General features: G+C 42.2%; 4 protein-coding genes across 6 annotated transcripts; 1 reads left to right on the forward strand and 3 right to left on the reverse strand.

Moving 5' to 3' along the window:
• Positions 1 to 7,717: 7,717 nt before the first annotated feature.
• Positions 7,718 to 16,154, reverse strand: adssl (adenylosuccinate synthase, like). The gene is made up of 13 exons (XM_080483500.1): positions 15,834 to 16,154; positions 13,829 to 13,931; positions 13,297 to 13,365; positions 13,179 to 13,229; positions 13,022 to 13,088; positions 12,828 to 12,935; positions 12,409 to 12,490; positions 11,515 to 11,641; positions 11,286 to 11,440; positions 10,634 to 10,758; positions 10,275 to 10,372; positions 9,306 to 9,455; positions 7,718 to 9,190 (listed from the first exon to the last, which is right to left on the reverse strand). The coding sequence occupies exons 1-13, from the start codon at positions 16,065 to 16,067 to the stop codon at positions 9,138 to 9,140; spliced, it is 1,422 nt and encodes a 473-aa protein (XP_080339626.1). The 5' UTR covers positions 16,068 to 16,154; the 3' UTR covers positions 7,718 to 9,137.
• An 11,241-nt stretch (positions 16,155 to 27,395) lies between these two features.
• Positions 27,396 to 40,198, reverse strand: kif4 (kinesin family member 4). Of its 2 annotated transcripts, none has more exons than XM_080482987.1 (31): positions 40,103 to 40,198; positions 38,512 to 38,647; positions 38,286 to 38,400; positions 37,878 to 38,068; positions 37,379 to 37,468; positions 37,129 to 37,295; positions 36,522 to 36,616; positions 36,226 to 36,345; positions 35,289 to 35,464; positions 35,095 to 35,156; positions 34,841 to 34,973; positions 34,627 to 34,685; positions 34,341 to 34,446; positions 34,059 to 34,157; positions 33,476 to 33,649; positions 33,218 to 33,321; positions 32,991 to 33,135; positions 31,611 to 31,721; positions 31,435 to 31,518; positions 31,207 to 31,320; positions 30,954 to 31,109; positions 30,739 to 30,836; positions 30,349 to 30,478; positions 30,077 to 30,247; positions 29,879 to 29,995; positions 29,713 to 29,790; positions 29,514 to 29,618; positions 29,115 to 29,279; positions 28,532 to 28,657; positions 28,239 to 28,355; positions 27,396 to 28,053 (listed from the first exon to the last, which is right to left on the reverse strand). In XM_080482987.1, the coding sequence occupies exons 2-31, from the start codon at positions 38,623 to 38,625 to the stop codon at positions 27,841 to 27,843; spliced, it is 3,735 nt and encodes a 1,244-aa protein (XP_080339113.1). In that variant the 5' UTR covers positions 38,626 to 38,647; positions 40,103 to 40,198; the 3' UTR covers positions 27,396 to 27,840. The 2 variants fall into 2 exon arrangements, with proteins under 2 accessions (XP_080339113.1, XP_080339114.1); XM_080482988.1 differs by having other exon boundaries at positions 39,976 to 40,194.
• Positions 40,199 to 46,864: 6,666 nt separating this feature from the next.
• Positions 46,865 to 56,687, forward strand: ammecr1 (AMMECR nuclear protein 1). 2 transcript variants are annotated; one of them, XM_080483475.1, is made up of 6 exons: positions 46,865 to 48,388; positions 51,883 to 51,993; positions 54,017 to 54,131; positions 54,446 to 54,536; positions 54,654 to 54,750; positions 55,951 to 56,687. In XM_080483475.1, exons 1-6 carry the CDS (start codon positions 47,916 to 47,918, stop codon positions 56,063 to 56,065), a joined length of 1,002 nt encoding a protein of 333 aa, XP_080339601.1. In that variant the 5' UTR covers positions 46,865 to 47,915; the 3' UTR covers positions 56,066 to 56,687. The 2 variants fall into 2 exon arrangements, with proteins under 2 accessions (XP_080339601.1, XP_080339600.1); XM_080483474.1 differs by having other exon boundaries at positions 47,608 to 48,388; positions 54,446 to 54,750.
• Positions 56,688 to 63,476: 6,789 nt separating this feature from the next.
• tmem164 (transmembrane protein 164) lies at positions 63,477 to 83,523 on the reverse strand. Its single transcript, XM_080483337.1, has 6 exons — positions 82,721 to 83,523; positions 71,336 to 71,385; positions 68,781 to 68,847; positions 66,530 to 66,608; positions 65,871 to 65,971; positions 63,477 to 64,839 (listed from the first exon to the last, which is right to left on the reverse strand). Exons 1-6 carry the CDS (start codon positions 83,156 to 83,158, stop codon positions 64,633 to 64,635), a joined length of 942 nt encoding a protein of 313 aa, XP_080339463.1. The 5' UTR covers positions 83,159 to 83,523; the 3' UTR covers positions 63,477 to 64,632.
• Between the last annotated feature and the right edge of the window lie 18,988 nt (positions 83,524 to 102,511).

Consider the following 102,511-nt stretch of genomic DNA (forward strand, 5'->3'; position numbering starts at 1 on the left):
TGACCAGAGGAAGCAGTAATACGCCTTGCATTAAGTGCCAGCCATGCAGCAGCAGAGACACAGTCATCCATCGTAGTCCCACTTTATTACCACTTAGAGTCCCACCGGGTCCATCAGATTCATGGCAAAGACCAGCGCACCGGACAGTCCAGCCCCAGACGGTGTGTGCGTGTGTGTGGGTGTGTGTGTGTGTGTGTGTGTGTTTGTGTGTGCTTACCTCAAAATGAAGGGATCCAGAGTACCAGCAGCTGCATGAGGAGTGTTTCATGAGTTCAGGCAGCCGCATACAGGCGATGTGTGTGAGCATGAGTGTATCTGTGTGTGTGTGTGAGTGTGAGTGTGAGCGTGAGTGTGTGTGTGTGTGTGTGTGGGGGGGGGGGGGGGGGGGGGGCGGTTGGTGCTGAGTGCACAGGAGAGGAAAAGATACTCAGTCAAAGAGAGTTTTTATGGAGAGTGAGAGACTGAATTAAAGTGATAGAGAGAAAAGGGGGGGGGGGGCTGGACAAATGAAGGTGAAGATGAGGATGGAGCAGGGTTTGTTTTTTTTCTTCTTCCCACATTCAGTTCCAAGAGAAGAATCAGATTCCAGCAACAGATTTAACATCCGGCTGTCTCGTTTGATTCAGATTGTAAATCTGCTGCTTTGTTTCTCCTCCTCTTGTTAATTACAGTGTGTGTGTGTGTGTGTGTGTGTGTGTGTGTGTGTGTGTGTGTGTGTGTGTGTGTGTGTGTGTGTGTGTGTGTGTGTGTGTGGTGGGAGCTGTAGTGGCGGTCACGTCTTTTGCATCTGCCGACGATCAATTTTTGCATTTCATTGAGGTTTGATCAGAGTTACTGCAAGTGGACGAAAGCGCAGCCGCCCTCAATATCCCATCTTCCTGTGTTTGTGTGCGTGTGTGTGTGTGTGTGTGTGTGTGTGTGTGTGTGTGTGTGTGTGTATGTAGGGGCGGAGATGAAGTTACACACATCAAAAGTAACTATGAGGTCAACATATTGCGTATTTCTGATTTCTGAATTTTGATTATTGAATTATTTACACATCACTGCAGATCAGTGAGCTGCCTGATTCCTTTGGAGGCAAGAGTAATTAATACCTGTAATACGTACAGGGAGGTTTGCGCCTTTGTCCTGTCGTCTGAAGTGTAGAAGAATAAGGAAATAATTCATGTGGACTGTTGTAGAAAGCTGCAGAGGAAAAGGTGGTGTGAGCACTAGTGTAGCTGTAACTCAGGCAGAAACATGTGGACCAGCCGGTCTGGTGCAAATGAATATTGTCCCTGAATCATCAACTGCTAATGGAGAAATACATGAATGACAAACTTAAAGACACCTGGGAGAAGCACTTTTGTTCTAATTTTTTTTTTTAATGTACAGCAACAGTTTTTCAAAATGACAGTGGAACAAAATATATCTGATATCTTTACTCTTATTTTGAAAACTTAAATAAGAATATTGTTGCAAAAAAAAAAAAAACAAAAAACCAGGACACTCCCAGGAGGCTTTCAATGTTAATGTGGCTCACTGATGAAGAGTCATTCAGAATTGAAGGTCACACATATCATCATAGTTCAGAAAATTGCATTTCTGTAGGTTTGCTCAGCTTGAACTGGATTTGAACCGGAAGGTAAAATAGTCAACCAGAGATCACATGTGGAAGGATGTTTTATACTTGTAACTACAAAAAAAAAAAAAAACAACCGACTGCCCCCTTTAGTCTTTTAAAATGAGTAAAGCTCAGTTTATTGTTGCTAATGTATTGTTGTGTCGCCGAGCACTCACTGGGAAAATATTTAGTGTGACTGTATGAATGAGGCTCGATTTTATGAAGTTGATTTGATCATGTTCTCTCTTATGGAGACAAACATGTGAAGAAATTCCCAAATTGTTTCAGTGCTGCGCCATCGGCAGATTAAACATACCAGGCTGGAGATTAGGAGGATATTACACTGTTATAGGCTCTTATAATTAGTTCACCTGTGATCAGCCACTGGAATAAATTTGATGTCTTGTTTTCATTAAGGAAACCTCCGTTTCTATTATCCAGATCAGTTTTCAGAGAAAACCAGACGTTGTTGACACCGATCAGCCACGTTTAAAGTGTTTTGATCATTCAGGATAATTCTGAAACAAAGTGTGACGCTATTTAATCATATAAAATGTAGTTTTTTGTTTGGGGGAGTGACCTTGTGCCGTTATTCCCTCCTGCAGAGTGACTGAGCTCATTGCTCTCAGACTGATTTACTTCTTTGGCACTTGGAAACCTTCGCTGGAGCTTCTGAGGTCTTTGGCAGCTGATCGGAACACATTTTCATACACAGGCAGACCCAGTGGGGGAAGCTGGAAGGTCCGAACAGACATAAGTTATATGTGATCAACGTCATGGATTAGATCAATCATAGATAGAGAGACTATATGGAGTAAGTGGGGTGGGTGGGGGGTTAATTTATTCAAAATTGAAAGATGAGCACAATTAAAATCCCTTTTAGTTTCCCCAGGAAACTGTATTCTTGACGTCATTTAACTTTTCTACTGTATTAAAATTCCTAGATGGGGCTGGTCACTCCATAACCTCCATTCTGTTGGTCTGGAACCGAGACGCTGTTCCCTCCCTGGTGTGTTTGGAGTCGTCGTCCCCGTCGAAAAGTACATTTCAAGAGCATTTCCTCTTCAGCACGACGCAACGCGACTTCTTCAAGTATTATGAGCCATAAACAGGGAAACATCCCCCTATCATGATGCTTCCACCGCCATGCCTCGCTGTCCTCAGAGCGGACCGCGGCTCGAATTCCGTGTTCGTCGTCTGACCAAGTGTCCAAGACGACACAGCGATCACAGGGAACTTCGTTTCAGCCAATCATGTTCTGCACTTCTTTATACATATTCCCCTCTTCAATCAATGTCCTAATCAAAGGAGGCCAGATGAAGGATTTGAACATGTTCCAGTTGGTTTTGTGGGCTCAGTGGGAAATTCTTTTCTTAATCTTTATCAGGATATTCTTGAATACCATCAGGCTGAGTTTATGTGTGAAGGACTTGTAGAAAATATGTCTTTAGCCATTTATAAGGCGCTCATTGAAATGCTTGTCAACCGAATGTGATTAAAGGAGATTTGTCTGAACTGGTGGCCGCTTCAATTCTTTGGCCAAATGTCTCTGATTACTTCAAATATTGAATAATAGCATGAAAATGCCAATGGTCAGTACAGATCTTTTTCCTCATTTGTAAATAAACAAAAACAAATGGGTCCTCCGCTCTGATTTGACACTTTACAGCACGTATGCTCATATTCTATTTATCCATTTACCATTAAGTATATACATTAAATCAGTCATTACAAACAGTTTTTGAAAACATTTGCTGCTGCTTTTATGTGTTTGTGACAACAAATCATGGGTCACAAGAAGGAGAGGCGCGGGCCGGTAGACTTTAAAATGTAAATAAACACTCTTATGGTGAGGAAGGCCAGCTCTGTCCTGGGCTGCCCCCTGGACCCTGTGGAGGTGCTGGGAGACAGGAGGATGTTGAAGAAGCGTTCATCCCTGATGGAGACCGTCTCCCACCCCCTACATGGTACCGTCACATCACTGGGCAGCTCCTTCAGTGACAGGCTTCGCCACCCGCGGTGTCTGAAGGAGAGATACCGCCGGTCCTTCCTCCCTGCTGCAGTCAGACTCTTCAACCAAGCCTGCTCCCAGTAGACCACTGCACACCACCACCGGACAATATCACTCCACTCCAGCTGGACAAGAAGTGGTGCAATAACAATAATAATCTATAAGAACGTATTTACTATGTAAAATACATCCACCCCCATATTCTGTACATGTCCATACTTATAGGCACCGTGTGCATATTCTTTTATCATATTGTATTTTTATCTGCTTTTATCTGCTATTTGTGCAATACATCCACCCCCATATTGTGTACATATGTGTACATGTCCACACTTATAGGCACCGTGTGCATATTCTTCTGCTATATTGTATTTTTACCTGCTTTTTTGTGCAATACATCCACCCCCATACTCTGTACATGTCCACACTTATAGGCACCGTGTGCATATTTTTCTATTATATTGTATTTTTATCTGCTTTTTTTAGTTCCTGCTATGTGTGCTTCTTTCTCTGTACTATCCTGCTGTACCACTACAAATTTCTCCACATGCGAGATAAATAAAGGGATATCTTATATACAATTTCTATAAGATAAAATGTATTTTTTTAAAAATCATACAACTGACAAAAATGACACCAAATACACAATTCTTATCATAAATCTTCTCTCAAGTCAAGCGATCACCTCGGATTGGATTTCTGTAAAAGATTAGTTGGTATCAACATATAGTTTATGATTTAATACGACTCACTGGGAGCATGTTTGGAAAGAGATAGTTGTTTCCTATTTATTTCCAGGTTAAATGTTTTGATCAGAGTGAGAGGAAGTTTTTTTTTTTTTTTTTACCAAAACCAAAGCAGCATCACTTTCTCACGTTGAGCATAAAAATTCTGCATATTAAAAACTACTCATGTGAAAGAAATGCAAACGTTCCCCAAACAGTACGAACAGAAGTCGTGAGCTTCTGTGGTAGATCCAGAACCAAAACCAAAACCGCCCAGGAGATTAAATCCTGTCAAAGGTCCAACACACACTGAAACTTCCTCCTCCTCATCTTCCTTTTCACTGATTTCCCAAATTCGGATTGAAGTTATTCAAATGGCGACATAGAAACAAGTTGATTGTATCCACGGATTCTAACCTTTTTACCAACAATAAAAATTAATAAATGATAAGTAATGAATTTAACGTTGGACACACCCTCACGTCCAGGAAAATATTCAAAAGCATTTAAATGACGTGAACGATTACTACAGTAACATTTTGTGTGTTAAGCACATATTTCAGTGCGGAGCTTTAAAGAGTTTCACACGCTCGCCTCCACCTCGGGGCACCACATTAGGACGTAATGCATCCTTAGTAAGAGGCACTAGTCAAAAGGAGTACATGTAAAATGAGACGGGCTCCATCTTTCTCCATCTTTTCCTGCAAATACTCGCCGCTCCATCTGCCGAATTGGATTTCTTTCATGCACTCATAAACTGATAAATACATTTAGCTCCTTCAATTCAATCTGTGTGAGAGCCGCTGTCTCCCCCGTTCTTTAAAAAAAAAAAAGAAAAAAGAAAATCTGAACTCTTTCCAGCTGCAGTGAGGCAGACGTCTTATCAACCCCCCCGGATGCATAAGTCATGACACTGTGGAGCGAGAGGAAGGTTTACAGAAAATGGAAGAAAGATGACGAGTCATTCGAGGAAACTTAAAACGCATTACCCGGCGTTAAATCAGAGACGTTTACAAATCACGTTTCTTAACACTGCCAGCTCCCACAAAGCAACGCTTTACACTGAAAGGTCAGAACTGGATCTTCTCCACAAACGTGCTCCATTTCATTAAATGTGTTTGGGATGGGGTTTTTTTTGCATGTTGGATTACTTTCAAAAGTCATGAGGATCAATCACGCGAATGAGTTGGAAAATGTACACGTTCTTACTTGTCGTTGACTGCTGGTAAAGGTTCCTATCATCAGTGGGGAGAAGACTCAACTGGGGTCCAGATCCAGCGGAGGGAAGCAGCAGATGTGGAAGTTTTGAGGTGCAGAAAGTTGATTGACCTTCTGATGAACGTTTTCACAATTACCAGTGAAGGAGGGGTAGTAAATAAAAGAGAGGGAGGTATGGGGGCAGGCAGAGACGTGAGGAGGAGGAGGAGGAGGAAGAGGCCTTGGATGTTATGAGCACTTTATTTTCAATTAAGGGCTTCGCTCATCTACTGTAAGCTCACTTTCTGCCATTTTTGATGATGCAGGGACTTTGTGGACTGGAAATCGACTGGTTCGCACACGTCTGCAACTTTGGCCGTTTTAAAGGAAGGAGCACTCGGAGGGTGGAGACGAGAACCCAACACGTTCTCCGTTTTTCACAGGACAGTGTCACCCCAACAGTGGAGTCGCCGCGCCGCCGTTAGTTTTACTGCTTTTCTGATGACTTGATAGGCGGACGCCTCAGAGCTCCACCACCTCAGACAGGCCCCTTCCTCGTAACATGCATTAAAACTGTTCTCATGTGAGCCGTTGACTTTTGATGCGATACGGTTTTAATTGATCTTCTTAATGTCTTTTATATTACCCATGTTTATAGCCCCTTTTAATTTGTTGAACTGTATATTTTATCTATTTTGTGTAAACATGGAAACTGTGCACTTTTACATTTTATACTTTGTGCAGCACCTTGGTCTTTAAACGTGCTTTACATATAAAGCTGGATTGGATTTTTACTGGATATTTCTGCACAGTAATGTTGGCATGAATGCCCATGGATCATGACATCAAGTTATTCTGTGTCTGGAGTTTGCTCATATTTTATCAACTTTCTATTATTTAAGGTTCTTTAAAAAAAAAGGGGGCAAATGTAGGCGCGCCCATGACCAAACAAACGTGACTTTAATCTTGTCAGAAAAGTAAAAAATAATCCTGAGTTCATGATTAATCGGGCTTCAGTACATTTTGGTTAATGAGCACAAACAAGCAGAAAAAAAAAAGGAAATTGAATATGAGACGCCTTAAAACTACTAGATTACAAAAGATGCATTCTTCTTAAGAGTTTTCATTACAACCTGAAGTCAACTAGATCCAGTAGTTTCTAATAAAACTCAAATGGCAAATATTTATCGATCTTGCTTCTTTTGCTTTATTCCCAGTGTTTAATAATAGTAGTTCAGGAGCCACATAAAGCCCAATTTAATCTGGATTAGAATATAAGACATATAACGACCTTAAAACTTAAACTTTAACATTTCCTTGTTGTGGCGCAGAGTATGTGATGAAAATGTCATTTCAACGAAACCTTTAAGTGCAAAATAAAGTGGAACGACCAGAAAACTTCTACAACTGTAGCATTATGGGTGTTTTTTTTGACACACGCACCCTGACAGTAACAAGGCAGTTCTCCCTCATGCCAATATCTCAGTGTAGTGACCGCTACTCGTAAGAAATGTCTAAAACCAGGATGTTTAGTTCAGACGGCGTGCTGCTGCCATGAGGGTAAAAGCTGCACAAAGTTCTGCGCGTCCAACTGCATGTAAAAACTTCCTCAACCTTAACTTGTGTTTTAAACACCCAGGGTGCAGAGACACCGACACCCATCATGAACATGAGCAGTGGTCACCCCAGCCGGACTGACTGAGAACTAAATGTGTGTCCTTAACGCATCAGAAACACTGGCAGCGTCTGGGAAGCCCTGGTACAGTTACATCTCTGATCGATGTGCCAAGGAGAACACTTTACACTTTAATCTAATCCCCGCCGGTCCTGAAAGGCTTTCAAACAGTGAGAGGAAGTGGACATAACCGAGGAGGGCGAGGAGCGAGACGAGCGCTGCACGCCGGCGGCCCGGTGGGAAAGACCCACTGAGCCAATCTGTCAAATCACCAGGAAATTAATCTGCAGTTCAGGTTTGAACCCAAAACTACAGCTTTGCAATCAAAAATGAGCAGACGGGTAAACTTCGGTTTTCTTTTATTGATAAAAAGCGAGCCGAGTTTCTCTTTTCCATCACTGACGTGATGAAATGTTGCAGGAATTATTGAGATGACCGCTGTACATTACTGCCCCTCCTTACATTTAGTGGAAAACTACAGATGATCAATGCCTGAATGGTGTGAAAACATGTTTACGTCATGTCTCTTTTTAAAGCTCTACATTTGCTCCCATGATCGCCATAAAGATTTTTTTTTTTTTTTTTTTTTTTTTAAACACAAACTTCACTGAGATGCTCTAATGTTTTCAAAATGGTTAAAGATAGAAAAGTTCACACTCGCACTAATCACTTGACGGCTTCAGTCGGTTTTTCATTTCATTACAAAGTCAGACAACTTTTTCTTTTTTTTTTTTAAATTGTAACATCCTTCTAATACGAAGGCTGAAATGTCTTTTCACACACAAACACGCGACGGGACCGCGAGGAACAACGGTGGGGAGTTTCGACTCTCCAGTGAGTCGCTGAAGCTGCGGCGAAGCTGAAACTGGAAGTTATGCTGACGTCAAACTCTGGTTTGTTTCATTACTTTCAACAAGGGATGCATGATGACGTCGGCACGTTGGCGTCTGCCGATTAACACAAAAAAAAAAGTTACCCAGCGGATTGAAACACCGATGGTTGTTCTGATTAGTTATCATGTGAGGAGCGTCTATCACGTGTCCACAGTGCGTTTCATTTTGGGGTTTTTTCTTGCGTAGAAAACTAACTGGAGTCTTTCCTTCAACCTAAAACAGTTTTGTTCAGGACACCACGGTGCTCCTGGACCTCAAACCAAACCAACGTGGCGGCTCGGCCATAAATCTCCTCTTTTGTTACATAAACAGTTCAGCGAAAAGTATTTCTGAAAACATTTGAGGCGAGAAATAAGATGTGTCGCGGCCGAATCCGTCTTCGTTTTGGTTTCACCCCCGGGAGTTTAGATGTTTCACGGGAGTTTCGTGACACGTCGGACCTCTGCCTCATTTTCATAGGTAATGGGTTTGACTTTATGCAAATGAGCTGAAGGCAGCTGAGGGGCCGACGCACACTGCACCCAGCATGCACTGCGGTGCGTTTCACATGGACAATGAAGGGGAAGCAGAAAGTTGACGGATCCTGTGGACACGTGATTTTGACGCGCCGACGCATCAATAGACTCTGGATTATATCTGGTATCAGTAATGGGCAGTATTTTGTTTTTTAAAAATCCGGCAGATTAGATATCTGCACATATCCAATATCATGCATCCCCAGTGATCAATAAAAAATTATTCAAACGTAAAGTGTGATTCAAAAAAAACCCCCAAAAAACATAGAAGACCTAAATGTTTGCAGCAGGTTTTAAAGATCAACACCAAAATAAATATAGAAAACAAGAGGCGGAATGCATAAATTAGAGGTGTGAATTATTGTGAGTGTGACGCACACACAGCAACTCAAAAGGTTTCGCCCGTGTTGCTCTGCTGGTGAACTGCTTCCTCCAGGAATGGGTTTGCATTGCGACCTCCTCCGGTCCTCCGGTGCGACCCTGAAGGCTCGGCCAAGCTCCCGGGACGTGTCGACGGCTCAGAACAGTTTGATCATGCTTTCCCTGGACTTGCCGACTCCCACCCACTTCACTGGAAGATGAAGAAGAGACATAAACTGAGTTTTGGCAAAGCAGCGAGAGGTTTTTCTGTTTTGTTTTTTTTGGCTGCGGTTTCTCCCGTTCCTGGAACGGATGTCGTCACGAACCCGGCACTTGCAGGAAGTCCTCGATGAACTGGATGTACGTCTGGGCCTGAGGCGGCAGATCCTCGAAGCTCCGGGCCGCCTCGGTGCTGCAGCACCAGCCGGGCAGCGTCTCGTAGTCCACCGCCACCCGCGTCAGAACGTCCATGTTCGCTGGAACACATGATACAAAAGAAAAACATCTAAAGTCTCTCCTCCTACGAAACTTCTGTGTGTGTGTGTGTGTGTGTGTGTGTGTCTTCAGATTTGTTAGAGGAAGCAGCACAAGTGGAAACGTGCCGTTTGGCGCCGCAGCGTTAGACAGCAGAAAAACTGGCTTCATCACGGCCGGTTTCAATCAGCTGAACAATTCAATTTGCTCCATTTGGCACAATAAAGCCCGACGTAAAGAAGATAAATGTGCTGCCATACGGACTTTTGAAAAAAAAAAAAAAAAAAAAAGCCCAGATGTTGCATTTCCTGCGAGGTGGAAAAAAAAAAAAAGAGAAAAGAAAAGAAAAGCTGATCCATGTGAAACGCGGACACTCTGGAGATGTCGAGGCATGTTCATTCACCTGTAACCAGAGTCTTTACGGTAATTATCCCAGGCATGAAAAGCTTTTACGGACAGATGGAGCTTCAGAGACACAAACACTGAAGACTCGAATGACTAAAACATTCAATAATGGGAAAACTGGGGCAGGAAAAAGCTGATTACAGCAGATTTGGGATGACTGAGTGATTTACTTTAATAAAAGTGTTACCAAGTCTCGGTTCAGCCGATGGCTGCCTCGAAGCTTCGGTCGATTATTGTACGTTTTGATATTTCCTCACACAGTTTGGTAGTTTTGTCTGTCAATCACATCCACAACCGTTCTAATCTGTCATTTAGTTTTCTCTTGGGACCTGCAGCCCTTCAGTGGTTTACCTCTCTCAGATACTATGACATCATTTAAAGCAAATAAACTTGAGTTAAAAATAATTCGGTCTTACCTGGAAAACTTGGCAGAGGTTGTCCGTCCACCTTGTAGGCCACGCCCACTTTAATCTCCGGCAGTGTGTCCAAGATGTCGAGCTTCGTCAGGGCGATGCTGCAGACGGGAGTTGTCACTCGTTTCAGTTTGATGTGTGTGTGTGTGTGTGTGTGTGTGTGTGTGTGTGTGTGTGTGTGTGTGTGTGTGTGTGTGTGTGTGTGTGTGTGTGTGTGTGTGTGTGTGTGTGTGTGTGTGTGTGTGTGTGTGTGTGTGTGTGTGTGTGTGTGTGTGGCGCAGCTTACGTCTCTACTGATTACAAAAAGCCTGTCGAGTAACTTGAGCCAGGAAGTAATCTGTAATAGTCTGATGGGGTCTTACGCAGAGAAGCCGTTCACCATGTGGGCATATCTGACCAGGATCAGGTCCAGCCAGCCACAGCGCCTCCGTCTGCCCGTCGTCACGCCGAACTCCCGTCCTCTGGACTGTAACAGCTCTCCGGTCTCCTGTGTGGGGAAAACAAACAAACATCTTGGACCTGGTCATCAAACTTTTCTGCAAAAGCAGAGCGAGATCAATGACATGGATGTGATTCAGATATTTAAAGTATATTTTTTTCAGCTTGCCAACAATAACTAAAGTCATTGATCACACTTTGCTCAGGTGGACAAAACTTTGTGGACCGTCCTAGAACGCGTCTCTATGGAGGACTGAATGAGCAGGACATTTACAACTCAGATGATGTCACAGGAAAATCATTGCGATGTGCAGCAACTTGATAAATTTATTTATTTTCTATTTAAATTCATTAAAACTGATGGAAAACACCACCACATAGAAATCTGTCATTGAGCAGAGCGCTTTAATGATCATGTGCCTTTCTCTTGTTATGTAGTAAAGATATTTAATAGATCAGAAACATTTTTATTTGTACCAGAAAAAAAAACATGAAGGTGGGATGTCGTTAGAAAAACAGTGATCCTTCGTCTTCAGGCTCATCGACAGCAATAAGTGAAGCGACGAGATTACTCACGTTGTTTTGCTCGGTGGGAAAAGCCCCCACCCCCACTCGGGTGGTGTACGCTTTAACAACGCCGTAGACGCGGCCAACGTAAGACGGCGGCACGCCGAGGCCGGTGCACACGCCGCCCACGGTGCAGTTGGACGACGTCACGAATGGATACGTCCCTGAGGACAGACACTCCGGTTAGAGCAGGGGGAGAAACTCGTCACAAGCAGGAGGAAAACCTGTGGTGGCTCACCGAAGTCGATGTCCAAGAGGGCGGCGTTGGCTCCCTCCACCAGGATTTTCTTGCTGGGTCCAGTCAGAGCTTTGTGCATGAAGTACACACCATCGGTCACCAGAGGGCGCAGTCGCTCAGCGTATCTCTGAGGAAACGTCAACAAATTTAAAAATGTGTCTGGAAGCTTTGAAAGTAATTAATTAACGCGGTTAAAGGCAATGTGAAGATTTTTGTGATCCTCATTTTAAAAAAATCACATCAAATAAAATCTTACTTCTCGTCTATAAAGTATTGAATGGTCTCGAGCCTAAACTCAGGGGTGTCAAACACACTCAGGGGCCACATACAGTCCAATTTCATCTTGAGGGGGCCAGACCGGTAAAATAGTGCTATAATTACGTTTACATTTTTAATTTCCTTGTTCTGACACAGAGTATGGGTGATGAAAATGTCTATTTTCACACACACAAAAAAAACAATGACTACGATCGTAACATAAAGCCAATTAAAATGAAACTGATGCAAAACTCAGTGAAATTTCAACAACAAAAAAATGTCTCCTACAACTTGTATGCATAATTTTCTTTTTTTAAACAAGAAAGGTGTACCAAAAAGAATTTAAAATCTGAGCTGTATTGGAGCTTCTTGCAGGCCAGTTTTGGCCCGCAGGCCTTAAGTTTGACACCCCTCTCCTAAATGCATCTCAGATTTACTTGAATATGAACCATGAAGACAACCGAAGTCCTCAGGAGGTAAGAGGTTACAGTGAAGCAGCTTTTAGCGCCACAACATTCTGATACTTTGGAAGTATTTTGTTTTATAGGAAGTCATTATAATCAAAAGGGAAAACTGTTATGACAGAATGCGACGGTTCTGTGTCCGTCTTTGCTCGCTGTGATGAACCGTTTCTACCTTCAGCTGCTCCAGTTCACTGTCGATGTCCACGTTGAGGTTGGGATACATCGTCAGGAAATGCTCGGCCAACATTCGAAACCTGCAGAGGTCGGAGAGGAAGAGTGAGAGCAAGTCTATGCAAACAAAGGCCCACACAAGGCTGTGATTTTCAGAGAGGTGGCGCCATCTGCTGGCAGCTGAAGGCACAGACTGACCAACACAATGTTGATACTGAGAAAGTCTTCCAAACAGCTGTAGGTTTGTGTCACCTTGATCTAACGCTGCACTAAATTATCACCAGGCTTCATTACTCGATTATGATAGAAAATGAGTACAGAAGATTACAGACTGTCAGAAACAAACGCATCCTGATCTAAAACCCCGGCTGCTCTGCTCACACCACAGATGACGAGTCCACGTCACAAACACATTCTTACTTGTCCTCAAAAACCTTGAAATCTGAGACGAGGTCACAGACCCGCAGGCCGTTTCGAGCGGCTTTGGAGGAGTAGGCGGGCCCGATGCCCTTCTTGGTGGTTCCCAAACTGCATGAAAACACAAAACCAAACTTAAGAGCCAATCGAACGATAAATGAAGTCGCAGCTTCTAAAGACACATCGAGCGCGTTTACTTTTTTCCTTCTTGCTGCTGTCGCTGCTGCTCCTGGATTCCATCCACAGCCTGGTGGAAGTTGAAGACTGGAGGCGGACAGGGGGGGGGGGTTAAGTCATTGGGGTGGGTGGGTGGGGAACATATTTACAAACAACAACAACGTGAAGCTTACTCACCGATGTGAGCGCGGTCGGAAATCTTTAATCTCTCCTCCCATCCTTGTAATCCTGCATGAAACAACTATCAGCACGTTGTGATGAAGCCTGTGGCGGCTTGCGTGGGGTGAGACCTCACCTTTCCCTTTGTGCAGGTTCTTTTCAGCCTCCTCGAACAGCCCCGGAAGGTGTATCACGACTCCATTTCCTGCAAAACGACACAAAACCTTTAAAAACACTGCTTGTATTGCGACGTAACATTCATTTAGAAATGACTTGTCTGAGCATGTTTTCCCCAATTCTTTATATAACATCTGAGTTTCCGCTCAGCTCACTTCCTGTTTCTTTACTGAGAAAAAAAGAGGAAATAGGAAGACGTGCATAATAGAAGAGATTTTAACAGAAATGCAAGAGGAAAGTCACAGATTTCAGATGTTTTTAAATTTGATAATCAAACTTCTGTCCTCGCTGAAACCAGGTGACGCCTGTAAATGGACGAACGTCTGTTCTAACTTAATCAGGGTCACTTCTACTGTGCATAAACAGTGATAAGAAAGTGTGCGGTAGTTCCGATGTTCAAACCCAGGTTTATTTGTTACGGTTTTATCTCAGCATTTATCATCCCGCCATCTCTGAGCCTTTCCAGATAAAACCTCGGCTCCGCGTCGTACCGATGAAAGAGACGGCCTTCTTGTTGAGCACCCCGCTGGGCAGCAGGTGGAAGTCGTACTCCACCGAGTCCACCACCACCGTGTGACCCGCATTGTTTCCTCCCTGCGGACAGTAAACAGGAGAGAAACGAGGCGGCTTAGCTCAAGACAAACTGCGCAGGAAGCAACGGGCACAAAGCATCCGCAGTGAGGACGACAACAATGTGGTGCTCTTGTGTGCGAGAACAAAGAGCCAAACGATTCAGCGCCCCGGCGCAGCACAGCACAACATCAGAGAGGAATCCAGTCAAATCAACGATTCATCCCGGCTTCTGGGATAGTTTATCCAACTAAAAGTCGCAAAGGTGAAGGACCCCATCCCAGCGTACAAGCTGCGAAAGGTTAATCGCCAAACACACACAAGCTCACTGCGTGAAATGAGGAGTTCTGTTCACTCAGTGAAACATATCAGTGATATTTCACTCATATTTATACATTTGTGGCACTGAACTAACAGTGAATGTGTTGAACGGAGCAACAGAATTCAAGAAGGGGAGAGTTTCTATTAAACACACAGAGTACACACCTTTGCTTGTACAATTAGACGTTTAACAAATCAAACAAAGAGAAAAAGTGGAAATTTGATAGGAAAGCACTCCTAATATATGTTTTTACATCGACACATGCTGACCTAAAGACAAGCAATCAAACTCCTGCAAAAGAATTGAAAAAATTTAATGGGAATATATAATGATTGTTTTATTTTCTTTAAAAAATAAGGGTGCAACTTCAACACAAAACCATAAAAGCAGATCTCAGTCCACTCCCCAATGGGCCCTGGCGTAGTTCAGCGTTCACCTCAGTCACATTTGGTCCACTGGGGAGATAATGAAGACAGACAGCCAAATGCTGGTGATGTGCCCAAAACAAGCGTGCCCGCTCGATTTGAAAAAGTAGGTCTCAGACCTCTCTAACGCAACGCTAATGTGGCTTTAATGAGGTCCAAGAGCAGCAAGAAGCTCTAAATGGGCCAGAACACAGGTCCATTTAGAGCATCTTGCTGCTCTAAATGGACCAGAACACAGGTCGCAGCAGGCAACAGAAGCAGATGATCTTTGTTGGTGCATCAGATGATTTTCCACTATTAATCCGATTTCTAAGCTTGAGTTGGAAGGGAATTACACCACTGTGATAATCCATATAATCACATGAATGTCAACAATGTTGGAGGACAACTTTAGATTTAATATAATTATAACACCACGGATCATTGAGGCATTGTGAAACTCAAACGTTGCTTAAACGTAAATCTAGTATATGAGCAGACTCTCCAGGGTTGGATTGTGAGTTAAAGCTCTATTTTTATTCCTTGTTTGCATTAGGAGACATAGATATGACTTGTTATTAAGGCACAATCACAAATTCACACGAGTTTATCACAATGTTAACAGGAGCAGCCTCTCAGGTACAAACAGCTGCTGACTTCAGGTGTTCTTTCTCCAACAACTATATCAATATAACAAGTCCTCTGCCTAAAGCTCATGTCTTTCCAATCTACTGTGTGTACGTTGCAATTGATTTACAGAGAAGCAAAAGTCACATTTTGGATAAATGTGAGTGTTGATCGAGAGGAGGAACAGCTGCAGGCGGCGGGCGGTCCGGGTTACGTAACCCGGTATAGACTGGACGTGATCGGCTGGGAATCCACCCGGCTCTGTGGGGTCCACAAGCAAAGGCTCCGTCGGGGCTTTGAGGGGGCCCACCATCCCGGAGAATCCACAACAACCCCCCCCCCCCCCCCCCCCCCCGTTAGCCCAGCGTGCTAGCACCGCTGTAGCCGTCCAACATCCGGGAGGTCACACAAGGTTGTTGACGCGCGCTCCGGGTCATGAATATTTAACGGCCGCTAATCTGCCACCATTTTCACCCAAAAAAACTGCTCAAGAACGAGAGAGGAAAAGCTGCGGTGTACGGTGATAAACAGGCGATCAAAAGATTTTTTTTCTTTTTCATTAGTTATCATTACCTGGCACCTGCAGACGATATCCGCATCCATTGCGAGCAAGTCCACAACTTTCCCCTTCCCCTCGTCGCCCCACTGCGCCCCGAGCACCACGGTCACTTTGTTCTGCGGCTCCTTCGGGATGCGGAGCGACGTGTCCTGCGGGCCGCTCTCCCGCGGCCGCTTCACGACCGGCTCGCCGTTGACGGACGCGGTCTCCTGGCCGTTAATGTGAGCCACGCCGCTGTTCGATGCCATGCTGCTGCTTGGTACTGTTACTATTGCTGCTGCTGCTGCTCCGTAGACCGGAACCTCGTTTTACCGCGTTCTCCGCTGCACGGAAGTGTTCATCCGCAGCACCGCCGCAAGGGGGCGGTGTGGACTTCCTTTAGACATAAAAATCCACATAATGACACGGTGTTTGAAAACCATTTTCTTAAAAAAATAATTTCAATTTCATTGTACACAATTGATCAAACTATTCACACGCAAAGTAAAGACGTCTTTTTAAAAATGCGAATCAAACTGAATTAACACGTTTCGAAGATTTCACAAACAAAACAAGTCCCTACTCCGGACTTCCGGTTTCGCTTTAAATCTCGATCGACTTCAACACAGTTTTTGTTACAAAGAAAAGTATTAAAATTTAGTTTTATTTAGTTTTTTGCTTGAATAACTTGGCAAATTGTATTGCACTTCAAGCATTTGCAGCTTTTTTTCTTCAGGACCACTGACTCTTGTAATGTATAATAAGAATAAGAATAATAATAAGATAAGCCAATTGATGTATGAGACAGGACTCAATTGATTTATAGGTCAATCATACTAAAGGTCAAATCTTGACTTGAATTGTACTTTAGGATAAGTACAATATACCCTGAATTATAAAGAGCCTCACGAGCCATATATTGAGCGGTTTCTTTCTGCATGGGCCAGGACTCCCAACTTGCAACTCTGCCATTGTTTCAGACATTTTTCTGCATGATAAGCAGGATTCCCTGCTGCTTCAACACTACACATTAGACTGTTAAAAAGCCTTCTAAAATCTTTCTTGACTTTGTTTGGTTTTCCCCCAGGACACTGCGTCAGGACTCAAACATGATCACTGGAATATTACTGGAGAGAGACTACAAGCTTAACTCAGATTCTGTATATATACAACAATAGTAGCATTTTCAAATGAATGATAATAATAAGCATTTAGTAAGCATTTCATTGCTGTTGACCTTAAGTGTATGGGACCAATATTCAAATCCTGGTTGTGGCAGGAATGACATCAAGTGTGAAAACAAATAGGTAAATTTATTGTGCAGGTTGCTATGACTTGCTCTGGCAATCCCTGTTTCTTTTATAAGCGTATAAGTTACTGGAATTACTTATGAGATAAATTAACATGTGTGTTACTTTCAGTTGTATTTATTTTACTTTGTAGGGTCTTATCTCTAACTCTGATCATGGCAAGTGTACATGTTTATTGACCCACAATGGCTCAGTATTTGAATCTGTGCCACAGTGATCGATGATTGATATAACTACACACATTCACTGTTAGTAATGTCCCTAATTAAAGAGTTCAAATAGTCACTAGTGGCCACTTACTGTTGTACTGTCTCAACATGTTATGTGTGTCACTCTGTGTGTCACTAGTGTAACAATAGTGCACTAGTGTAACAATAGAGTAAATCATCTGCTAGATGGCAGCAAAGACAGTTTCTTTCAGCCTGTGTGTGTGTCTGTAATACAGCTGTTACTTCAGGTCATCCACTGTCCAGTAACATGAGGTTAAAACCGTAATCTGACCAGACAATGTGGCAATGATTGTTTATTTTCTGTGTGTCAGTCATAGTAACGGTGTCAAATCATATCCAAGTGCTGCATAATTGGGGACGCGGTGCCACTATAGAGGCTTTCCGCGTTGTTTTGGAGCCATTGAGGCAAAGCCCTGATCAGTTTCAACATACACACTTAACTGATATTATTTAGTCATCATCAGATCTCACTAACTTCAACAATTCCCAGAACATGTGACAATTGTAAAATGGAGAATTATCAATGAATAAATAGTGAAAGTTGGACCACAGTTATCAGTAGATATCAGTAAATGTTGTTTAATGATCTCAGTTCCTTTATTGGAAAAAAATATTTTTATCTTTGTTAATGGACGTATTTGTTTGAACATAAACCTAATTTCTTATGAGTGGAGGCATTAGACATTTTGTTTTGTTTTAGCAAACCCAACAGATCAATACCTGTCTTTTCTGATGTACCGTCATGTTTACCATGTCTTAATGATCCTCTGATATTCAGTGGCTCATAATGGTGTTTGCACATCGTGGCGTCTCTGCCACCGATTCTACTGACGCACTTCTAAAGGAAACCTATAATCAGAGTCCCTTCCCAGTTTGGAGGATTGTGATCACACTCATCTGCTGGAGGAGCAAAGTTTCTCTGGGTTGGTTCGAAAGCTGATATTTAGTTTACATGAGTATGATGCAGACTTACACTTCAGGTATTTATTTACGTATCTACGGATGCCGTGATAATAAATAAGTCAAACTTGGAAATATCATTTTAATAAAAAAGATTTTTTACATCCTTAAACAGACGAGCGTTTATCTTTGATTATTTTGATTTGTATAAAAGGCATACAGTACACACACACATATTCAGGCTTTAATTGCTCCTTAAAATGTATTTTAATACAAAAGACAAGAAATAGTCACAGTTGAGTCCGTAATGTCGCAGATCTTAGAGGCCAGAAGCGTCCCGTGTGTATCTGAACTGGTTCAGCGAGACAAACGCAGCAGTGGCCTACAGAACTGACAGGCAGATGCAAGAAACGACTGGCTGTCAATTCATAGGTCATCACCTTGTGTCCCATCGTAACGCCACACGCCAGGGGCCATGTACACACTTCAAAGCTTTAAGAATGAAATGAGCAGAAGTGTCTCTCTGCGCGTAACAGCACCTCCACTGGAACGGACACAACTTCCACATGGAGTTGCTGTTACATCCAGCGAGCACCCGAAGGGCCGAGCGATGACGGCGAAAACCAGCAGCTCGTCGCAGAACAAACCTATCAGGTGAGATGCTTCCAGTTCCCAAGCGCTTGGCGGCCAGAGCGAGAGCGAGGCAGAGGAGAGGAGAGGAGAGGAGAGGAGAGGAGAGGAGGAGGGTCAGCCCAGGATGTGAGCTGCTTCAGTAATATGAACAGTCTCGTCTTGACTTTGACCTGGCAATTTCCTCCTCCCAGATTTTATAGCCCCGGAGTAAACGGCATCATTGCTCGCGCTCCTCCAACCGCGCGGCCAAAGGGCCAAGGCCTGTCGAGATAACACAGATTTTATGGTAGCTGTCAACACGAGGGTGCTTTTCAATATGTGAGTATATGGGTGTGTCCGACCTATGTACCTGCCAGCCCTTGTGTTTCCTGCTTACGCTGACATTTGTCTTCAATATTACTAAAAGGCTGCGGCCTCACGCTTGATTGATCTCTATTCTATTGGTTTCACACATGATCAGCTTCTTCTTCTAGTCCTGCCACAAGTTTCTGCCTTTTTCAAATTCTTGTCCTGTTTGAACTGAAACGCCTCAGTAGAGTTTGCCGAGCAATAAAACTGCATAGAGAGAAAAGAAAACAACAACTGAGCGATAAAGCCATTAAATGATCCGCTGCTCTCATTGGCCGTTGGGTGTTTGTTGGTTTGAATAAAACCAACCAGGTGAAATTCATTGTTTTCGGGATGATATTTCATTTGAAAAAATAGTTTGTCCAATTTAATGATTTATCAAAATAGTGACAATAAAGATAAACTTAATGAAATAGACATGACGTTTGAGATGTGCTACTTAAAAAAAAGAAGGATGCTGATGAGTTTTACCGAACTATCTCTAATTTACTCTTTTCTTTTTTCTTTTTTTTTCTCACAAGGCTCCACTTACCTTTACGCCCAACGAGGCCCGTTGGATTTCGAAGGAGAGGCCAAAGGTTTGAGGACCAGCGGTGCGTCGTGACACAGGAAGCAGGCGAGAGGCGGAGCGGCGCGAAGGAGAAGAAAGTTCAGCCGGCGAGAGAAGAAGACAGGTGAAGACGCGGAGACGGAGACACGGGCACGGGTCGGGGGACGAGGACGTTTCTCTGATGTGAATGTCAGCAGTGACAGCGGAGCAATGGCAGCGAGGCAGAGCAGCCAGTTTAAGAGATCAGGAGTTGGTGGAAGTTAATTATTATACTTGCGGTCAATATTTAACAGCCCCGTGGCCCTGCCCCTCAGCCCTACATCCTGATTCCACACCGAATGACACCGAGGGTAGGGCCTGTGTCAAGTACATCTCTTTTGTCCCGCTGCTAAAGTTATGTGTTCGACGAATGACCCGACCCCGCAGAAAAAGAGTTGAAAAACAACCTCAAATCTTTATAAATGTACTTGTTGATTCACCATTTATTTTGGCGCTCTTTGAATTTCCTGGAAACGTTTTAATCCCGGAGTGCCAAGATGATGTAAACATTTGCGTACACGGTGTGCTAACATAACGTGTTAAATACTGAACAAAAAAAATCACCTTTATTTTACAAATTCAAGCTCAAACAACTCATTAAATTGGACCTTCGTCTCACTGGATTTCTCCAAAAGACGGTCTACGCACTATCAAGCTGCATTACTGTATAAAATATTCTACACATGACTTCAAAGGTCACGCGGCCACTTCCTATCTCAGTGTTAAGCGTGACCATATAACCATACATTCTGCTGATTTTCATCAAGTTCAAATTTTGGAAGAAACAGGAAGTTACCAAATATGGTCAACTGCCTGATTAAGTTTTGTTTTTATGCTTCCTCGATAAGGAATGACGAGACAATATTTGATACTGATAAAAGACACTCATTCCAGGAAAGCAGGTCTGATGCACACTTGCCGCATTAAAATTACATGATCTCGTATCGGAGACACACACACACACACACACACACACACACACACACACACACACACACACACACACACACACACACACACACACACACACACACACACACACACACACACAAACACCTTCACACACGTAGCACAACAAGCAGGTTCGATACTCATGAGGTGTGAGGCAATAACGCACGAGGAAGCAAAAGAGCGAGGGCTGCCATAACGGAGCCAGACTGAACGGCAGCGCGATAAAAAGGTGGAGTGAATGGCGTGTTAAAGATTGATGGAGAGCATACACCTTAATAAAAATGAACTCGACAGCGATCACGGTGACAAATTCTGACATGTAAGTAGGAGAAATGAAGAAAACAGGTGACACAAGCCACAGCATGCATTTACTTCTCACCTTCTCACTTTTATTTTCAGTCCATATGTTTGTGCATGACTGTACATTCTTATATCATCCACCACAAGACAGCGAAACTTTTTATTTGAATTATTATGACGCAGTAAAAAAGGCTGTCCGTCCTCTAACGTACTCAATATGCAAGAAAGTCTTTGAATGTCATAAACTGCAGTGAAATAAGGACATTCTTCCTTGAAGTAAAGGCATTTTACACCTCTTTTATTCATGCTCTTGGCCTATCTTATCTCAGAAGTTCAAGGATTTGGTACAAATGAGTGCAGAGTCCAGCGTCTCGGCGATGGAGTCTATGTGCACAGCATTAATCTGACACGCAGATAAAGTCGTTTCTCCTTTGAATTGACGTCGCCCGAGGTCGTAATCATTTCAGCTGCAATTTAGATCCGATAGCGGCATCAATTTGGCGAACATAAAATGATCCCGGGCACAAGGTCCCACGCGGCCCTCGAATCTTAGCTGAGGTGGACGTTCGTCGCTTGATGAGCTCATTTCAGAAATGATTGACTCCATCAGGGCCGTTGATGTTGAGTTCAAGGGGCCGTTTTCTGAAGTCGTGCCGCTAATTTAAGCAGAAAACAATCTTTAACTCTGCGTGCATGTGCACTTCAGGTCTGAAGACTTCCTCAGTTCTCCTCAAATATCTTTCTGGCTTTACTGGACTTTGGTCGAGTGCAGCTGAACATAAGAGGGAGGACGTGGTCGGATATGAAAAGACACACTGAAACACACGCAGCAGCTCCATCTACTCCCTCATGCATATGTGCAAACAGCGTCCCCTCAGATAGGAAACATCTTTCAGACGAACACACTGGGTCGGGAGGTGTCCTGCAGGGATTTTCCACATTCAGACGTATTCCTTCATGAACAATGTGGATGGATAGATTAGTCATATCTTATCTACCACTAGAGACTTAGATTTAAAAAGCTGATGTGTTTGGAGAGTATCATCCTGACTAAAGGATTAATACCTTTCTGCTCTTTTATTTCTGCGTCCACCTCTTCCTGGTTGTAGTGGATGGAATTAAGTAGGAAAAAGGTCAAATTTGTTCGTCTGTGGACCAATTCCAGAGTTTCAAACAACATTCGAATCAGAGCTGATTATCAGTCTGGGATTATCACAGTCATTCTGAAACTGAAACCTAATTGATGATTTTTTTCCCTAAATGATATGCTTCTTTTAATCTCTGATATTAGAAAAAAAAAAAAAAAAGCAGTTGTTGGTATTTTTTGAGGTTTTCAAACGCTGGTATTTTTTTAAAATTATTAATTCATTTATTTATTTTAACAATAAAAGTCCTGTTGCCTGGAGTTCATGACATCCAATATGAAGGTCTGGAAAAAGCAAAATCTAATAAAGTTACATCTGAATATTAACAATAAAAAATGCTGTTAACTAAATACTGCAGTGGTAAAGATAAATACACATATCAGCCACCTGCCTAGTATCACATATGTCCCTCCTTTTGTTGCCACGTTCACAAAGAACACAGGGCCTGTGTGTGGTTGTCATTGAGCTCTGGTCATCCATGACCATGTTGCTGTTTGTTTATTTCCTTCATTGGACCACGTTTGACACTGACCAGACTGAGAAAACACTCCACAATTCTGCATTTTAACCCTCGACAATGAGATCTGATTCAAAGATAATCAGCATTATATGGTCATAATGTTATGGCTGATCCGTTTATAAACTCTTCTTTTCTTTTCTTAAAATTTTACTTTCTATAAAGTCGCTGGACGTGTTAAATGTTGCTTGTTTTAATGAACCCACCTTGGGAAAATCCCCCCATTGGCTGGTTTTGTCACATGCAGCACCCTCATTTATTTCCAGAGAGCTTTAATATTGTTTGTGCCTCTCTGCTTTATATTTCTCCCACTCATCGCACACATTAGTATTCAACTCTCCCCCTCTGTCATTCTCTCTCTCTCTCTCTCTCTCTCTCTTAAATCTTCAGACCCTTTCTCGCCTCTTCATGCAAAAATAAATCCCTTTGAGTACATTTTCTGCGGTCAAATGGAATCATTTGCAGTCCAGGAGAGCATCAGATTAAATTAGGAATTTGAAAATTATTTAAATAAAAACCTTGGAGCTCTTTCCTCTTCCTTACATGCAAATGAGAGTCTGCAGTGAAAATCTCTTAAGGGTTGAATCCAGACATATAAAATAAATCAGAAGAGATTCAGATATATGATCATTTCTGTTTCTGAGGAAGAGAAACTGTTGATGTAAATGTTATTTAATGGAAACCAGCATTTGGTTTGTCAACACCCACTGACTGAGAGGCGACACCGATTAGTCTAAATCGCCTGTTTGGCAGCAGCGTCCCCGCATTTAGCGCCCTCAGCTGGTGAGCTGCGTGTACTGCACATACAGCCACAGAACGTTATTTAGATAGAAACCAGTTTAATGAGAGCAGAGATGCTTCTGCATGAGCAACACTGTGTGATGAGCAGCTGAGTGAAACAGTTTCCATTTTCCTTAATCTGCTTCTCACTGTTAGATTTTCTTTTTCTTTTTTTTCCCCGCAAAATATTATTTCTGCTAACATCCTGGACCCTCCTATCCGACTGAAATATTCTCATTTCCTTTTCATCCCACAGATATGATGCCGTTATCTTCACTCAACAAATTCCGTCTTTATTCACGAAGGGAGCCATTATAACACATTTCACCCCCCCGAGGCCCTCATGCAGATTTACTCCTCTCTGCCGTGTGGATTTATTTTAAGTCTGCCCACACATGCTGACTGATAGATCATTGCAGGAGGATTTCCATCCCCGCCAAAATAATAACAGTCAATACACATATTCTTGTGAAAATAAGAATTGGACCAAAAGTGGAAAGAAAAACAATCTCCGCATGGGTCCAAGCGTGGAAAGTGGAAAAGAAATCTTTTTTGGGATTACGAATGATTCACTGATTATTTTTTATCGCTTTAAAAGAGTTGTAAAACCTCTGCAGTCACCATTATACAGTACACACGTCAATGTTTCACATGATTTTATTACTCAAGTAAAGCATTATATCTTATCAAGTTTTAATGTTTAACCCTTTAGCGGTCAAACACTAAAAATACTTGAACATTGAGGTGCTGAAGACTTTCTGAATAATGTTCCACAGGCAGGCTTGTTAAAGGGATAAAAGTAAAAAAATACATCGGGAATTGTGTAAAACTGACCAAAATTGCTCATACGCAATTTAAAAATGTGAGTAAATGGGATTGTATTTCTCACTTTGCTTGTTTTGGAGGTAATCAAATGTCATTCTCTGCCACTTTCCTACATTGTCACATGTCACACACGAGGCAAACTACATCAGTGCTTATGTCACGTTGTCGACGTGTCATAGTTTGACTTTATCCACAGAAATTCGACAAATTCGACAGACGCAGCTCAGATTTCTACGTTTCAGAAGAAACAGAAAGAATGAGGGAGTTACCAAATGTGGTCATTTGCCAGATAAAAGGAAAAGGTTAAAATTCTTGATTGTTGCTTACTTTTATGACCATTGTTCTGTTGCTGCTCTCTTGGATTGGCCTTCTCGGAAAAAAGAAAAAAAAAAGATCTTTACAAGTACGAAGAATTATTATGTTGTTGTTTTTCTTACAGATATAATAAATTCTGTTTTATCTGCGTTCAGAAGCAGAACATTTCAGCTCAGCCAGGCTTTAATGTCTTTAAAAGAAGCTTCTAGTTTGACAAATTGACCAGTATAATCTCAGATTAATCGATGTGTGTATCGTCGTGTAGATTTGTTATCCGTCGCAATAGTAACCCTGCAGTGCAAAAACACGCCTCAGAGGTGAATTGACGACCCTAAATTACCCACGTGTGTGAAGTCTTGGTCGTTTTCTGTCCAACTGTCACGTCAAGTGAAAGTAGTCGAATCCCTGATTTCCTCATCTTTGCTGATATTTACATTAACGGCTGCTGAGATCCACAGGAAATGAAAGAGCATAGCTGTTTTCATGCACAAGTCTTTATTTATAGCCTGCTGCTGTTGTCAAACTCATGTTTTGGAAGCATATGATCACCATAAAGCACCTTCAATCGTGAAAATGTGTTTAAATAGAACTATTAAAAGATTTATCCTCCAAACACGTCTCAGAAATGAGCGGTAAAAGGAATACTGTTAGAAAAACTCAGGTTCATGAGCCCAAGATACACATCCCTTAAGTATTTAATGTATTTATCTAAAAACACTAATTCGACAATTAAAGTATGAAGATATGTTTGTAAGTTTCTCAGATGTGATTAGAGTACTGCGAGTATTTGTAATGAGTTACTTGCGGCCCGGATTTGAAATGCCAGCAAGGTGGAGAGTTTTGGTTCCACGCTGAGCAGGGAGAGAAACGTCAACCGCACCTTGGGAGACCTCTAATTGTCCAACGGCTGGCATCCGTCAGAAAGGCTGCACATCCCCCTGCAGGTGTGTCAGTTTCCACGTGTGAAACGAGGCAGACGGAGCCGCCAGACGACCGCGGTAATTGCTTCTTGAGTTTTCCTGCAGAGGACGGCGGCGCTCTGACGCTCAACGCCGAAGACTCAACAGACATAATGCAGCTGCATCCGGCCTCCTGCAGGGAGCTCATGTGGAGCCTGGTTACACACACACACACACACACACACACACACACACACACACACACACACACACACACACACACACACACACACACACACACACACACACACACACACACACACACACACACACAGGACTTTTTAATTACTTTTTTGTCTCTTTCAAAAGGTCGACGGTGTGAAAACATCAGGCCCCTGGGCCGAGGCACAGCTAAACGTGGAAAAGATGTAAACATGTGGACGTTGTCTATCATTTAATATCATTCAATGCAGTAAGGTCAGAGGATTTTTATATTATTCTCATCCAAGTTTTTAGTCATTTTTGTTACTCAGCAGAAAGTATTGTAGTATGTGAGTAGGATTGGTGCCGTGCTGAGAAGAAGGTGTGCTCTTTAAACGTGGGGTGAGAGGTGAGCCAGGCGGCACAGAGATGAAGTCACTCATGTACTGCTGGACTATATCTGTTGATTCCCAGGGAGGGATATTTGATGTTTCACTTAATTAATTGTGCATTGAGGGCTATGTTGAGGTCTCCTCCCACTTTAAGTGTCTTGTCAGAGTGGGGAGTGAAGGAGTCGAGCTCGTAGGAGGGGTCATCCTCATTTAGGCCATGAGAGTGACATATGGATAATTAGAGATCTTCCCTCCGAGTTTGTGATTACATCTTTGCAAGAAAATTGTGTTTTATTGCAGATTAATATAGCTACGCCTCTCTGTTCAGAGTTAAAGCGGAGTATGACTGAGGAAATTGAGGTGAAATCAATTTGTGACGTCATAATAAATGATTTGTGAGCGAGCAGAGTGAAAGTGTAATAAAAGTGAAAAGTAAGAAATAAAAAAAAAAACTATTTCAGTCCCATAAGTAAGTGACAGTGACGTGAGGTCATATGTTGTACCAAACACCGAAAGGCGTTTCTTGAGTCCCCGCATGTAGAATCAGGCACCTGTCAATCACGAAGGTAATAAACAGTGTCAGGCCGTGATTTCATGTTTATAACTACAAACAATACACATTAACAGACAACAGGTCACAAGCGTCAAACTGTAAACTCACAGCCACTGTCAGTTGGGTAGTTTATTATTTACAGTTTATAAAAGGGATGCACAACATATCTGCGAGCGTTTCGGTATTGGCCAAACAGTAATTTTCTTTTAATAAATCAGTATTGGTCCGAGGAACAAAACTGTTGATGTTCTATCAGTAAGACACTAAAACTAACACTGTAAGTTACTTGTGTATTTTCTTTATGGACAATATAGTTTATTCAGGATTTATGGGCTTAAGTGATTGATGAAGTATAGAAAGACATTACTTTTGAAATCCAGCGTTCACATGTGATTTTCAGGATATAGAAGGAATAGAATTTTGTTTTTGGGCAGATCATAATCGATATCGGCACCATTATGTTATTGATATTAGCCTCGTTTATCATTTCAGTGCGTCCCTAGTTTAGAAATTAACTCTTTATTGAACGCAGTGCATATGTATAGTAGAACTGAAGCCCCCGTGTGCAGAAACTTTACCTGCCGTCATGCTGTTTATATACACTATTAAGTTGGCGTAAACGTCACAAGACTTTTTTATAAATACATTTTTTACAAGATGATCACCAGAGAAGCAGGAGGAGGAGATGATGTTGCAGCAAAGCAAGCTTGAAATAAAGAATTGTGGTTGTATTTTATTTACCGACTTTAGTTAAATCTACATAAGAGGAAATTGGATAAAGGCTTGTTTTCCACTTTCCAAACCAGAAACGAGTCTCCAGTTTTCTGTCGACCGACATCAAATCTAAAAAACAAAAATGGGGTTATTTCTCCGTTTGCCCGACATCAAAAGTAAAATCGAATGGCCGAAAAGTACACGGACCCTGAAAGACGTTACAACCATTCAGGTAAAAACAGAAAGGCAAACCGTTGATTTAAGACTTTATTCCATTTTAATACTAAAAGCTCAGGTCGACAGTCCTTCCATTACCCACTACTGAAAACTGTGTTTTAGAATCAACAACTACTTACAGTACACTTAAATCACATGGACATTTGTTTTAAAAAAAAAAAAAAGACACAAACACGAGACACCTAAAATAAAAGCGCTCTCCTTCAGTCTCCATTATCAGGTTCCTCTCTGACCGGAGTGCAGCCGGAGAAAAAACTGTTCTGGAAACTCGTCAGGATTCGTTTCTTCTTCTTGAGGAAGCTGACCGTCGTTTTGTCCTCCTCTTCTTCCTGTTCGTCGTCCTCGGCCAGGACGGGTCTCCTGACCAGCTTCAGTTCGGCACTGGAGTGTCCCATGTCTCCGATTTCTTGCAACACCTGTCGTCACACGTGAGCCACGTCACCGAAACGTCCTCGCTCTTAAACTTTGTCTGACAGAAATGCTTTCAACTCGATTCAAAGAAATTCATCGACCACGTGATTAACCACTAATTGTCATGAAGATATTTGCGTACATGATGAAACAGAGAAGGCTCTTTCTCATCCTATAAACTGCTCTTCACCTTTGTTGTGGGTGTGCAAGAAGGCGGCTTAAAGAAGGTGGAGTTCTCCGGGCTGATGACCGAGGGGTCCTGAGAGGTCACCGAGTCCAGGGAAGCGCCGTCTGTGCTCCTCACTTCCTGAAATGAAGGAAGAAAAAGAAACAAAACACAATAATAACGCCAATATTCTGCACAACATTGAGAATTTGAACCCCGGCGAAGTCAAATTAAAGACTTGACATGACGGTAAAAGAAAACGTGGCGTTGAAAATTCAAAACTGTAGCACAAACGGATGGAGTGACGAGGATCTCACCTCGATGGTCGCCTGCGAGTCCAGATTGCGGCATTTCTCGTGATCGCACTGGCAGTTCTCGCCGCATGTCAGCCGTCCTTTGCGGCACCTGCACTGCTTGTTGCTGCAGCGACCTTTACAGGCACACTGGGGACAGACACACCGCTCAGCGTCGCAACACTCCAGGAGATGCATTAATAAATAAGACACACCGAGACGTCCGATCGACATTTACTGAACACGTGACGGTTGAGGGACATGAGAGAGTGAGTTGCGAAACACGCTCTGGGATGATTTTGCGCATTCTCAGTCATCAACCTCACGGCAAACATAATCTTATCACCTGGTCTGCTGGACAACAAGCTACTCTGATTTACTCAAAAGATTCATTTTGTTTTAAGGAAATTTCTTTGAAGTTTCTGACGTACTGTCAACAGCTAAATCAGTAAAGCTCTGGCTGATCTTCACGTCTTTGTAGCAGGATGTGATGTAATCCAACCTTCACCAATTCGTATTAATTCACATCTTAACCCGTTCCAATGTCACATTTCCATCAGCGTTTCTCCAAACAAGTTCAGGGGAGATCTTAAAGGGAGCCGCTCACCCCGGTTGCTCTTGGTTTCTTGGACACCCTGCGTCCCTTCTCCAAGTTCCCAGGTTTCCAGTCTTCATCCATGTCCTCCTCGTCCTCACTGGGCGATATCAGCTCTTCCACGTTGATGGTGGTGTTCAGCAGCACTTTGGCTGCGGTAGAACGCTTCAGTTTGGGCTTTTTATGAAACGAGATCACAAGGAGAGGACGGTCAATGGGTTGAGCTGCTTTTCGCAAAAACACATGGATTCTTGTTTCATGCTGTAAACAAGTGTAATTAATTAATACATTTGAGCAGGTTGCATAAATGGGAACAACACTGCATTTAGTTAAATTTCACAGAATCATTCACTCTTTCTACACCACGCTGCTGAAGCGCCTTTGGAGGTAAACACACACACACACACTTACTTTGGGAGGAACATATTCAAACGAGTCATCGGGGCGGCTCTGTTCGTTGGTGCTCGGGGCCAAAGACATTTTCTTCCCACTCGCCAGGTGGAGCAAAGACAGTTTCTAAAAAAGGGATAATTAAAAATAAAATTGACGCCACCGGTTTCATCTGCTCTAAAGGGAAACACCCATCAAAAGGACACGAGAGGCGAGTCACCTGTCTGTACTGCTCATTCTGCTCCACCAGTGTCTTGTTCTGCTCACTTGACTTTCGCAGCTCTTCCAGTTCCTCCTCCTGTCGTGTTGAAAAATAGAAATCTATCCAACAATTCACACTGAAACAAGCAGGAAGGTGAACTTGTGCGGAAAAAGCGGAGACCAACTTGGGCTTCGAGACGCTGAAGAAGCTCCTCTCTGGAGCTCTCCTCGTCCTTCTGCGTGGTTTCACTGCTCTCTTCACACGTCGCTTTGCTCTTGAGCTGGCTCAGGAGGTAATGGACCTGAAGACGGGGGCAGAGGAAGATCAGAGGTACGTAACGAGGGGCGAGAGTTCAGCGCAACCTGTTGGGGCAGCGTGTTACATTCTCTTGATGTCTCTGCTCGAGTTCCACCAGCTGCTGTTGGTGCTCCATGTCCATGGTCGACATGACGTTCCTTTCCTCCATCAGCATCTTACGTAAATCTTGAATGTTCCCTCGCTCCTGTTTCACTTCGCTCTCCAGCTTGGAGCTCGCCGTTTTTGTAGACAGCAGCTAAAGAAAATAAAAGAAAATGTTCGACGGGCTTTAGAAACGGGGGATTTATTTATTTTTTGCACGCGACCAAAGAGCGGGGGTGGATGTTCGCAGCTCGCCTCGGACATGAGGAGCCTGACGGCGCACTTCGCTTCCACTATGCTTGTGAGGCCGTCGATGCGCTGCTTCAGACGGGACTCGCTGTCTGCCACGAGGACCTTCTGCTGGAGATCAGCTATCTGGGCGTTCCTGTTGAGAAACAAGTCACTCTGGAGCAGCTTGCATAATCAAGACCAAACACAGACGTCGATACATTTGCCAACACTTGAATTGTGATGAATCTCATGATGTTACAAAGCCGAGTGAGGGTGAGCTGTGGGGAGGAAATTGGAGCGTAATCCTTTTACATGCCGTTTTTCTACTTTGAACTCCTGGAAAGCTAAAATCAGCTTCTTCCAAAATAAGTACCGTCATTCGTTAGGGCACTGAGGAAGGAAAACGCAACTCACCTGAGTCCCATCTCCGTCTCCAGGTTCTCCACCTGCTTGGTCAACGGCGTCTCCAGCGCCCCCTGGCTCTCCAGCTCTGAGATGGTCATCGTGCGACGCTGCGTGGAGAGTCACCACAGACACAATGATTCTAAATGTTTCCTCTACTGGGCCGTCGGGCGTCTTCTCACTTGAACAGCGTGTAAAGCTCGGCGTTGGCCGATCTCTCAGCTCACCCTGATTTTTTGAGCGGGTTTCTCTCCGGCCTCCATCTGCTCTTTGAGGTGGCTGATGTCTTGAGCCAAGTTCTTTCTATCCTCCAGCAGGTCGTTGAGATGGCGCCGGGCCTCCTCGGTGCTGACCATCACCTCCACTTCGTTGAGAAGCCAAGTCTGAGGAAATAAATGTCAAGTTTGCAACTATTCAGTGACAAATGGCCGCTTTCACTGTCAAAACCATATTTTCAAAATCTTCTAAATGCTTTAGTACCTTAACCCTCGAGGCAGTTCCCTCCATGCCTCTGCCATGGACGTCTTTACGTTTGTCTGCCACCTCGCTTCTCTTCAGCAAGGCGTCTTTCAGCCTCTTGTTTGCAGCTGCAGCCTGTAAGATCAGGAGTTCCCCGTCATCTGAACTCTTCCTAAAGGCCCCTCTGCCCGTTCAAACAACACCATCATAGACATTATTGTGAGGAACACATTGTAGGAAACTTCCCACCTCTTCAGTTTTGCGGCGCAGGATGTTGGCCTGTTTCTGGAAATCCCTCTCAAGTTTGAGCATCTCGTACTGGCGTTTACGATCCTGTAAGTAAAATAAAAAAGTTCAAAAAGCCCCCAAACTTTTAAGGATCCTGCTGTAGAGTGATTCCAATTCCCTGCCGAGTCTCCACATACCTTCTCCTTCAGCTGCAGCACCTCTCGGTCCTTCTTGCTTTTCCATTGTCTGAACTTCTCGGAGTCCTCCCTCATCTGCCGCATCAACTGTGTTCGCTGGGTTTTCATAGCCTGAGAAACCACAGGAGGACTTGGATTGCCGACACATGTACAGTAAAAATGACGGTACTTTAAGAACGGGCTGCCACTGAGGTTCATTTGACCGACAAGCCAAGGATCATTATGTATATATAAATCTTTATAGAGAATGAGATTGGAATACACTACAACAGCTAAAGTCTGCAGAAACTATCCTCATTATACCAAATTGACACCATCTCCTGGCAACTAAAAATATAGGCCACAACAAGCCTTCTCCACAGATTGTTGTCAATTACTCAAACTAATGTGGTTTGACAACTTTCTAAGTCACAAGGAATATCAATATTCCCAAAGTTTAAGCTTTTAAAAAAAAATGTATTTAAGAAAAGTGACTACATTTTGTAACTTTTACAATACATTGAAAGAAATATAAAGAAAAAAAGTTGCGCTATAATGAGGAAAATACTTTTGCTGTAGGAATCATTATAATTGTATAAACACTTTAGTGTTAGGCTGCTTTGCTTTAGGGAAGCATCTATTAGTCTCAGTTAATACAACTCAACAATGCATTTCTTCCTGGAAAAAGGAGAAAATGTGGAAAAAGTGTCCTTGACAGACTGAAAACTACGAAACATTGCATTGTGTTGCGAGGCCTTTACACTCAATCTTTAAAAAGAGGTAAAGTCAGTTTAGAAAAAGTTTCAACTAGAAAGGGTCGTCACGTAATGACGTATTATTATCCTGACTTTCAAGTCTAAATGTCTATAAATATCCTTCAACAACACCTTAAGTTTTCAAAACAAATTAATCGCCTGCAAAGATATGAAGTATTCAGCATTTTACAAATATAGCTGCAAATCTGCTTTATTTTTTCTTGGATAAAATTCATAAGATGGTCTAAAATGTTGTCAAAATAGCAGAAGGATTCCAGTAGCTCTCAAACCAGACAACACGACTGACCTTTGGCTTTATTTACTAGATTTGTCTGCTGTCAGCTGGTCAGTTCAAGCAGCTGACAGCACACGATTGGTGGCTTCAACAGGTTTTTTTCTTTGGCGTTTTTGGGGGTAATTCAGTTCATGTAATTACAGGTTTTTGCCACAAGCATTGATTTTTGTTCATGTGTGAGAGGAGATTCATCTCTTCACATGGTTTCCTCTTCTTTCATGAAAGACGATTGGCAAACGTCTTCTGTCCGTTTATTTACCTTCTGTCGTGTTGTGTCTGTTTTTGCAGCGTGCACTCTCTCTGCCTTTCCTTTACGTTGCACAACAAAAGGCGAAGAAGACGGTTGTTTACCTGTATCTCCTGTATGAGATGATTAACTTTCTGAACGGAGGTCTCCTTGAGTTTGAGCAGCTTGGACTGTTCCAGAAGCTTCTTCTTCATGTCTCCGAGCTGGCCCTCCAGCTCCTGCAGTCTCTTCCTCCGCTGCTCACTCAGCCTGGATAGAGGGATGCACATCAGATGAGAATGGTAATGTAGGGAGGGAGCGTGAATTATTAACAGTCAAATATTGTTCATACTTGGCCTGGTTGGTCCCTTTCTTAGCAGACTGAAGAGCCAAGATGAGCTCCTCTTTCTCCTTCTGCAGCGAATCCACTGAAGACTGAAGAGTGTGGACATTTTTCTGCAGGATGACACAAAAGGAGGCGGAATAATCGTCATTGATGTCATGAAGTGGAAGAGATGGACCAAGAGTTGTAAGACTCTAGTAACACATCATTACTCGCGCATGCAGAATAGTATTATGGTTGTGCCGACTTCAAAGTCAATCCTCTTACCTGATGCTCGGACTGCATCGGCGCCAGCTGGCTGTCATTCTGGCACATTTTCTTTACAAACGCCTCCTTCAGACTCAACACTTTGTTGAGCTCGATCAGCTCTTTAGAGAGCTGGGCCTGGCGTAGTGCGTGATGGGCCGTGAAGGCCTCCGGGGAGTCCTTGGTGGCGGCATCCTGGGAGGAGATGTGTTCAGAGATTGGAACATTTTGATCCACGTTTGATTTAAAAGAAAAAAGAGGTTTTTAATTGCTCGATGTGGGTGACGGATGGGAAACATGCTGTTACTTTATATGTTTTAGTGACCATATTTGAAAACTTCTGCTTCGTCTTTCAATAACAGTGATGTGTGATTTGAAGTGTTGAATGCACAGAAGATGTTTGATTTTGGGAAACTTCAGATCCAAAATAAACGGCAGATAATCATGTTTTTTTTGTTGTTGTTTTGTTTTCACGGTAAAGGGCGACTAAAATATTGTAGGATGATGAAAGTAACTAATTCAAGTTACAAGTATTCTAATGAGCGGGCCGTGAAGAGTTAAGGAGGTACGTGTGTTCGTTAAAAGAAGAAAAGTGACAACATACTGATGGAGCCTCATTTGCACTGCCGTTCCCAGACGTCTCAGCGACGTCTCCTCCTGCAGCCATGGCGTCGATGGAGGCGGCGATGCCTGCACTCTCACTCTAAGAAAGCATACAAACGATAAGCTATCAAATTATATTCACAATATTCAGAGACAAATGTCAACCGCTGCACAAACACGAACTGATCAATATATTAAATTTAAAAAAGAAAAGAAAAAAAACAAGAATCACTTGCATTAGTAGACACACACTGGTTTTATAAATCCATTATGTTTAACAAACCTTGAGCTCCAAGATGATCTCCTGCAGGTTCCTCATCACCTCAACATTCTCCTTCAACTCCTGGTCCTCCAGAGTCTCCAACACTTTCTGTAGATCGACTGTACACCTGCAAATAAACGAGTGCCTTTTTCAACACTTCCTTTCAAAAACATCCCGTGCAAAGCCGTCTAAAGCCACAGAAAAACCAATTAAGCACTCAACAAGAAGACCTGGATTGTTCACCACATTTAAAGCCCTGTGAGATCCGTTTTAGAGCCTCTGTGGCTTTGTGCTTCTACAAACTTACGCTGCATGATGCTGCAGCTGTTCCAGCCTGCTTTGCAGCTTCTCATTCGCCTGTTCAGTCTGGAAGATAAAGCAAACGCAGCATGATGAGTATGATGCAACAGACTGACACATAAGAGAAAGAGGTAAAACGCCAGACTGTCAAATAAGTGTTTTCCACCTGTGACCCTTTTTTAATGATATAAAGAGATTAATGCTGCTGCAGTGCTTCTCACCATGATGATCTTCTCAAACATGAGTGCCGTCTGTCCAGCTGCCTCGCTCAGCTCCCTGCTCAGCTTGCTGTTCTCATCCTGCAGAGCGCGGTTCCTTTCCACCAGCTTGGTCACTTTCTCTGTCGACTCTGGCCTGCAACAGAGCCACAGATTGTCCGTCCTGACCTGCTCATTTCTGCAGACACAATGTACCCTGTGTGTGTGCTTATCTGATGTCCCGGTGGGACCCTGGCTCACTGCAAAGTATATCTCACCCTGAGAGCACCGGAGCTACTCCTCCACGAGCATGAAGCAGCATCACCTGCAGCTCTTGAACCTGCACAAGCATAGGAATCAGATCACGAGTGTTTAAATGCATTTTAAATTAAAGAAATGACAAATCGATTTCTCTACGAGACACGATAACGAGAGAATCAGCATAGACAAGACACTTTCCCCACGTTTGTACCTGCTTTTTCAGATGGCTCATTTCTGCCGCTATTGGATCAACGTTCACCACGGGCTTGTTTTTGATCTTCCGAGCTCTGTCTGCGTATCGCAGCGTGTTGATGGTTTCTTCCATGTTTGAGTCGGCAGGACTCACGCAGGCGATCATCAGAGTGTGGCTGTTGCCTCCCAACGAATCTAAACACAAACGGTACAGTTATTTACTCCGACGGGCACGTTTGGCGACAAAAATCCAGTAAATTTGGATGAGCATAAACCAATAAAGCTTCGGTTTAATCTTTCCAAAATCAAAGCTTTGTCATGCAATGGAGGGTATTCAGTTCTCCCCGTTTCTCCCACACCAACTACAAAAAATTTACGGCAGCCAAATAAAATCGTATACATTTTGATAGAGGCTGCTCATGTCCAGACTGTGCATCCGATACCCAAGAACAATATGAAACAATATACAACTGGTCACTCAAAAATAGATTCTAAGCAGCGTTCACAGATAGCTGGTGAGAATAAAGTAATTTTTTTGAAACATATGTCTAATGTGTCCTTTTAAGTCATATTTGTCAAATTTGGGGAAAAGTTTAAGATGTACACCGTGAATAAGCGTAGTTTGGCCATTTTAACCAGTTCAGAATAATTTTATTTTCAATGTTGATTAATTAAAAGTAGCAAACTTTCAAAATGTCTTTTATTGACACCATCAGGCTGAGATTGAGCATTTTCTTGGATTTCAACATGTCCTCTAAAAGGTTAAAACAAGTTCATATATGCTTTGTGACGATGTTATCAGACCATAAAAAGGTTTAAGAAAAAATAAATAAATAAAAAAAAGTATTTCAGAATCCGTGCTTGAAGCATTTCAGATATAATTTCTAAGATCTTCAAAGTGAGCGTGGTTTCTAATGACCACTGTGTAACTTCTGAACGTGGGAATCAAAGCCAACCTTGTAGCAGCCGTGTGACTTTAGAGTCTCTGTAAGGAACAAATGGGTTTTTCTTGCTCTCATCGCCCAAAGCACTTATCACGTTCCCCAAAGCTAACAGGCCTCGATTTATGCTGATCCCTGTTGAGAAGAAAAAGAAAAAAAACAAGACGAAAGACAGAAGGCCTGGTTATAAAGACACGTTTTCACAGCAAGGAGAACAAATACATGTTATATACCTGAACCTGTGAGATGGAGAACCATACATTTATAAACTTGTGAAGGTGCAGATTTAAATAAAGACCAACTTTGATTACCTTCCTTCAAGCGATCTCCCTCTGCTTTGGTTTTTTTTTGCCTTTCGGAACCAGCCAGATCAACGAGGTGGAGCTTTGAAACAACCAGGTCGACTCTGCAACGGGAAATTCCAGTGTTTTGAAAGTGAACAGAAGGTAAATCAGCACCAAATCAAATTTCAGCGAGCGATATCAGATGGCATATTTACAGAAGCAATTTCTTTCTTCTAAATTATGTTTGTTTTTTTTCTGGCCAGGCAGAAGAAAAGCTTCTTTTTACTGCAAGACGCACGTGACAGTAAATCCACCTGTGATGACCTCAGAAAACCTCAAAGCCTTTTCTCTATGAAAATGAAGACGGCAAGCTGCAGCAACTCAAATTCGGTTTACATAATAACAGCCTGAGGCAGAAAACTATTCTTCCAGAATGAGAGTTGAATTTTGTCAAGAAAAGAGTAGCACAGTGAAGGCACACACACACATGATGAAACATTAAGCAAGAATTAATAGTAACTCTTTTATGACAGATTCTATTATCTCTTTATGGCCAGCTTGTCAACACTTCCAGTGCGTACAAGTCACACAGAAAGTGATGCTGAAAACAACCACAACAACAACAACAACTAACTTTTCGGGGCCCCTGCGTTGCTCTAGCGTGATGGTAAAGATAGCGTGAGAGCGTGAAGACGCGGCGTTCATGGCTGTGGAGCCCACAGTGCGAGCAGAGTTTCCCAGCTCCAGACAACCAACCATCTCTTGGGCAGAAAAGACGTTCCTCTCAGTCAAGCCGACGATCTGAAACGTACAAGAAACGTTTTAACAAAAGTCGAGAGGTTGAAAATTTGGGTTATTTCAAATGATTTAAGGCCGTCGCTCACCTTAATCCCGTCTTTTGGGTCTTCCCGAATGCTGATGGCAGGTTTATCTTTAGATGAAGATAACAAGTCCAAAATATCTTCATTATAGACCTGCAATCACAAGAATAACATACTCTTGAAAAATTACTCAGCAAGTCAAGTTCAAGTCTCTTCATCACCCCTCAGTTTCCAATTCTCGCCACAGGACATTACACAGCCAATTAATGCTTTATATAGCTGAACTGATCAGCTTTATTCTTCTGCTCACCCTCTTACCTCCAACAACAAATTTGCAATCAGCCCCACACATTTGCGCCAAGGCCTGTGGTGATTAAGCATTTGCATTTAAATTAATCTAATATTATAGGCTCATTAAAAATTCACTGTAAGACTTGCAAGTCAAGTGGTGTTGGGTGACTTGTAGCTCATATTTTTAGTGCTTTTAGTATGCATTTACATGGCAGATTGTCTCCTTTTCATTGTATTTTTATACTGTAAAAATGAGCCTTTATCCACCAACCTCCAGGTAAGATACCGCCAGATGGAATTCACATTCTGCCCTCTTCTCTTTTTCATCGAAGATCTGTGCAATGACTCTGGGAATGACCCCAACTGACGGCTCATTCTCCTGGGATGATGTGTACGCCCCGCCCATAGAGAACGTTTTTCCTGAGCCTGTCTGTCCATATGCCAGCACAGTGGCATGGTAGCCTGAAAAAATAAATAATGAAAGGAGAGAAAACAAGAAATCACCATTAGGGATTGTTGAATTATGTATTACTAATGGTTTTCCGTTCATTCATCCATGATATCAATTCATAATTCTGTACAGCCAATAAACAGACTGATGTTGCAGTAAAATGCCAAATGTCCACACAGAAAGAAGGCAAAATTCCAAACAAAACATTAAGCTGAAATAAATGGCTACCTTTGAAAAGCCCTTTCAATAATGGAGCCACAGCCGTGGTGAAGACTTCCTCTTGTTCGGCAGTGGGGTCAAAGACATAATCATAAGTGAAGGCCTTTTCTGTCCCTACAACCACCTGAAAACAAAAAGTAACAACTTATACACATGTAAAACAAGTGTATAGGTAGATCTACTCTGACACAACGGAAAGAGCAGAGAAACATTCAGAAACTGTGAGAAAACTGACCTGTGGTTCTCCCGCAACAAAAGTGAGACAGCTCTGACATCCCTCATTGATTTCTTTGGTCACGAGCGGTCGACATCGCAAGGCAACCCGCACTGGGATCACCTTTGAGTCCATGACGGAAGACTCCAATAAATATCTGTTTAAAAAAAAAAAAAAAGGAAAACATTATATGAATACAATGAGGTAAGATCATGAAAGACATTATTACATATGTGAAATTGACATATGACTTTTGAACTACTGTCTCTACTGACATGATCGCAGCCGAGCATTTTATAAGATGACACACATCTATGATTTTCTTTCTTTATTCCTAAACAATTTCCTTACTTCAAAGCATCAGGCATATTTACAGAGGATGATGGTGAGGCCAACTATTTTGTGTGGTTTAGAGATGGCGGCGTTGACCAAAAGAGATTAGGATGAAATGGACATGATAGAGTGGAGGATTTCACTGGGAAGTAAGCACATTAGACAAGATTCAGGATGAGTATGAGAGAAGATGGGAAAGTTAAAGGAGCACTGTTAAGACGGTTTTGAGAGATGACAGCTATGTAGGTGGATAGGATGTTAAGGATGGAGCTGTCAGGTAACAGAAGAGCAAGTCCAGTGGGAGGGTGTAAGGAATAAGGGTACAAGAGACAGAGGATACTGAGGAAAAACATTTGGTCAGAACAGCTTCAATGCTTCTTAAGACTATTTTTCAGGAAATAAACTGGATGAATCAAAGCTTCTCACATAAAAGATAGTCCCTCTTTTTATTTTACGACATTGGTGGGGAAAGACATTGACCACTGCACACAAGTGACAGCATTTCAAACTCACAATGATGACATTGTCTTCCTGGAGGAAACCACTCCCATTAGGATGTAAATGTTTACAGAAAGGATAAAGGAGATGAGCGTGAAAGAAAATGCACTGTGTAGCAGTGATTCTTGCTGCTGAGGAGATGAAAATTTTCAGATCTCATCAATGAGTCAGATATTAAATGACCTTTAATTGTAAGATAATACTCCAAGTATTGACAACAACATTTTCGTGTTTAGATTATTGCCATTGAATGACTTCTCCCAGTCATTAAGCTTCTGTTTTGTGTCATTGGTTGTGAATCAGAAAACGTCATGTCTCAGTGAAACCACTAGGAGTGTGGTTGTATTCTTATTTTGATATTACTCAGAGGAAGACATTATAAACACCACTTCTCGTTCAGTTTAGACGCACAGAAACAGAAATACTGTCACGATGCCACAGAGTTCCATAACGATCAGCTGATCCGTCCACGCGTTACAACTCGCAGCTAACCAATTCAATTCAGCTAAACAAAAGAGAGATCCTTGTGTTTAAAGCAATGTAGTATCTCCTCGAGTCAAAAGAAACACAACAAACCACATTGAGGCAAGTTAACTAATAACTCGATTCGATTGGTGTCATCTTTACAGTTTGTTAGCAAGAAATGCACGTTACCTTTTCACGTTCCCCCTAAGTTTTAGCGTCCAGCTGCCAACAAAATTGAATTCAGAAGATCTCAACCGGCGAAAAAGGTGTACCGACGCGATCTCCCGATAGTCATAATAACTGGGAATAGTCTTACTTGCTGTTTAATTAGGCGCCTGGTCGTTGTTGTTTGGATGCTTTCTCAGTGAGTTTACAGCCCGCCACTTTTGAACATTCAGCTCCGCCTCCTACTTCTTCTTCTACGCCGTTTACCTCTACTCGGCGGCACTGTTGACCTCTACAGGACAAAGGGGGAACTGCAGCATTTGATTAAAACCTCATATACAGTATTTCCTTCAACCATAGAGCGGCAACATTTTTAAGCAAATGGGCCGTTTATGATACTTCCCACCAAATGAAATCTGCCTGGAAACATTAAACAGCCATCTATCCTCGATACAGCTTTACTGTTGGGTGCTGGAGCTAATACAATACCAAACAAAGACAGACACAGTCTATTTAGGGTCACCTCACCACTGAAGCTCACATGCATGTTTTTGCACTGTGGGAGGAAATCAGAGTGCCTGGAGGAAACCCTCACACATAGGGACAGCACACAGGCGAGTATTTGAACCCATTATCTTCTCAACAAGGAGGCAAGAACACAAACCACAAGAAGTTTATGTTGAAAGATAGTACTACACATCAACACTCATAAACACGTGTAAAGATACATGATTATATTACATTACAATTATATGCCAATTAATCAAATCACTTGGAAAGTGGTGTAGCATTCTCCAACACATTTCAGCATTTTCAGTTCAAAGATTTTCTTTCAGATAGTGCTGTCCTATAAAATAGTGTGTTATTTGGGGAAAATATACACTGATGTGAGGCTGAACCCTATGATCTCCACGTAACATCTTTCTCAAAAAGGGGCATAACTACATCCTAGTATTTCTTTCAATGTAGAATTTATAAAAAAAAAAAAAAAACATAAAAGAACTCATAAGTTACCAAACAATTTGTAAAATGTACAGTGAAAATAAACTGAAATCAATTTTACTTATGTAATGTTAAACTCATCTCACGGCACCAAACACAGTCAAACTGAGATCTGATACTAAAGTATACAAAAAGAAATGTGGTGCACTGTAAGGTTTGCCCAGGTGTCTGCAACCTGTGGCACTGAAGTCACATAAGGCTGTATTTTCTTTGTAGCAGCTCCCCGTAGCTTCACAAAGTGACATGTCAGTAAGCTTATTATCTCTTTTGCACAGCAGGTAATCCTTCAAGAAGACCCTCATCTTGTAGTTTGAGGTTACAAATATACGACCGCTGCGAGATTTCATCAACTAACAAATGTGTCACATCCTATTTTGCCAACAGTCTGAAGCCTTACACGTAAATCCTCCTGACCCATATGCTTAAAGTTTGACAAGCTTATTGCTGCATTCTGTTGTGTTGTAGATAGGGGTGACACGCCTGCATGTAGAAAGTAAAATGTTGTAAAATAAAACCTTGTGGTACTTCATGTCTAACTTTTGACTGTGCAAAAGAATCATGATTGACAGAAATTAATCCTGAGACCGTTTCCATACATCCACCATGTTTCAGTCTGTCATAAAATGTTCTGATCAATAGTTCCTTTAGATCTTAGCACTGAGATCTAACAAAACCAGTTTGGTCGTGAGTTATATGTTTTCTTGGAGGTAATGTAAGTGTCTTGTTGTCTGTGAAGTTCCTGAGACTTTTCCACAGAAGTGGGCGAGAAGGTGGAGGGAAAGCTGAGTTTGTGACATGACATCCTTCTCGATGAGATGAGAGTTTACCCCACAACGTAAAACAGGGAGTGACTCCTCTCTTCTGTTCTGGATGGAGGAGAAAGGTCATTACACTGGCAGCCAAACGAGAAAAACTGCTGAGTCCAGAGAAAGTTTTGACAAGGTTTCTGCAGCGCAGAGAGACCTCAGCAGCTAATACAGTGACATGAAATCAGATTAGTTGTCTACTTTTGACAAGGTTTTCATATTTTCTAAACTTTCATATTCATACAAAATGACAAATCCGAGGCCGTGTTTTTGCAATCATAAATGCGTCATTACAAATGAGCACACAGAGCCCAGTTTAATTGGGTCCAGTGAGATCCATGACCTTTAACAACCTTAAGATCCCTGAGAAACATAATACAGCTGCTGGAGTATATCCTCCCCACCCAGCTCAGATGTCTGGATCTGCCTGTTTAACGTCTCCACATTAGGAAATAATCAAAAATCAGAATGTTTGGAATAAAAGAACTCGCAGGGGCTGTTTTGAAAGGAATAATAAAAATCATCATAATACTTCTACTGACTTGCACATTATCCCAAGCTTTCAGTTTTGTTGAATCATCACCATCACGATGACTCCCTGTCTTCACTCAGCCGTTGTGTCAGAGGTGAGTTACTCCTACTGCTGTGGGAAATTCCACTTCAAGGCCTAATAGCAACATGCTAGATTGTCTCTGTCCCCAAGAATAGAACAGACAGTTAATGAATGGAACAAATCCATCAGATTCTCTCCATATATACTCAATGACTTATCATTATAGACGGCAGGATATTGTTTTTAAGGAGAAAATGGCTTTGCTACAGATAAATGCTCTCAGCTTAGTGGACCGATTCAAAGCCATCTTGACCTTGACAACAGTGCATGCACGCACACACACACACACACACACACACACACACACACACACACACACACACACACACACACACACACACACACACACACACACACACTGCAGCTGTAAACGGGAGGAAATTCAGTCTGCCTTCAAACTTTCCCATTGTAGCTTCACACAATAATAACGATAATCTGGATGTGCTGGATTGCATTGCGGTGACATCACCCGTGCCCAAAATTCTACAGTTGCATGAATGGGGTTTTGAGACAAATAGCCTCTGCTCAGCCATGCAAAGCCCCGTGTACATACCAGCTCCATGCTCTGCTAAGCTCAGGGCTTTAGACATGTAACTGGCCACTAAGCGTGAAAGGTTTAAAATGTGATTAAAATCATTTCAATATCGGAAGGGGGAATTGAAACGCTATTCTATGGCCCGTGAAGTCACTTTAAGCAAACCTGATCAATACTGTCACTCTGAGGAAAGTAAGTGAAAATCAATCTTCAGCCATCATAAATAGTATCACAAAGGACATTTCCCACAATATTCATATTTATACCGCAGAATAGAATAAAAGCCGTTGTATTTTCTGTTCTCACAACTCTTAATAATTAAATATTGTATCGTTAATATTTTTGTTAAAGGTTCTAATTGTCAATTGAAATAATCTCAATGATCTCAATCAATTTATCCATCTCTTTTACAGCTTTATATCCCAGCGGACATTGGGCAAAAGCAGGTAACACCTTTGACAGATCCATGACAGGAGAAACACACACTTATTCAAATGTTTTGACAATTCAGAGTCACAAATTTAGCTCAAATACTGTATGTAGTTTTGGTATATGAGAGGGAATTGGAATGTCGAGAGACAAGCCACTTCAGATTATCTCGCTGTGATGCAAGAGTGCTCATCACCACACCACTGTGCAGCCCTTCAAGCCATCAAATATCCTAAATGCATATAAGTACATACATGCACAGTGAAGACAGTCAAACCCACAGAAAGGTCCCCAAATGTGCAGCAGATCGAGAGTGCTAACCAATAAATAGTACCTTGAAATGTTGCTCATTTCATTTATATCGTTTTTTGAAGGAAAGTCATGCATGTTATCCAAACGAGTGTAATGTTGAGCAGAAAACGATTCAAAAGAAGTAAGATGAGAGTCATGCGGGAGAATTGTGACCCCGCCTTTGTCTGTTAATGCTTGTTACCAGGCAAACACAAGCAAAAGCATAGCCAACAGTAATTAGTTGTACATTTTAAAACAGCCTGGAAGCCTTTTGCTGAGTCAGTGGGGAGGAACTTTACTGGGAGGAGAAGTCTGTGGCTTGCTGTTCTCCTCTGGCCCTGATGATAAACTCATGTGTCTGAATCTGACAGCGAACGGTTGTGAAGACAAAGCAAGCGGACACTGAAAGCACGTCTGTCTTCAGAGGAAGATTTAAGCACCCAGCACTTTTGGGCAGTGCAATATGTCAGACGATTTATTGGCTTGTTATGAAGATCAACGCGATACATTAGGAAAAACAGCACAGAGGATATTTCTGGTCATTCTTAACTTTATCACTCTGATCTCTACTGTCAGCAGCAAGGAGAGCACATTCTTCTGAGATCATGCATTCACAGATGGTTGTGGTTTGACCATTGCGATGTCACTGTACATACTTTGCTGACTTTGTTTTTTCTAAAGTGTGAGGCTTTGGTGGTCCGCACGACGAAGGTATATATCATCAAATCTCAAATTATAAAATATATTTCACTGGTCCAATTCAACACGAAAGTAAATGAAAAGTATAAATCAGGAGTTTTTATATAAGTGAGGATGAGCTCCCATTTCTAGAGCTTCTTCCTATTTGTGCTTTCTGGACTTATGAATAGTTTGCAAATGATACGATTTTTTTAAAATTCTGTTGGAATTCATAGTTAATAAAGGGCATACAGATTTGTTACGTCTTTATATATAATCTGGAACTGTTGGAACTGTTACACTTAAATTACGCATCATTTTCATAAGTGTCTGTCTCCCTTTTACAATGAATTCAATTTCAGTGTATTAAAATTGAATGTCTTATCCTGCACGACACTTTTTTCCCCCAAAAAATCAAAGGAAAACATCAAGCTTTGGAAAAAAGACCTTCTTGACCCTCAAATTGTCTACAGTCGCCCATTTCCTGGAGAGTTTTACTTTTTTGTACAATATGTTAAATGATCAGAGAGACTTTACTGTCTATGAAATGATACTCTGCATACCACTGGGACATTCCCCTGGTTATTTCTGATTTAGCAAGGCCTTCACTGATGAGGAACACTACAGGATTCTCATATGACTATCCACCCGAATGGCTGGCCAGGAACCGTGTCCCAGTTTAACCCTGGGTGCGTTTCTGTAGCTGCTGTGTTATAAATGCACAAGAGGGAAGGAAAACACACCCTTAAATATATATGACTATTTCAGTGCCTTGATGTTCTATTCAGAGATCAAGATCTGAAACCGCCGTGCCAACCACCTGAGCAATGCTTCTCTCAGTGTTTCTCATTTCCCAGCACAGTCAACCTCGTGAGTCAGGCCAGGATCATGAACACATCAGCTGATCCTACAAAGTATTAATCACTGACATTCAAGCTATTAAGTTCACATGGCCAATTTTAGCTCTGTAAGTATCAGGGTATAAAATCAGTGTGAATTGTGTGTTGTTGTTTTTTTTACAGTGATACAGTAATATAGCGGTGATGAAATTATTTGTGACCCCCCCCCCCCCCAGTCAGTCATGATCAACTGGAAGACCTTGTCATTCTATAAATAAATGATTAGTTTTACAGTTTATGAGAAGAAGGCTGTAAACACTGTGAATAAAGCATGTGAACAAAATTTAATTATTAGGCTTAATTCAAATATGTGCTTGTGGTAGATGTGCTCGGTCACAATCTAGCCTTCTGAAGATGGAATTCTTTGCAGTTTCAATGTTTAATCAAAGTTGCCCATCTATATCTGAGATACTGATAAGGCCAAAATGTCTTGTGGAAACCTTGAAAACCTGTGTATAGTAAATCTTCTTTAAGGCTTTACTGAAGCTGATTCCAGCCAGCTGTGGGTAGAGAGAGGATAAACCCTGGACTGGTGGCCAGTCCATCAGAGAGTACACACAGAGAGGCAATCACACACACTGACATTGGCACACTATATGTATCGGCAATTTTTAGGGTCACACATTGACCTCATATGGAACTTTTCTTTTGGATGTGTGAGGAAACGTGAGTGAAAAAAAACCCCATATATTATTTACAAAATATTATGTTTTTGGATTAATAATGTAACACAGAAGTGATGAACTGCTTCATGGTCCTCTCACCATTCATTTACAAAATGAGAACATTACAGTTGCTTAGGGGTGTCAAACATAAGACCGGTTGGCCAAAAGACCCACAAGACGATCCAATCCAGCCCGCCAAATCACCAAGCAAATTGACAAAATTTTAAAAATAGAGTGGTGGACATGCCACAGCACAGAGGCCTGAGCTGAGATATCGGTGATGCTGCCATGAAAGAGAGCAAACCTCAAAACCATGCTGTCAGGGTCTTTTTTGGGACATTTCTTTGTATTTCACACAAAAAGCTATTATTATTGAAATTGGCTTTGTGTTGATATTTCTAGGTAGTATTAAGTTTAGTTTTGTGAAAATAAAGACAGTTTCATCACATATGCTCCTAACAAGGAAAAACTTTAAAAACCTGGACTTAGAAGTGCTTGACATACCCTGATTTATGAGGAGGGGAAAGTCACTTTTATCACATTTGAACATCGTGTCATAAAAAATTAAATTTTTCATCGTTTTTAGCCAGAACTCGGATATTTTTGTGGCTCTCTGGTAGAGGATGAACGTATTTTGCTGTCCTAATAATGATCGGAGATGCCCATCCCCTCCCGCATCCTGACATGGTCACAGAATAATATTAGTAATGTCCAATGAAAGGATGTATGTCGTCTTTTGTCTTGGAAAATCACTGGAAAAGCGCACTCAGGTTTTGATCTTGGGGGGTGGTGGGGTGGTGTGCGTCGATACCGTTTCATGCGGGCGCGTGCTCATGACGCGCGTGCGTGCTTGCACAACAGCGCACACGCACGCTCCTCCTGGATTGTACGTGATACCCCGAGAAGCTACGCAGTCTGTGCAAGCGACCGGGCGCAACGCCGCTTTCTGAATCCGGTTCCGGCGTGCCGACGACACCGATGCCCGTGCCCACAGAGCGATCACAGGGCTTTTTACCCGAACAGCACTGAACTGTAGCAGCCGAGAGACGGATGCGGAACCGAGCCCGGAGGATTACGACAATGCGCCTCTGTATGCCTCCTCATGAGCGGATGACAACCTCCGAGCAGAGCTACACTGAAAACTTTGAGCTCTCCGTTTGACGCGGGGGTGTTATTGAGATATTTGGGGTGTTTTTTGGGTGCGAGAGACAGAGAGAGAGAGAGAGAGAGGAGTGGGGGTTTTCCAACAACAGACATGATGCAGGTGCAAACTGTGTGCCAACGTTTACTGAAATGACTCGCTCGGCGCTGACGCGTTTCACTGTGCCATGCCAGCCCCGCATTGTCAGATGCCATTTTACTCTGCGTTCATCCCAGCGCGTGGAATTCCAACATACCGGGCCTGTTGTGTGATTAGAAGTTCGTGAAGAGGCAGTAGCAAAAAAAAAAGAAAAGCAAAAAAAAAAACCAAACAAACAAAAAAAAAAGCCCAGCTGGTTTGCAATGACAGGCTACGCTGCCCAAGACACTGTGCGCAATTCGTGCTGAATCTTTATGGGTCCTGCGTACTCGAGCTCCCGGCTTCTTCCACTCGGGAGAGCTGCGCTGGCTGCGCTGCGGGGCTGAGGGCTTCACATCTGGACCTGCCTGCGGTCCTCTGCTGCGGCCTGTTCGGACCGGACACTCTGGACCTGTGTGTCTGAGCTCGTTTTAGGGACAGCGGGGGAAACGGCTTATTAGGCCGGGACCTACTGGTGATCCACGGGAACACCAAAAGCTGAGACTACTTAAGGAGTTAAGAAAAAAACGCTGATCCAGAAATGTTTTTTGCGTAGCGAAGTCACGCATTTTTAAAGGCAGCGCGAGGGTGACATTGCAGTCTTCCCTTCCCCACACACACATTGGTTATTTCGTCGTCTGAGGAAAAAAATAAAAAATAAAAAAAAAAGCGTGAAAGTGGAGTATCGTCCGTCGTACGTCGTCTCAGCGCAGTGGGATTTCTACGTCTGGCCGGCGTTCCCCCCCACCCTTCCCGCGGTGACGGTTATGGGTCGGAAGCGGTGTGTCGGTGCAGATTGTTCCAAGATGGCGGCCGGGTGCTGCGGGGTGAAGAAGCAGAAACTGTCGGGATCACCCGGGTCGGGGGGTCCCGGCGGGGTGGGGGCGGGGAGCGGGGTGGCAGGAACCGGACATTGTGGCTCGGAGTTGGGGATTGGCTCCTCCGCGACGGTTGCGGCGGCGGCGAACGTGAGCAGAGCCAACGGCCTGGGGGGACCCGGGGGTAACGTTAGCGGCGGTAGTAGTAGCGGTAGCAGCGGCACGAACGCTCTGTCCCCAGCCCCGGCCGGGTACTCCACATCCGGCCTCTCCCCGAATCTCAGCCCGGGACCTGGTTCGGGAAGTGGAGGCAGAAAAATGGTCGTCTCAGCGGAGATGTGCTGCTTCTGTTTTGACGTGCTTTATTGCCATCTGTACGGATACCAACCTCCGAGAACACCCAGGTTTACAAATGATCCCTAGTGAGTATTTTCTCCCCCTCTCCTTTCTTTTGTTGTTCTGCTGCATGTCAAAGCTCACTGTTGTAACCACTCATTTGATGCTCACGGCTGCCCTCTTCATGGCTGTGGCTCCGGTTCCCGCTTAAGTGCCCGGATCACAAACTGTCACGTCGAAACGATTTTTAGTTCTTTGTGAATTTTAACCCGAAAAGTGGTCGATCTCCGCTTCAAATTGGCCAAGTTGGAATCCGGGCCTTGCTCTGGAGAGACTGGCCCGCAAGCTAAACTAGCCGACCACTTAACGTGACAGCGAATTTAATGAGATGTTCATCGACTCGTGTTGCATATGAATGAATGATACGCCGTGTCAATTTTGGATTCCCGGTTTGTCGTTGGGGAAAAAAATAATTTTACGATCCTGCGGGTTCATTTCGAGCAGCACTGGCGAGCGTTAGCTGAGGGTGCTCGCTGCTAGCGACTGCTATTATCAGCTAGCCTCCAACAGTAGAAAAAGAAAGGGTGTAACGGAGATAACATCGGTTATTTTTTCCGTTTAACAGCACCACATCCACCGCTGATGAGCGGCACGTAAACCTGTTACGTTTGAAAACATTAAAAGTTTGTGTTGGTATTTTTAAAATTTCAAAATATCCTCAATGAACTCCGGACAGACAAGGGCTAGCTTTGTTAGCTGCGAGCTATGTTAGCCTAGTATTAACGAGGCATTAGCGGGCTTTTGGTAAATTAATTAAAAGGGAAATTTGTCCAAACTCTGTGTAACACCATAAAATTAACCCTGGAGAAACTGCTTATTTATTTCACTGCATGTTTTCTTTGACATTGATGGCTTTACTGTCGAATTGGGGGGGGGAGAAGAAAAAAAAACTCGGTTTAGCTTAAGCCAACAAAGAATAAAAAAAGGTGGTTCTTGCTGAGGACTTAACAGAACTAAGCTTTTACTAATTCAACTGGCTGGTTATAAATTGACACTTTTGGTCGAGTTGGAAAAAAAACGTTTTAAAAACATGAGGGTTTTTTTTTTTTACATGATCTGATAGACTCGAACAATGAGATGTATGTTTCCTGTCCGTCCTGCTCGCCACAGAAACATTCTGTCCCCACCTTACATGATCCCTGTAACGGGATCCATGTGACTTCACGGCCGTTTTACACGCATGTTCGGGCTTTTAAAGGATTTGCAAACGTCGCTGTCAGGTCCCATGTTGACCTGGAACAGGTTTAGGTACTTAGAGCTAAGGTCCATGGGTTGTTTTAAGAAAATAAAAACACTCAACGGACTTTGTGTGTTGTATTTGTTTGCTGCAGTCATGTGAAACATTAAAGCGACAGGCTGTCTTCTCCAGAAAATACAAATGCTGTGTATGTCAAATGCATATGGCTGCGTTTTAAGTGGTCTGTATTTATAGAAGCAGCTCCAGCAATTCCCAAGGCCTTTGATGGGAAGCAGCTTTTTATATAGAGTGCATATGTAAAACTGCTCTCTGGCATCAAAGAGCTCTTTTGCATTCAGGCCACGGACTTATCTAATGTCTGCTTTTGGCAGGTTGACCTTTTAAAAAGGAAATCAAGCACTTTAGGGTGTTGATTTACATGATTGTATTCTCAAAATTTATATCAAAACCACAGTAACATTTTCATCTAAAGTCTTCACTCCACCTTCCCTCAGGAAACTCCAGTGAAAAGGCTTCAAACACATCAGCTGATCAGAAGTCACTGTGATGAACAGGGAATTGATTGACATGTCCTGGACAGGGTGGATACTGCTCATCACGCTGCACCATCACTTGTTTAGGCTAACTTAATACTTTTGAGATAACTGAGTCCTACATTTTTCAGTGTATGATCTAAGCAAATATTCATTTTACTGCCTTGAGATTCCCTAACCCCGCATGCACATAAATCCTGAAATGCATTCTCCTGATGTTGCCCTATATAAAACTCTCACAAAGCAAATGGGGGTTTCCCAGTGATGAGACACACAAATTCAGTGCCTCTTTGCAGAAGACAAATCGAGTATGTCCCAATCGGCGTGTTCATTTAAAAATGCCCCATCTGACCCCTCCTCTAAGGCCCAGTCCCAGCGTCCACGCTGAGCACTAAACCCTCATAAACATTAACCAACATTGTCTGGGTAATCAGGATAAGTGCTTGGTTGCAAGAGTGTGCCGGGACTTAAAATGCTTTATCAGCAGCGGGAGCAGGGATTTGGTCAAATCCTACCTGGGCGTTTTTTTATGAGCGTTGTAGTTTGGATGTAGTTTTAATAAAAGCGAGTGTTTGCTGCTGACTTTCTGAATTATGCAGTGAGTTGATATTTTTGACGGCTGGACAAATTTAGTGATGTGAGCATGCAGTATTTAAACTTCCCAGCCGTCCCCTTCCCCAGGGACACAAATCTCATCTGAATTTAGCTTAAGGCTGTCAAAATTAAATTGCAAACGGCCAAACTTTCTCTGCGTGAAGCCAAGGCGCAAAGCCGACCAATGGCGGGTGGCGAGGAACATGAAGAGCAAATGCCCGGTGAATATGAACACTCAAACAAGTTTGAGAAAGTCATACTTGTCGAGGCGCTGTCCTCGACATGTCCTTCACTTGAGGGCATTGTCAGATTGAATTATTGAAATGCTCTGTTCGACTACAGCATCTGACACAGACGGCGCTCTACAAAGATCATCCGTAAACCCCACAAGACATCAGCTCATGATGGACTGATTCAAAAAGTAGTCACGTTTCTCCATTTTGAACCATCATGGTCAATATTGGCTTTAAAAATGATAATTTCCTCCATTTTGTCAGTTTGTTTGAAGATTAAATGAATATTGTAATCTCAATGAAATCCCAATTTTTTTCATTCTTCGAAGCCCAACAATCCATCCCAGCAACCTACTATAAAAATCTACAAATGCTGAAATGCCAAATAGCAACAGAAATTCAGTTATAGAGCATCCCCACATACAGCATATTAACTATTGTGCTCATCATAGTACTCAATTCAATGAACTGTCATCATTGTGTACTCCACGTAGACACTGCTGGCTCCAGTTGTTCAGAATTTAATTTGCTCATTCACACCCTTCTTTACGAATCAGATGAGTGATAAAAGGCCGAATGTGAGGACACTCTTTGTGTGCTTCATTTCTTCTTCCTCAAGCTCGTGTTTTTTTTTTTTTTTACTGGAAGCTATTTTGCTATAAAAGGGATTGGATATCCTATAAAGACATAAAAGGGGAGAGAATGTTTAAGAAAAAAAGGGATTTGGTTGGGCTGTCACAAGTGGACAGATGGCCCAGCGCTTTGAACAAAAGTCTGCAGTCTTTGATGGAAACTGATCCATCATGATGTGACACTTCCACCCAGTGTGAAGAAGAACTCTGGCAAACTGTCCAATGTAACTAAGCAGTGTGCGCTGGGAGCCGACTTTTACTCACTACAGAAATGTACATCTGCAGTGCGCCTCACTAAAAGATACTCTCCTGATCTTTCCTGTTTTTCAGCCCGCTGTTTGTCACATGGAAAATAGGCAGAGACAAGCGGTTGAGGGGTTGTATAGGTACATTTTCTGCCATGAATCTGCACTCAGGACTCAGGGAGTACACCCTTACCAGGTAAGCAGCTACAGCCATTTGTCTTTGTCTCCGAGTTGTGGACCGAGTGCAGTGATAGAGCAAGGTCGTAGAGGGAACAGCAGAAAAGTTTTAGAGGGGAAAGTGAACAGAGCAAATTGGAATCATGAGCATCCGCACGGGCAGATTAGCACAAACAGCAGGTCAATGGTGACGATAAATCACCCTCCGGAGTCATTTGTGCACGACGACAAAATGTTCAATTTGTGTGGCTTTCTGTAATGCTGTATGTCTCTTTGATCCCAGGTCCCGAGGGATTCAAAACATATTTAAAGTGTTATTGTTCATGTCCCTAAGTCCGTTTTCCATGAATGTTTTTAGCCGGCAACACTTATAAAAGAGAAAATATGAAGTCCGTGTCGTTGAAGTACCTTCAAAGGGAATTCATGCAGCCCTGCAGCAGATGTGATGGCCCACATAGAGCCCCGATGTTACCATGTGGGCTACCTGATCAGACAGAAACAGCCTGAATCTACAGCAGACACGGGCAACTGTCGGCCCCATCCCCAATCTTTGTGACCTCCGGGCCAAGAATCAATAAATTATTGGTTTCACTGGTGATGGTAAGGGTATTTTAGCCTCATTTGAACAGATATTAAACTTATTTAAAATGTTATGACTATACTATAGTGTATTTCAAGTTGAAAACTTTATAAAAATGTATATGTGTCGATTAAATAAACCTAAATTTACGACTTTAAAGTGGCAGCCTTAAATGTCTTCCAGGCCAGATAATTGTAACTTCCATTATACGTACAGCCCCAAGAAGACTTATGAAGAAGTAGCTATGATTCTCTTTTCCATGTGGACATGTAATCAGTCCCATGCCGGGCTCCTGTTGGGGAGAATGTCAGTCGTTTTGTCCCTCACATTGATGAAAATATTCCTTCCCAGATCTACAATTGAAGTGTTAGGATGTTGAGAAGAGTCTGCCTGCACATTGAGAGTCTGTGTAAAGAAATACTGCCTGAAGTTTGTGTGAAGTCGATCAAAAAGACAACTGTTGGTGCAATTTGTTTATTCCAGCCTTCTCATTTCAGAGCAGCACAGAACCTGTGTGGAGTACAGTAGCAGACTTCACTCTGTCCAAACTGCTTAGAAATGTTGAGATCTGCGCCAAAGAATTCGGGAACTGTTTAGTGACAAAGTGGAGACCGCCGACATTTGATCCTCTCCATAAAACTGAAATTCTTAAACCAACGGCAATTTGGGGGTCAAGGTTCACAAGTGTAAAGTTAGAAATTGCTCAGATATGAGCTACTCTGGATGGATAAGGGGTAAAAAGTGCAAACGTTCAGTTTGTGATTTGCTTTAAATGGATAAAAATGAAATGTTTTTTTCTTAAACAACTGCATGCAAGGACACTCCGATATCTTGTGGCTTAGTGTTTCACATGAATCGTTTTGAAATTTGAAGACTGGAGGATTAAAATGTGAGAAGGTATTTGTGCTGTGGGGACAGTACTGGTTTCCTACTTGGGCATTCCAGGGGAAAATATTATCATTTCATGTTTTTTTCCTGAATTGATTAAGGCCATTTATTGTAATTTTATTCAGAGACATCACATGTAATGATCAGTCATGTTTGGTCTCAATGTTTAAATGGCCAAAAGACCCCAATTTCCTCAAACCTTCCTTGCACTTATTTGACTTATTACTCCAGAGTTCTTTGAGAAACTGTTTGTCGAGTATCCTCTTTATTGTCGTTATGTCCATTTCTTGACTGTAAGCAGCCACACAGCTGTATGGGTGATATTATGTGCGCATGCATTGTTTGTCATGCTGCGAACCCGCTGACCTCTACATGTCCGTGGGTCTTCTCCATCCGATTACAGGACGTCACATGCTGGAAACTGCAGTGCAGTTCAAGCCCCATTCAAGAGCCGGGCATTAAAAAGAAAAAAAGCCCCACACATAATAATCAGACCTTAACAAAAACTGTATTGTGCTGCCGGCTGACTGAATCACCGTGTGTAACTCCGCTCTTTGTGCTTTGGTGTCTGCAGTGCCCTTAAAGACAGCCGCTTCCCCCCTATGACAAGGGATGAGCTGCCTCGCCTCTTCTGCTCAGTGTCTCTTCTTACCAACTTTGAAGACGTCGGTGATTACCTTGACTGGGAGGTGAGAGACTTGCTTTCAGTGACCGAGTGCTCCGGCACTTCTCAGAAGAAAAGCCTTTGAGTGGCCTTGCAGCTCATTCAGAGGCGTCTCTCATCCTGCTTTAGTGCACAACCGGTGTGTCTGCTTTTCCGAAGGTTTCCTTCCTAAGGCAAAACTAGCAAACATCTTGGTAGCCGGGACTTTTCTGAGTCTCAATTTTCATGTTTCAGAATGAAAAAATATCACAATTGTACATAAATAAAGCCAGCAGCATCAAACTGTTCTGTCGTGCTACTTTGAGGGATTAATGGCCGTTTCTTTGTCTTGATGTATAGGTGGGTGTTCACGGTATTAGGATAGAGTTTTTCAATGAAAAAGGATCAAAACGCACCGCCACCTACCTACCAGAGGTTGCAAAGGAGCAAGGTGAGCTTTTGCTGTGCTCCTCAACAGGACAGCTTTATCGGCTTTTATTTTTTTTAAAACAAAAAAACTGCTTGTTGAACCGTGTGCATGTATTTATACACGTTTTCTTCAATCCAGGTTGGGACCACATTCAAACCATAGATTCCTTACTACGAAAGGGAGGTTACAAAGCTCCCATCACAAACGACTTCAGGAAGACCATTAAGTTAACCAGGTAATATGACTTGTGTTTGATTAATTTATCTATGCAAAGACATGCATGTCTTGCTGTTGAGGTCTCTTTGATGCACCACACACCCAGCTGAAACAACTCTGTGCCCTCCCAATACTCTCCCACTGGGTTTATGTTTTCCACATTATAAGATAGTAATAACAGCTTTCAAGATCAATAGCCAATGATTATAATAACTCTTCTTTTTTCATTTGCGTGTGCATCTGTCTTAACATTTCAAACTGTTATTAAATGCTACTCATTCCGGAGAAAAAAAGTATTCGACCCCCTAAGTCTTGGAAACAACTGGTTTCAACACTTGTTCTTAATGCGATCACATAGAACTTCTATTGATTGACTAGAAAGCCAACATGACCTTTCAAAAGTGCAACCAGATATAATCATCCCCTTGCGATGCAGTGATGAAAGTTAACTCACCAGTCTTGCTTCCAAGTCCAAAAGTCAGTTTACACTATTACAAAACATTTTAGGACGTGTTTGACACAAACACACCCAACAACAACTTAAGCTGTCATCTGATTGGTCAATTTGCCTCCTCAGGCGGTCAAACTGTAGCGACACTGAAAGAAAATTAAACATAGCAACATGACTGGTGATGTTTTGGTATATTTCTGTGTTCTGATCGAGTGATTCTTTGTCATCCTTTCATGTTTTGTGATGAATTGATTATCTGGTGTGGAAAAATGATCTGGACAAAAATGATTATTAAACTTTTATACGGTCTTTGTATTAATCGCTGTCATTGAAGTAGTTTTGAAAAGGTTGATGATCCCTGATGTAGTGTTTGCACCTCGATGCTCAATGACGGACAAATCTGTTATGTGTTCGCAGCTTCTGACTCAAATCTGTGACTGGCATGAAATGAGAAAAACCTTGCTCTTTTTTTTATTTATTTTTTTGCAATTATCTTTTGATCTGCATCAAAAATGTAGTAGTTTCCTCATCGTATCTCGATTTCCTCCACTTCAAATCCCATCGTTTTCTCTTCGTGTGAAAGACTTGTATGTCTCATTACCTCACGCCACCAACGGCTGTCAATCAAATGTAGAATATATTCTAAATGCTGTGTGTAAATGGATGTGTAAAGCCTGTCTGGTTAACTTCCCATCACAATGACTTCACTGTGTTTCGCGTGACTGCGAGCGATCGCCGCTTCATCCCGACTTCCCCTCTCGCACGCAGGTACCGTAGCGAAAAGATGACGATGGGTTATGCAGAGTACATCGCCCACCGCCAGCACCATCACTACCAGAACGGCATCGGGCACCCTCTACCACCCTACAACCATTATTCCTGACAGCGAGCCGCATGACCAATCATTGGACCTCTCCGCGGACCTTTTCCCAGGAGAGCCCGCCCCCTCCTGGTCTAGCTATTTCTACTACTGTACCATTTTATGATGATAGTTTCCGTTGCCATGCTGGCCGTCTCCTAGACGTTGACATGGCAACGGGTGGCAACGAAGCATCATTTGATTACGGCAAGAAATCCACGTTTCTCGCTTTTAAATTTTTTTTTTCCTCCTTTGCCTATGGTTAAGTTTTTGCAGCATATATATCCCTATATCTATAACCCCCTTTCATTCATACGTTAAAAAAAAAAAAGAAAAAAGAAACCCATATTAGTTTATTAACCCCACATCTTTTCAGCAAACCTAATCAGGCGTTTGACTCTGTGGATGGAAGGAAATCTCTTTTGGCGGATTAATCCGCCGCCATCATTTAGGCTTTGCTACAATTTAACATTTATTACTAAAAACTTTTTTTTTCCAACTTTGATCCTTAATCTTACTATCCTGACATGTAATACCATGTAGCAAGGCAACTGCAGTTCTCAAAGGCTGTGTCGTCTCTCCTCTCGATTCCTCTCAAAAAAAAAAAAAGGGACTGTTGAGGTTATTTTAGCCTTGTTGAACTCTTGTAGTGTTGTAGTTGGAACTATGTAATGGGTTATGTATACTCCAAAGTATAGATAGTTAGGATTGTGATGCCCTTTGACCGGCTTCGTGGACAGTGTTTATCGACTGAGCTCACAATCGCGTGTATTCTGTGTGTGGGTAAAGACGCTGTTCTGGTAATTAAAAATAATCCAGTAGCGTGAATCAGAAATTCGAGTTGTACTCAAAGGATCTCTTTCAGAGAGCTTTGAAAATCTTTCCCACCTCCTTTTCTTGAGTATCTGTTGTGTTTTGTGGTGGAACCCGAACCTTGAGCTGCGTTTTTGTCTATTCTTGTTTAGTTTAACTTGGCTTGAGCTTACGGACACGTTCCCTCTCGTATTTTTCTTTTCCAAGTTTAAAGGCAATTTGTGGAGGAAGCCATTCAGCCTGAGGATAATCACCAGGTGATTCGTTGATTGTCTGTAGGAAAAGAAAGAAATTGACGGGTGCGTCTCATTTCCTGCAGGCGACAGAAAAAAAAAAAAAGGTCTTTTTGAATCTGAGGTGTCTGTTGGTTTACTGGCAGGGAGTCGCTTGAATCGGGACGCGGTGTAACGACCTAAAGCCATACTCTCCCTTTTGGTCCATTTCTCTTTTGGCTCCAAGTGTTGGACGTCCCGGGTCCTCAGCCACCCGGACGTCAAGCCTCTCGCTCATTTGTCCGGCGTCTTCACACGTTTTCAGAGAAACATCGTCTTGCCTTTTTCAGATTATAGCTATACCATTGTCACTCGTCCACAGAGTGTGAAGTATTGAACGGGGGAAAAAGAAAAAAAAGTATTTAAGAACGCGCCCGAGGTGTGTGTGTGTGTGTGTGTGTGTGTGTGTGTGTGTGTGTGTGTGTGTGTGTGTGTGTGTGTGTGTGTGTGTGTGTGTGTGTGTGTGTGTGTGTGTGTGTGTGTGTGTGTGTGTGTGTGTGTGTGTGTGTGTGTGTGTGTGTGTGTGTGTGTGTGTGTGTGTGTGTGTGTGTGTGTGTGTGTGTGTGTGTGTGTGTGTGTGTGTGTGTGTGTGTGTGTGTGTGTCCTCAGCACGGGGAACGTTTAGTCAGCTGTCCGGCAGTAGGTCACAGTTAGCGGGGGGGGGGGGGGGGGGGGGGGGGGGGGGGGTTGTTGTCTACGTTTCAAAAGCCAGGGCTTTGTAAGGATTTGAAGAAGCCATTTTTCCCACCCAAATATTTACTTGTTGTGAGTCGCATCCACACACAAACGCACGCACTAGGGTACCTGAGTTTTTCTTATCAGAATGTTCACACTGTCGAGGATCGCGTGGCGGTCCTGCTCGTTTTGTTCCGTTAACTGGACTTTTTTGAGAGGTTCTTGTTACTTGATAAACATCTTTCTTCGTAACAGCCTTTACCAACTGACAGGTTCTATATACATACATTTTTTTTTTCTTTTATGCAAACTGTCAAGGGCTTTTGGCACTCCATCCACAGTAAACCCCAAATGACCCAGTTTTCAGTTGTGTTGCCTTAAATGAATGAGTTAATAAACAAATGGGCCGGTAGAAGATGTTTCCGACTGCTCCTCCGACCCCCCCCCCCCCATGGTTTTTCCAGCTCCACACCACAGTGCATTAAAGAGACGCTGGATGCTTCTCCAGGAAGTGTCTGCAGCCTCCCGTGTGGCTCTGATCTCACCCAGCCGAGCCCCGGGACTCTCCAGAAACGCCTCTCTTGTAAACTAATGTCGGGCGCCGTGGTGTCGGCGCCCTTAACGGTTGAACCATGGGACAAACCGCTTTATGCATCTCTGAAAAAAATTAAAATGTCTGTAAGGAGTTACACCACGCGACTCGGAGCAGCAGTCGGCCCCTTTGTCTCCCGGCCCATTTTAATACAGCACAACCTGAATTTCTCTGCTGCAAAACCAAATTGACCATGCTCTTTTACATATATGTCTTTGTATACACATGCAATGTATTTAGTTGCATGTACGTACGAGTATGAGACCTATGGTTTTCTTCATGATATGCTTGATCTATGGCTTACACACTCTTAATAACCATTTAAAAGACAAATATGGTGCTATCGGACCTCATATTGGGGCGGTCACAGCTTGTGACTGGTCATGCGGACTCATCGATCATATCATACTTAAAAGATGCTCCATGTAAGATTTTCTCCGTGGTGCGTCGCTGCGAAACAAGTTTTGACGGCTTTTTTTTTCTTTTTCTTTCTTTCTTTCTATTCAAATACTGAAGGATGAGTGTCACCGATACAAGCAGTAGCCCCATGAAAACCTCATAAAGGCCAGTGTGGGTTGCGTGATTTTTTTGGGATCAATTCCCTATGGGAAACCGGATTATTACATGAAGAAAGGAGAAGTCCCAGCAGCAGCAGCTTATCAGAGGGGCTACAGAATGTACTGTCAATGGTCGTCATTACGCTTTTTTAACAGCGGCGCGTTTGGAGGAAATCCTACATGTGTTTACCTTTACTATCCTTGATATATGCAGATCTGTTCAACAGGTGTTTATTTTCTTGTTTTGTTCCAACCCGTGCAAGTCGACACCCCTGCAGGTTTGAAAGGACAAGAAGTCACATGTCCCCCCCCCCCCCCCCCCCCAATTGCTCCCTACACTGTGGCCCAAACCTCATGGCCTAGTTTGTGAAGGTGTGATGTGCGTCGTTCGGTAAACGGTGGCAGTCGTAGTCGTAGTGGCCGTTGCCTCTCCTCAAAGATTGGATGCTGTTTTTGTTTTTTTCTGTTCTTTGAAATAGAGCACATATTCTGAGATTTTCTTTTTGAGCTGCTGAATCGTTTGACCTCGTCTGAAAGTCGTCGGCTTAGCAAGCGGTTCGGCAGTCGGAAGCGTCGGCGGGTCGACGGAAGAGGAGGCCGGCGTTCCCACGTAGAACTCTGGAGATCGCAGCCTCGCTCTCCGTGCCGGCGGACAGTTCTTAAAGCATCGATACCTCACGGGATCCTCTGGAAACGGCGTTGGGAGTTTGTTGTAGCAGATGGGAGTATTTTGGTTCCATACCAGGGTTAGAGTTTAGCCTCGGCGTTCTCCCGCGCGCTCACTCTCATGTTTCGTGGAATGCTCGAGCTCGTGTTACCTTCGTATGTCCGGCTGAACCAAAGATGCCAGCGGCCATGCCCAAATGCTGCTCTTCAGGCCTGGCTTCCTGTCCTTCCAAAAAACACCCCTGCAAATGACAAAACAATGTTTGTCTTTTTTTTTTTTTTTTTTTTTTCTTTCTTCTGTGCGATTTCTCAACTGTCTTGAATTAACAAGCAACCCAATTTTTCAATGGATTTTCATTGAGTCTATCTGAAGCCGTACAAGGCATCACGGATGGTAAAAATGGTTGCACATTGTTGTTACTTGTTTTGTTTATTATTATTATTATTATTGCTATATAATTTAAAAAAACAAAAACAAATGAAAATCCCATGGTGTGCCTCCTAGCTTTATGGGTTTATAAATGTTTTTTTTCCCTAAAGACCAGCAGTTATACTTTGTATAAAAGATGGATTTTTCCTTATTTTTTATGCCATTAAAGATGAAAAAGCCTGTTTTCTTTACTCTGGACCCAGTAGCTGCACTGGTTATACAATCGCACTGATAGATGACTTAAAAAAAAAAAAAAAAAAAAAAGTGAATCAATAATAATGATAATGACAAATGAAATAAGAACTACAATAAACTTGTGTTGGAAACTTTTTATTATATAAAAAAATTTAAAAAAAAATAAATAAAAAAGGAAAATGACTGTTTTTGTACATCAAAATAAATTCTTTTCAAAAGAATATTTTGGATCTAGTTTCAGAATTATTTTAGTGGTTTTCTATGTTCAGAATTTTTGAGACACCGACTTCGAAGACGTGTCGCTGTACAAAATGACTTGTTTCTGTTGCAGTGGCCTGACGGGCTGGGAGGGTTGCCTGGTGTAACTCCTCATACCAACTTTTAGTTCTTTTCCTTTCCATTTTGGATTTTTTCTCTTGCTGCTTTAGTAACTTGAAGAAGAAAAAAAAAATTTGATGGAATAATATGAACTGGGAACTTCAACCCCCCCCCCCCCCCCCTCCTCCCACCACCCCTAGAGCTAGACCCCCCCCCCCCAACCTTCTTTCCTATTGAATTGCTGTTAGTGTGACGAGACTTGAAAGGGGCATTTATTATAGTATGACTCCAAAAGAAGAAGAAAAAAACCCCACAATGTACACACACACAAAAAAAAGAGAACAAAAAAAAATTGCAAAACGTGTTGGGAGGGGTGACAGAATATATAAAGATGGGTTATCCGAGTATGTAAGCAATGGCTGTGAAGATAATGTAGTTTTAAACATTGTTATTACCTTTTAAAATCATTTATTCAATAAAAAAAAATGATAAAACCAAGAGAGAAGAGTGTGTGTGTGTCCGTCTGTTGCAACATTTTCCCTCGTTCTTCTTCCATCTGCAGCTTTTATCCCTGTTCCATCACTAGATCTTCCTCTGTTGCTTTCTTTTCATCTATTTTTCATGTTCCTCATATGCATCTATTGCTTTCGAGTCACATGGTCTTTGTATTTGCCTCTCTTTATAGCATAATCTTAAAGATCTACACTTTGTTCTGCTGCAGCTGCTTCATTTAATGACCGTTGACCCGTCTCACTTAAACTATGTGTAAATTCAAAGCTTCAGCCTGAACATCCGACAAAATGTTTTCACGATCCGCCGTTACAATAATCTCTTCACGGGCTTTATTATCCCCCTATGAGTTCATGTACAACATCGACGACAGTGCGATGTGTTATTTATGTCTCGCTGTGCTTGCTGGGTACACTGCTGACATTCAAGCACAGCGAGACACGTTTCTTTCACATGAAGATAAATGTCTCACCAAGGTGCACTGAGAAATGCATCAAAACAGGACTTTAATGTGCGCCTCCACACGACTAGTCTGTTAATATTTCAACATGAACACGATGCTCAGCGTTTCAGCTCCATGGGAATGGATTTGAAATCAAATCATGTCGTGCTTTTGGACTGTATTTATGTAAATCAGGTGAACGGTCACACCTGAGATCTTCACTTTCAGTAATTGGTCACTGGTTGGTTTGATTGATTGATTGAGATATTCATTTTGAATATGTAAACATAAGTATCCAGTAAACATGGATATTAAATATACATATATATATATATATATACATACTCATATCCATACATGTAGATACAAAACAATTTCTTAAAGCAAAATTATTATTCTACACTTCTGGACTACATCTACATGTTCAAAAAGGAGTGAGAAGAAGTGAACAAACACTTATTTAATCCCACCCCTTTTCCCCCCACAGATTTAGCACTTTTTCGCCAGTTTTGTCTTCAGAAATTAAATTTTTCTATTAAATTAGTTTCAGGTCAGATGATTGACTTGACAATTGCGGAATCGTCTGCTTCTTTCCTTTCAAAAAACAATGTCCATAGAACTATCACTGGGTCTCTGCTGTGTGTACACATCAATCCCAACTTCTGCATTTCAGAATACACTCGAAGATGGATGAGAATGACCACTAGTAACTTCTCATAACCGCCATTTTTCTGTCTCGCCCGTTCACTTCGATTTGTATTTGTGCCTCTGCGGTCACTGAACACAATTCTAAATTTATTCATACAATTGTAAGTCGCCTCCAGGAGCTTATGAACAAAAACATAACCGCAACACTCGGGCCGAGGGCCTGCGGTCCAGCTGGCTCCTCCAGCAGCAGCGTCCCTGGGACGGCTGCATCAGAAAACACTCCTGCCGTCTGCGACGTGACGTTCAGATATTCCGAGCGAAGTGTTCCAGACGCAGCCGGGCGGATCAGTGAGCGGCCTGTGTGAAAAAAAAAACCCACACATGAACCCGAACCCCGGACAGAGATCAAATCCGACCGGCTCTTTACTCTCTCTCCCGAGGCCGCCTCCGGGCTTTCCAACTGTCTGAATAAACGGTGCTGATGAGCGGGGCTTAAAAGTGCAGTTTAGCCCGCCACTTTCAATTCCCGCTCGTTTTTCAACCAGAGGACTTCAACATCCCGCGTGCCTCGCGCACTACAAATTCAACAAATTGCATCTGATCCATGGATCAGCAACCGTTTTCTCGTCACTGCGCGTTACTGTATATTCCAACGTTTCACCGGGTCATTCAGTCACACCGAGGTCTACTGCCGTTGCTTTTTTTAAACGTCTGAAACCGCCTGGTGCAGGAGGCCCGGCAGTCTAAACCTACAGCAGCGGAACTATGAAAACGAGTCCAGAGTGACTTCGGCTAACTTTTTATTCAAAAATCCTGGGAATCTCCAATAAGCAGCAATCTGATTGGACAGTGTTTCACTAACAGCTCTTTAAAAGATGACGCCTGTTTTTTTCCAACACTTTTGTATGATGGGAGTCGACATCAATCCAACTTATTTAACCACAAAGTTGTTTTTTTTTAGAAACGTATGAAAGTACTGGTGGCCTGTCCAGAGCGTACGGTGGATATAACCTGACAGAAGATGAACAGAGGGAACGAGTAGGTCAGTTTAGCTTTTACTGTGTGGGAACAAACTATTGTGTGGTAGGTTGTTGCTTAAGTTCATTACATTTGGAGAACAAATTGCTACTCCTCTGAGAAAAAGTTAATTACTTTAAAATATAAACTTGTACACACTGCCACTTGTTCCCTTACCTACAGGGAACAAAATGCACACATACAAAATACAAGTCCTTATTTTAGTGCGAACAAGGATGAGGACGGACGTCACGGAGACTCAAATGATCCAAAACAGAAACCTTAAGATCACAGACGTGAGACGTTTTGGTCAACTGAAGTCACTTTTATTTTCAATACAGCACAAACTGAGAAAAATACAAAAGTCTCTTTTATTCCTTCTTTACAGTGAAGTATATAATATGCTACGGGACACACATAGCTCTCAAACTTGAAATGAAATATACCATGACTGACAGTTTGTTAATACTTCCTTTCCACTGGGTAATCTATAAAATACCCATTTCAAGTTCATGCAGATCGACGAAGCGTTTAGTTTCTGTACAGAACTGAGAGTGTGACTGGTTCCAGCCGTGGTTTAGAGAATTTACAATATTCTGTAAATCAACTCTAGTCGAGTGACGCGACTCCAGCGCAGGATGGGGGGGGGGGGGGGGGGGATCCCCCCCCCCCCACAAATCCCTTCCGTCTTGGCAAAACGACGTTTGTATCTCGACGACGAACTCGAGGCCAAACCTCGCTGAATGTGGTCCGACAATGATAGAACATAATGGGAGAAACAAACGCACCCTCCGAGTCAGAGGTTATAAAAAATAACATTAATAACGTCCCGGCGTCGATCCAGAACCGATTCATTCCGCCGCAGCGTCGGAAAAATCCCTGTGACGTTTGATTATCACAGCTGGAATGATGTGAACAGGTCGGAGACGGAAAGGCATAGAAAGCAATTTACAACCGAACGCTTTGAGGGCACGGGTTTCATTTGTGACAACACTTAAGAGGCGATCGCACGCGTCCTCGCACCACAAACAAGCAACAACATTTGCAACCCGCTTCGAAACGCAGACAAAAATAGCAGCTGAACCCACTAACAGAAACCGTAGAGAAATCAAAAGTGTAAAGGTGACTCCTACTTCCCGTCCTCCAAACGCGACATTTAGAAAAAGGCAGCTTGAGAAAATCTCCCTTGTATTCACCTGCAAGGTTTTCCCTCTGAACACAATCTGTCCGGCTCCGCCGCCGGCCTGGTAACGCGCCGCCGGCACCACGGAGAGCATGACACTACTTCACTGGCCCTGAAATGCTTCTTTGAGTAAAACAGATGGTCAATCTCAAAAAGACCCATTAAAAGGTTGATTTAAAAAATAAAACCTCCACGATAGGAGCAGGCAGTTCTGAGAGAGAGAGAAGGCGGTGGCGGCGGCGGGCGGGGGAGGCGCACTCCGACTGCGTCTCCTTAATCGACTTTCTTGCTGCGCAGTCGGAGCGTGTCCAGCGTGACTCTGCAGGCGGAGCCGCTGTGCTGCGACAGCATGGTCAGGACCTTCCCGTGGATGAGCGTCAGCAGCGTCTGGTGGCCCGTCGCCCAAATCCGGTACCAGGGCCCGTAGAACGGGTCGGACACGGCCGGACACAGCATGTTGTTCAAGTTGACCTCCGTCACCTGGAAACGGTGGAGGGTATTTATTTATTTATCTTGTTAGAGAAGGCCGCCGTTACCTACATTCATGTGTACAATGGTTATTCGCTGTGGATCATCATGATCGCAAAACTGAAAGAGGAGTGAATTAACAGCCTTTTAATCCTCCACAGCCTCTCATTTGAATCTGATCAGTCTGAGTCACGTCTCTTTCATCGCTACCGGGTCTCTTGTTATTGTTTCACCAGTTGATATGGGCACAGGAACACCTCGTAACGTCCCACAGAAAAACACGGGGAGCCTCTCGTAATCAAACACCGCCTAATGAGCTCCGGATCAGACAATAAGAGCCTCGAAAAACTATGTAGAAATGTATTTTTTAATAATAATTTAAATTTTTTTGCGTATTCTGTGTCATAGCAAAGGAATTAAACTTCAGCAGCTCGGTAACACGTTTGACAAAATGTACGAAGGCAGATTTCTATCAACTATCATTTTCTCTGTTGTGTCTCAGAACATCATGATCCTCTGGGCTCGGAGCTTTTCTACAGAGCAGATAAATAACAGCTCAGAAGTGTCCTTGAACGCCTCGCTGCTGCTGCTGCTGCTAACATGGTGCTGTAGTAACCTGCAGGCTGAGACTGGATGGTGGGAAATTTACAGGTAATTCTGCACAGTGGAGGAAAAAAAAACAACAACCCTGTTTATCTACAAATTTGGTGGCAGATGAGAAGCTGATTTTAGTTCTATAAAAGGTCTTTAAAATGTGTACTGTCATGTCCTCTGGTCAACAAATTGGAATATCATCATTACTGTGACGTTACTTCAACATGTCAATACTTTAGAGAAAGATAATTATTCTTATATTTGACCTTATTTAAACCAAAATGGCATCAAGGTCAGAATGAGAGAACTTGAAGATTGGGCTTGTTGGTCTCTCTTGTCTCACTTGACTTGTTCTTTGTAGATTTAAAAGTATTTATGTCAATCCACCCAGCAATGCACAGTGCAATGGTGAACTACGCCACAATGACCACCAGGGGGCTCCATCTTACCAGGCCAAGAAGCTGCAAGAAGAGGAAATGGTAGAGAAAGAGGATGCCGGAGGAGAGCAGCGCCCACCACATGTCCCCCAGAGGCTCAGGCTTGTACACACCTACAAAACAACCGCACGCAAACACATTAAAAAAACAAACGCGCGCACACACACACACAAAAACAAATAGAGCGTTCACCTGAAACACGTCAGCTGAGCCGATCTGGGGCTGCAGCAGGATGTGGTGTCAAACAGGCTTTTCCTGTTTCCTCACTAAAGGCAATAAACCCAGAATAAAGACTCACATTTCGCTCCCAGTGTTTCTCTGAAGGAAAAACGAGGGCTTCCTTTTGAGTGGCTGCAGTGTCACGTTACTATTCAACAATGACTTTTATTCATCGACTTAACAGCTTTTAAAGAAGAAAACAAAACTGAATGAAACCGATGTCATCTATCTCTGAACTCCTTGAGTTGTCCGAATCTGTTTTTTACTCCCACCAAGCGGTTTATTATCTTTGCCTGTTTTTAGATGTTTTACCTTTTTTGTTTTGTGGAAAAGCAGCTGAGTCGACACAAACATTTGTATTTCTGTTGTTAATGAAGAATTCCTGTTCTTTGGATGTATCTGCTTCACAGCTCTATCACAGGAGGGGAATGGCGGGAACAGGAAACACTCACCTCCTTTCCTGAACAGGTAAAGAGGAACCAGGTACAGCATGGAGTGCTGGATGTAGTAGATCTCCTTCTCGAGCGGGAGCTGGAGAACAGATGAGAGAATGAGGGACTTTAAGTCTTTACAACACGCAGTAATGAAAGCTGAGCTCACAGAGACTTTCTCCGGGCCTCCGACACAAATCTCATTTGCTTCTTCGGCCGCGCCGCTCGCGTCCCGAGACTCTAAGTGGAAGTCGGGGGATCTCTGTCCTCACTTACGCAATTTACTCTGCAGCCGGCGAGAAAAGAGGCGCGATGAGCAGGACCACACGCCACCTCTACATCTTTATTCACACTCTCTCCTCTCTCTTTGCATCTTCCTGCAGGATCTCCGGCTGTGGAGCTGAAACTTGCAATCGAGTTTCCTACCGTGATTAACTTTCTCTCATACTATTCTCACTTCTCCACATTCAACTTCGCCAACAAAAGTTGGGCGACCAATGAAGTTGGCCGAGAAGGTTGAGTTTTCGTCTGTGTGCATTTATTTATTGGTTTTTAGGTGTTTCACCAACTTTTCACAAAGACCACTCACCCGAATTGCATAGAACTTTCAGGGATGATTGGTCATCATCCAAAGACCAACTGATTCGAGGTTGGGACGTTAACGGCCAACCGTTTCCAAATAAACCCCCAAAAACTGCGAAAAAAGAAGAAGTACTTGACGCCGCATTTAAACGGAATTAAACAGGTAACGGCTCGTTCAAGTTCAGTCCTCAACCGTCTGGTCTATGAAAGAGAAATCTAACCAGGAAGTAGAAAAATGCAAAGCACTTCTCATAAAACAAACTTCCCTGTTACAGAGAAACCAGTTTTCTATTCAAATAGGAAACCATCTTTGTGGCTTCGCACTCGTTCTCCCCCTGCTGCTCTGCGGCGGTGGCCTCAGGGCTTCCTGGTACGTCGCCAGAGTTTCATTTCAAGGTGCAAACTGTCCAGTTCTCATTCGTTCAGGCAATGAAATTTGAAATCTATGCATCATCAACTGCATCCGCTCCTCATCTTCGGCCTTCACCGAGAGCCGTTCAAGCAGAGGAAAAGTCCACTGGAACAGCAGATTTCTGCTTTCACACCTTTAAATCTATATAAGCTGCAGTTTGGGATCTTAACATCTGGAATGGTTTCATACTTTCCTGTTACGTACAAATGTCAGCGTTCTTTTAGACGAATGTTTCAAGACCAGCGTCTGGTGAAATGCCAAGTGGTTTCTTTGCAAGACGTGTGGAAACAGGTGAACTCATGTTGCATCCAGTTATAAAAGGGGGGAAGTTGGTGAAAAACATACTGACGTACCACGATCGGAGCACTTTGAAAAGGTCAAAGCCATTTTACATGCAAGACAGTCCCTCATCACTAAACGTGCCACCCCTGGGCTGAGGGAGAAATGTAGGGGTTTTTCTGGGATCAGTGTTCTTTTCCAGAAGCTTTGGGATGTTTGTTAATAGCTATATTGGGTATTTTGCCTCCTGAGGTGAAATGCTGAGCATCATGAGCAGGATCCTTAATCTTCCCACAAGCATCCTGAAAGACGTGGGGAACGTTTTCCATCTGGGAGCCAGAAGTGTCGCAGCTTCTGTACCAGGCTGTGAAAACCTTCTCTATTTGCTCTTTGGCGACTCAAAATCTCCCCGTCATTATTCCACTGAGGAGCAGGAGGACATCATTCATCTTTTCTTTGTTTTTTGTTGATGGAATGTTCGAACCTTTCAATAAATACACTTTCTTTGCTGCCGATTTTCATCGTTTTAGTGCATTACCACCAGTTACTATTTTACTAAACTCCTGTTTAATGGTAGGAGCACATTATTACGCCTTACCCAAACCTCCTGACAGCAACACAAGGTCTTACTGTAAATAACATCACCTTTAACTTGTGTTTACAGTACCCCTGCTGCAGTAGCTGCCTTATGTATTTCAGATTGTTCTCGTTTCTGGTTACTTCATAATCTTGTTTCTTTTAAAAAGAGAATCCATCTCCAGCTAAGGGATGTGACTTCAGCTAAACCTGCTGAGTCAATCAGTCATCAGACACTACAATAAAACAATGACAAACAGACCTAACAGGGGGAGTAAAAGTTGACCTTCTCAAGGCACAGCAGTTTAAAGAGTCACTTTTTCGCTAGATTGACCAACACAGACCAACTGAAACAGATTAGGACCTAAATGATGGTTCAAAATGAACCAAAGCACCAGAATGAGAAGACTCCAGGTTACTCACCAGTCTGGTGTTGACCACCGGGAACATTAAAGCCAGCAGGGCTCCGTTCAGCATGTGGACCTGCAGTCTGAAAAGGAAAAGACGCCGACATGAAGCACATCAAAATGTGAAGATAAATTCCCCGTGCTGCGTCACGTCTGCTTCAGAACTGCCAGGAGGATTTAACAATCGTTCCCACGTTTCATAAATCAATGCGTTGCGGCCATATTAGCCTGAATCAATTAGCGCAGAGGAGCAGGTGCAGGACTGAGTAGATTAGGTTCCATGTAGCTGGAAAGCCGTCAGCGTCGGCCCTGATGCTGTTAGCAGCAGCTGTCTCTGATCCTCTGGCAGGGCCGGTTCCTTGTGGGGGTGCCGATTGTCAAAAGTCAAGTCAGTGATGCTTCAGGCAATTAGAAGCTCTCACTTTACATTCTACAGCAGTCACACTTCCACCGACTGTGGGGAGACCTCGCAGAGTTGCTGTCAGGATTCAGACGAGTCAGCAGAAGTGACTCCGTCACAATTACTCGGTTTTTGGACTTTGCGATTTGAGTTTGCACTTATCTTCTTTGTCCACCTGTTTCCATCGCCCTACCAAGAGTGAGATTCTCCTTCAGTGACCCGCCCGGAACTGCCTCCCAAGACTGATCGCTAAAGACACCACATACTGTAAATTTTACCAGCCCAAGCGCTCATGTGTCAGAGAGGGGCCGAACATCCATTTCCTCCGACTGTTCTTTTTGTCAGGCGAGCCACAATAACTGTTGTGACAGGCAAGGTCAGTGGGAAAACAGCCGTGCTGTAGGAATGTCAGTTTAAATGAGCCCAGCTGTCACTCCAGGGGGCGTTAGGTTGTTTTGTGAAGTCATTTTCCTAAAAAAAAGAAAACCAACTACTTGCTTCATTCACATACTCCACATTTATCGATCATTAGCCAACGCTGCCAACTGTTTACTCACTTTCTTTTTACCGGGAATGAGATTCAAATTAACTTTCATGATGTAAAGCGCAGCTCTGAGTCAGAATCAATACTTGAATCTGCTCTTGGTGGGAATTTACTTTTAAACTATTTTTTCCAAGTTATCACCATCAATATTCGTATTGAGCTTGAGCTCGGAGGCAGCTTTATTTCAGAGCTTAAATGTGGGAAATTTCAGAGGCCGTAAAGACTCAGAAGTTCTTTGCTTGCACGAGTCAGCGGTGTTTGTCTCGCTCCTCCTGAACGGCCTGCAGCTGTTTGGCTTAACGGACACACGGCAGCTCAGACGGAGCAGGAGGCAGGCGGCAGGCGGCAGTCGGCAGCTCGCGCCTTCAGACGGAGGTGCTCGTCCATTTCTGAACGCAGACGCTGCTCCTGTGCTGCTTCTAGGCAGGCCGTCATTTTCCACCATCCACTGATGTGAGAGCGAGGGGAGGGAAGCGGACGAGGAACTTCAAAACAGCCGCAATAAAAGCTGTTGTCTGTGGGTTATATTAGGATTTGTTGGGTCCAAGAAAAAAGGTTTGGGAACAAAAATAAAATAAATTAAAGTATCCCGATCAAAATCATGCCATTTAAAAAAAAAAAAAAATCCAATTAAGCATTCATATCTTGTTTATGTGACATTTGTGACACACTGTTGAAACTTTGGACACTGAAGTATAAAGAGGCATCATAACCTGATATTTGTGGGAAAGACACATGGTCAATCCTGCCAGCGACCACAATAGAGGAATTCAAAGGTTAAGTTGAGTTGAGACAAAACAGGCGTATAGAGTTTATTTTGTACAGCCACGAACACCCTCAGTTGATTACTTGCACTACTGACGTATCCAAGTTCATAATTCACATTTAGTTTGTTGGACATTAAATGGTTTTCCCAAACTGGATTGCGGATTTGTCTTTTTATTACTCCATAAAGCAGAAAGCGCTGCCAACAGCGACGGAAAAATCAATTTTTGGCATGTTTTTAAGTATACAATGAACCTTAAATCAGGCTGGGAATGATGTATGAACGAACCGTTCGGAATATAAAGAGAAAGAAGCCTGGAAGATTTGGCTTCCAGAAGGAAGCAGAGATTTCTGGCTCAGGGGAACAACCGTTAAAAGATGTATTATCAAGGTGAGGGCTGCTTCACTCATAGTTTGAGCGAGACGTTTTCTCTTCTGCAGCAATCCTGTACAGGACACTTCCACAGAGGTGGTTTTTTTATTGTAGTTCATGTAACATTTATGGCCTGATTGAAAGAAAACTTTCCATGTGCCAACTGTTAGATCCTCAATCCAATCCTAATTCTCCATTTCAGACTGGACTGCTCAGTGCAGCTGTTCAGGAGAGGATGGAAACAGAAAGTGACTCTTAATATACCACACTGTATTCCCAAAAGGAGGAAGAACAAAGGAAGCATAAACTTCATCCTGCATCTGGATCTGCTTTCATGTCAAGGGCACTCAAACAGATGTGTATTCCACCAAAACACTGGGTTTTATACAAGCGAAGATAACCAGAGTTTATCTTCCATCAGGAACATAGAGGAATTATATAACCAAGTAACCATGATGCAACAGAATTGAAAGGGGAAAGTCCACTCACCTGAATACAACCATGGCTGTTTTACATGGCGGGCAGGCCAACAGGAAGATCTGAGGGAGAAATTAAAAACAGCATTATTATTCATATCAGACCACATTCTGCCCCCCATTCTGCCTGTAACCCTGTAAGTTATTCATGGGTTCAGCATGAATACGAGTGCTTCATGATATCAGGAAAACGAGTGATACTCAATAACGTTTATTGATGAAATTACTTTAAGTTGATGTTTGTGCTTCTTGAGATTGGTTCTTCTAGATAACTACACTTTGTCTTGTCCCTAATATAAACACCAAAAGGCTTTTTTTTTTTTACTTTATTGTAACTGGTCATTTCTCCTTGATTTGAGAACTGTGGCCACCACATATGGACTAATCATGGCTGTCAATTACACAATTTGTGGGAATTTGTTGAATTTAATTGCCCTTTCTTTTGATAATAGTTAATTTGTGATATATTGTGCAGCTCTATTGAATACACTGTGTTAAATGTGTACATCTACTTTGCCCTGATTGTAATTTCAGTTTAGACACCATATATCACATCACAGTATTTATAAAAAACATACTTTTTACCTTCTTTATGCCATTACTCTCATTACTCTCACACATTCTCGGGGGGGGGGGGGGGGTAATGCTCAATCAGGATTAGTCCCACTGGTAGTGAAGTTGAAATTATCATGGCTTTCACAAAAAAATCTAATCTCTGACTGGTATTGTGAAACGGTTTGACGGCTTCACAGCTTCCAGTGCGGCGAAATGTCTCGAACCGCCTTAAGGAGTCTGTTTGAATATAATAGGAGCACAAGTGTCAAAGAGAACATCCCATCGGACCCGCCGCAAAGTGCTTCCTGCTTCAAATCAAGACCAAGTCAAGTCAGAAGATAGACAATTAGTGTAGATTTAAAAAGGCTTTCCGGGTGTTGGCGTCCATGTATTTCAATGTTTGATTTAAAAAAACAAACAAAAAAAACAACAACAACTGCAGCAGCAACATACAGCCAAGTACTCAAGAGAGAAGACCAGATGGAGAAAAACAAGCGAGAGTGCAATTTAATTTCAAAAACCCTTTGTGTTCTCAGCTTAAACTGCAAGCTTCTGATGTGTTGTTTAAAACCCACGTGGATTCATTAGAAAACAAAAGGAGGAACTTATTTTCTAATACCTTTCCCTTGTCAAAAGCTACTTATGTCAAAAAGTTTGTCTGGTTGTGGAATGAAAACCCAGGCTACAAGGTGGGCTTGCAATCTGTGCGCCGTGACGGGGGCCTGGAGGATACTGCAGACATGGATTGGTTCAAAAACACCATCTGACACAAGAAAAAGTTGCTTTGCCCGAAGGCAGGAAACAGAATTACAAGAAAGCAATTGACCTGAGATTTGTTGTACAACGACCCACCGGCCACGGGCTCTTACAGGTATGTCTCGGGGAGCGATCTGCTGTACACTCCATCGCCCCGTATTAATCTGCAGTGTGAACACAACTCACACAAACTTTATCTTGGAGAGACGGTTTGCAGAGACCACCCAAGAAAACAAGTGAATAATAATAAAAAAAAAAAAATACACTTTATTACAAGTGGAATTTGCTGGTGTGGTCCTTTGGAGTTTGATGACTGTATGCTGTGTGTAAGATTAGATTCCTGTCAGTTAAACATTGTCACTATAATCCTTTAATTTCAGAGACGTCAAACCAATTACTCATGAAGTCTTGAATATAAAATAATTAAAAGAATAAAACAGAACGCGGGTTGCAAAATATTCAATATTTCACCAAAGGGGAATGCAAATGTCAGCCAATTGTGAACTTTAAACCATCACACCTATGTAGCTTAGCTCGCAAGTCAGTCGGCTTTATTTTTTTTAATCTTCAGATATAATTAGAGGTGAAACACAAACGTTACCACGATCAAAGTAAAATGATATAAAAAAACATCTCACAATATCACCGGGAAGCATCACAATAACCCACTTTATTATAGTCTTTGGTGTATTTGAGTGGCTGTGTGACAGTGCCTCTGCACGCCTGGTATGAACACAACAGTCTTTTCATGGGTACAGACATTTTCTGATGCGACCCCATTTCCTGAAAACCTTCTGTAAAAGGAAACGTGATGGGGTCAATGCACTGAGTGGGTTTTAAGAACAGTGTTTTGAACTTTTGCTCGAGATATTATTTGAACAGTACTCCTAATTTGAATTGAGTACAATTAAAGCCGTTACAGTAGTTGTACTGGATCAACGGTAATCCTTACACCTCTACTCAAACCCAGGAGAAGGAAATACTATTTGATTTAGATCTTAAAACTTTGTTGGCACGCAGTGAGACAGAAACAACAAAGCATGTGTTCCTGTTGACATTGTGTCAAGAAAATCAGGTCAGATAATTTGGGACCATGTTAAAACTCGACCTAATCCAAAAAATGTCAGGGAGAGCCGGTCTGAGTTAATTTGATTCAAAAGGCCACTGCAGTGTAGAATCAGGATTAATCCGTGTGCGGGATGCTGGCCCATGAAGTCATGAACTTATTTATAGGTAAGACGGACTGCTTAGTATTAATCCAGTCCTGTCTACTGCATTTTTCGAGAAAGAGTGCTCTGAAGTACTTCTCTTTTGGTAAAGATCAGTGTTAGAATTCTATCATATGGACGGCTATTGGTGCTTTCATAAAACACTGTAATGAAGCATTTAAAACTCGGACCAGAAAACACATCGGCTTTAAATTGATGTTACAATATCCCAACTCAGGGATGACACTTTCCATTTGCCTCTGAAGTTCCCAATTCCTACCCAAGAATGACACGACGCAGAAGAATCCGTGTTGTAACGTTTGAAACTCAGACCGCAGCTGTTCCTGCACTGGCTCTTTCTGAGTATAGATACAAACATTACGCTGCATTTCCCAACATCAGCGTAACAAGACAACACAGCTGTTTGTACGAGTCACTGAAACAGGTGAAAAACCTCGAGGATCTGTAAAAACAGCATGAAAACCCTGTTTGTGATTCGGACCGTGAAGCTTCCCAGAGTTTAGTGTCTGAATCCCGACCTTCAGTGGGCGGGTCTGTCATTACTTCGGCTCCACAACTCTGAAACTGGTTCAGAATTACAAGCCCCCGAGGCAGCTGAAAAACAGCATTACGTCATGAAAAACCAGTGTGACAACAATAGAGCTTTCATACACCTGGTTTTGGATAACATGCGACTCCTCCCTCAAAGTTATATCACTTGACTCGTTCCCTCCCCCAAACTTTACGAAGCAGCATGCCCGCAGGGCGCAGGACTCAGGTCGTTTGTTTGGAATGTGAATGCTTGAGTGAGTCCAAAACTATTTCAGTGTGAAAAGCATTTGGGGAATATTCAACTTACTCCTGTAGTTGTTGATGTGTTGGTAGGATTTAATGTGCTATTTTGGTTGTTTCACTGACTTTTGCTTTCTTTTTATGCTCCCAACAAACTAAGACCCTGTTTACGTGACGACGTTTCAAATAAAAACACTGTTTTTGCATTTTAGTTTGACAAAGGTTTAGTTTATACAGTGGCATTTTGAAAACAACATCCGTTTACGCAAAAACAGCAGAAACACCGACTACATGAAGAATTCAAAGATTATGTGAGACCCTGTTCATTTGTTTCTGATTCCAGTGTTTTTCCTGCAGACTTGCATATAATTTACAATAATTGAGTTTTTTATAAATGTGCTCATTCCTTCACATCTCTTTGAAATGTAATCAATCGCTGATTAGCACTGTCAGTTTTATTGTTAGTGTTCATTTTCTGTTTCATGAGTAAAGTCAGTCCAGACAGAACATTGTCATCTCCTTTGACTGCCAAAAGGCTAATCAGCCCTGATTGGGGAAACTTCCTTGACTTTTGAGAAGTGTTGCCCGGTGGAAGGACAAACAGAGGTGAAACATCCACATTTGGAGGCCTGCTGTTCGCCATGAACCTCGCAGGGTGCTTGTTCAGACTGACAAAAGGACCCACATTGGTATGCAGCAGGCATTCCCCTCCGCAGGAGACGCAGGACCAACTGAGCTAGTAAACTATTTAGAGTGTTTCTGGAATTTTTGTAAAGAGAAGTTTCCATAATTAATAGGAAGGTCTGCCTCTCTTATCACTGGAGCAGCTGAATCAATGTGTGGTGTGTGAGGCAAGACAGCGGCTCGATTCCTCGAGACGTCCGATTCTCTTGACAGTGTTCTGCAAAAACTTTTAATTTGCTTTCCTGTCGGGTTGCCACTTGGTGAAGCTGCTCTGCAGTGCTCTCAGCCCCGTCTGTCGTGGTGTATCGCACTTTTAATGCCTGTGGGACTCCTGGTACTTTGACATCGTGAACCATTTGTTGCTATGGCAACGTAAACACAGGGATTTGCGGTTTCTTAAGTTTGTTTTTTCGTTCCTTTAAATTCCCTGCATGTGTATCTGTGCATCCAAGTTAACCTGCACAGCAAAGGGGCAAAGGTGTGAATATGCACTCTGGCAAAAAAAAAACGTGTGTGCTACAATGATCTATGAGGCTAAATGAGCCGCAGGTGTGCAGGTGTGACTGTTGGTTTCTCGGAGTTGGCCTTGGAACCTGCTCCTCGGTCAACATTAGCTGGGACAAGTGCCAGCGGTCTGATCTACTCTAGATGCAGCAGATACAGCATATTACAAACTAATTCACAAAACTATGCAGGGGAATGAAAGAGTAATGCCCCGTCACTCACCAGAACTTTGATAAAGAAAAGTTATGAGCGAAGGACAAAGCCTGAAGTGTCCTCTAGACCAAGCTGCGGTTCAACATCATCACCATTACTTTCAGGAACTATCAAAACCTTTCACTGCATGAAGTCGTAGTTATGAAACAGGCTGAAAATGAAACTTACCGAGTTACAGAAAGACATTTTAAAAGTGATACATGTGATCCCTTCCCCACATACAGGTTTTTACGATCACCAATAAAAATGTTTTTTAACTAATTGACAAGCAAAGAAATGCTCAAATAGTTTTAGATCATAAGTAAAATCTGATGTGTTTTATAACATCCCACTCATTTTCCACATGGGTGTGAGCAGAACCAAAAGTACAGGCTGTATGTATGACACACATAATGTCAAGGTTACATAATGAACAAAAAGGCCAATAGTGGGAGGAAAACCCAAAGAGTCTGCCATCATCTCAAAGGTCAACGCTATCTGCCATCTTCACTGTGCACCAGCCACTGTCACTTCAACACATCAATGCAGCTCATAAAGCTCACATGGATGCATGATCACAGTTACGAGGCTCAAACCAGGCTTGACGTTGTTGTTGTTGTTGCTGCGGCATAATAGACACAATTAACTGTGATGGTTGTTTCCCCCTATTAACTTTAACTACCCAGGTACAACTTTGTTTGAAGCATAATGCCGACATCTATTCTGTTGCTGTTATGCTCATAGTCGAAGGACAGAGGGCTCCAGAAACTCTAAAGAATGGGGAATAAAGACCAGTGTCAGATCGACGTCGGCAATTTGTGATCTTATAAGCAGTGACAGTCTGGAGAGCAGTCACTCAAGGTGACACTAATCACAGTGGAATAAACTCCTCCAGGATGAAGGAGGAGTAGAAACTGCTGCAGCCATGAATGTATATTCACAGCTGGAGGCGACATGGACAGATAACGTGGGGGAAATTGGATTTATTTAATTTAGTAAAGGTAGAGTAAGTAAGATTCAGTTTTCTAATGGTCGTGTGTAAGAGGCTTCTTAACTGTCATGCATTTATAACTAACTCAATAACATTCCTGGAGCCAACAAACTAAACTAACACAATCTTCTACATACCATCGAATTCAGACTGTAATATCGAATAACTGCCCATTAAAGTTGACATTATCTTGGAAAATATTGCAGAAGTGCTCACTCTTTGCCCTTTTTTTTGGTGACAATTTTACAACAATAATTCCAATTAATGCAAAAGTAAATGCGTTATACGGGAAAATAGTGTGATAGTAGAAAAGTGACTCACTACACCATCTTATGGTATAATGTGGTATTACAAGACTGACTTGTCTGTGGGCAGCTTGGTTTTTGGACAAAAATGTTACGTCCTGTAAATCTAAGATCAATTTCACTGTATTACCTTGTGAGCGTCCAATATATAAATTTTTTTAAACGGAGGTGAAAGTACAGCTCAAAATTATTTACAGCAAAAGAGTAATGTCCTTTTCACATACTGACACACCTCATTACTTATATGTCGTGTTTCTTATTTTTTTTTTTACAAGTGGAGTCATAAATGTAATAAGAGTTTAGTGCCCCTCAGTGTAATCTGAATGACCGAGTCAACAATCTGTTCATCTGGAGCTTACTGCTGCAGCTGATACAGTAAATGTGGCTGCATTTAAGAATAAAAATAAAGTTATGCTCACTCTCATACCGATATTGAGTGTTGCTGGCACACAGCTTGTTAACAGCATGGTACTTCATTTAATAAGCGAGCTCTCATCCTGTGTGCGATTCATTCAAAGCTGCAGCAGAAATGCCAGAAGGCACACATTTGAACGAGTTCATATTTCCTGCAGCAGCATTTGTCCTCAAATGACCGGTGATCTGGTCGACCGTTATTTAAATAATAAGGAAGTTCAATTTCACAGGAAACATTGGCAACGTGCACGAGGGAAGAAAGTTCCCTTGATCAGAGGAAGGTGTGTGTCCATCACACACCCACACACAATCCTGCAGCTGGTAATGAGCTGTTCAGACATACCAATAAAGATCCATGTAAAAAAGGCCTTAATCCCTGAACAACTCGGGCAACTACAGAGAAGAGGAGTCCAGACCAGTCTATATATTGCTGTATATGATGATGTTAAAGTTGTTAAGCAGAGAAAAACACTTCAATGTGGTCTTGCATTTCTCATATCGATGGAGATCTACCACAAAAAGGCTGTTTTGCTGTGTCTTCAAGCCACACAGACATCAACTCCTCCTTCGATTAGTCGTGAAGCAACAATGTGAAGCATAGTGTTACCTTAATGGTGGGGCTTACCATCTGAGTGGTTGCGTTCTGTGCCGGGTGGAAAAGGTGGGCTATGATGAGCATGGATGTGTGTCAAATGACTGATTGTGAGCCGGCAGCCTTGTTCTGTAGTATTAGGAGTTTGATGATTTCACAGCCACACCTGCTTGATCAGGGGCGCCCACGCTCTTTTGGCTTTTTGGGACAGCTACATGCTGGCTTCTTGTTTGCAACAGACTGTGTAACTCTGCATGTTCATTCAAAACGCTTTCACTCAACAAAACATCAACAGATAACTTCCTGATAAACTTAAACTACAAATAGGACAGCATCTATGAAGACCGCATGTTTATTCTTGATTTTAACATTTGCTGAAACAAGCAGCAACCACAAACGCCATAGGTCAGGCTGTTACCATGGTTACTCTTTTGCTTTCTTGACTGCTTACATGCAACGTCGACGACTCCTCAGAGCCAATTCACCAATAATCAGGCAAGACAACACCGATTAAAAGCTCACAATTGTCGGAACATTTGGAAATGTGAAAAAAGAAGACAACATATTTACCAAACGTTATTTGAAACAAAACAAAACTGCAGAGCACTTGATCAGTTATCTCAGTCAGATAATCACCTATGATAAACTAGAAAGTTACATAAACTCGAGTGGCATGTCATTTTCCAGCCTATTGGAAGCAAAGCACAAGTAGTTTGGCATCTCCATGTCACAGTACGGTATCTGATATTGGATTTGTTGACGCAGCTCCAGCAACAACCACAGGACTCAAAAGGAAATCCATGACGTGGAGCTGATCAGTCGCGATGCAGCAGTGTAAACTGCTCTTGTACCACGTCGAGGACGATATAGCAGACATCTGCGCTGTCAGATGTGAAGCATCCGCTCATCAGTCATTACCCGGTGAACTCCTCACCCCCCTGGGGGGACTCTCACCTTGAGCTGAGTGAGCCGCACTCACCTGGTGTTTTGGAAACGAGTGGGAACGTCACAAGTGACACAGCTGCTCTGTGCATGACAAAGCATCGTCATCTTTTCTCTCTTAGCGGGGAGCTACTGCCACACTTTCCTGGAATCTGAATACAATGGTACACAACAGAAAATAACGGCAAAAGGAAAATATTCTGCTGCGGCAGCATGGGAACACAGTCTTTTTTTAACAGCTCAGCTTCCAGGTGAAGCGCACACCTTTGCTGATTACTCAGGAGCTGCACTGCCTTCGGCACCAGAAACACTTGACTCAGCACATTTCACCCGGCATCATGGCAACTTTGGAGAAACTTTCATTTATCTCAACTTTTAAAAAGTTTCAATTTATTCTGAACTCACTATTGTTACCAGATCTATTCCTTAGCAGGTGCAGAGGGGACAGAGAAACTGGCCTCCTGGATCTTGTTGGGAGTTTTTTGTTGTTGTTGCACAGTTCAGATTTCCATCAATCCTGCAAGTAATTACAGAGCGCCGACGCCACCCTTATGCTGTAGAAGCAACACCAGTGACTCACGGGCAGGAAATGAGTCAGAACAATCTGTGATGCAACAAAAAAAATCCTTCCTCGAATAAATAGTGAAATCATGAACAAACTAGATCGCATTCCATTCAGAACTAAAAATGCAAAACACCCGTCTGGCACCAGTTTATTTCTTTTGATATGACGGAGTCAAGCTCCAAGCAGGCCTCGGCTTCTATCACCTGCAGGAGCTGGAAGGTCAGACAACGGCTTTGAAACTGTACTTACTTAGTAACTGGAAAGAGCTAAAAGTTTAACTTCAAAACATCATGAAACTGGGAAAGATCTTCCTTCTTGACGAGTGGGAAGGTTGAGGGAGCTTCAAGAAGCTGATGTGACGACAGCGTCTGCTTGTCGACATGACACGCCGTTTTCAAAGGAACTTCATCAGACCACCATGTAGTGTCAACCCCACTTTTATTAGTAATATGGACTTTACAGACATAAATTAAAGTTTGTATTTGCTTGTAAGCCAACAAACTATTCATATGGCATGGGAATCTGCAGATAACTATTTTTTGTTGCTAGAGGTGGAAAAAGTACTAAAGAAGTACAGATACTAGTTTTTCAAACTGATTTAACCCATTCACTTCAGTACAAGTGAGAAATGGTGCAGAAAATGGTAGTAAATGTACATTTTGTTGAAGAAGCAATGTCAAATTCAAAGCTGTGAGCATTTGGTCATTATCATTATTATAAAGTTTATTGTACTTTGGAATCTATTAAAAAACAAAAGTCGGTCTTTAAGGACTTGCCATACTTTTTTCATGTAATGAAAAGCCAGGTAGAAACAAAAATGTATCGTTTTCACTTAAAAATATTGTTCTCTAAACAAGACTGACTTCTGCACATAAAAAAATAATATAAAGTATTGGTACTTCACCAACAGAATGACATCTATGATACTTATATATATATATATATATAATATCTAATGTGGACGATATTAACCTTGATCTCACAGAACGAGAACATTTTGCAACCATCATCGATTTTTAACCGCAGTCAGCAGTTTCATCTGCTCCTCATAGCACCTCCGTGCTACATGAAATGGTCAGAACACATCAGTGTCACGCCGTCGCTACATTTCATCCGTGTGATGAAGCAACACGCTGCAGTTGACGGTGACCTGTTGCTATGACAGGTATGTCACGCAATCAGGGACCATAAAGAGCTGGTGACCAGCGAGTGGAGAAAGAAAAGACATGCTCATAACCTCGTCCTCCACCTGGAAGCAATTCTCAAAGCGATTCAAAGTCAACAGGTACAATAAAAGTTGACTTCAGTCCTCAGTTGTGTTTGTAATTGCAGTAAAAAAAATAAAAAACAAAAATGAGCTGACGCCCACATCCTGCTGCACACAAGGATGAACTTGAGACAATCATGTCATCTTTTATGGTCCGACTCCATGACGCAGACGACAGATATCTAATGAAGTCTTCATAACAAAAGACAAGGCAGCATTTCATGCCGTGTCAACTGTTCACCCTTCTATAAACTTGCTCAATGGATTGAAAACACTTCTAATCATTGCTGCCATCATAGCCACGCATGGTCTGAGATGGCAGAGAGGACGGAAGTCGAGATGTACTAACTAAACAGTACAGAACTGATAGTCTAGGACATGCTCTAAGTTTTGTAAAACAGCTGCTTCAGACTCAATGAAAAACCTGTGGATGCATGCAAGAACAACTGAAGGTAAAACGCAATGGCAGTGAAGATTTGTGTGTGCAATGGCAGCTTCTTCATCACTGCATTTACAGTTGGACTATTAATGACCACGATATTCATATATCTATAACTATATTATTCTTTAGATTGTTTTATAATAAGAAAAGTTCCAATGTTTTGAATCATCGCCAGCAGGGGAGGGCCACCAACTTCCCTAAGTGGGCCACAGGAAAACATAACACTACTATGGAGGAAGGAGACATTTGTTGACTTCAGCATTACTCAAAAGGATTATAATGTCTTAATAAAAAGCAGTTTTGTCATTATTTTTACTAGCTACTGTTGCTCTGCCTCACTTGTTCCTCTGTAGTCTTTCCCAGTCTTCTGTCATGTAATCGCATTTCAATTTTTCTAAATGTAAAGTTCAGTGAACAAGTAAATAAAAACTATTTTTCCATTGTGAATCGCCAAGTTTGTGAGGTAACAGTTGTTTGTTCAAATCGCGAGGGTGGGAGACACCATGTAGCAGCCAATAATGCACAAAAAAATTGAAATTAACCATCTGATGCCCAGGTGCATCTCATATGCTGTGTTGTATTGATTCATGCCCTCTTTAAACTGTGACAATGTTTAGAACAAATGATACTATACATCAAGAAAACAACTTATTTCTTTTCAGATTTGTTAAACACAGTAATTCCACTCACATATCCATGGTGACTGAGTGCTATTTTAGGGTATAAACATGAATTAAATGTCCTGGGAGTAATGATGTGCCCCACCCATTCAGGCCGGAGCTCAACAGCCAGAATATGAGCGGGCTTACATACAAAGCAGATGTGTGCTTAGTTTCTGGTCAGCTTTCCCGCAGAATTACTTAAAAAAAAAAGTTTCATGGGAAGGATTAATGCTGCCGTTTTGGGTGTGAAGGGTGGACAGAATACTGATTTTCTCTGCAGATCATTCACTTTGCACGGTGATAAGTGATAACACATTAACACCAACCCTTCTATTTTGAGAGTGGTGCGTTCCAATCCGCTGTCTGAAACTTTTTTCTTTTTCACAGAACTGTACAGTCTTTGAGACGATAGAGGTGATGGCACATGACACAAATACTGCTTTATGAAGCGTAAACAAGCCTGATCACTTGTAGAGACCGTGCTCTTTAAGTGCTCGTGACAGTGGTCTCAGGCTGTGCACGCTCACCTGGATCATGGTCACGACATGGCACGGGTTCAGCAGGTAGATCACCGTCTTTGTGGCGAACTTGAAGCCAACCTCCACCCCGAAAGTCATGCAAAGAGCGACCAGCAACAAGTTCTTTCCCAGGCTGTCCTCCTTCGCCCGCGTGCAGTCCTTGCCCACCAGCCGGAGCTCTTTGGAGAGGTTGATCTTCTTCAGCGCCACGCCGATCTCCAGCAGGGACAGGAGGACGATGACCAGGCTCTCGCTGACTCGCTGCTGGGGCGCCAGGAAGGCGGCACACTCGGGGCCCCCGTTGCCCTCAAACTTCGGGTCCACGCCGCCGTAGACCCAGTCCAGCAGGCTGTATATGTTATATCTGGACATATTCCTCTTCTCGCGTTGGAAAAGAAACGAACAAGATGGAATAAAAGACGTCACACTGACTTCTTGGCGAAACATGAACTGCGAGGTTTCCCCGTCGTCGCTCGCCTCGTGGTTGAGAGGTAGACATGTATCCACCGCCTGTGGGCTACCTCATCCGCACACGGAGGAGGAAGTTTACCAGGGGACCGGAGCCAGCGGTAGTCAGGGCTACCCGTAAACTGCCGCTGCTGCTGCTGGAGGTGGTGGGCAGGAACAAGCCTCCTCTTCACTCACACTCTGTGGACAGGCTAGCTAACGTGGACGGTCGGCATCATATGAGGCGAGCAGCCGTTTTTTTTTTTCTTCACGTGAAGCCGCGGAGCCGTTAACTCAACACACACCGGGGAGGAGGCTAGCTTTAGCTGCTAAGCTCACATCAAAACGTAGCCCCGGACCTCAGTGGGCGTTATGAATCCCATAACGTTACCTCGCAGGTACAAATCAACGTAATGAGTTATGGAACCTGTCAGCTCACAAACACACTCAAAAACAAGGAATAATAATGAGTCAAGACTTGTAAAGTTATTTTGAATAATGTCAAGTGCAAAATAGTTTTTTCTTTTTTAGATTAACGTAATTATGCATTGCAGTTTATCTAATAGAGACAAAAAACGCATTGGTGATATTTGTTGATTTACATCTTTACATTTGTATTATAGCTAAACTATTCATCTTGACGTAAGGCTGGGGTGGAATTGATTTATTGCTTGTGACCCCCTCAGCCTGAGAGGTAAAACTGAGGGCAACATGTTCACATCGAATAGATGACGCTCAACACACGTGATTGTCGGTAATGATGCGTTCATGAATAATCAGGAAATCTCGGAACCCATTTCAGTTGAGAAGAAGCGTACCGGAAACTATTGGATCTTGTGATTGGGTATTCTACTGTCAATCAACTCACTTTATCCCGCCTACGATGTTATAACCAATCACAGACTGATAGTCATGCTTGCTGATCCAATCGGCGCGAGCCAATCTCATTGGTGCGTTTGGTTAACGCAGTGAAATGTCTTTAAACAGACACGATACACATTTCATCAGCACGTCAAAGTCTTTTTTTTTTCTTTTTCTTTTTTTAAATAGACGAATGAGAAGTCATTTCCGCTCACGACATGTGGGAGTAATGTGAAAGTACACTGAAATCATAATTATAATTCAGATTAGTTTCCACCACAGGGAGGCATCTATAGTAAAGGCAGTTATTCAATTCCTATAATGCATAAAGGAAATGATCAGATGGTGTTCTGGGGAGCTGTAATCAGCACAGATGCATTCCGAAGAAATATTCTCATCCTGTATTTAACTACCCGTCACCATGTGAATAACATATTATGTTTATGATTCAGTGTGCAATACTCAGAGATAACATGAGTGCCTCACAATATGGGGATAGATTTCTACTCTATAATAAAGAATTGTGTGAATAACAACAACAACTCATTCAAATTGAACAGGCTTAAAAAAGTAGAATGTTTATTTGATATATTCTTTAATAATAATAATGCTTGTGTTTTATATAGCGCTCTACAGGACACTCAAAGATGCTTTACATTGCATTATTCATTCACTTTATACTCAATGGTGGTAAACTACGTATGTAGCCACAGCTGCCCTGGGGCAGACTGACGGAAGCGAGGCTCCCAAACTGCACCATCGGCCACTCTGACCAACACCAGCCACTCTCTCTCACACTACATTCACCCAGGCAATTTGGGGTTCAGTGTCTTTTCCAAGGACACTTTGGCATGTAGGCAGGCAGAGATGGGAATCAAACCTGCAACCTTCCGATTGGGAGACGACCGCTCTACCAACCAAGCCATGCCGCCCAATTTCTTGCAAAATTGCTCCTTGGCAATACATGTTGTACAATCAGAATTCGTTTTATTTCACCTTTACATGTTTGTAAGGAACGCGCATTTGTGGGATGAGCAGCAGGTATGTGGGTGGTGTCCCTGACAAAACAAACTTTATCCTCTAAGATTACAAATCTTTTGCACATATTTTGGGCTCATTGTAAACTATCTCTCGAATTCATCAGCGAAGAGAATGGAAAGGACCTGTAAGTACTTTTTCTGATTTGTGCAAGAAAGATCAACACAATCACATTGGTAGATTTGCAATAAAATCAGGTTGAAATGTGAGAGCCGGCTGCTCGCCACCATTTGGACGAAGTGCCAGGCTGTTGTTGCTGTGCATTAGTCACACTTCTGAGGAAGAACCAGGTTTTCCACTGGCCTACAAGTTAATAAAGAATCAGTCCAACAACAGAAATGTCCTTATTTTTTGTGCGTAGTTCATCTCTCACAGTTACAGCACAGTCCAGATACCAACATGTTTAAGCTGCTTTTAATTATACAAAGTTGGAGTGAATGCAGAGAAATAAATTCTTCAAGGAGATCAATGAGGCGTGCTTTCTTTGGCATCAACCAGAGCTTTTAATCTGGTAACCTCGTTCACAAACACAACCACCATTTCAAATGGTAATCTCTTAAATTAGCTCCAGTTCATTGAATTAATGATGATGCACTAGTTTGTGAAATTATTTTTGTTTTAATAAAGACAATTGCCTTGCCAAAGGGGGGAAAAAAATCATTAATATGTAATAACTACAGAGCATACTACTAACTTTAAGGAAGCCATTTTAATCTTAGCAATAAAAGCATTAAACATATCACAGAGTTAATCAGCTGTTTTTGTGGCCTACACAAACACATGTATCCCCATATTGGACAAAATGATCAAGCGCTACAGCATTATGAATGCTTAATGAATGGGATCGTAATGGAAACCAAATATTTCCTTTGAAATATTTTTCATTAGGCATGAATAAAAGGCAGCGCAATCCGATTGAAGTGGGCTACAAAATACACACTTGCCAAAATCAAAGTCTACAGAGAACTCATTTGTAAGCCAGTTTCCTTCATCCTCGTTTGGCATTGTGTTTCCTTCGTAGAATGGGGTGATGACGTTTTCGCTCTTTGCACCAATTGGTTTGGAGTGTTTTTCACCATCAGACATATTTTCCATATATGCACTAGGGGAGATGGAATGGGATTGGATGTAGGGTGCAGAAATCGAACACAAATACAGCCATGAGGGAAAGGAGAAAAGAAAACACTTTGGGATGCAACTTCGTTTTCTCTCAGAGTGCTGAATTGGTTTTCTGAAGGAAAAAAAGGAGATTAATCACAAATATTTACACCAGCTGACATAGTTCCATTAGTGTCGAGTGTGTGCAGCACTCGGTGTCGCACATGGCGGTGTTTCTGAGTGCAAGTCACTCGCTACTGAAATGCTGTCATGTGGGCATGAATGGTTTTAATGGGAAGAGTGAAAGGAGAGCGTTTCACTCAGAGTTGGTTTGTACTGGTGGTGAGGTGGAGAAACTGAGCCTGGGAGACTCATCAGTTTAGAGCATTTCTAATTTATTGCAGTTTAATGGTGAGAGATTATTTTTTAATTACGCAATTCACTGATAACGTAGAGGCCTCCTGAGAAACAAAATAAGGGAGCGGTAATAACATGTGAAAGGGAGAAAGCAACCACACTACCTGTGTGAGACTGTCTGGAAGCCTTCAGTGCGACGTTCGCTTTCTGTGAGGGAAATCCTCACATTATTGTAATTTCTTTTCAACTCCGTCTACGGCTAATTATTCATCCAGTGTCCACATGAATCATGGTATAACTGGTTTCTATTTATGTGACGCATATGTACAAACATCTCACCATTGAGCTGCGTGTTGGGATTCAGTCAGTCGTAAAACACCTCTTCTTGAAAGCGGCAGAAAACGCCATTACAAGAATGAAGTAATTAACATATAAAATAGAAGGACCAGACTTTTATAGCACATTTTACTGCTTGAACAGTCTCAATGTGTTTTACATGACGATCTCTCACATTCACACTCGCCCACTGAAGTTGACAGCTGCTATTCGCATTGAGAAAAACCGTGAGTTTATTATCTTGCGTCGTAATGCTTCATTGTTCAAATCATAACTTTTACATCATTATCTGCAATAATACAAATTTATTGCTGAACTTGAAGAGGGTTATTTTTTGCAAAACAAGTTTAAAAAAACAAACTAACCCCATTTAGATATCAAATGATAATAAATGTAATCATCAGAAGGTCAGCGCTTTTGTAAAATAGTTTATGCACTGTGAAATGATAAAAGAAAGAAATTATGCAAATATCTTTCTTCAACCCCCCATTCTGAAATATTTCAGTTAATATGACTTCAAGCTTTTACTCATATCTCATATTAATTAGTCTTAAGTCCTGTTAAGTTTTGATATAATTATTGAATTGTAAATTCAATAATTCTAAATTAAAATGGATGAATAAATCTGTGAAATTAGCTCTATTTGGAAGAAAAATCACAATTATTGAATAGAAAGAAAAAAACCCATTCACAATAGATAATTGGAGAAAAAAAATAATTTTCATGTATTTAGAATTCATTTTAAGAAGACTGTGACTCCTACTAGTGCTAATACTTCTAGTGATGACAACAGTGTTATACTTCAAGTGTGTTTCAGGACATCTAAGATCACTGAACACAAGAGAAATGAATGTAATCAGTACACAAGTGAATCGGGGCTCCATTCAAGTGGTAGAGAGTCCGCTGACATTTGATAAGGCATCTCAGCAGACTTTCTCATCACTTGCTGCTCAGGAAAAATAAACCGGACTCCATTTTCTACGTTTTTTAAAAGGGCAATTCAGTATGTTATCTGAGTCCCACCAGGGAAAATGCTCTGACTCCGTTTACAAGCTGTAAAGGCTTCGCTTCGGGATGAGGAGAGAAGCAGAAAGAGGGCTAAAGATCAACTGGCCTCCTAACACGTGATCCTGGGGGATAGAGCGAGCTGGCCTCCTGGCTGACTGGGATGTTGAGCTTGTCGAGTAAAGAAGAAGAAGAAGAAGGAAAAAAAAAACCTGCCAGATAGGAAGAACTTAGTGAAATCCACACCCGTAAGGCCCTGTTGAAAGAGGCCAATTAGATGATAACATAGAGGAAAGAGAGGAAAAAAGATTTTTAACCCACTTTTTGGGAAATATGCATTGATTTCACCTTAAACACAGCAATCTCCCCAACAATCCCTCTGCCTTATGTATGTTTATCGTCAGACTCATAATAATAGTGGAATGAGTGAGGTTATTGACGATGGCTGATGGCATTTCATATCCCCCAATAAAGGCAAAGAGCCCGGGCAAGATGTGCCAGTGTTTCAGCTGAAACAGGGCCGCGTGTCAGTTTTAAGCTCCGAGTCAACCCAGGAAGCATTAGGATTTAAAACTGGTTCGACTCTCCAGCTGCAAAAATCACGAGCCAAATGTCGTCACAACTGAATCCACCCCATGTTCAAATAGCAAATGGATTATGTCTGACACAAACACACACAAAGGGAGAGGCACCAAATCCTGTATCACACTTGTCAGTGCTGTTTGTAATGTCTGTAATGTTGCTGCTCTGCACACTGGAAGCTTATGACCGGACTTGGGATAAAAACCTAACGCCAAGCATATAATGTTGCGATCTGAAGTAAGTCATTGTTCATTTTCCATCTGAATTACACTGCAATGAGTCTCCCAACACGCCCTGAGACAGGAGCGTATCCTCTGTGCTGTCACTGTCACCAGGGGGCGATGTTACCATTTTCACTCCCTGTGTGGACTTCAAGCGTTTCACTACACATGAGACTGGAAATAATCTGAGAAAAATCACAACCTTTTTTATATATAAACCCATTTCTTTTATCGTCTCGACTTTTTAATGACTAAGTGTGCACGATTTTGCCATGTTTTATTGTCATAGTATCATCTGCAAAAGAGGTCAGGGCCAAAGCAACACAGTGTGACTGCCAAAACACATTTGGAACTATATAAAATATAATGCACTTCATTATGAGGAAACATTAATCCTCTAATTATTAGTTTTCTTTAATTCTGACCTGTTCACTTGCTGTTGTTACAAAAGAGAATGTTAAATATGAAGCTGTCAAATTAACATGCGTGCGTATTTCCATCATTTATATTATGCATACATTTAAATACCTAATGTCCATGTGGATCAGCTTGATATAAATACTTGTCAGCGTGCTCGGTTTAGAGAGCTCTTTGGAGATGTGAAGGCCCAGATCTTCTCCTCTTGGCAATAAGGGAAGAAAAATAAATAAATAAAAATGACGTGGACTGCTGAGCCTGAGGTGACAGGATCTACATGGACAACAAATAAAGTATTTTGTGGGTCCGGGTTTATGTTTGTCAGAATGGTGCGAAAATCAATGGGCTCCTGGGGGGGTGGCTGTGCTCCGATAGGCCTGCTCCTCTCCTCACTGCAGAGCAGGAATCAGTCAAGGATATTAATCTAAACATCAGTCATGCATGGGGAACACCCCACAAGGAGAATAAGCTTGCTCATCCATGCAGCTCCTGGGGGAGGTGGCGGTGGGGGTCTTTGAGGAAGGAGGAGCTGAATGGGTAAGTATGTCAGGGTATCATCTCAGGAGATTTGATGTGGGCTGACTTTGGGCACACAGACAATAAAACCCAAACTGAAGAAGTTGGCACCATCAAAACTGGAATTTGTGCATTGCTCAGTGTGCCACGTTATAATCTCTACTGGAAAAAGATGAGGCTGAGAAAGTCCAGACAGTGACTCTAACAGAACGTCTATCTCCTGTGAGCGGGAAGTGGAAAGCTTCACTTCAGAGTTATATGTTAATGCATTTCATCTTATTGCGGTCTAATCCTTCAGCTATTCTAAGAAGTCACTGGAGTAGCTGTGCATATTATCATTCAGGGCCAGTCTATTGTCTTATTACCTACAATATGCTCCATTTCATTTTCTCTCATCGACATTATGGAAAACTTCCTGTGCCACTATTTTTGCTGATCAGGCTGGGTTTTGCAGCCGCTGAGTTTGTTTCTTCCGTGAGGATACGCCGAACTGACTTCAGGGCATCTGAGCTTTCCGCTCCACAGCTAATCTAATGTACCACAACTGTCAAGTGTGCTAACAGCTACAGAAACGTGCCAACATGGTCAATTCTAACTTGCTAATCGAAGGCATAACCCAAGCTGAGAATCATGGGTGGAATTCAAATTGAGACTTGTGGAGAGGCAGTAAACGTGAAGGCAGCTTTTTCCACACCTTCCAAGGTTTCAGCTCTTAAAATATGCTAAACTCATAATGATCAGACCCCCATTCAACAAAACTTTGGGACGGAAATAAAACCAGGATGCAGCGATATGCAATTTTCATAGACACCTCACATCAGGACATCATCGACATAGAAGATGATGAAAATTAAGGACATTTTGGCATTCATTAAAACAAAAAAAATAGAGCTCATTTGGAATTTGATGGAATGAAATTGTCTTTCACTTAAAGGCCAAAAGGAAATCTGTGTTCAAATTGGAAACAATGGACGCCGTGTCCTGCAGACATAAGAAGCGAGGGATCCTCCAGCTGGTTGCTGGTGCATGCATTTCTTATGTCATGGGGATAAAGCCTGAGGTGCAAAGAGTGCACACATCCGGAAAGTTACTATCACTGCTTGAAGCTATGAGGAAGTTTTCCAAAAACATACGCTCCCATTGAGAAAACAATCTTTCAAGGAAAGCTGATTTCAGCAAAACAATGCTAAAATACTAAAACCCACATACTGTATGGTACTGTATGGTAAACCACACCAACTACATGGATGGTGACCTGGAGCTGAACAGGCCTGCCTGCAATATGGACTTTTCACCAATGGTTGAATTTGGTTCTCATTTTCCTATACTTTTAGAAATCAGAAATCTTTATTGTCATGGCTATAAAACAACAAAATGTTGTTTGGTGCAATCAGACTTCTTCAAGCAGCAGATAAATAGATATAATTTGGTTTAAAAATACTAATAAACAAATCTTTGATAAGTATATTAAAGCAGATACATAAATCAACAATCCAGGTCTTCTTTCTACTTTTTTATGAAATACAAAGAGGTCTTACGTTAAACACTGGGTATGTTGTCTCTGTTCTCTGTACATTTTACAGAATGTCCCAAGATTTTTGAAAATGGTGTAAATAATTACTCAGATTTGATGTCACAGTGCATGTTCTTGGGTCATATTTTATATTTCTGTGTGTGTGTGTGTAGAGGTTCTTGAAGGCAAATAAATATTTAAGTAAACTTGGCTCCAAGTAAAGTTTTCTTTGTGTTAGAAGCCCGTTTATTTCCAAACCCATTTCTTAGTCACCCGTACAGTCTGAAGCTAGAGGGACTTTGCTTACCCACAAGCAGCAGCAGCAGCAGCAGCAGCAGCAGAGTGCAGCACAGGAACTGAAAGGCAGATGAATAGCCTCATCGGAATGTTTGGACCAGCCAGTCTGCTCCTGTATGCTTGAGAAATCACCCGAGATTGTGAGGCAATATCTTCCCAGGCAGATAAAATGATATATATATATATAGAGGCGGACTAGAATCAAAAAGACAATTAGAAGAGTTCCTCATATAAACACTATACCTATGTACAATGAACTGAGAAATGCCACTGCATTGATGATGCATGGACGTCAGAGTTAAATAAAGACAGCTTTAAATCCATCAAGGCTTCTCACTCCTGATTTCACTTTTTGATTATATGTGCAGCTATTGTCAGTGGCCATAAAACAAAAATAATCATAATTTATTTATCCTCTTGAGGAAATTATTGTTTTCCCCACATAGAATAACCCTATCTCTCGGATGCAGAGGAGCAGCCACATTAGGGCTGCTCCGGGAGCCGATGGGGTTCAAGGGTCTTGCTCTGGCAGCCCAAGTGGTGAACTATCAGCAGTGGGATTTGAACCTGTGAACTCCCAAGCCCAAGTCCACTACTCCAACCCCGAGCCACCACTGCCCTAAGGGTTGTAATGTATCCGTATGCTCACAATCACAGCCTAACTCTGGAAGCATACAAGGGATTCAAAGACATTCGGTTTTTCATTTATACATCCATTGGCATGTTTAATGCCGATCAACCCAATCAGAAAGCCACCTTGCTGCATCGCTTATAAGACGGCAGGTTTGTCCAGGAGAAGAAAAATAGGCTTTTCAGGATTTTGTGCACAAAGAGAAAGTGACAGCAGTATTCATAAAGACGCCTGCTGTGTAATCAACCTAATGAAACTGTTCTGTTTGTCAGTGAAAGTGTCTAAAGTCAAGGCAAGCACACAGAATCACAAACTGTGTGATGTTGGAACCATTTGAGGTGAAATGTGCTTCCGTTGTAAGATCTGGTTATGCATCTGCTAAAAGTGGCATTCATTCAACGTTCAAACTCTCCAGGACTACATTTCAAGCTGCAGTGACTTGCTGTGGTCGCACCGTACATCCAAACATCCAAACATGTGGGCTTCAGCTAGAATCCTGCTTTAGATCACCGGCTGCTAGAAATGAACGACAGCTTGCAGACACATCGATGTATATAGTATATTCAATCATATTGACATCAGCATTTTTTCTAGATTTTTTCATATGACTTCCTACAAATCAAATCAGTGCCTCAAATCAATGAGACTAATGTCTTTTTTGTATACGTCTTAGGAGACTAGTTAGTTTGTTTCCACGTATGCTTTTCTGATTAATATTAACTGTCTTTCGAGTAAACACAATATAGAAGAAGACAGGGATACAGGGAATTCAAGTATTATTCTTTCCACTTGCGCATAAAACAAGGAGGCTAATTAACAACAAAGTTACCAAATCCTGCCCTGACAAACCCCTTCAGGCAAAGTATGTGCCTGCAGGCTTACAGTACCTGAACTAATCACTGAAAAGCAGCGCGCACTGGGGGCCAGCATAGTTTCCTTCAGTAAAAACTGGAGCAGAGGTTCTGTAAACAAAACAAGAGGTAATATTGTGAAGTGTCCTCAAAGAAGAGGAAGAGCAATCAAAATGGACAAAGGCTGGTAAAAAAAAAAAAATAATAATAATGTTCCAGGGTTTATTGTTGACTCCTTCATGGAAAACCAACAAATCAAGCAAGAAAAGTCTTCTGTGCAGTGCAATGAGTTTGCTGTGCAGCAGGGGAACACGATGGAGAACTTTCAGGTGAAAGTCTTGGACAATTTTCATGCAATTATTTTAAACCGACGACAGCCATTCACCTTTAATGGCACCCATTTTCCCCTCACAATTGACCAAAATTCCAGAGATCGGACCAGTTTGTGTTTGAGTGACGAGCTGATCCGAGTCTCACACTGAATTGAACGGAGTTGACGCTGAATAGAAACGGTTCCCATGGGCTGAGGTTAGCGCGGCCGTACTCATGACATGACTGCCATTAGAGATAATGATAGAGGCCTGCATTTGGCTGTCAGAAACATCAGAGTGATTAAAGGTCAGACTTTTAGGAGCTGAAAGATGGTGAAGGCTGATGGACTCATTGAATGTCAGTGCACACGGACGACCATACCTGTCATGTCCCAGTCACACGTCCAGCTGTACTTCTAAAGCATCCTAATGTCACCTGACAACTTTGACAAGATTCTTCTTATCGGCAGAGCCGTGCTTTTATGTTTGTTACGCTGAAAGAGCACTGTATATACAAAATATGCTGAAGTGGGACATATTCTGTATATGCTGTTTATATGCATCTCGGGAACATTCATATTTACCGAATACAAAAGACCCTATACACCCGGGACATCACCTGTTCACCCTGCTGGAAGGACATTGACTCTGTTAAATCTCTGCAAATAGACCAAAAACAACTTCTACCCCCAAGCAGACATAAACTTAAAAAAAATAAAATAAAATTCAGAGCATTGCTTTCATGCAAGAGATTCAGTTCTCTGGATCATGACAGCTGAACAACTTATGTTTGTTCTGAATCATGCAGGTCACCTGAAATCACACCGGGATCCAGTATTTTCAGTAATTTCCCGACCGTCTCATTTCTCACTGCATCATCTTTTATCCATGGAGGAAGCTGCACTGGTTGATCTGATCCAGGTGAAACATTATCTGGCAGATTGCAGCCTGGTTGGATTTGAGCAACCCCTTGGCCCGTTGAGAGCTGGTATTAACATACACTTCAGGTGATCTGCTCACAAGTGGCGAGCCCTACAGACAAGTGTGAAGAAGGACCAAGTCGCAAACCACTTCCTGAGGCGTTCAGGGACGCCATCGGACCACAGAAAAGTAAACAGTAATGCGTCCCAGGATGGTCGCATCGCAGGAAAATACGTCACACATAACACAGATTGTTAGAGAACATTAAAGTTCACCTGTAAAGGTTATAGTGCATTTTAAGTTTATCTTGAAATTTCACCTGAAAGCTGATTATCCCAAACGTTTTGTGAGTAGTACATGTAGGTTTTTCTGCAAGTTCTCTGGTTTCCTCCAGAAGCCCTATTGCTCATAGTTTTTGGCCACTTTTACACACAAAATTAAATTTTCTAGTCTTTCTTTGTGATTACTTAGTATTCTTTACATTACCATTTTAGTTTTATTGTTACTTTGCACTGGGTTTTTACGCTGCATTCTGTTTTCTCCAAGGAAAAAAAACAAAACTTTGAACTTTCCTGCTGGTCTATTACATTTCTCACCATTGTTATAGAATCTGAAACGGGGCTGTTCTTCCTTTGACTCGGCCATTCAATAATCATCTCTTCTTTCTCAGCCATCTTGTGGTGGATTAACTTGCATGCGTACACGATCAATACCCTGCTGAATGGTCCGCCTCTGCTCTCCAGTCTACTCTCAGATTGAAGTCCTCGCATAAGCTTCAGACTCCATTTGAAATGATGCGGAATTCATGGCGGACTCAATGTTTGCAAGCAGGCCAGTCCCTAAGGAAGTGAAGAAACCACAGACCAGAGAAAAACATGAGACCCGCCATGTTTCAAAGGGAGGTTTTGCTCTGCACCAAAGGTAGCTCTCATAGCAGGGAGTGGTGACATTGAGGTTCAAATCCCACTAGGAGGTGAAGGCCCCCTGAAGCTCCTCTCTGGAGATGGCTTAAATGCTTTTCGTACTACATTTTGGGTTCGTGTGACAAATAAGGTTTTCTTTCATATATATATATAAAGTTGAATATCTTAGCGTACTAATACTTTAAAATGACTTATGTGAAGGCTGCAGCTCTGAACTGTAGTCCTTAATAGGTTGGCAGGAACACAGGTGTAAATAATGAGGCTGATTGACTTCCTGTGGCACCATCAAATGGTGCGTTCAAAAACAACTGGCAGTTAGAAACGCTGTAAGTTCTATGAGGTGAAATTACAACTAAACTTTGTCAAACTGCGAATCAAACAGCCCAGGGTACTAGTACACACATCAGCACCAACGCTTCGATGTTAATAATAGCACTTCTTTATGATTCATTCTGTAATAATCCAACTGAGTACAATGCATGGTGAAAAGGTCTACATTAGTTTAGCGTTAAGTTTTCTTGATTGAAAGAAAATAATACAAATACGTAGAGTTGAAGCTTGTGAGTCTTTGCAAATATTATTTAGTTTGAAGATATTATGTGGGAATGTTGGTTGTAATGTGAAATCTTCAAACCAGAAGTGGGGCTTTCCCAGCGGGTAAATGTCCCAGGTTTTGTGAAGGCACCACAGCACCTTCTGTTAGTTTTTCTAAGTAAGACTTAGTCATTACCCACCCGTTGGGGTATAAGGACTTATACCAGTCTTGTTGTCCTGTCTCACCCTGTGAATTATCCAGATTACCTGCAATAGGCTGTGTTTTCCGAATGTTTTGTTTTGTGGAGTGGGACAGCAGCTGGAACTCATCATCAAACATAAACGTGATGAAGGTTCTCCTCCTGCTGGGACAAAAGCAAGGTAGGTTTAACTCCGCTCTGTATTTCCGCATGGATATTCAGATTATGTTTGGTCTTGGAAAGTCAAAAACAATCATAAAATTAAATAAATCTTAGTACTTTGTTTTGCTGATATTTTCTAAAAACTACACTCAAATGTGATGATCACCACAATGAGTGGAATCTGCATTGTTCCTGGTTAAACATGGAGATTTATATTGCACAATGTTCTTGTGCACTAGGAACGTGTAGAATTGAGCTTTTGCCTTTTCACTAGTTGTCACAGAATACATGTCATCTTCTTTTAAAAAAAAAAACGTCAATATATTCCTGGTGGGGTATTGAATTGAGTCCAAGACCCTGAATGTGCCTTACCTTGTATTAAAAAACAAAACAAAAAAAAAACCCCTTCTGTGTAGAATAACTAACTTTGGTGACTGATATGCAGCTCAGAAAGTGTAATACCAAAAAGACAACCTCACTTCTTTCAGACCTATTTCCTGGGACCAAAAAAACGTTTGTGTTGTATCTCGACTAATGTGGCTCTTCCACACCTGCTGATTTGACATTAAATCACTATAAAAAAGCAGGTGAGGGGATAACCTGCCTCATTGCAGGGGGCGGGCATGAGCACATTGGCCTTTTTCTTTATTTTCTTAATTAATAGGAAATAGAAAGGTCATGCATACTTTACTATTTCTACTTTCATGTGTTCTGAGTGTGAACAGTGTGATAAAATCATTGATTCAATGTAACACAGCCCAATACTGGCTTTGAGGGACGGCTGCAATTCGTATTTTTGATTCATCTGTCTCTTTTTATTGTTTTACTAAAACATAGCTCACAGGGGTTCCATCAAATTCCCGACTCTTTCATTTTGGTGCACTGTTGCTCGTCAGGCAGCCTTTAAAAATGAGACTTTTGTCTGCTGGGATTTCAAATGTGTGGAAAGAAATGAAAGTATGAATTCAGGCACAATGGGGCTGGACCCGCTGTTGGGAGTTGGACTCAACAATGGCCTCAACACACATCTTTTGACTGTAGGAGGAATAAATCAGAGTATTGGCTTCCACATGAGGTGCAGGGAGAACATGCAAACTCTGAACACTTCAAATTAACCTCTGGTTTGTCTACTTTTCTTATCTGTGCCGCTCACAAATACACATCTGCTATGATAGTGATGAGAGTAATATAATCCAGGCTTTATCATGTGTTTTAGGTAACGTACTAATGAAAATTTAAGATTTCAGATTATATTGTCAGAATGAAACAATAAAAAGTCCTTGTACTTTAATTTTATTTTATTGATTGAACTTTTCCATTTGCTTTGGAGAAGTAAAGTCTTTGAGCTATTGGGTTCTCTCGTCCTAATTTATATTATTGTTTTAAGAAATGTGATGTTTGCTTTGTGGAATTAATTATTTTTACGCACAAACTACCCCGTCATTCATAAATTCTGCAGTCCTCTCCGGCTGAGCTCACTGTTAAAAAAAATATTTCATCTGAGTGATGGAATAATGTCACCTTGTCCTTGTCTACTGTTTCTCCATCTTAATGACCAAAGTACCGACTGTTCTGCAATTTTTTATTGCCGTTTTAGCTTTGCACTTATTATCAAGTCACTTTCACAAGGTTGTCTTCAGCATCACAACATTGTGTAAAGTTGCCCACGCTGCATATTCTCAGTGCGAGCTGTTGATTATCTGCTTCACACTGTAGGTGACATGTTTGCCAACCGCTGTGTCTCAACTGAGTGTTTTTTTTTTTTTTTCTTTTTCTTTTTCTTCATCTCTCACGCTCCATGTTTCCCTGAGATGTTTGTTGCTTTGTTAAGCAGCGGTCACATGGCAGCTGGTGTCATCCCTCCTCCCCGACTTGCTGGATTCTACATAATTTGATGTACTTTTTTGGAGTTCATGATTGTAAATTGCATTTTGGCTTGCAGGCAGGGATGAGGCCGAGGCTTTTACACGGTGTGGTACCGACCTTGCGTACGTTTGCTCACTGCATTGATATGATGTATTCCTGCACCTTTTGAACCACAGCCGGATGGGTTGTAATGATTCGGGTTGACGCTTCACACTCCCCTGAGTGGTTTTGGTGAATTGTCATGGGAGCCTCAGTATTGTGGTTTTCATCAATAGAACTCCGAGGTGTATTTCACCCCGTATATGGAAGCAGAAAAGTTTACTCGCCGTAAAGTACTGCAATTCTTGGGTGTCGGCTGCTCCACTAAAAAACCTCAATAGATGGGTGGACACTTGTGAAAGTTATGGTTAACAAAGGTCAGAACAAAGGGGGAAACATCTTGTCATTCCTGACAGGGTGGGTTCACATCTCCTCGTAAGTCACTGGAAATCAGATATCGGCCTCCCCCTCCTTTAGCGTCACTTCAGTAAAAAAGGATTCAGCATTTCCTTTCTCTTTCTTTCTTCACAAGGATGACTTTATGCCACACAGAGAGGCACATTAGCCTTATTTGCATGTTTCGTGTTGGCGTCTAATTGCCTAGTGTATCACTCACGTCATCGGTTTGCACAAATTATACCCTTAAACGAACGCTTTATTCTTTTCTCATGCATGAATAAGTTATGTAATGCTTAACTTGGTATTTTCTGGGGGAAAAAACCCATTCGTGGTAGGAAGTTAGGTTGCAGTTTATGTAGTAAAAGAACACTTATTTAAAGTATAAGGTTGTTGTCGTTCAAACAATAATATAGTAGCTTCTTCCCAAGTGTTGCTGCCCTTGGCATCAAGAAGAAAGCGTGGAGCTCGACGGGTGCAAACGTTTTTTTTTCTTTCATTGTTCCTCAGAACAGGCACCAGCACCGTGCACCGTGAAACTGCAGGATATTATGAACAAAAAAATACATCAGTTCACTTATTTCATTACGTTTCAATCTAACAATAATACACAGTGCCCGACTCATAATAACAAACAAAAAGACGCGCTGTCATTGTATTTTGTCCTTTTTAATGGTGTGTATTATACAAGTAAGAGTCATCTTCCCATTAGAAGAGAGCTTTCACCCGGACTGAATGTGTGCAGTCCTACTGTGATCAAATTCTCAAACGTGTCTTCTTCATCTGTGATTGTGATCAGGGAGAAGAGCACAGCAGTGGCCCAACTCGGATGAAAAACAAAGCGCCGGATGCTCCCAGGGCTGGTGCGGACAATCACTGCTAAGCGTGTGATGGATAATTTCATTCATCATGGCACGGGTGAGAAAACAACCTTATACGTCCACGTGGGACTCTTCACAGAGCTCATTTTCCCCCGGTGTGCAGAGGTGGAAAAAAAACGAGGTGATTTGCTTTAAAACCTAATAGCATTGCTGTGCAGCTGAAGGCACCTACAGGGCGGTCGGGACTGGACTGCAGCCAGACGGCAGCAATAACCTTCAGAATGTGGTGATGGCAGCGCAGTCATGATGGTGTTTGAATGTAGAGGCCTGTGCTTTGTTCATCACTCTAAGCATACATTTGTGGTGTGTTTGCTGCTTATTGAACTTTAAAAAAATTTTGTTGACAGATTTTGTTGCACTTTTGATGATGCCTAAAAAAAAAACTTTTAGCATGAGCCAAAGTAATTTTTGGAAGTTTTATAGAAAACTGAGGCAAACAGAATATCTCACATTCAAAAATTCAATTCAATGCAATTTTATTTGTAAAGCGCTAAATCACATCTCAAACAAACAAACATCTCAAAGCACTCTTACAATGATAGAGTACAACAGAACCCAACTAAACCTTTTCCAAAGCAAGCAATAACAATGTTGTTGTGATTTAGGCAAAGGAAATCATCTTAAGTGACTGACAGGAATGTTGCATGACTGGTTCAATTGATAATGTAGGCTATTCTAATAGGTATCTAACATCTGGCCTGCAAAAAACATAATAATTCTGGTCAAAGAAATAAGTGCCTAGATTAGATTAGAATGTGAAAAAGCTTACAGAGGCATAACTTTAATCTCTGATTAACTGTTGGTGCATCGTCATCCACTGAAGTTGTTTGTCCTTTGCTCTTGTGCTGACGTGTCCTTGAGCAAGACATTGGTGTATAACCAAGGCAGCTGTTTCCATTGACGAGAGTGTGTGCATGAATGAGTCTATAAAACTAACTGCTCTTGCACATTTTCACCACTTCCTAGCAGTCTCAGAGCAATTTACAGAGTATATAATGCCCGTTTACAATTTTATATGTTGACCATTGACACGTCGCAATTCACAAGTCACTTTGGATGAAAGAATGGTGAGCAAATGCATGAAAATCAAAATGTGCAAAAATCGGCTAAAACTTCTGATCTCACTGATGTTTTTAGAAAACGCAAAAAAGCTGAAACTTGTATGATGCTGTAGTTAAAAAAATGCCTGTTTTGTGCCAGCTAACGTATTTCATACTAGTTTAACAGAATCAAACAGCCAACATTTTCAGCGTGCTTTAGTGCACATGGCATTGACGACTTGCACATATGTGACAAAGGCTTTAAGGGCTTTTCAGTGACCATATGCTGCCATCCACACAGCGCTCTTCACTGAAGGTCATGGTTGTATCACCAAGATGACGCTAATACACATTTCCAAGAAAAAGAGTCATGGGTGCTAAATTGACCTGCTTGTAGTTCAGAGTTGTAATTAAAAAAAAAAAAAGGATCTGGGAGGGTCTAACTTTTCAGTGGCTGGAGGTCAATATCGGGGGAGTCCAGACTTTTTGCACTGAGGGCTACTTGCAGTGTGACACTGCCATTTGCACAGTTTTCTCTAAGTGTCTCAACTTTCTCGCACTCACCTGCTATCTTGCATATTGCTTGTTCTGTCAGTTTTGGTGACCAGCAGCAACATTCTTCAATCTTTTTTATTTTTATTTTTTCAGGGTACATTATTTATTTTCTTAAAGCAACGTTATAACCAGCAACGGCAGGAAATGAGCAGCTTGGCAGTGAAGCTCTTTAAGTTCAAACAGAAAACACAAAGAAAAACATGTAAAGCATCTTATTATTGATATTTGATGCTGGATTGTTCACAAATGAAATAATTCCGAAGGCTTTTTTTAAAATGTTATTTATTTTATAATTTTTTTTTTAAATTTTGTTGCACTTTTGGTACCTAAAATAAACAAAACTTTTAACATTTCCTCAAATTAATAGCCAAAGCCTCCCCCCCTTGAACTGCTAACTTATCGTGGTGGGGGAGTTTGAGTACCCGAATAATCCTAGAAGCTACGTTGTCGGTGGGCTTTATGCCTCCCAGTAGGGTCTCCCAAGCCAAACAGGTCCAAGGTAAATCTTTTTATTCATCCTTATACAGATCTCAGTTTCCCACCGACACTACTGAAATGAATGAGTTTCTGGCGAACCTTCAGATTCCCACTATGTAACCTGACCAAGCTAAAGAATTGGATGCTCCTCTTTCCCTTGAAGAATTAATCTTCAATCATAGCAATGAAGTCTAAGTCCCCAGGTCCTGACGGATTGCCGATTGGGTTCTTTAAGAAATTGTTTTGATGAATTGTCACCTTTACTTTTGTCAATGTTTAATGAATCTTTGGAGAATGACTCGTTTGTCCCAAGCCTCAATAATTCTTCTCTTTAAAAAGTGAAAAAGACCCCACATTGTGTAGCTCTTACAGACCCTCTCCTTACTCAATGCTGATGTGAAGATTCTGACTAAAACTATCGCCATTCGTTTAGAGAATGTCTTGCCCAGTATTATCTCTGAGGAGCAAACAGGATTTATTAAGGGACGGCATCTATTTTTTAATACCCACATTCTTTTTGATATCATTTACTTAGCATGGCGCAACAAAGGTATACATTGTCTCCTTTATGTATTCAGATAGTACTTGCAATAGTTTTGCCAATTTGTCATCACTACATGATTTGCCCGCAAACCATCTGTTTAGGTACTTCCAAGTCAGATATTTTATTTCCAAATCTTTTCCTGCTTTTCCCGCTGTACCCCCTTGTTTTGGGAAGATCTATTCACATTTAAGACGCCAACTAGAGGGATTATCTCTAATGTATAAACTCAAAAATGAGGGCTGCCTGGGAGGAGGAGATGGGTCTTCAAATTAATGAAAATTAGTGGGATGGGGTGGTGAGTAGTTCAGGCACAGTCTCATCTTGTGCACGGCTGGCACTTGTCCAGTTTATGGTGATACACAGGGTTCATTTTGCCAAATTAAAGTTGTCTAAATTCATCCCGGAGGTAGAGGACAAATGTGACCATTGCTTAAACTCAGTGTCATTTGAGTCATATGTTTTTCTTTTTTTAATTATTGTTTTTTTTTTTTTTTGTCTGTTTTAAAAAAAAAAATGGAAAACTGTAATTGTCATGCCCTCCACTTCTTAACCCTAACTTGGTCCGTTGGCACCATCTGGTGGCCTCTCGTGCTTCCTGTCCCAAGAGACCGGCAAAAGAGAGGGCTCACTCGTGACGGGGAGTCTACGAGTGAGCCGAACTGCGGTAACCTCCCCTCATCTGCTACAGCTACCAGCGACACTGACCCACCTAACTCACTCACTCTCCGTGCCTGTGCTGGTGGATTCCGGGGCCGAGGAGAACTTTTTGGACTTTCGTCAC

Source organism: Lipophrys pholis (genome assembly GCF_963383615.2).
Source record: "Lipophrys pholis genome assembly, chromosome: 16".
Taxonomy (NCBI): domain Eukaryota; kingdom Metazoa; phylum Chordata; class Actinopteri; order Blenniiformes; family Blenniidae; genus Lipophrys; species Lipophrys pholis.

Bases quoted from the DNA above. Each gene is read 5' to 3' on its own strand.
- adssl (XM_080483500.1), bottom strand. From the start codon at position 16,067: ATGGCATCGAACAGCGGCGTGGCTCACATTAACGGCCAGGAGACCGCG. The intron at 11,441-11,514 runs GTGAGCCACCAC...GTCTGTCCTCAG, and splicing joins CCTCTTGGACATCGACTTCG to GGACGTATCCATTCGTGACG. The intron at 10,759-11,285 runs GTGAGTAATCTC...TTCCCCACACAG, and splicing joins TTCCCACCGAGCAAAACAAC to GAGACCGGAGAGCTGTTACA.
- kif4 (XM_080482987.1), bottom strand. From the start codon at position 38,625: ATGGACTCAAAGGTGATCCCAGTGCGGGTTGCCTTGCGATGTCGACCG. The intron at 30,479-30,738 runs GTGAGTTGCGTT...GTTTCTCAACAG, and splicing joins GAGACGGAGATGGGACTCAG to GAACGCCCAGATAGCTGATC. The intron at 28,658-29,114 runs GTGAGCGGCTCC...GTCTGTCCCCAG, and splicing joins AGAAACCAAGAGCAACCGGG to TGTGCCTGTAAAGGTCGCTG.
- ammecr1 (XM_080483474.1), top strand. From the start codon at position 47,916: ATGGGTCGGAAGCGGTGTGTCGGTGCAGATTGTTCCAAGATGGCGGCC. The intron at 48,389-51,882 runs GTGAGTATTTTC...CCTGTTTTTCAG, and splicing joins AGGTTTACAAATGATCCCTA to CCCGCTGTTTGTCACATGGA. The intron at 54,751-55,950 runs GTAATATGACTT...TCTCGCACGCAG, and splicing joins AAGACCATTAAGTTAACCAG to GTACCGTAGCGAAAAGATGA.
- tmem164 (XM_080483337.1), bottom strand. From the start codon at position 83,158: ATGTTTCGCCAAGAAGTCAGTGTGACGTCTTTTATTCCATCTTGTTCG. The intron at 65,972-66,529 runs GTGAGTGTTTCC...GTTGTTTTGTAG, and splicing joins TTACCTGTTCAGGAAAGGAG to GTGTGTACAAGCCTGAGCCT. The intron at 64,840-65,870 runs GTAAGATGGAGC...CACCGTTTCCAG, and splicing joins TCTTGCAGCTTCTTGGCCTG to GTGACGGAGGTCAACTTGAA.